At 34.9% G+C, this 144,179-nt stretch overlaps 2 pseudogenes; both read right to left on the minus strand.

Annotated features, from left to right (window-relative positions):
* Positions 1–13,982: 13,982 nt before the first annotated feature.
* LOC112942142 (histone H4 variant TH091-like) lies at positions 13,983–18,026 on the minus strand (annotated as a pseudogene).
* An 18,315-nt stretch (positions 18,027–36,341) lies between these two features.
* On the minus strand, positions 36,342–108,566 carry LOC138338103 (histone H4-like; annotated as a pseudogene).
* Positions 108,567–144,179: the final 35,613 nt, after the last annotated feature.

Genomic DNA, 144,179 nt, shown 5'->3' on the forward strand with positions numbered 1-144,179 from the left:
CGTGATCTTCAACCAATTACGCGCTTCAATAGAACTAACGGGAGTAAGCTCTAATGCCTGGTGTGCATATATTAAATGAATCATATAATAGCTCTATACAATTTGATGGAAGTCTATATATGTGTATAATGCTCTACTTTTCTTTGGTATTAATGATGTTGATGAAGTAGGCCCATGTATCTTATATCAAGGTAACCTATCTATTCACCTTTATTTTTCATGTTTTTATCAAGACTTCAATCAATACAAAACTGATTTCGCTGTCTAAAAAAGGTTCATTAAGTTGTTCCCAGGTGCGCCATTATAACTTGTTTCGGTAGAAGTGTTGATAACATTTTCTTACCGTATACACTTACCAATCACTGTCTCATAACTATCTATGTAACTTCTCTACAGCATCCTCATATCACCCCTACTCCTATATTAAGTGAATTTGACATATTCTATCTCTTTCTAATGAGAAGTTGTCCGTACATATTCTGCCCGCGTAATTCAAGCTTCATTCTCACATGCTTCCTCTCTAACAAGTATTTTTTAATCAAAACTAGTAGCTTCATGTAATAGATCCCATTAGGTACAACCAACTAATCACAACTTAGTTCTACCCAATCAACTTTCTTTTTATTAACCTTACAATTTAGTCACATCTTTATTCTCTGTAGCCAAAACATAGAGTCATAAGAGGAACTCCCATACATATATCTTTTTCAGCAATTATTACACTTATCGTAAGTTTTGTAACGTTGAAAAGAATAGAAATGTCATTCGTACTTATTAGAGGTTGTTGGCACATACCTAATAAATGCCAAGCATTAACATACTCAGAGGACATACGATGATGATTTGAGCCTTGCAAGCTAATTAGGGGTATCTTTAGTTACATTATTGCATTGATACATCCACCTATAAAATGAGAAATTTTTTAACTACATAAATTTTGAGATCATGCGTAACGATGAAAATTTGATGTATATCAAAGACTAAGAACAAGTGTCCTCTATAGGAATAGATGTAAGTATAGAGCAAAAAAAAAACTCGAACATTTGTTAGATCCTCATAAGAATATGTGTAACTAGGTAACAAAACATTTTTTAACCAACATGATGCAAAGGGTACCAACACAACTTTAGATGCAAATAACATAAAAGACTTTACAACTGAGATGGTCGAATAAAATGAGCTCAATCTAGTCAGCTTTTTGTAATTCGACGTCCTTTTTGTATGTCACATGCTGACACTTTAACAACTGTTAATCTTAACCATAGCTAATACGAATAGGATGATAAAATACAACTGAAAATTGGCCTTTTAAATTCGCTCTATTGCACGATCAGGATTATGAAGCAAGGTAACTTTTAAATATCCAAGCACCTCCCTATTTTGGGGTTTAGGAATTTTGGTTTAAAATCAATGTTTAACTGTTTAATGTTTGTATTTTGGTAGTTTGGACTAGGGGTTTTGGGTTCATGGTTTAGAATTAGGGTTATTGTTACGGTTAAGATTAATGTTTGTTTTTTAGGTTTTTGGGTTTACGGTAGGATTTGAGGTTTAATATGAATGGTTTAGTGTTTACCATTTGGGTTTTGGTATTTTTGTCTTGAGATTTAGATTTTATCGTAGTGTTAGTGTTAGGGGTAATGTTAGGGTATAGGTTGTTTTTCGGTTTTAAGGTTTGGGGTTAATGATTTCAGTTTTAATATCTATGGTTTAATTTTAAAAGTTAGGGTTTTCGTATTTTGGGCTTTGGGTTTAGGGTTTAGAGTTTAATGTTAGAGTTAACGATAGGGTTAGGGCTAGGGTTCATGTTAGGGATAGGGTTAGGGTTAGGGTTTAGGTTTTTTTAGGTTATAGGTTTTGGGGTTAAGAAATTTTTGTTTAAAAACTATAGTTTTTTGTTTAAGTTTGGGTTTTCATATTTTTCACTTTGTACTTTTTTTTGGGACATGTTTTTGGATTTAGGGTTTAGGGTGTAGGATTTAGGTTTATGGTTAGGGTTAGGATTAGGGTTATTGTGTAGTTGTTTTTCTGGTTTTTTTTTTCAGGGTATGGAATTTGTGGTTTTAAATCTATGGTTTATTATTTAATGTTTGGGTTTTGTATTTTCCGCTCAGGATTATTGATTTTTTATTTATAGTTATGGTTAGGGTTACGGTTAGGGTTAGGTTACTATTGGGTTATATATGGTTTTGTGTTTAATGTTAGGGTATCGTATTTTTGATTTAGTTTTTTTTAACATAGGATTTAGGGTTTAGGGTATAGGCGTTTTATTGGTTTAATGGTTCAGGGTTTAGCATTTGAGGCTTACAATTTATGGTTTTGTATTTAATATTTGGGTTTTGGTATTTTGGGTTATGGTTTCGAGTATATGGTTTAGCTTTACGTTTAGGGTTTTGGGTCTAGTTTTTATTGAATGTACTTGCTCGTTGACTTTAGCCATACCAGCCCTTGTTCTTTTTATGGAGGCAGTATCTAGATAGAGGAATTAGCACATAGGTTAAGGAAAAGGTGTGAGGAAAGGTTTTCTTAATGCAGTTCCAAGGTAGGCCAGGTAAGAGTACCATATAGGGAGTATTGGTCTTTCCTCTTCTGGACAAAAGGTAGGGGTGTATGATTATATGCTTATGACGTTTCCTTCGATTGTCATTCTTTGTTTGTTCCAAAATATATTATAATCAAGCTCATTTTTAAGGTCTATAAAGAAATACCTCAAATTGTAATAAGAAATATTGACCCCTCTACTTAGTTGATTTTGTTGTATGAAAATCATTCTGATGAGTTCCACCTTTTGGCATAGAAGTACCGCATTTACCCACAATAGTATACTTGCAATCAACTGTGAAAGTGTGCATATAATGCATGTCATTTATCATTGCTGGACTACCCTGTTTGGTTCTTTTTCTAGGAGTTTGATCTCTAAATTGGTTGTCTGTGCCTCATGGATATGTCTAAGTCTAGCAACCAACGTTTGAACCATTGTTTAGGGAGCAGGTTAATTCTCTTGTTCCTAATTTTTTTTTGAGCTTCAGTAGGTTTGCTAAAATGTTTTTCTTTGTAGTTGGGATTATATTTCTAGATTTTTGGTAGTTTAGGTATAGATTTTCTAAACCTGCTGGATAATTTTTTGAATGATATGTAGTGATCACTTTGATCAGTCCTTTCCTTAGGGGGGATGTGTTGAGTTTGATTTAATTCATAGCTAGGCTAATGTTCTGAATTGATCATGTTCATCCCATATACCTACTTGTACGTTTAAGCAACTATTTGTCCCATGACATTAACATGCTCATGTTCAGCACTAAAATTATCACTAAGATGCATTTGATTAGAAGTACAGGATGTGGACTTAACTGCTTGAGTACCTTCCTCATTAGGTTTCATGTTCTACACTTTTGGTGCAGGGGAGTGTTGTACCAGCATTATCTTATGAGAATTATTTAAAGAATCAACATTTTTACCTGCATTTAGTGGTTGCGCATTTCAGTGTATTACATCAACTTGTTTGACGCCAAAGGAGAAATGTGATAAGCTTTCAATCTCGATCACCGCCTTCCATTGGTTGTTCGAAATTCCTTCAACACTTGACAGATTTCCTTTGTGATGGTTTTCCTAAGATAAATGATCTGATATGTTTGTAAGATAAATCTCTTGAGCACTATGCTTCATCCCCTTGAAGTGATCTTTCTCTGTTTCCCTTTATTCTCTATCTTTCACATTGGAAAATTTGCCACCGGCGACTTGGTTATACGTTATAGCTGAAATTCTTTTGGGGTGTACATCTTAATTAAGGGAGTATTCCCCTGTGTGTAACTTGCCACAAAATTTCTTGGAAGTCGCTCGAATTTGACAATGATTGTCTGGAGATTCTTTAGCAGTTTCCCCAAAATTAACTTTTTTATAATTATTTATTGGAAGGTTGGATTAAACAGTTTTTTGAGTATGATGTAGACTTTGGTGTTTAGAATCATTAGTAGTGTCCGATGAAGCTTTTTTTTAATCTAATTTGATCTGTGGAAATAATTTCAAGACTGTTTGCAAGTTCATATCGAAAATTCCAATTGTTCATCGCTTAATAATTTTGCTAATTCACGAAGTTCTATGATGAATTAGAGGGTAATAACAGTTGGGTTTTGCTTGATTTGTTCAAGCTCTTCTATTGGGGTTGGTCTAGTTGCCTAAAAAGGTTGGTCGATTTCGCACGAGCCAAACCAGTCGGCATTCAACTAGCTGTTAGAGATAAAGGTTGTATGCAATTCTAGATAGAGAGCGTATAGAGTAAAGTCTAGAGAGATAAAAATTAGGAAATGAGGAAACGATTAGTATTTTGGGATTAGGAATTCGTGTTAATGGTTTAGGGTTTCGGTTAGGGTAAGTGTTTGTTTTTTTTTTGTATTTTAGGATTTGAGGTTTAAAATATATGGTTTAGTGTTAGTTTTTGGTATCATATTTTGGAATAAGGAATTTTTTATTTGGTCTTTTTTTTGGACATAGTGTTTAGGATATGGGGTTTAAGGTTAGGATTAGGATTAGGGTTAGGGTTTAGGTTTTTGATGAAGAGTTTTTACTCAAAACGTCACCTCAAAGATGTTACTTGATTATGGACATCTATGGAAACTTTGAGATTTCTTAAGATATTTTTATGTTTTTGTTTGGAAGAATGAAATATTATATGTGTTAAAAACTCATAAACACATTTAAAATACCCAATATACTGCTTAGGAACCGCAAACTTTATTTTGGAAGTGATGCAAATTTACAAATTTACCCCTAGCTTTGTAGTGAAACCGCACGCATGGACAGCCCGCAGACAACTTAAAGGTAGCCTTTCCACCAAGGATAAGTATCTACCCATGCCCATCACCTACAGACTGTCGACCAGGATACTAGCCATTGATTGCCTTCTATACGTAAGGCTATCTTGGGAAGTCTTGGCCACCAACTTGGGTCCTTCCTCAAAAACCCTTGAATGGTCCTTGGGTATAATTTCCCTGTCCTTCTAAACCCAAATATGATCTTGTATGAGCTTACCACCTCTCACATATTTTCGTCTAAATGAACACATAAAACTCGATGAAACACGCCTATACACACAAGGTCATTTCAAAACACATCTTTCGAACATCATGGACATTGACCTCAAAAATATAGTGACTTATATTTTTTTGGACGTTTTCTTGGACTTAGGTTTTAGGGTTTAGATATGGGGTGTATCTTTTTTTTAGGTTTTATGGTTCAAGGTTTAGCATTTGAGGTTTAAAATCTATGGTTTAGTATTTAATATTTGTGGTTTAGTATTTTCGGCTTGGGGTATTGTGTTTATGGCTTATGGTTAGGTGTAGTGTAAGGGTTAGGGATAGTTTTAGGATTTTTTGTTATTTTAGATTTTTTTGTTTAGAGTTTAGGATTTGATGTTTAATATCAATTGTTTAGTATTTAATTTTTGGGTTTTGGACTTTTACGCTTGTGGTTTAAGGTTTATACTAGATATAGTGTTAGGGTTAATGTTAGGGCTTAGATTTTTTTTTTAGGTTTTAAGGTTTGGTCATGAGGATTTGATTTGTAATATATATGTTTTTTTGTGTTTAATGTAAGAGTTTTCATTTTTTAGGCTTTGGGGTTAGGTTTTAGGGTTTATGGTTAGAGTTAACAATAGTGTTGGGGCTAGGGTTCATGTTAGGGATATGGTTAGGGTTAGGGTTTAGGGTTTTTTTAGGTTTAGGTTTTACGATTTAGGATTTTTTAAAAAAATCTATGATTTAGTGTTTAGTGTTTGGATTTTTTTATTTTGGTCTTCGGGTGTAGGGTTAATGTTTTAGGGTTAGGGTTCGTCTTAAAGTTAGGGTTTTGTTTTTTTAGGTTTTAGATTGTGTGGTTTTGGATTTGATGCTTAAAATAAATTGTTGTGTTCAATGTGTTGGTTTTTATATTGGGACTTCAGATTTTTTTGGATTTAGTGTTTAGGGTTTATGGTTTAGGTGTACTCATAGGGATAGGATTAGGATTAGAGTGTAGGTCTTTTTTAGTTTTTTTTATTCAGGGTAAAACATTTGATGTTTAAGATATATGGTCTAGTATTTAATGTTTAAGATTTTATATATTGGGCTAAGGTGTAAGGTTATGGTTAGGGTTAGGTAGGTTTTTTTTAGGTATTCATGGTTTAGTGTTTAATGTTTGGGTATTATATTTTATACTTAGGGTTTTTTTAGGCTTAGGGTTTATGTTTAAGGATTTAGGGTTAGGGTTAGGATTAGGATTAGAGTTAGTCTTACAATTAATGTTAAGGATAGGTTATGTATTTGAGTTATAATAAATATTGTTTAGTGTTTAATTTTAGTAGTTTTAGTATTTTGGGCATAAGGTTTAGGGTTTAGGGTTTAGGGTTAAGGTTCGTGTTAGTGATAGTGTTAGGCTTAGGGTTTACTGTTTTTTTAGGTTTTTTTATTTTCGTGTTTAGGATTCTTGGGTTAAAATCTATGGTTTAGTATTTAATGTTAGGGTTTTTTAATTTTAGGGTTTCAATTTTAGAGATAATGGTTTAGGGTTAGGTTAGCGTTAAGGTTTTGATTAGGGTTTGGGTTAGGGTTAGGGTTTAGTTTTTTTTAAGGTGTTAGGGTTTTTGGTTTAGTATTTGCGGTTTAAAATCTATGGTTTAGTATTTAATGTCTTGGTTTCATATTTTGGGCTTAGTATTTTTGGTTTATGGTATAGGGTTAGGGTTAGGGTTAAGTTTAGGGTTACCGATTTTAGGTTTAATATCAATGGTTTAATGTTTAATGTTTGTGTTTTGGTATTTTTTCTTTGGGTTTAAAGTTAATTATAGTGTTAAGTTTATGGTTAGGGTTAATGATAGGGTTAAGTTGTTTTTAGGATATAGGTTTGGGGTTAAGGATTAAAGTTGAAATTTCTATGATTTAGTGTTTAATTTTAGGATTTTTGTATTTTTGCGCTTTAGATTTAGGGTTTAGGGTTAGGGGTAAAGATAGGGTTAGGTTTAGGGTTTAGATTTTTTAATGATTTCATTTTTGGGGTATAGGATTTTCAATTTAAAATCTATGGTTTAGTGTGTCATGTTTGGGTTTTGGTATTTTTGGCTTAGGGTTTCGAGTAAATGGTTTAGGGTTAGTGTTAGAGATAGTTTTACGGTTAGGGTTAGGGTTAGGGTTTAGAATTTTTTAGGTTTTAGGGTTTGTGTTTTAGGGTTAGTGGCTTAAAATCCAAAGTTTAAGGTTTAGTTTAATTTTATTGGAAGGTTTTTTTGGACATAGGGTTTAAGGTTTAGGATTAGGGTTAAGATTAGGCTTAGGGTGTATGTTTGTTTTTAGGTTTTATTGTCAAGGTTTAGCATTTGAAGTTTAAAATTTATGGTTTAGTATAAAATGTTTCGGTTTTGATATTTTGGGCTTACAGTTTAGGATTTATTGTTTAGGATTAGGTTTAGGGTAAGAGTTAGGGTTAGCGTTAGGAATTTTAGATAATTTTGGGTTTTTTTGCTTTAAGGTTTAGGATATGAAGTTTATTATCAATTTTTTAGTGTTTTGGGCTTTTTGTCTCTTAGGCTTTGGGTGAAGGGTTTATCGTAGAATTAGCTTTAGGGTTTAGTTTTTTTTGGGTTTGGGGTAAGGATTTGAGTTCAAATATCTATTTTTTGTGTTTAATGTTAGGGTTTTAATATTTTAGTCTTTGGGCTTAGGGTTTAGTGCTTAAGGTTAGAGTTAAGGTTAGTTTTGGGGCAAGGGTTAGTGTTAGGGATAGGGTAAGGGTTAGGGTTTAAGTTTTTTTAATGTTTTAGTGTTTAGGGTTTAGGATTTTTTGTTTAAAATCTATAGTTTAGTGTTTAGTGTTAGAGTTTTTCTATTTTTGGCTTGAAGGCTAGGGTTAATTTTTTAGGGTTAGTTAGGATTTGGGTTAACGATCGTCTTGTGTTAGGGTTTGTTTTTTTAGGTTTTAGGGTTTGTGATATAGGATTTGAGGTTTAAATTATATGGTTTAGTGTTTAATATTTGGGTTTTCATATTTGGGACTTTGGTTTTTTTTACATAGGGTTTAGGTTCAATTTTTAGGTCTATGGATAGGGTTATGATTGGAGTTTTAGTGTAGGTCTTGTTTTAGGTATTTTTTATTCACGATATAGCATTTGAGTTTTAAAATCTATGGTTTAGTATTTAATGTTTGGGTTTTGGTATTTTGTGCTTAGGGTTAAGGTAAGAGTTAGTGTTCGGGTTAGGTTTTTTGTAGATATCTATTGTTTAGTTTTTAATGTTTGGGTATTATATTTTAGACTTAGGGGTTTTTTGGAATTTAGGGTTTAGGTTTAAGAGTTTAGGGTTAGGGTTATGGTAAATGTTAGGGTTAGGATTAGTGTTTATGTTGGTTTTAGGTTTCAAGGTTTGGGGTTAAAATTATGAGTTATAATATCTATGGTTTAGTTTTTAATATTAGTTGTTTTAGTATTTTGGGATTTAGGTTAAGTGTTTAGGGTTTAAGGTTAGAGTAAGGACATTATTACGGTTAGGGTTCGCGGTTTTGATATGGATAGGTTAGGATGTAGGGGTTTTTAGGTATTTTATTTGTGGGTTTCGAATTTTTTTAAAGAAACCTACGGTTTAGTGTTGAATGTTTGGATTTTTGTATTTTGGGCTTTCGATTTTATAGTTAATGATTTAGGGTTTGATTATGGTTAAGGTTTGGGTTAGGGTTAGGGTTTAATTTTTTTTAGGTTTTAGGGTCAGTGGTTTAGTATATGAGGTTAAAAATCTATGGTGTAGTGTTTAATGTATTTTTTTTGTATTTTGGGCTTATTTTTTGTATTGTATAGGGTTAGGGTAAGGGTTAAGTTTAGGGTTTAGGATTTGAGGTTTAATATCAATTTTCTAATGTTTAATTTTTAGGTTTTTGTATTTTGGCTTTGTTTTTAATGTTTATGGTAGGGTTAAATTTAGGGTTAGAGTTAATGATAGGATTTGGTTCGGGTTTAGTTATTTTTAGGATATAGGGTTTTGGGTTAAGGATTTATGTTGAAATATCTATGATTTAGTTATTAATGTTAGGATTTTTGTATTTTTAAGCTTTTAGTTTATGGTTTATGGTTAGGGTTAACTATAGGATTTGGGTTAGGGTTTAGGTTTTTTAGTAGGTTTTCATTTTTGGGGTTTATAATTTTTGGTTTAAATCTATGGTATTGTGTTTCATGTTTGGGTTTTGGTATTTTGGGCTTATGATTTCATGTTAATAATTTAGGGTTAGGCTTAGAGATAGTTTTAGGGTTAGGGTTAGGGTTATCGTTTAGGTTTTTTTTAGGTTTTAGTGAGGTTTAAAATCTAAGGATTAGGGTTTAGTTTTTATATTTTTTGGACGGTTTTTTGGACTTAGGTTTTAGGGTTTAAGGTTTTGGGTTAGGGTTAGTGTTTAGGGTTTGGGTTAGGATTAGAAATAGTTTTAGGGTAAGGTTTAGTGTTTAGGTTTTTCTAGGTTTTTCTAGGTTTTAGAGGTTTAAAATCTAAGGATTAAGGTTTAGGTTTTAGTGTTTGTGGTTTAGTATATGAGGTTTAAAATCTATCGTTTAGTGTTTAATGTCTTGGTTTTCGTATTTTGAACTTTGATTTTTGTTTGGGATATATTGTTTAGGGTTAGGGTTAGGGTTAAGATTACGGTTATGTTGTAGTTATTTTTTTATGTTTTACGGTTCAGGGTTTATGTCACGACCCAAAATGAGCCGTGAGTGGCACCCACACTTATCCTACTATGTGAGCGAACCAACCCATCTAAACCCCAACATTTACAACATAATAAACAGAAAATAATGAGGAAGACTTAAAACTCATTAACGAAATCAATTAATAACTTCTAAAATTCAATATTTATCATTCCCCAAAATCTCGAAGTCATCATCACAGGAACAATCTATCCTCAAATTACTAAATATAAGAATGTCTAGGAAGCTAAAACAAATACAAGAGATAGTCCATGTCCGAACTTCAAGGACATCAAGACATGAATGAGAGAGAATCCAGTCCGAGCTAGGAACAATAGCTCACCCTAAAATCTGACGTGGTGAAGACTGGCTAGAGTTGCGGTTGAGCTGAAGACGACAGTACGTTTGCTGTACTCCACAAATAAACAAGAGAAAACATACAAGTAGGGGTCAGTACAAGAACAAGTACTGAGTAGATATCATCGGCCAACTAAAAATAGAAAGCAATATATATAAGATAATAATATATATCAACTATAACACTTAAAAGGTGACAAAAACAAGTACCATAACCATTGGAAACAATACCAAGCAAACCTATGAGAACTCAAGCCTCCACACCATACTCATTTGGGAAAAGTTCTTTAAGTTTGAGTATATTAAGATAATTTAAGATTCATTCTCTTTATTCCTCTTGTGTTGAAACATGACACTACGATCCCCTAATACTACGTGTCGGTTCGTGACACCCGATCCTCTAAAACTATGTGTCGGTTCGTGACACCCGATCCCCTAATACTATGTGTCGGTTCGTGACACCCGATCCCCTAATACTGTGTGTCGGTTCGTGACACCCGATCCCCTAATACTATGTGTCGGTTCGTGACACCCGATCCCCTAAAACTATGTGTCGTTTCGTGAAACCCGATCCACAAATACTATGTGTCGGTTCGTGACACCCGATCCCCTAATACTATGTGTCGGTTCGTGACACCCGATCCCCTAATACTATGTATCGGTCCGTGACACCCGATCCATTAACCTCATTCTTTTAGTTCATCAATCCTTCTTTTATACCAAGGCATCATCATTAACAAAGAGGTTTTAAGGTTTAAGATTCAACATCCTCATCATGCTAATTCATCACAATATATAATCATATCATGCAAGTATACAATTAAGCATATAGAAGACTTTACAATATTACCCAATACATATCATTCGCTATTAAGAGTTTACTAATACTGTCCTTTTAATTTTTTCCTTATTCAAACTCTTTTTCTTTTACCCTAATTACCATATAATTAAGTATAAAAGATGGTAAAGGTAACGCATTAATTAATTAAAGGTTATCTCCTTTAACCCCCAGGTAATTGAATTATTAACATTGACCCACTAATCTTCTAATTATAAGCACGAATAGTTCAAAACGCCCCTTAAAACTTTTAACAGAAATCCGACCCTGTCAGGGTTACGCAGTCTGTGACGGGCCGTCGTGCCTGCGACGGTCCGTCCTGCTAAGTCATCACAGAGTTCAGAGACTCAATTTCTCTAAAGGGTCAATGACGGTCCGTCGTGCCCACGATAGTCCGTCCTGCCATGTCGTCGCGAAGTTCAGAGACTTGTTCTCAGTACCCAAATTTTTTTGATTCTAAGTGTTTTGGAACGACACACCCTCGACGGTCCATCGTGCCCATGACGGTCCGTTGTGGGATCCGTCGACCCAGACAATTATTACCAGAAATAAATTTTCTGCTCAAAATGACTAACAGGTCGTTACAATAGATACCAATTTACACATCGTTCGTCCTCGAACGATCACAAGAAGAAAAACAAGGGCGAAAAGGAGTACCTGAATCTGTAAGCAGGTGTGGGTATTTTTCTTGCATATCAGCCTCCTTCTCCCAAGTGGAATCTTCAACTTGCCGATTCTTCCATTGAACTTTGACAGATGCAATCTCCCTTAACCTCAACTTGTGGACTTCCCTATCTAAGATAGCAACAGGCTACTCCTCATAAGACAAATTCTCATCAAGAAGAACTGAATCCCAATGAATGATGTAGTTTCCATCCCCATGGTATCTTTTCAACATAGACACATGAAATACCGAGTGCACTCCTGACAGTCCTGGGGGTAAGGCTAATTTATAAGCTATCTCTCCCAGACGCTTCAGAACTTCAAATGGACCAATTTACCTCGGACTAAGCTTACCTCACTTAGCGAACCGCATCACCCCTTTCATGGGTGAAACCTTCAGTAAAACTTGTTCACCCTCCATAAACTCCAAGTCTCTAACCTTTCGATCTGCATACTCTTTCTGCCTATTTTGAACCGCTAAAAGCTTTTCTTGGATACATTTCACTTTATCTAACGGTTCCCTCAGAAGGTCAGTACCCCAAGGTCTAACCTCAAATGCATCAAACTACCTTATGGGAGACCTACATCTTCTCCCAGACAATTATTACCAGAAATAAACTCTTCTGCTCAAAACGACTAACAGGTCATTACAGTTTAGCATTTGAGGTTTAAAATCTAAAGTTTAATATTTAATATTTGGGTTTTTGTATTGTAGGATTAGTCTTTATGGTTTATGCTTTTGGGTTAGGTTTAGGGTTAAGGTTAGGGTTAGGGTTTTGTTTTTTTTTAGTTTTTTTGGTTTAGGGATTAGGATTTGAGGTTTAATATCAATGATTAATGTTTAATGTTTGGATTTTGGTATTTTGTGCTTTGGGTTTAAGGTTGATGGTAGGATTAACTTTAGGGTTATGGTTAATCTTAGGTTTAGGATTGGGTTTAAGATGTATTTTGGGACTTAGGGTTTAGGGTTAAGGATTTAAGTTTGAATATTTATGATTTATTTTTTAATGCTAGGGGTTTTCTATTTTGGGCTTTTGCTTTAAGGTTAGGGTTATGGTTTAGGATTTTTTAGCTTCTAGGATTTGAGGTTTAGGATTTTTTGTTTAAAATATATGGCTTAGTGTTTCATGTTTGGGTTATGGTAGTTCTGGCTTGGGGTTTCATGCAAATGATTAAGGGTTAGGGTTAGAGATAGGGTTAGGGTTAAATTTCGATAGGGTTAAGGTTTGTGTTTTGCTTTTTTTATGTTTTAAGGTTTGTTGTTTAGTGTTAGAGTTGTAAAATTTATGGTTAGGGTTTAGATTTATTTTGTTGGACGTTTTTTTGAACTTATGGTTTAGGGTTTAAGGTTTTGGGTTAGGGTTAGGGTTTTTATTAGGGTTAACGTGTAGGTTTTTTTTAGATTTTATCGTTCACGATTAAGGATTTGAGGCTAAAAATCTATGGTTTAGTATTTCATGTTTGGGTTTTTATATTTTGGGCATAGTGCTTATGATTTATGGTATAGGGTAATGATTTGGATTAGGGTTAAGACTTTTTTTTTCGGTTTTTGGGTTTAGTGTTTGACTTAAGGATTAATTTGGGGCTAGGGTTCGTGTGAACGATAGAGTAAGGGTTAGGATTTAGGATTTTTTTAGGTTTAAGGTTTTAGGTTTTAGGATTTTTTGTTTAAAATCTATGGTTTAGTGTTTAGTGTTTGGTTTTTGCTATTTTGGCCTTGGAGTTTAGATTTAATGTTTTAGGGTTAGGGTTAGGGTTCGTCTTAGGGTTAGGGCTTTGTTTTTTTGATTTTAGTATTTGTGGTTTAGGATTTGAGGTTCAAAATATATTGTTTAGGTTTTAAATTTAGGGTTTTCATATTTGGGTCTTCACATTTTTGTTGGACTTAGGGTTTAGGGTATAGGGTATATGGTTTAGGACTATCGATAGGGTTAGGATTAGTGTTAGAGTGTATGTCTTTTTTTAGTTTTTTTTATTAAGGGTATAGCATTTGAGGTTTAAAATCTATGGTTGAGTATTTAATGTTTGGGTTTTTGTATTTTTCCCTTAGGTTATAGTTAGGGTTAGGTTTTTTTAGTTATGTATGGTTTAATGTTTAATGTTTGGGTATTATATTTTAGACTAAGGGGGTTTTTTAGAATTAGGGTTTACGGTTTAGGGTACTGGTGAGCGTTGTGATTAGGGTTAGGGTTACGATTAATGTTAGGGTTAGGATTGATGTTTATGTTGTTTTTTAGGTTTTAGGGCTTGGGGTTAAGGATTTTAGTTATAATATATGTGGTTTAGTATTTAATGTTAGTTGTTTTAGTATTTTGGGTTTTAGGTTTAGGGTTTAGGGTTTAGGGTTAGGGTTAAGGAGAGGACTAGAGTTAGGTTCGTGTTAAGGATAGGGTTAGGGTTAGGGTTTAGTTTTTTTTCTTTTTTTTGTAGAAACAGAGCTTTTTTCATTGAGTATGCAATGAGAAATTACAATATCTAGAGCTTACGAACAGCTACAGAGATACCAAAACATAGAAATTGTAGAAACTTACACTAGTTCTATATCTAATTCACCTAACAACTAACCAAACTCGTAAAGAGTCCTTCCCTGTCTCTTGAGGGCATAAACAACATCCATTGTAGTAACAATCTTCCTCGTTGCGTGCTCATTGTAGGTTAAAAAATCATGCATCACTTTATCCAAAAATATATTCAACACTCCATGGTTCTCCTAATATATTAGACCAGAGATAAGCTTCACACCACCACTACAAGCAAGCCTGCGAACAGCTGGCTTAGTAATACCCTGAATGTTGTCGCTTCAAACCTTTTTGTTCCTTTTGGCTCCTCCCTTTCCCAATCCCTTGCCTCCTTTTCAACAATCAAACATTTTCAAAATGAAATTTGAATAAGATAATGTTTCTAGGGTTTTGAAATTGGGTGAGTTTAGCTTTTTAGATTTGGGGTTTAGGATTTTTATATTTGGGGCTTTAAATTTTAGAGTAAATGGTTTAGGGTTGGGTTAAAGTTAAGATTTGGGTTTATTTTTTTTAGGTATTAGGGTTTGTGGTTTAGAATATGAGGTCTAAAATCTATGGTTTAGTATTTAATGTTATAGTTTTCGTATTTTGAACCTAGATTTTTGTTTATGGTATATTGTTTAGGGTTAGGGTTAGGGTTAAGATTACTGTTAAGGTGTAGATTTTTTTTTTCAGTTTTATGATTAAGTGTATAGCATTTGATGTTTAAAACCTACAGTTTAATATTTAATATTTGGGTTTTGGTATTGTGGGATTAGTTTTTATGGTTTATGGTTTTGGGTTAGGTTTAGGGTTAAGGTTAGTGTTAGAGTTTTGGTTTTTTTTAGGTTTTTTGATTTAGGGATTCGAATTTCAGGTTTAATATCAATGATTAATGTATAATGTTTGGATTTTGGTATTTTGTGCTTTGGGGTTAAGGTTGATGTTAGGATTATGTTTATGGTTATGGTTAATGTTAGGTTTTGGGTTTGGGTGTTAAGGATTTAAGTTTAAATATTTATGCTTTTTTTAAATGTTAGGGTTTTTCTATTTTGGGATTTTTGTTTAGGGTTAGTGTTAGGGTTTAGGGTTTTTTTAGGTTCTAGGTTTCGGGGTATAGGATTTTTTGTTTAAAATCTATGGCTTAGTGTTTCATGTTTGGGTTTTGGTATTTCGGGCTTGGGGTTTCATGCAAATGATTTGGGGTTAGGGTTAGAGAAAGGGTTAGGGTTAGATTTTGTTAGGGTTAGGGTTTGTGTTTAGTTTTTTTTTAGGTTTTTGAGGTTTATTGTTTATTGTTTGAGTTGTAAAATCTATAGTAAGGGTTTAGGTTTATTTTTTTGGACGTTTTTATTTACTTAAGGTTTAGGGTTTAAGGTTTTAGGTTAGGGTTAGGTTTTTCATTAGGGTTAGGGTGTAGGTTTTTTTTTAGGTTTTACGGTTCATGATTTAGGATTTGAGGCTAAAAATCTATGGTTTGGTATTTCATGTTTGGGTTTTTGTATTTTGGGCATAGTGCTTCGGGTTTATGGTTTAGGGTAATGGTTTGGATTAGGGTTAGGACTTTGGTTTTTTTTTTTGAGGTTATTGGTTTTAGGGTTTAGGATTTGAGGTTGAATATCAATTGTTTCGTTTTTAATGTTTTGGTTGTGGTATTTTGGGCTTGGGGTTTAGGGTTTATGGTAGTGTTAAGGTTATGGATTAGGTTTTTTTTTAGATTTTAGGGTTGTGGTTCAGGGATTTGAGTTTTAATATAAATTTTTTAGTGTTTAATTTAATGGTTTTGGTATTTTGGGATTTTGTGTTTCGAGTTTAGTTTTTCGGGTTAATGGTTTAGGGTTAGAGTTGGCTTAGGGTTATGGTTTAGGTTTTTTTTAGGTTTTAGGGTTTGTGGGTTAAAATCTATGGTTTTGTGTTTAGCGTTTTGGTTTTTGTATTTATACTTAGGGTTTTCTTTTGCCTTTTTTTGTGACTGAGGGTTTAGAATTTATGGCATAAGTTTAGGGTTAGGGATTGTATTGGGGATAGGGTGTAGGTTTTTTAGGTTTTATGGTTTAGGGTTTAGAATTTAACGTTTAAAATCTATGGTTTAGTATTTAATGTGTGGATTTTTGTATTTTGGGCTTAGGGTTTTAGTTTATGCTTTAAGGTCAGGGTTAAGGTTAAGGTTAGGGTTAGGGTTAGGGTTATGATTTGGTTTTTTTTTTTACGATTGTAGGTTTAGTATTTATAACTTAAGGTTTAATATCAATTGTTTTGGTTTTAATATTTGAGTTTTTGTATTTTGTGCTTGGGGTTTAGGGTTAATGTTAGGGTTAGTTTTAGGTTAATGTAAGGGTTTTGTTTTTTTTAGGTTTTAGTGTTTGAGGTAAGAATTTGAGGTTTAATATCTACGGTTTAGTTCTTAATGTTATGATTTTGTTTAGGGTTTAAGGTTTAGGGTTTAATTATAGGGTTAAGGGTAGGGTTAGGGGTTTTTCGGTTTTAGGTTTTATGGTTTAGGATTTTTAATTTAAAATCTATGGTTTAGTGTTTTATGTTTTAGTTTTGGCATGTTGGGCTTTGGTTTAGGGTTAGGGTAAGTGTTAAGATTAGGGTTAGGGTTTAAGTTTAAGTTAGGGTTAGGGTTAGGGTTTAGGTTTTTTTACGTTTTAGGGTTTCTTGTTTAGGATTTGAGGTTTAAAATCTGTGGTTTGGTGTTTAATATTTGGGTTTCATATGTTGGATTTAGTTTTTTTAGACTTAGGCTTTAGAGTTTAGGATTTAGAGTTATGGTTAGGTGTAGGATTAGGTCTAGGATGTAGGTTTTTTTTTTATGTTTTCTGTTTCACGGTTTAGCATTTGAGGTTTAAAATCTATAATTTTGTATTTAGTGTTAGGTTTTTGGCATTTTAAGATTGTTGTTTGTTGAATTACCCTTGAAGGGGTAAGGACTGAGCAACACCCCCAGGCATTATCATTAATAACAAAAGGAAAATACAAGGAGGGGGGAATTAACCTAACCTCCAATCCTACGATGGTTTAGATTCAACTCCTCCCCTTACAATAGAAGATGAAACAAAAATCTAAGAACCTAAGGACAGGACTCCTATCATTACATAGTATCTACGAAGCATAAATAAGACAGACTCTACCTTTATATAATCCAAAGGAAGGAAGACTAATACTAACCTATTCAAAGTATCTATAATTTTGAACTATAGCTAAGTTGAAAAGATGAACTAATCTCAAGGAGTCTCAAAAATCTTCTCTGTCTTCTTCGTTCAAAAATTAGGCATTCCAATAAGTCAAGTAGATAATAGGCCTTTTCTTCTTTAGGTAGTTGATGGCTGTTGAAGTATACCTGAGGAGTGGCAGTGTTGTGACTATGTTTTGACAATGCATATGCTACACAATTTTCTTCTCTAAATACATGAATACATTTCGAATTATCGGCTTGTGTGATAAGATGTTGTAAACTTCCAAGTTGAGTGATGATACTCCATTGTGGGGCTACTTTTGGTAAGATCCAATGAACCACTAATTGAGAATCAAGTTCAAGAAGAATATTCCTATAGCCAAGCTCAAATGTCCAAGTCAAACCAAATATGGCAGCTTAATTTTAAGATTTGTTTTTTGTACCCTCTCAAAGGGGTGTTATGAAGACCATTACCATCTTACCTTCTTTGTCCCTCAGAATACCTCCAGCCCCAAGTTTGCCGTGGTTGGTGAATGCACTTCCATTAGTATTTATCATAATCCATTCATCTTGTGGTTTAATACATGTTACCATGTTCACTGTGGTATCGTGAACATGGTAAATGCACTGTTTAGCATTTTAAAGATGTTTTTGTAGACAACATACTTCACCCTGCTGATGTTGGTTGTTTTACCTCCATACATGCAGGCACACCTGTTCTTCCACAAGTTCCCGCATATGAAAATTTGAGCAAGCTGTAGCAGGAGTTTGTGGGCTATATTTTTGGACTTGACTAACAACCATTGCTTGTAGCAGCTGCCGGAGTCAAGAGTTGTCCAGCTATAGACCTGCACTGCATGTAAAATAATTCCAAACCTTGGATGCAAATTGTCTTGAATTGAATGTGTGTTCTATGATGTCCATACATGATCTATTAAGACCACAAAAACAATGTGATGGATCAATGACAATGTTAGTCAATCTTTCATTAGTAGGGAGTTTACCAATTAGTGTTCTCCATAAAAGAAAAAAAGATTTAAAGGAAATGTTTTTGTGCCATATCATTGAATTGAAGTGATTCTTAGCTCTTTTGTTCATGATTTCCTCCCATGTTAAAGAACAACTAAATCTACCGTGGTTGTTGAGATTCCAAACAGCTTTGTCAGGCAGATGATGCTGTGCAGAATCTCTACAGCCAAAATATTGAAGAATTGACTGGCAGGGGCTTGGTCTATTAGTTTACTCAAACTCTTGTTCCCATCTGCCACAATTCATCCACTGTTGAGTTTATTCTTCAAACCGTCCCCCTAAACATCACTACAACACACTTAGACATAGTTGTTCAACTTCGACTAGTTTCCAAACGTCTTGGACGTTCTTAGACGACTTCCAAACTATATATACTGCCTAGGAATACTATTATTAACAATTTCATGACTTTAAAACATCATGAAACAAGTGTTAGTCTCTAGTTAAATATATCTCATTTTGAGGGTGTAACAATAATACCCCACTTAGAAAACATTTGTCGTCGAATGACACTTGATACACTTTAGACACTATAAAGTTATAAGACACTCAATACTAGAAGCACATAACCATACCAAAAAATACACAATATACGCATGTAGGAGAGACATCAATTTCACATACTTTAAAAAGACTGAAAACACTACCTAAAGGTAGGAACTACATCAACAACTCATCATACAATAAGACTCACCTTTTTTCATTTCATATAAAACGAGCTTCCTATTCCGCATATTATCATTCTCATATACATCATCAATACACATTATAACCATTTTGCATTAAAGAAAAAATTTAGGCAAATTTTCAACATATTTACAGTGAACACAATTTTTTTTTTACAGTGAATCATGTCCAATTATTCCTTGATGCATTCTTAAGCAATTTATGATAAAATCATGTAAAGATTCTAGAATAATCAATATAATATTAATTTAAAACATAATCATTTCTTCATGAACTGCACAATGTAAGGAATTAATGAAATTTGATTTCAACTAGACTCCGAAACACAATGCAACATGCAACATGCTACTAAGACATTCTAAATTTTAAGCTTGAATTTAATAGAAGACATGAGACAACTAATCACCATTCTACTATTCACTATACTCCCTCACATAGAAGGAGCTCATATAACTAAAGAGAAAAATATAAATTACCGGCAACATCATCATAATCCCGTTTTGTTCTTTTGGCTCGTATCATTGAAACAATTCCTATTTGGAGAACAACCATCTAGAAAATTAGGAGGAACTTTCATGGACTCTCTTCTTCTAGCCGAAATAGTAAGACAATTATTTACCATGTCATCATCTTTCCGACAACCAAAGCACCCACTAGTACCGGCGAGACACTTCACAAAGTATTTTTTCCCATAAGTAGCACAAGTATGCTTAGTCAAATGGGAACCAACACCTCTCTCATAGTTAGCCTTACAATCACTAAAGCCCTCTTCTTAAACTTCTGTTTTAGTTTCTCATTGGTTATTCCCCACATAGCATATCTACTTCTCCTCCCATGTTTAGACTCTTCAATGGATTGACCATACACCTTAAGAATAGATACAAACATTTCACCAGGGATCTTTGATGTACCACACTCTTCCTTCACAATTTCCGAAACATTGGTCAAGAGCCTACTCATCTCATCCCTAGGTTAGACACCAAGGATGGAGCATACTTAGTCATAGGATAAACATTAATAAATACTACTCAACACTCATGCTACCTTTCCTTAAATTCCTCAATCTTAACCTCCCTTTTCTCACGGGGAAAGTACCTTCCTTGGAATGCTTCCGTAAAATGTTCCCACTCTAAGAACCCGATTCAACCAGTCTACTATCTTTCCGTTGAGTAAACCATACTTTAAAAACATCTTTAAATTTATACGATGATAACTCCTCTTTCTCCTTTGAAACAACTCCTAGGCATGCACTATCTTATACACTTCATCAATGAAAGCTTGAGGATCTTCTCCCACCTTATAACCAAAGAAGCTAGAAGGATTCATCCTCACAAAGTCCCTTAATTTAGAGGTCATAGTACTGTTCATAGCATTAATTATAGGCCCAATGTCTTTATTCACTTGAGTTATCATAGCTCGGGCTACGGTAAGTAGAGCCTCTCTAATCTCCCCATTAGCTATAATCAAGGGAACCACCGGAACCTCATTCACTTGTTCCACATTACGAACTTTTTCATCTTTTGGGGGAATGTCAGCAGTATAAGGAACATGGACACATTTTAGAACTTGCTCAACATAGAGAGGAACACTCTCATTCTATCTTCCTTCTTCAACCCTTCAAACAGTCATCCTTCTAGTAGTGATCTTCCTAACAACAGAAGGCAAACATTCAGATGGACACTCATAACTTTTTACTCTACAACATGAAATTGGTGTATAAAAGAAAGGAAACATTATCGTACTATAACCTCTGGCCCATAGATGTGTCGCGACTCACACTGATGGCAAGACACTAATAGACATGGTTCTTTGAGACTTTAGTTCCTATAGACTACTTCATAAGCTGATGCTCTATTACCTACTTTGTCATGATATGATAGTACCCTCTAGAATTTAGGGTATTCTTGAAATGCAACACGGTGTACTCAACCTCTTGGAGGTCTTGTACAAGACCTTTCATAACGTTCAATGCATACATATATGAAAAGTAGTGTGGAATAAAACTGTTCACACAATATAATAATACGTCATAATATCTCATATATAGAAAAACATTGTCAAAGGCTATGTCTCGAAGTTGTCATCTTATAAATACGAATGTATTGGGACACGTCCAATACTTCATCATAAATTAAGATAGCTAAGTCTATTTATTACAATAAATTCAATTAGGAAAACTATACATCAAGATATCAACGAATCTAGTGAGGACATACCAACTATTTTCTTGAACGAACACTAATCAAAGCTTCCACTTCGGTACTCCTCTCAAATACCACCTACACCTTTAGAGATAGGGAAAAAGTACGGAATTATTGCAAACAATTGTACTAAGTATTTCATAATGCATAAAATCATGATAAAAAAACGTTTATGTAAAACATGCTTTATAAATTAAAATATCATAGTATAAGCATAAGAACAAAATTTAACACCTTAGAAACATATAAGATATAACATAAGCATTTTTTCAAATATTGAAGAATGTTATAGTGAACTATGTTATTTTACAATGAACTAAGTTCAACTTCATAGTGACCTATTTTAGCTTGTAACCTCACCCTAAATACTATACTAAGACTTAGTTAAGTGAGACGAAGAGAGACCGCCCATGCACCCTCTCTAACCACACCTAAATGATCCGTAAGACTACATACGATAAGATCATTCTCACTTAATTTGTTAAACTCCCTAACTAGATTTACTCTATGATTCGCCCAAGTAAGACATGAAGAGACCACTCATACACCCTCTTATAGCCTATATAAGGAATCCTCAAAGCTACTCTACATAAGTACTTTTTCATTAACATTCCTTTACTAAAGTCATTATATTAATTAATTCATTTTGAATAGAATCATCACTTATGGACATTCACATAATGGTCTTTAAGAAAACCTAGGGCACTCACACACTAAAATCATCAAAGCCTGATAGTGTAATGTCTAGAAAGCATCCCATTCCACTACCTAAATTTCATTGTACTTATCCAACACTAGCATGTATCCCACATTATTAGAATACGCACTAACTAACATATATCACACTAAATAGTTATGGAACCTAGAGTCATAAACCTACTCCGATGGACACATTTAGAAGGTATAAACGATTTGAGTTGTAAAATATATGTTTTATTGTTTAATCATTCTTTAGGTTTTGGGTTTAGGTTTTAGGGTCAGGGTAAGGGTTACAATTTCATGTTTACTGTTTTTTTGGTTTTAGGATTTGAGTTTTAATATATATGATTTAGTTCTCAATGTTTGGGTTCTGGTATTTTGAGATTTGGGCTTAGGGTTTAGGGTCTATGGTTAGGATTATTGTTATGGTCAAGTGTTTAGTATTTTTTTGGATTTAGTGTTTGGGGTTTAGGATTTGAGGTTCAATATCTGTGGTTTGGCGTTTAATGTTTGTGTTTTTGTATTTTGGTCTTTGAATTATCGGTTAAGGGTTAGGATTAGAGTTTAGTTTTTTTAGATTATAGGGTTTGGGCTTAGGATTTGTGGGTTAATATACATTGTTTACATTTTCATGATTGAGTTTTGGTATTTTGGGGTTGAGCGGTTATTGTTTAGGGTTAGGGTTAGAGTTTAGAGCTTTTTAGGTTGTAGCGTTGGGGTTCTAGAATTTGATTTGTAAAATCTACTATTTAGTGTTTATTATTTGGGTTTTTGTATTTTAGGATAGGGTTATAGGGTTAACGATATAGGCTTAGGGTTAGGGTTAAGGTTAGGGTTAAAGATAGGGTTTAGGGTTTTCTAAGGTATTAGTTATTGGGTTGAGGATTTGAGGTTTAAAATCTTTTATTTAGTGTTTAATGTTTGGGTTTAGGTATTTTGGTCTTTGGGATTATGGTTTAGGGATAGGGATAGGGTTAAAGTTAGAACTAGGGTTAGCATTAGGATTAGGGTAGGGGGTTAGAGTTTTTGTATGTTTTAGGTTTGAGGTTTAGTATTTTTTCCTTTAAAATCTATGCTTTAGGGTTTAATGTTTGGTTTTTCAAATTTTTGTCATAGCTTTTTGGGTTTTGGGTTCGGGTTTGGGTTAGGGTTCATTGTAGTAGATATCTATGGTTTAGTGTTTAATATTTATGTTTTTTTATTTTGAGCTTGGGTTTTAGGGTATACGTTTTAGGGTTAGGGTTATGTTTAGGTTAAGGTTTACGATTATTTTAGGTTTTAGGGTTTGGTTTTAGGGTTTGAGGTTTAATATCTATTGTTGAGTGTTAAATGATTTGATTTTGGTATTCTGGGTTTGGGGTTCAGGATTAAGGATTTAGGGTTAGCGTAAGGTTTAATTATTAGAGTTCTTTTTATGATCTAGGGTTTGGGGATTACTATTAAAGGTTTAATATATATGGTTTAATGTTAAACGTTTGGGTCTTGGTATTTTACAATTAGAATTTAGGGTTAAGGTTACATTTAATTTTAGGGTTAGGGTAAGGATTTATTGTTTTTTTAGGTTTTAAGGTTTGAGGTTAAGGATTTTAGTTGCAATATCGATAATTTATTGTTTAATATTGGGTTTTTTGTATTTTGCGATTGGGGTTTATGGTTTAGGATTTCTGATTAGGGTTAGGGTTATGGATCAAATTATGGTTTAAGTTTAGGTTTTTGTAAGGTTTATGGTTTTGTGGATTAGGATTTCCGATGTAAAATCTATAGCTTAGTGTTTAATGTTTGGGTTATTACATTTTGGTCTAGGTGTTTTAGGTTTATGATTTAGTGTTTGGGTGAGGATTAAGGTTTAGGTTAGCAATAATGTTAGGGTTAGGTTTAGGTTCTTTTTAGGTTTTAGTGTTTGGGTTTTAGGACATTAGGTCAGGTATCTACTGTTTAGTTTTTAATGTTTAGGTATTGGTATTTTGGGCTTGTGGTTTAGGGTTTGGGGTTTATTGGTTTAATGGTGGGGATTCGGGTTAGGGATAGGGATGGTTTAGTTTATATTTAGGTTTTAGGGCTTTGCGTTAAGGATTTGAGGTTTAATATCTATGGTTTAATGTTTAATCTTTGAGATATTGTATTTTTGGCTTGGGGTTTTATTTAAGGTTTATTATTAGGGTTTATGTATTTTTTAGGTTTGGGGTTTAGAATTTAGGGTTTAATATCTATTGTTAATTGTATAATATTTGGGTTTTGGTATTTTACACTTGGGGTTTAGCAATAAAGTTAGAGTGAATGTTGGGGTTAGCGTTAGGTTTAGGATCTTTTTAGGTTTTAGGGTTTGGGGCTAAGGATTTGAGTTGTATTATTTGTGGTTTAGATTTAAATGTTAGGGTTTCTGTATTTTGGGATTTGTGTTTAGGGTTTAGAGTTTAGGGTTAGGGCTTGGGTTGAGGTTAGGGTTTAGTTTTTTTGTAAGGTTTTATGTTTTGAAGTTTTGGATTTGAGGTTTAAAATCAATTTTTTAGTGTTTAATGTTTGACTTTAGGTATTTTTGACTTGTGGTTTTGTGTTTATGGTTTAGGTTTGAGTTAAGGTTAAGATATGGGTTACAGTTAGGGTTAGGATTAGGGTTAGAGTTAGGGTTCTGGGTTTGAGGTCTATTATCTACTTCTTCATGTTTAATGTTTGGGTTTTGGTAATTTTGTGTTGGGGTTTGGGTTTTTTGTAATTTTGTATTAGGGTTTAGGTTTAGTGTTTAGGGTTAAGGTTAGGGTTAGTATTAGGTTTGGGGTTTATTATTTCTTAAGGTTTTAATGTTTGGGGTTTAAGATTTGGGGTTTAATATATATGGTTTAGTATTTAATGTTTGGGATTTAGTACTTTCAGCTTGGGGTTTCGGATTAGGTTTAGGGTTAATGTTAAGGTTAAGGTAAGGGTTAAATTTTTTTTTAGGTTTTAGGGTTTGAGGTTAAGAATTTGAGTTGTTATATCTATGGTTTAGTTTTTTATGTTAGGGGTTTGGTATTTTAGGCTTTGGGTTTAGGGATTAATTTAGGGTATAGAGTTTTTTAAGGTGTTAGGTTTTGGGATTTAGGATGTTTAGGTTAAAATCTATGGTTAAGTGTTTAATATTTTGGGTACGTATTTTGGGCTTGGGGTTTCGGGTTTATAAAATGAAAGTTAGAGTTATGGTTATGGTTTGGGTTAGGGTTTAGTATTGAGTTTTTTATTTTTTATTTTTTAGGGTTTAGGATTTAGGATTGTAGGTAATATTTATGGTTTAGTGTGTAATGTTTGGTTTTTTGTATTTTGGACTTGGGGTTTTATAACACCTCTAAAATGATTTAGGTGAAACTAGAGCCTAACACGTGTGTCAAAAGGTTATAAAGTCTTTAAATATATTATAATTATGTCTATAGTAAGTTACTAAAGTTTTGTGTACTTTGCAGCTCAAACATCCAAGAACGTCCATGAAGTTCGAAAGGTTTACCTTTAAAAATGCTTGTAGGAGTGGTCCTTAACATGTGTTCGAGTGGATTGGGTTGGAAACATCTAGGTGAAACTCCCTAAGGACCTACAAAAGATTCATTGAGGAGGACATAACTTCTAGCCAAAAGCTGTCAAAACCAGTCAAACCAACGAGGGTTAATCGACACCTAGTAGGTCAGTAGACACCCCATCGTTTGGTTCGTAGGTTGACACTTCATCTAGTGAGATTAAACCCCATTTGACAAGACTCTATCCCGTATCATGGACTTGCAGGACATTCCATTGGTGGGTCAACGAGGCATAAATTTATTGCTGTCGTTTAATACCCTGCAGTTTTCTACAGCGTCTCGGTGAAGACTATAGACATTTGGGTCATTCATCTAGCTTTCATAAAATATGTTGGACGAATTATTAAGGGTAGTTTTGGTAGTTTTGAGTGGGTTTATAAATCTTAGTAACTTAGATGAATTCGATATTTCAAAATCAAAACTCGAAACCCCCAAAGAATTCTCTAAAATACGACTAAAGATTGAAGGGAACTTGGATCTTCGAGGGTAATTTCTCCAACAAATCTTCTCAATTTTCGCACATTATCATCAATTAAGGTACGTCTTTCATCCTTAAATATATTTTCTTCAAGGAACCAATCTTCAAAGTAGTTTTTTGTAACACTTCTCAAAAGATGAACTTTTAAATTGTAATCTAGCTATGGGTTCTTGCACAACATTTTTTTAATCAATGTATTATGGTTGAATTTATGTTCAATTGATCATTTTAGAATAAAACTCCATGAACCCATGCAAATCATGAAATCCTACTTTTGACTATTTTATGGATGATTTGATCATGTGTGTACTCTATTGAATTCTTGCGTAGTTTTGTTAGCACTATTAAACTATTAAATAATCATGCGAGCATTGTAAGTAGGTTTTCCTAATTTCATAAATTAATATTGTATTATCTTTTATGCATTTTATATTGTGATTATTTCATTGAATTGGTGACTATGGCTATTCGTAAGAGCCTTTGAATATTGAGTTGGTTGAATTGGCTAGGGATTGGAGTTATGAGGTTGTATTTGTGGTATGTTAACCTAAACTTCTCCAATTTATGTAGTATAGGTATATAAATATGATGATTATTTGCATGGTCCACCTCACGTGGCAGTGTTTATGTGTTTTACTTGTGAATAATGTGGCCTCATCGGCATTACTTTATGAATTTTGAAACAATGTGGCCTCATCGGCATTATTTTATGAATGATGGATTTATAATGTTATATCTTTAATATATGAGTATTTTAAAGGTCTTGATGACTTATGTGTATATAAAAGTGAAAACATGTGTTCTTCTGTTTGATGATATCTGTCTCTAGTAGGCTACAGTGATGTCATTATGTATATTACTTGATGCTGAAGTTGGATGATTCTTGATGGATTATATGATACTTGTGATAACTTAGATTTATGATACCATTGTAATGAATAGGAAGACCTATAGTTGACATTGGTTGTTCCTAGGTTCTTCTTGAATGATATGCTATATGTGATATTGTAAAGTATGTGTGTGTATGTTGTGTTGGTAGACTTTTGTACCCTACTCGATATAGGTAAGATGTGAATATGGATTCTTGACTTAGTATGCTACAGATCCTTAGTGTTATATGTGTGATTGACATGTGACCTTGAACATAGTAAAGAAGGTCCTTTATGTGGAACCTTCAACCTAGATGCAAAGTTGTGATATCCTTGAAGTTGAAAATCGTAATGGTATCCTTGTCGTATGAATGGTAGACTGAGGGTTGTTTGTCTTTTCTTTTCACTTCTATTCATGTTTTAGAGATAGAAAGTCATATTAGCATGTTGCATGTTACAATTTAATTAGGATTCGTGTTGAAATAACATTTCACTGATTTCTTGCATTGTGAACCTTATGAATTTATAATTATGTTGTAAAATAAATTGATATGGTTTTGTGTCTCATATTGTCATGCTTTCATCATAAATTACTTAAGAGTTGAATTTTTGACAAATTTGACCATGTTTCCGTATAAACTTGGAAGTTCATCGTGAAGTTTTTGCAAAAATCACTAAATCGTTCTTTTATTGAAAATGGTTATAACGTGTATAGAATTGATGCATATGAGAAAAGTAATGTGTTGGAAAAGAGTTCCTCCTATTTGAAATGTAAAATGTGAGTCTTATTGCATAATGAGTCATAGATTGATTTGTATCTTCTTATTGTGTTTTGAGTCTATTGATTATGTGAAATTGGTGTTCCTCCTATATATAATTTTTTTATTATATGGTATGATTATGTGCTGCTCATCTTAAGTTTCTTACCTCTTCAATTCTGCCTAAAATAAGCAAGTGTCATTTGAGGATGAATTTGTCCAAGTGAGGGAGAATGTAACACCTCTAAAATGACATAGGTGAAACTAAATCCTAACAATTGTGTCATGAGGTTCTAAAGTGTTAAAATGTTTTATAATGATGTTTTGTGTAACACCCTACATTCTACGTGAACTAGTTTTTTTTGTATATGTTGCTTAAAAAATTCATTGTGGTATAGTTATGGACTCAGTTTACTATGCGACTGGTGACAATAAAATTTGTTTGAAATTGTAATACCCCATGCCTTCCAACACATATACGAATAATTGAACTTTAAAAAAAAATTCAATCTCCGAATAGTAAAAGGTGGTATTCGATATAAAAGTCAAGGTGGTCAAGTGTGTATTTAGTGCTACAGTCTTGTAAAGAATTTATGATGGGGAAATGGTGTAAAGTAATTGAGGTGCTTGTGGGACTAAACTATGCTAGTAGGTGACAAATAGGTGATGCATAAACATAGAATTAGTGGACTGCATTTTAAGTGAAAAAAGGCAATTAGGTGCACCTACTTAGAAATAGTGGACTGCATTTTATGTTAAAAGGAGCAAGTAGGTGATGCACCTACTTAGAGTTGGTGGACTGAATTTTAAGTTAAAAGGAGCAAGTAGGTGATGCACCTACTTAGTATTATTGGGCTGAATTATAAGGGAGGAACAGTAGGTTATTCACCTACTTAGAATAAGTGAACTGAATTTCAGCGAAAAGAGCAAGTAGCTGATGCAACTACTTAAAAACATGTTGCAGAAACTAAGAAAATGATGCACCTTATTGCTTAAAAGTAAAGGACCATATTATTTCCCAATTTATTAAAGGGAAAATGTCCGAAATTGCCTCTAATGCATCAAGCTTATCATATCTCCTTCATATTACTTATTGTCACGAAATTACTCCCAAGGAAAGCCATTGAACATACAAGAGTTATGTTCTACAGCTTTACCTCTAGAATATGAAGGAAACAGGTGTTATAAAAGAACAAGCTAGTAAAACATCTCCCATATTAAGGAATTTAAGTGAATAATATGATTTATCATCAAGATAAGTTATAAAGGACAACCTACACCTTAAAGAATCCAAATCCTTGTAATTGAGGGTTCTGTCTAGCAAGATAAATAATCTGAAATGAAACTGGTTAACTCATTGTGATATCCATTGTTGTGCAGCAAGGTATGTAACACTATTTGATTTCCTATTTCTTTAGCATGAATCCAACACTTTTAAGCTTTCTATGTGCTCTTGATAGTGACTGATCTATAAATTCAGTCTGTACTCCCTAGAAAATTAAAGTAAGCACTCTACTATGAGTTTGTTAATAAATGTGTATTTTTGCTCTACCAAGTGATAGCATGCAAGGTTTAAACCTGTTTCGCTTTCAAAGTATACGTGGCATGTATTTCCCTTATATAAGTCAAATAGGTTCTAGATGAAACATGGTACATATGTTTATAGGATGGAGACATGATCTACCCATATCTTGCAAACTTGCTTCAATAATCTATTCCATCATATAATGTCATATTTTCACATGATCAGCTGTTCCTTTTATTTGTTATTACTCCCATTGTGTTAGACTATTATGTTGCCTCACAAGATGACTACTTGCTCTATTATACAGTTATATGTATGTACATGCTTGGAATATGTTTCCGTCCTTAGGTTGAATTGTACACATTCTTCCTTGGTTCCACATTCATGTATACCTTGTCTTTGATATTATTATGTGAGTATGTTGATATCAAATACAGTTCAAATCTCTTGGCTGAAAGTTATATGTCTTCACTTTATATGTGTTTCAATTTGAGATGTCAAAAATGTGTACAGAGTCATAGAAGAAGTATTATGTTGGTGTCACATTTGCTTCCCACGTCATTATCATTATCGTTAGTCCATATTCGTATGTCTTCTACTACTGTTTCATAGTTCCGAATCTCAAAAATGATTATTACCACAAATACATCAATCCCAAATGAGGTATTATCAATAAAAAAACAATCTCAAAAGAGTTATTACTATCCAATGTACATATTCTCAAAAGAGTTATGAATATCAAATCAACAATCTCAATGATTAAAAAAAAACAAAGTGAAGAAATTTGTGTTATTATGGTTGGCAGCCAAGGGGCAAAGCGTAGAATTGGTCGATCGCGATAGGTATAAAAGTGTGGCAGATCATGGGTGAATGCCTAGAATGGGCCGATCACAATTGGTTTGTAAGGGTGGAAGCTCAGGGGCAAAAGCCTAGCATGGGCCGATCCCAATTTATGGAATCTATCATATGGCTTACAAAAGTTATAACTCACATAAAAGTAAACAAAAGCATGTAACATACACAATTCAACAAGTATAAGCAAAGGACGTCTCTAATCCTTATCTATTGGTATTTCGTTTCACATGAGATGCCATGTCACATATAATTTATTATGCCTTACATATTCAGTACATCCTTTCGTACTGACGTCCCTTATTAGAGCACTGCATTTCATGGTGCACGTACAAGTATTTAAATGAAGATCTCCCCAATAGAAGCACTTGATACTCCGTTGTTGTTGGTGAACTACATGTTTATTCGGGGCTTTGTAGAGTCTTTACTATGCATATTTTCAAAGCATCAATTCCATAGAGGCTTTGTAGACATTGTAAATCTATCATATGAATTGATAGTTTCACTTTTCACATGTATTTGTTCAGCTAGTCAACATGTGTTGTGTATGATGATTTTCATGAGTCATCTGCATAATAGTTTACTTTCTGATCATCAGTTAGTTGTAAAACATGTATTCATAGGATACTCGTCCGTCTCACCTAGGGTTGGGGTGTCACATATTGGCAGTATCTAATGTTCGGGAATGTTTGGAGGTCAAACATCAAACAACCTTCATGATGTTCGAAACGTTTTTCTTGAAACGCGCTTGTGTTCATTAGGTTTTTGGTAAAGTTTTAGGTGTTTGTTCTGGTTAAATTGATGTGAGAGGTCCTTTACATGTGTACTTGTGCATTTCGATTGGAAAAGTCTGTTAAAACTTCCCCAAAGACCAACTAAATGTCCTTGAGGAGGACCCAACTTCTAGATTAAAGTTGTCAAAACCTGGCCAACCAACGAGGGGCGATCGATGTCGAGTAGGTCAGTCGACGCCCCGTCATTTTAGGCGTAGGTTGACACTTAGTGTAGAGATATTAAGCACCCATTTTGATAGCCTCTTAACCAAACCACAAAACAGCAGGATGGTCTATTCGTGGGTCGATGAGGCATCCAGCTATAGTTTGTAGTGAAGACTGAATAGGGCGGGCAGGATAACCTCCTGAACTCGGACCTCTAGAGTAAGAACCATTAAACTCACCACCTTTACGAAACCTCTTAGATGTCGATGCCATGGTGAAGTCGTCTGGCTTTACTCCCTGAACTTCTATCACGAAATCTACCACCTTCTGAAAGGATTTTGCAGCAGCAGCTACCTATAAGGCTGAAATCCGTAAATCTAACCTCAACCCTTTCACGAAATGGCGAATCCGCTTTTGTGGACTGAAGCAAAGCTGGGTGGCATACCTTGATAGTGCACGAAACTTAGCCTCATACGCAGTAACCGACATCCTGCCTTGCTCTAGTCTCAGGAACTCATCTCTCCTCCTATCCCTCAAAGTCCGGGGTATATACTTCTCCATAAACAAGCTAGAGAATGATGCACAAGTCATAGGTGGTGCTTGTGCTTGTTGAAACTCAACATACGATCGCCACCACATTTTTCCGTTCCCCTGAAATTTATAGGTCAAAAACTCGACGCCAAATCGTTCTACTATGGCCATCTTGTGTAGTAGCTCATGACAATCAACCAGAAAATCATAGGCATCCTCAGATTCAGTACCCTTGAAGACTGGAGGTTTCAATTTCAAGAACTTACTGAAAAGTTCATGCTGATCACTTGTCATTATAGGCCATGTAGTCCACCGAGGAAACGTGCCTATTACCAATGAGGCATCCATGCGAGGAGCCACAACAGCTGCATGTTTTACTCCCGGAACCTAAGGCACTAGTGCAGAAAACACTAGAGGTGTCTCGCCCTGATCGGATAACCCACTGAGATAAGCAAGAATCTGATTAATCATCTCTGGGGTAGGTTGGGGTGGTAATCCCTCATTCTGCACTTGCTCATTCTCCCCTTCCTCCCCCTCTCTTACTACTTCTTAGTCGGTGGAGGAGTCACCGCCCTAGTACTAGATGGGCCAGGTGTTTATCCTTTTTTTCTAGAGGACGTCCTCCCGCGACCTCTACCACGACCTCTTGCCACTGCCCCTCTTTGGGCTACAGCCTCAGTGGCAGGTTTAGATGCATCTTGTCTTGCCGGTGTTGGTGTTGGCGCAGTCGTTGCTCTAGTTCTAACCATTTGCGAAGTAGAGTGAAGATGGTTAGATACCAATTTGTATCACCCAGATACCAATTGGATCCAAGTAATAGCACGAAAGAAGGAAAGAATGGAATTTTCCTAAAGTCTTATAGCCTCTCAAAGAAAAGTAAAGGTGTCCCTCTACCATTCCTCAAGACTCTACTAGACTCGTTCTTGTGTGATGAGACCAACGAACCTAATGCTTTGATACCATGTTTTTCATGACCCAAAACGAGCCGTGAGTGGAACCCACACTTATCCTACTATGTGAGCGAACCAACCCATCTAAACCCCAACATTTCAAACATAATAAACAGAAAATAATGAGGAAGACTTAAAACTCATTAATGAAATCAATTAATAACTTCTAAAATTCAATACTTATCATTCCCCAAAATATGGAAGTCATCATCTCAAGAACAATCTATCCTCAAATTACTAAATCTACGAATGTTTAGGAAGCTAAAACAAAAACAAGAGATAGTCCATGTCCAAACTTCAACGACATCAAGACGTGAATGAGAGAGAATCCAGTCCGAGCTAGGAACAATAACTTACCCTGAAATCTGACGTGGTGAAGACTGGCTAGAGTTGTGCTTGAGTTGAAGACGACGGTACGTTTGCTGCACTCCACAAATAAACAAGAGAAAACATACAAGTAGGGGTCAGTAAAAGCATAAGTACTGAGTAGATATCATCGGCCAACTCAAAATAAAACACAATTTATATCAGATAATAACAAAAATCAACCATAACACTTAACAGGTGACAACAACAAGTACCATAACCATTGGCAACAACACCAAGTACACTTATGAGAATTCAAGCCTCCACACCATACTCATTTGGGAAAAAGGTTCTATAAGTTAGAGTATATTAAGATAATTCAAGATTCATTCTCTTTATTCCTCTTGTGTCGGAACGTGACACTCCGATCCCCTAATACTACATGTCAGTTCGTGACACCCGATCCCCTAATACTATGTGTCAGTTCGTGACACCCGATCCCCTAATACTATGTGTCGGTTCGTGACACCTAATCCCCTAATACTATGTGTCGGCTCGTGACACTCGATCTCCTAATACTATGTGTTGGTTCGTGACACCCGATCCCCTAATACTATGTGTCGGTTCGTGACAATCGATCCACTAATACTATGTGTCAGTTCGAGACACCCGATACCCTAATATTATGTGTCAGTTTGTGACACCCGATTCCCTAATACTATGTGTTGGTATGTGACACCCGATCCACTAACCTCATTCTTTTAGTTCATCAAGCCTTCTTTTATACCAAGGCATCATCATTAACAAAGAGTTTTTATGGTTTAAGATTCAACTGCCTCATCATGCTAATTCATTACAATACATAATCATATCATGCAAGCATAAAATTAAGCATATATAAGACTTTACAATATTACCCAATACATATCATTCGCTATTAAGAGTTTACTAGGAATAGCATAAAAACCATAGCCTACCTCCATCGATGAATCGTGATCAAGCAATCTACTTTGTCAATGCCTTGCTTTCCTCTTCCTTCTTCTCTTTCTCTCTCTCATTTCGTTCTCCCCTCTTCTCTCTGTCCTTTCTATTTTTTCCTTATTCAAACTCTTTTTCATTTACCCTAATTACCATATAATTAAGTATAAAAGATGGTAAAGGTAACCCACTAATTACTTAAAGGTTATCTCCATTAACCCCCAAGTAATTGAATTATTAACATTAACCCACTAATCTTATAATTATAAGAAGGAATAGTCAAAAATGCCCCTTAAAACTTTTAAATGAAATCCGACCCAGTCAGGGTTACGCAGTCTGTGACAGGCCGTCGTGCCTGCGACGGTCCGTCCTGCTGAGTCGTCACAGAGTTCAAAGACTCAATTTCTCTAAAGGGTCTGTGACGGTCCGTCGTGCCCACGATGGTCCGTCCTGCCATTTCGTCGCAAAGTTAAGAGAGTTGTTCTCAGTACCCAAATTTTTTTGATTCTATGTGTTTTTGAACGACACACCCTCGACGATCCATCGTGCCCATGACGGTCCGTCGTGGGATCCGTCGACCCAGACAATTATTACCAGAAATAAACTCTTCTGCTCAAAATGACTAACAGGTAATTACAATAGATACCAATTTACCACTCGCTCGTCCTCGAACGATCACAAGAAGAAAAACAAGGGCGAAAAGGAGTACCTGAATCTGTAAACAGGTGTGGGTATTTTTCTTGCATATCAGCCTCCTTCTCCCAAGTGGACACTTCAACTAGTCGATTCTTCCATTGAACTTTGACAGATGCAATCTCCTGTTACCTCAACTTGCGGACTTCCCTATCTAAGATAGCAACAAGTTCCTCCTCGTAAGACAAATTCTCATGAAGAAGAACTAAATCCCTACGAATGATGTAGTTTCCATCCCCATGCTATCTTTTCAACATAGACACATGAAATTTGTGGTGCACTCCTGTCAGTCCTGGGGGTAAGTCTAATTCATAAGCTACCTCTCCAACACGCTTCAGAACTTCAAATAAACCAATGTACCTCGGATTAAGCATACCTCGCTTACCGCACCGCATCACCCCTTTCATGTGTGAAACCTTCAGCAAAACTTGTTCACCCCCCATAAACTCCAAGTCTCTAACCTTTCAATCTGCATACTCTTTCTGCCTACTTTGAGCTATTAAAAGCTTTTCTTGGATGCATTTCACTTTATCTAACGATTCCCTCAGAAGGTCAGTACCCCAAGGTCTAACCTCAAATGCATCAAACCACCCAATCGGAGACCTACATCTTCTCCCAGACAATTATTACCAGAAATAAACTCTTCTGCTCAAAATGACTAACAGGTCGTTATTGTTTAGCATTTGAGGTTTAAAATCTACAGTTTAATATTTAATATTTGGGTTTTGGTATTGTAGCATTAGTCTTTATGGTTTATGCTTTTGGATTAGGTTTAGGGTTTTATTTTTTTTTAGTTTTTTTGTATTAGAGATTGGGATTTGAGGTTTAATATCAATTATTAATGTTTAATGTTTAGATTTTGGTATTTTGTGCTTTGGGTTTAAGGTTGATGGTAGGATTACCTTTAGGGTTATGGTTAATCTTAGGCGTTATGGTTAATCTTAGGTTAAGGATTGGGTTTAAGATGTATTTTGGGACTTAGGGTTTTGAGTTAAGGATTTAAGTTTGAATATTTATGATTTATTTTTTAATGCTAGGGGTTTTCTATTTTGGGTTTTTGGTTTAGGGTTAGGGTTACGGTTTAGGGTTTTTTTAGGTTCTAGGATTTGGGGCTTAGGATTTTTTGTTTAAAATATATGGCTTAGTGTTTCATGTTTGGGTTTTGGTAGTTCGGGCTTGGGGTTTCATGCAAATGATTAAGGGTTAGGGTTAGAGATAGGGTTAGGGTTAAATTTCGATAGGGTTAAGGTTTGTGTTTTGCTTTTTTTATGTTTTAAGGTTTGTTGTTTAGTTTTAGAGTTGTAAAATTTATGGTTAGGGTTAAGGTTTATTTTGTTGGACGTTTTTTTGAACTTACGGTTTAGGGTTTAAGGTTTTGGGTTAGGGTTAGGGTTTTTATGAGGGTTAGCGTGTAGGTTTTTTTAGGTTTTATCGTTCAGGATTTAGGATTTGAGGCTAAAAATCTATGGTTTAGCATTTCATGTTTGGGTTTTTATATTTTGGGCATAGTGCATAGGATTTATGGTTTAGGGTAATGGTTTTGATTAGGGTTAAGACTTTGTTTTTTTGGTAGGTTTTTGGGTTTAGGGTTAGAGTTAAGGATTAATTTGGGGCTAGGGTTTGTGTGAACGATAGGGTAAGGGTTAGGATTTAGGATTTTTTTAGGTTTAAGGTTTTAAGTTTTAGGATTTTTTGTTTAAAATCTATGGTTTAGTGTTTAGTGTTTGGTTTTTGCTATTTTGGCCTTGGGGTTTAGATTTAATGTTTTAGGGTTAGTGTTAGGGTTCGTCTTAGGGTTAGGGTTTTGTTTTTTCGATTTTAGTATTTGTGCTTTAGGATTTGAGGTTAAAAATATATTGTTTAGGTTTTAAATTTAGGGTTTTTTCATATTTGGGTCTTCACATTTTATTTGGACTTAGGGTTTAGGGTATAGGGTATATGGTTTAGGACTATCGATAGGGTTAGGATTTGTGTTAGAGTGTATGTCTTTTTTTAGTTTTTTTTTTATTTAGGGTATAACATTTGAGGTTTAAAATCTATGGTTGAGTATTTAATGTTTGGGTTTTTGTATTTTTGCCTTAGGTTATGATTAGGGTTAGGTTTTTTTAGTTATGTATGGTTTAATGTTTAATGTTTGGGTATTATATTTTAGACTAAGGGGTTTTTTTAGAATTAGGGTTTACGGTTTAGGGTTTAGGGTTTTGGCGAGCATTATGATTAGGGTTAGGTTTACGATTAATGTTAGGGTTAGGATAGATGTTTATGTTGTTTTTTAGGTTTTAGGGCTTGGGGTTAAGGATTTTAGTTATAATATGTGTCATTTAGTATATAATGTTAGTTGTTTTAGTATTTTGGGTTTTAGGTTTAGGGTTTAGGGTTTAGGATTAGGGTTAAGGAGAGGACTAGAGTTAGGTTCGTGTTAGGGATAGGGTTAGGGTTAGGGTTTAGTTTTTTTTCTTTTTTTTTGTAGAAACAGAGCTTTGTTCATTGAGTATGTAATGAGAAATATATCAAGAGCTTACGAACAGCTACAGAGATACCAAAACACAGAAATTGTAGAAATTTACACTAGTTCTATATCTAATTCAGCTAACAACTAATCTAACCACCAAACTCGTAAAGAGTCCTTCCCAGTGTCTTAAGGGCATAAACAACATCCATTGTAGTAACAATCTTCCTCGTAGCATGCTCATTGTAGGTTACAAAATCATGCATCACTTTATCCAAAAATATATTCAACACTCCATGGTTCTCCTAATATATTAGACCAGAGATACTCTTCACATCACCACTACAAGCAAGCCTACGAACAGCTTGCTTAGTAATACCCTGAATGTTGTCGCATCGAACCTTTTAGTTCCTTTTGGATCCTCCCTTTACCAATCCCTCTCCTCCTTTTCAAGAATCAAACATTTTCAAAAAGAAATTTGAATAAAATAATGTTTCTAGGGTTTTGAAATTGGGTGAGTTTAGCTTTTTAGTTTTGGGGTTTAGGATTTTTATATTTGGGGCTTTCAATTTTAGAGTAAATGGTTTAGGGTTTGGTTAAAGTTAAGGTTTGGGTTTATTTTTTTTGGGTATTAGGGTTTGTGGTTTAGTATATGAGGTTTAAAATCTATGGTTTAGTATTTAATGTTATAGTTTTCGTATTTTGAACATAGATTTTTGTTTAAGGTATATTGTTTAGGGTTAGGGTTAGGGTTAAGATTACTGTTAAGGTGTAGATTTTTTTTTCAGTTTTATGATTAAGGGTATAGCATTTGATGTTTAAAATCTACAATTTAATATTTAATATTTGGGTTTTGGTATTGTGGGATTAGTTTCTATGGTTTATGGTTTTGGGTTAGGTTTAGGGTTAAGGTTAGTGTTAGAGTTTTGGTTTTTTTTAGGTTTTTTGATTTAGGGATTCAAATTTCAGGTTTAATATCAATGATTAATGTATAATGTTTGGATTTTGGTATTTTGTGCTTTGGGGTTAAGGTTGATGTTAGGATTAAGTTTTTTGTTATGGTTAATGTTAGGTTTTTGGTTTGGGGGTTTATGGTTTAGGTAATTGTTTGGATTAGGGTTAGGACTTTGGTTTTTTTTTTTTTGAGGTTATTGGTTTTAGGGTTTAGGATTTGAGGTTTAATATCAATTGTTTATTTTTTAATGTTTTGGTTGTGGTATTTTGGGCTTGGAGTTTAGGTTTTATGGTAGTGTTAAGGTTAGAGATTAGGTTGTTTTTTAGATTTGAGGGTTGTGGTTTAGGGATTTGAGTTTTAATATAAATTGTTTAGTGTTTAATTTAATGGTTTTGGTATTTTTGGATTTTGTGTTTCGAGTTTAGTTTTTTGGGTTAATGGTTTAGGGTTAGAGTTGGTTTAGGGTTATGGTTTAGTTTTTTTTTTAGGTTTTAGGGTTTGTGGGTTAAAATCTATGGTTTTGTGTTTATCGTTTTGGTTTTTGTATTTATACTTAGGGTTTTATTTTGCCTTTTTTTGGGACTGAGGGTTTAGAATTTATGGCATAAGTTTAGGGTTAGGGATAATATTGGGGATAGGGTGTAGGTTTTTTAGGTTTTATGGTTTAGGGTTTAGAATTTAACGTTTAAAATCTATGGTTTAGTATTTAATGTGTGGATTTTTGTAGTTTGGGCTTAGGGTTTTAGTTTATGCTTTAACGTCAGGGTTAAGGTTAAGGTTAGGGTTAGGGTTAGGGTTATGATTTGGTTTTTTTTATTTACGATTGTAGGTTTAGGATTTATAACTTAAGGTTTAATATCAATTGTTTTGGTTTTAATATTTGAGTTTTTGTATTTTGTGCTTGGGGTTTAGGGTTAATGTTAGGGTTTGTGTTAGGTTAATGTCAGGGTTTAGTTTTTTTTAGGTTTTAGTGTTTGAGGTAAGAATTTGAGGTTTAATATCTACGGTTTAGTTCTTAATGTTATCATTTTCTTTAGGGTTTAAGGTTTAGGGTTTAATTATAGGGTTAAGGGTACGGTTAGGGTTTTTTCGGTTTTAGGTTTTATGGTTTAGGATTTTTCATTTAAAATCTATGGTTTAGTGTTTTATGTTTTAGTTTTGGCATGTTGGGCTTTGGTTTAGGGTTAAGGTAAGTGTTAAAATTAGGGTTAGGGTTTAAGTTTAAGTTAGGGTTAGGGTTAGGGTTTAGGTTTTTTTACGTTTTAGGGTCTCTTGTTTAGGATTTGAGGTTTAAAATCTGTAATTTGGTGTTTAATATTTGGGTTTCATATGTTGGATTTAGTTTTTTTTGAATTAGGCTTTAGAGTTTAGGATTTAGAGTTATGGTTAGGTGTAGGATTAGGTCTAGGATGTAGGTTTTATTTATGTTTTCTGTTTTACGGTTTAGCATTTGAGGTTTAAAATCTATAATTTTGCATTTACTGTTAGGTTTTTGGCATTTTAAGATTGTTGTTTGTTTAATTACCCTTTGAGGGGTAAGGACTGAGCAACACCCCCAGGCATTATCATTAATAACAAAAGGAAAATACAAGGAGGGGGGAATAAACCTAACCTCCAATCCTACGATGGTTTAGAGTCAACTCCTCCCCTTACAATATAAGATGAAACAAAAATCTAAGAACCTAAGGAGAGGACTCCTATCAATACATGGTATCTACGAAGTATAAATAAGACAGACTCTCCCTTTATATAATCCAAAGGAAGGAAGACTAATACTAAACTATTCAAAGTAGCTATAATTTTGAACTATAGCTATGTTAAAAGGATGAACTAATCTCAAGGAGGCTCAAAAATCTTCTCTGTCTTCTTCGTTCTAAAATTAGGCATCTCCAATAAGTCAAGTTGATAATAGGCCATTTCTTCTTTAGGTAGTTGATGGTTTTTGAAGTATACGTGAGGAGTGGCAGTGTTGTGACTATGTTTTGACAATGCATATGCTACACAATTTTCTTCTCTAAATACATGAATGAATTTAAAATTATTGGCATGTGTGATAAGATGTTGCAAACATCCAATTTGAGTGATGATACTCCATTGTGGGGCTACTTTTGGTAAGATACAATGAACCACTAATTGAGAATCAAGTTCCAGAAGAATATTCCTATGGCCAAGCTCAAATTTCCTAGTCAAACCAAATATGGCAGCTTAATTTTCAGATTTGTTGTTTGTTCCCTCTCCAAGGGGTGTTATGAAGACCATTACCATCTTACCTTCTTTGTCCCTCAGAATACCTCCAGCCCCAAGTTTGCCTTGGTTGGTGAATGCACTTCCATTAGTATTTATCATAATCCATTCATCTTGTGGTTTAATACATGTTACCGTGTTCACTGTTGTGTCATGAATGAACCTTTCACTATTTTGGAGTAAATATGTCCACTTTGCGGGACATTGGAGATGTGGAAATGCACTGTTTAGCATTTTAAAGATTTCTTTGTAGACTGCATACTTCACCCTGCTTATGTTGGTTGTCTTACCTCCATACATGCAGGCACACCTGTTCTTCCACAAGTTCCCGCATATGAAAATTTGAGCAAGCTGTAGCAGGTGTTTGTGGGCTGTATTTTTGGACTTGACTAACAACCATTGCTTGTAGAAGCTGCTGGAGTCAAGAGTTGTCCAGCTATAGACCTGCACTGCATGCAAAATAATTCCAAACCTTGGATGCAAATTGTCCTGAATTGAATGTGTGTTCTATGATGTCCGTACATGATCTATTAAGACAACAAAAACAATGTGATGGATCAATGACAATGTTAGTCAATCATTCATTAGTAGGGAGTTAACCAATTAGTGTTCTCCATAAAAGAAAAAAAGATTTAAAGGGAAAGATTTTAGGCCATATCATTGAATTGAAGTGATTCTTACCTCTTTTGTTCATGATTTCCTCCGATGTTAAAGAACAACTAAAGCTGCCATGGTTGTTGAGATTCCAAACAGCTTTGTCAGGCAGATGATGCTGTGCAGAATCTCTACAGCCAAAATATTGGAGAATTGACTGGCAGGGGCTTGGCCTATTAGTTTACTCAAACTCTTGTTCCCATCTGCCACAATTCATCCACTGTTGAGTTTATTCTTCAAACCGTCCCCCTAAACATCACTACAACACACTTAGACATAGTTGTTCAACTTCGACTTGTTTCCAAACGTCTTGGACGTTCTTGGACGTTTAACCTCCAAACACTTCCAAATATATACTGCCTAGGAATACTATTATTAACAATTTTATGGCTTTAAAACATCATGAAACAAGTGTTAGTCTCTAGTTTAATATATCTCATTTTTAGGGTGTAACAATAATACCCCACTTAGAAAACATTTGTCCTCGAATGACACTTGATACAATTTAGACACTATAAAGTGATAAGACACTCAATACTAGAAGCACATAACCATACCAAAAAATACACAATATACGCATGTAGGAGAGACATCAATTTCGCATACTTTAAAAGACTGAAAACACTACCTAAAGGTAGGAACTACATCAACAACTCATCATGCAATAAGACTCACCTTTTTTCATTTCATATAATACGATCTTCCTACCCCGCATATTATCATTCTCATATACATCAACAACACACATTATAACCATTTTACATTAAAGAAAAAATTTAGGCAAATTTTCAACATATTTACAGTGAACACAATTTTTTTTACAGTGAATCATGTCCAATTATTCCTTGATGCATTCTTAAGCAATTTATGATAAAATCATGACAAGATTCAAGAATAATCAAAATAATATCAATTTAAAACATAATCATTTCTTCATGAACTGCACAATGTAAGGAATTAATGAAATTTGATTTCAACTGGACTCCGAAACACAATGCAACATGCAACATGCTACTAAGACATTCTAAATTTTAAGCTTGCATTTAATAGAAGACAAGAGAAAACAAATCACCATTCTAGTACTCACTATACTCCCCCACTTAGAAGGAGCTCATATAACTAAAGAGAAAACTATAACTTACCGGCAACATTATCATAATCCCGTTTTGTTCTTTTGGATCGTATCATTGAAATGATTCCTATTTGGAGCACCACCATCTGGAAAATTAGGACGAACTTTCTTGGACTCTCCTCTTCTAGACGAAATAGTAAGACAATTATTGACCATGTTATCATCTTTCCGACAACCAAAGCACCCACTAGTAGCGGCTAGACACTTCACAAAGTATTTTTTCCCATGAGTAGCACAAGTAGGCTTAGTCAAATTGGAACCAACACCTCGCTCATAGTTAGCCTTACAATCACTAGAACCATCTTGATTTAAAGCCCTCTTCTTAAACTTCTGTTTTAGGTTCTCATTGGTTATTCCCCACATAGCATATCTACTTCTCCTCCCATGTTTAGACTCTTCAATGGATTGACCATACACCTTAAGAATAGATACAGACATGTCACCAGGGATCTTGGATGTACCACACTCTTCCTTCACAATTTCCGAAACATTGGTCAAGAGCCTACTCATCTCATCCCTAGGTTAGACACCAAGGATGGAGCATACTTAGTCATAGGATAAACTTTAATAAATACTTCTCAACACTCATGCTACCTTTCCTTAAATTCCTCAATCTTAACCTCCCTTTTCTCATGGGGAAAGTACCTTCCTTAGAATGCTTCCTTAAAATGTTCCCACTCTAAGAGACTCGATTCAACCAGTCTACTATCTTTCCGTTGAGTAAACCATACTTTAAAAACATCTTTAAATTTATACGATGATAACTCCTCTTTCTCCTTAGAAACCACTCCTAGGCATGCACTATCTTTTATACTTCATCAATGAAAGTTTCATGATCTTCTCCCACCTTATAACCAAAGAAGCTAGAAGGATTCATCCTCACAAAGTCCCTCAATTTGGAGGTCATAATACTGTTCATAGCAGTAATTATAGGCCCAATGTCTCTATTCACTTGAGTTATCATAGCTCGGGCTACGTGTCATGACCCAAATCCGGGCCGCGACTGGCACCCACACTTACCCTCCTATGTGAGCAAACCAACAAATCTAGACCTTAACATTTCAATATAATATAAACAGAAAGTAATGCGGAAGACTTAAACTCATTAATAAAATCAATAACTATTATTATTCAACATCTACTATTCCCAAAACCTGGAAGTCATCATCACAAGAACATCTACTTTAAACTAGTATTTCTAAGAGTTTCCAAGAAGCAAATAAATACATAAGAAGCTAGTCCATAACGGAAGTTCAAGGCATCAAGACATGTAGGAGAAGATCCAGTCCAAGCTAGAAGCGTTAGCTTACCCTGAAGATCCGGTGTGACGAAGACTGGCTTGAGTTACTGTTGATTCGAAGATGACGGCACGTTTGCTGCACTCCACAAATAACAAGAAGAAAAACATAAAAGTAGGGGTAAGTACAAAACACGGGTACTGAGTAGATATCATCGGCCAACTCAAAATAGGGAACAGTATATATCAAATATTATCATAAATCAACTATAAAACTCAACATGTAGCAATAACAAGTAATATAATCATCAATAAGTACCATCAAGTTCATCCATGAGGGCTCAAGCCTCAACACCACACTCGTTTGGGAATTAAGTATATTAAGTTGAGTATATTATCATCTTTCAAGATTCATTATCTTTCCTCCTCTTGTGTCGGTACGTGACACTCCGATCCCCTACTACTATGTGTCGGTACGTGACACTCCGATCCCCTAATTCTATGTGTCGGAACGTGACACTCCGATCCCCTAATTCTATGTGTCGAAACGTGACACTCCGATCCCCTACATATGTCAGAACGTGACACTCCGATCCCCTACATGTGTCGGTACGTGACACTCCGATCTCCTAATTCTATGTGTCTGAACGTGACACTCCGATCCACTAATACTATGTGTCGAAACGTGACACTCCGATCCACTAATATCATTCTGTAAATCATCAAGCCTTCTCTATACCAAGGCATCATCAATCCCATTACTTTAATTCATCAAGCCTTCTTCTATACCAAGGCATCATCATTAATAATGTATAATAAAGTTTCTTTTAAAGATTTGGGATTCAATATTTTCATCATGCTTATCTTATCACAATCACATAATCACATTCATGCAAACATACCATTAAGCATATAGTAGGGTTTACAATACTACCAATACATATCATTCACTATTAAGAGTTTACTTATGAAAACATGAAAACCATAACCTACCTCCACCGAAGAATTGAAATCAAGCAATTTAATCCTCAAAGCTAGGTGTTTTCCTCTTCTTCTCGATCGTTTCTCTCTCTCCCTTCTTGTTCTTTCTATTTTCTTATTCAAACCCTCTTTATTTTACCCTAATTAGTATATAATTAAGAATAAAAGATGGCAATAATACCCCACTAATTAACTTAGGGTTATCTCTTTTAACCCCCAAGAATTTGAGTTATTAATATAAACCCACAAAATCTTTAATTAAGGAAGGAATAGTCCAAAAACGTCCCTTAAAACGTGTAAGGAAATCCGATTCTGCCTGGGATTTGCGCAACCTGTGACGGGCCGTCGTGCCTGTGACGGTCCGTCCTGCAGGTCGTCGCAGAGTTCAGAGACCCAAATTTCCACCAAGGGTCTGTGACGGTCCGTCACACCTGAGACGGTCCGTCCTGCCATTCCGTCACAAGGTTCAGAGAGTCGATTTTTAGTACCCAATTTCAGATTTTCTAAGTGTTTTGAAACGAGACCCTGCGACGGTCCGTTGTGCCCTTAACGGTCCATCGTGGCGTCCATCGCTTCTGCCAGTTTTTCCAGAATTGAAGTCTGTCACTCAAAACAACTAAACAGGTCGTTACAATAGATACCAATTTACCCATCGTTCGTCCCCAAACGATCACAAGAAGGAAAACAAGGGAGAAAAGGAGTACCTGAATCTGTAAACAGATAAGGGTATCTTTCTTGCATATCTGCCTCCTTCTCCCAAGTGGCTTCTTCAACCGCTCGATTCTTCCATTGCACCTTGATGGATGCAATCTCTCTTGACCTCAACTTGCGAACTTCTCTGTCTAAGATAGCAACAGGCTCCTCCTCATAAGACAAGTTCTCATCAAGCAAAACTGAATCCCAACGGATGATGTAGTTTCCATCCCCATGGTATCTTTTCAACATCGACACATGGAATACCGGATGTACTCCGGACAGCCCTGGAGGCAAGGCTAACTCATAAGCCACCTCCCCTACTCGCTTAAGTACTTCAAATGGTCCAATGTACCTTGGACTTAGTTTATCCCTTTTACCAAACCGCATCACCCCTTTCATGGGTGAAACTTTCAACAAGACTTGTTCACCCTCCATGAACTCTAAGTCTCTAACCTTTCGATCTGCATATTCTTTTTGTCTACTTTGCGCCGCTAGAAGCTTTTCTTGAATAGACTTCACTTATTCCATCGAATCCCTCAAGAGATCAGTTTCCCAAGGTCTAACCTCGAACGCATCAAACCAACCAATGGGAGACCTACATTTCCTACCATACAATGCTTCAAATGGAGCCATATCAATGCTTGAGTGATAGCTATTATTGTATGAAATTTCCGCTAAGGGTAAGAAGTTATCCCAATGGCCACCAAATTCTATCACACACGCACGAAGCATATCCTCCAACACTTGAATCGTTCGCTCAGACTGACCATCGGTCTGGGGATGGAGCGCAGTACTAAGGTCCAACCTAGTACCCAATTCTGCATGCAATGTTTTCCAAAACATAGAAGTAAACTGCGTACCTCTATCTCATATGATGGATAGTGGAACCCCATGCAATCGCACCACTTCCGAGATGTAAAGTTTGGCTAACTTTTCTGCATTGTAAGTCACCTTGACCGGAATGAAATGAGCAGATTTAGTTAACCTATCAACAATCACCCAAATGGAGTCATACTTACCCATTGTCTTCGGAAGACCAACCACAAAATCCATTGCAATTCTTTCCCACTTCCATTCCGGAATGGGCATTCTCTTAAGTGTTCCTCTGGGCCTTTGGCGTTCACACTTTACTTGTTGACAGTTTGGACACTTGGCAATAAAGTCAACAATATCATGCTTCATTCTACTCCACCAAAAGTGTTGCTTTAGGTCACGATACATCTTGGTTGCACCCGGATGTATAGAATACCTTGGACTATGAGCCTCTGTCTGAATAGTGTTGATCAAATCATCGACACGGGGTACACATACCCTTCCCTTGATTCTCAAAACACCTTCCTTATTGATTTGTGCTTCCTTAGCCTCTCCTCGCAATACTTTATCTTGAATTCTACGCAGTTTCTCATCATCAGACTGTCTTCCCTTAATCTTGTAAAGAAAGGAAGATCTTGCCTCCACAGAAGCCTACAATCCTCCCCTCTCATTTACTTCTAATCTCATAAAGTCATTAGCTAGATTTTGAACCTCTCTAGCCAATGGGCTTCTAGAAGCTTGCAAGTGAGCTAGAATTCCCATGCTTCCCGCCTTCCTACTTAAAGCATCCGCTACAACATTCGCCTTCCCCGGATGATAGAAGATAGTGATATCGTAGTCCTTTAGTAACTCCATCCATCTGCTCTGTCTTAAGTTCAAATCTTTCTGAGTAAAGACATACTGAAGGCTACGATGATCCGTATAGATCTCACACTTAACCCCATATAAATAGTGTCTCCATTGTTTTAATGCAAACACTACCGCGGCCAATTCCAAATCATGAGTGGGATAGTTACGTTCATGCACTTTTAATTGTCTTGAAGCATAAGCAATCACACTCTTCTCTTGCATTAGTACTGCACCCAAATCAGAATAGGATGCATCACAATAAACAATGAAGTTCTTACCCTCTACTGGCAAGGTAAGGATAGGTGCGGTAGTCAACAAAGTCTTGAGCTTCTGAAAGCTTTCCTCACATTCATCCGACCATACAAATGGGACATTCTGCTTAGTCAAGTTCGTCAATTGGGAAGCGATAGAAGAGAATCCCTTGACGAATCGGCGGTAGTAGCTAGCTAACCCAACAAAGCTCCTTATTTCTGACACATTAGTCGGTACGTGACACTCCGATCCCCTACATGTATCGGAACGTAACACTCCGATCCCCTACATATGTCAGAACGTGACACTCTGATCCCCTACATGTGTCGGTACGTGACACTCTGATCCCCTAATTCTATGTGTCAGAACGTGACACTCCGATCCACTAATACTATGTGTCGGAACGTGACACTCCGATCCACTAATACTATGTGTCGGAACGTGACACTCCGATCCACTAATATCATTCTATAAATCATCAAGCCTTCTCTATACCAAGGCATCATCAATCTCATTACTTTAATTCATCAAGCCTTCTTCTATACCAAGGCATCGTCATTAATAATGCATATTAAAGTTTCTTTTCAAGATTTGGGATTCAATATTTTCATCATGCTTATCTTATCACAATCACATAATCATATTCATGCAAACATACCATTAAGCATATAGTAGGGTGTACAATACTACAAATACATATCATTCACTTTTAAGAGTTTACTTATGAAAGCATGAAAACCATAACCTACCTTCACCGAAGAATTGGATCAACAAGCAATTTCCCAAGCTTTAATATTCCCTCTGCCTCTTGATCGATCAATTTCTCTCTCTCCTTGTTCTCTCTATTTTCTTTGTTCAAACCCTCTTTCTTTTACCCTAGTTAACATATAATTAAGTGTAAAAGGTGGCAATAATACCCCACTAATTAACTTAGGGTTACCTCTTTTAACCCCCAATAATTTGATTTATTAATATAAACCCACAAAATCTATAATTAAGGAAGGAATAGTCCAAAAACATCCTTTAAAACGTGTTAGGAAATCCGATTCTTCCTGGGATTTGCGCAACTTGTGACGGGCCGTCGTGCCTGCAACGGTCCGTCCTGCAGGTCGTCGCAAGAGTCAGAGAGTCAATTTCCACTGAACAATCTATGACGGTCCGTCACGCCTGGGACGGTCCGTCCTGCCATTCCGTCACGAAGTTCAGAGAGTCAATTTTCAGTACCCAATTTCAGATTTTCTAAGTGTTTTGAAACGAGACCCTGCGACGGTCCGTCGTGCCCATGACGGATCGTCGTTTGGTCCGTCGCCTCAGCCTGTTTTTCCAGAATTGAAGTTTGTTGCTCAAAACGACTAAACAGGTCGTTACAATTTTGGGCTTGGAGTTTAGTATTTATGGTAGGGTTCGGGTTTTAGTTATTTTTTAGGTTTTACGGCTTTGTGTTAATGATTTGACTTTTAATATCTATGGTTTAGTGTTAAATGTTAGGGTTTTGATATTTTGTGCTTTGGATTTAGGGTTTAGTGTTAGGGTTAAGGATATGTTTAGTGTTAGGGTTCATGTTAGGTATAGGGTTAGGGTTGGGTTTAGAATTTTTTAAGGTTTTAGGTTTTGGGGTTTAGGATTTTTTATTTTAAATCTATGGTTTAGTATTTAGTGTTTCGGTTTAGGTATTTTTGGCTTAATGTTTTGGGTTAATGGTTTAGGTTTAGGGATAAGGTTAAGATTAAGGTTAGGGTTAAGGTTAGGTTTTCGTTTTTTTTAGATTTTAGGATTTTTTCTTTAGGATTTGAGTTTAAAATCTATGGTTTAGTTTTTAATGTATTGGTTTTTGTATTTTGGACTTAGGGATTTTTCCTGATATGGTTTATGGTTTATTATAGGGTTATAGTTAAGGTTAGGGTTATGATTAGGGTTAGTGTATAGGTTTTTTTTAGGTTTTATGGTTCAATGTGTAGCATTTGAGGTTTAAAATCTATGATTTAATATTTAATGTTCGGATTTTCGTATTTTGGGCTTTCTGTTTTGGGTTAGGGTTTAGGGTTATGGTAGGGTTAAGTTTAGTGCTAGAGTTAGGCTAGGGTTTTGGGTTTTTATATATTTTTGGGTTTAGGGTTTAGGATTTGAGATGTAATATCAATGGTTTAGTCATTAATGTTTAGATTTAGTATTTTTGGGCTTGTGGTTAAAGATTTATGGTATGTTTAGGATTAGGCTTTGGTTTGGGTTATTTTTTAGGTTTTTGGGCTTGGGTTAAGGATTTGAGTTTTAATATCTATGGTTTAATGTTCACTGTTAGGATTTTTGTCTTTTTGGCTATCGGTTTAGGGTTTAGAGTTTAGCGTTAGGGTTATGGATAGGATTAGGGTTCGCAATCAGGTTAATTGTTCTTTTAGGTTCTAGGTTTTGGTTTTTAGGATTTTTGTTTAAAATCTATTATTTACTATTTATTTTTTTGAGTTTTGGTACTTTAGATATTTTTAAAGCATGACTCTTGTGGTGGGTTAGGGGCTGAGCGACATGCCTAGTTCTTATCATATATTAAAAAAAAGAATTACAAGGAGGGGGGCATATACTTTACATCCGGTCCTATGGTGGGTATATACTTGACTTACCTACTAAGGTTTGTCAACTTAACCTCATACAATGAGTTGTAATCTAAAGAAATCTAAGCACTTAGGGTTTAGTGTATATGGTATAGGGTTAGTATGGTTAGGGTTAGGATTAAGCTTAAGGTGTACATTTTATTTATGTTTAGGGTTTAGGGTTTAGCATTTGAGGTTTAAAATCTATGGTTTTGTATTTAATGTTTGAATTTAGTATATTAGGCTTAGGGTTTAGGGTTTTATGATTTAGAGTTAGGGTAAGGTTTTTTTTTTAGGTTTTTGTATTTAGGTTAAGGATTTGAGGTTTTATATAAATGGTTAAGTGTTTATTAATTTTTTATTATTTCGGTCTTGGGGTATAGGATTAATTATAGGGTAAGGGTTAGTTTTATGGTTTAGGTTGTTTCTTAGGTTTTAGGTCGTGGGTTAAAGATTTGAGTGGTAATAACTATGGTTTAGTGTTCAATGTCAGGTTTGAAATATTGTGGGCCTTGGGATTAGGTTTTAGGGTTTAGAGTTAGGGTTATAGTTAGGATTTAGTGTTTTTTTGGGTTTTATGGGTATAGGATTTTCTTTTTAAAATCCTTTGTTTAGTGTTTAATTTTTGTGTATTAGTGTCTTTTTTTAAAAAAAAAATTGTTACGACCCTTCTTGTGGTTCAGGGGCAGGTTAACACCCCCAGGACTTTTCATTTCACAAAATAAGTTTATACACAAAGGGGGACATAGCGTTACCTTCATACATTTGATGGGAAAATGTTCCAACCTACTATGGTTCGTTCATTTACCATTAAAATAAGTATATATTAAAACAAATCAAGAATAAGATAAACTAAACAAGGGAAACTCTCTTTTTTAAATTGAATATGTAAAACCTAACTATATTCTAAACTATATTTCCATATAGAATTAAGAATATAGAAATGTTATAACATAATTAGAATTTCAACTAATACTATAAACTATTTGTAAGTTCTTCAAGGAGATTCTTTAATCCTTTTAAGCTTTTTTTTTTAAAAAAATTGCATACCAAGCTTCTCCAAAATCTAGTTTCCTTTGATTAACCCCACTAGTTGATGTTGAATGTTGAATTGTTGCATTATGTCATGTCTATGACACCATTTTGATATTAAATGTGTTGTTACATTGGCCTCTCGATATATGTAACTACATTTAAAAAATTCTAGTTTTCTTGTAATTTGTTAAATAGTATGGATATCCTGCCTGCTTGTCCAAGGAATAATAATTGTTTTATTGATCCTTTTGCTTAATAATTCCAAATCCACCTCCAGAAAAATTTGTTTGTATCCATTGTGTTCGCACCAGTCAATTCCCTACAAAGCTGCCTTAATTTCAGCAGTACTATTAGTATGAAAACATAATGGAACGGAAGGGTTAAAGTTAGGGTAAGGGATTTGGTTAAGATTCATGTTTTATACGTTTTACGGTTAGGGATTTGGAATTTGAGGATTAAATTATATGGTTTAGTGTTTAATGTATGGATTTTTGGATTTTGGACTAAGTTTTTTTTAAGGTTTTTAAATTAAAGGTTTAGCATTTGAGGTTTAAAATCTATTGTTTGGTGTTTCATAATTGAATTTTGTTATTTTATTCTTTGGGTTTAGATTTTATCGTAGGGTTAGTGTTAAGGTTAGTATTAGGGTTAGGGTTAGGTTTTAGGTTATTTTTTATGTTTTAGGGGTTGGGGTTATTTGAGTTGTAATATCTATGATTTAGTGTTTAATGCTATGGTTTTGGTAGTTTGGGCTTTGGGTTTTTGGTTAAGGTTAAGAATAGAGTTTGGATTAGTGTTAGGGTTAGGGTTTAAGGTTTCTTTACGTATTAGGTTTTGGGGTTTAAGGTTTCTTTACGTATTAGGTTTTGGGGTTTAGGATTTTTTTTTTTAAAAAAAACTATGGCTTAGTGTTTAATATTTGGGTTTTGGTACTTTGGGCCTTGATTTTTAGGTTAATGGTTTAGGTTTAGGGTTTAAGTTGTTTTTTAGGTTTTAATGTTTGGTTTTGGTATTTTGGTCATTGAGTTAAGGGTTTAGGATTTAGGGTTTAGGGTTAAGGATAAGGTTAGGGTTAGGGTTCGTGTTTGGGTTAGGTTTTAGTGTTTCTTTTTGGTTATTGGTTTTTGGGTTTAGTTTTTTTGGTTTAAAATCTATGGTTTAGTGTTTATTTTTGGTTTATGGTATTTTGGGCTTGAAATTTTGAGTTAATGGTTTAGGGTTAGGGTTAAGGTTTGGGTAAGAGTTAGTGTTAGCATTTAGGATTTATTTAGGTTTTATGGTTGCTGGTCTAGGATTTAAGGTTTAAAATCTATGGTCTATTGTAAATATATGGGATTTAGTATTTTGATTTTTTTTGTGGACTTAGGTCTTAGGGTCACGGTGTTGGTTTTTTTCAAAAAATTGTACATGGTTTAGCATTTGAGTTTAAAAATCCATTGTGTAATATCTATTTTTTGGGGTTTTGCTATTTTAGTTTAAGGTTTTGGGTTCACGATTTAGAGTTTTGGTTAGGGTTTCAGGTACTTTACTATTTTTTGGTTTAGGGTGCAGAATTTGAGGTTTAATATCAATGCATACTGTTTACTATTTATGTTTTGGTTATTTGGGAATGATGTTTAAGGTTTATGGTAGGGTTAGGGTAATGTTTAATGTTAGGGTTAGGGTTGTGGTTTAGGTTGTTTTTACGTTTTTGGGTTTGAGGTTAAGGATTTGAGTTTTAATATATATGCTCTACTGTTTAATGTTAGGGTTATGTAATTTTGGTCTTTGTGATTAAGGTATAGTGTTTAGGTTTGCGTTAAGAATAGGGTTAGGGTTAGGGTTGAGGTATGATTAGGGTTATGATTAAGGTTAGGGTGTAGGTTTTTTTTCAAGTTTTATTTTTTAGGGTTTAACATTTGAATTTTAAAATCTATGGTTTAATGTTTAATGTTTGGTTTTTAATATTTTGGGCTTAGGGTTTTGGCTTTATTATTTAGAATTAGACTTAGGGTTAGGGTTTTGTTTCTTTTTGGTTTTTGGGTTTAAATCTTACGAAATGAGGTTTAAAATCAATTGTTATGTTTTTTATATTCTCCTTTAGGTATTTTAGGCTTAGGTTTTAAAATTTATGGTATGGTTTGGGTTACGGATAGTTTTTTGGTTTGTTTAAGGTTTTAGGGTTTGCCGTTAAGGATGTTTGTTGTAATATCTATAGTTTAGTGTTAAATGTTAGGGTTTTGGTATTTTGTTTTTTTTATTTAGGGTTTAGAGTTTAGGGTTAAGGTTAAGTATAGTGTAAGTTAGTCTAGGGTTCGTGTTAGTATAAGATTAGGGTAAGGGCTTATTGTTTTTTTAAGATTTGGGTTTTGTAGATTAGGATTTTTTATTTAAAATCTGGGGTTTAGTGTTTAATTATTAGGTTTAGATACTTTTGGCATAATATTTTGGGTTAATGGTTTAGAGTTAAAGTTAGGATTACTGTAAGGGTTGTTATTGTTAGGGCTATGTTTTTTTTAGGTGTAGGGTTTCTGGTTTAGGAATTGATGTTTAAAATCTATGGTTTAATATTTAATGTTGACACCCAATTTTTGACCCACGTTGGTATAAATTAATTATCGAGCTTCGTGAGTTTTTCAAATTATTTAAGTTGATTAGTTTTATATATCTTGCGAATATTTTTTTTTAAAAAAAGAAAAAAGTATATATATAAGTAAAAAAATACATAATATACGGATCTTATGCTACTTATCATAACGTTAGATAAGTATATATATATTACGTAATTGTATATATAGTTTGTATATTTTATGATTAAAGTATATATATATATATATATATATATATATCTGTGTGTGTGTGTATACGTATATGTATATATGTATATCTTAAGTTTAGAAAGGATTCTATCAAACTAGTTTACTAAGTAAATAAGCTCGTTAATAGATTTAACCAAATTCGTCTTGTTTTAAATCAGTTTGCTCTTATTAATTAACTCTTTTTCCCTTTTGATTCGAGTTTGGGCATCTGCCCTTTTTGTTCCAATGGCCCAACACCTTACATTTACTCCAGCCTACCTTCGTTTATAATAATTCCCACACTCCCAGGCCCACACATTTTTCCCAGGCCCAAAACCCTCTCCCAGCCCAAGTTAACCCCCGACCCATCCCACTCGACCCGGCCCCGATCCAAACCCGCCTCCCCTTCCTTCTTCCCCAAACGTTTCCCAGAACAGAACAATTCCCAGAACCAAAAAGAAAAATGCAAAGGAAAACAGGCACCTTTTCCGGAAATTCCCCAGAAAACACAGACGCGACCTCTCTCCCACGCTCTCTCTCCTCTCTCCTCGCCAGTACGCCTCGCAGTAGACCTGCTTTCGGCTGTGGCAGACCTGTATTCGGCTTTAGCAGACCTGTGTCTTCGTCCTTTAGGCGCGAGATCGATCCACGTCTCCCCTCAAGGACGATGGGAGCAATCCTAGCCATCCCCTCCCTTTTTTCCAATTTCCAGAAAAGGCGAAATCTTCAGGAAAAGATGTTGCACCATTAATGGGAGAGATTCAAATTTTGAATTCAAATGGGCCTAGTCACGTTCCCTCCCTCCCTCTTCCGAAAGCCCTAATATCCCCCTATATAAACCCCTTTCGTCCTCAAGAAAAAGGGGTTAGAACTTGGAGCGTTGGAATTTTTGGAGTTGAAATTGTAAGAGTTTTGAGTATTGCTTCTGGTTTTCGGTTGGACGATTGAGCAAAAAATTTGTTGGCGATTCTGGGGTTAGAGATTTTTATGAAATTTCAGAGAGATTGGACGATTGAGCGAAAATTTGTTAGCGATTTTCGGTGAAATTTTTTTTGAAAAAGACTCTGCTTCTTCTTCTGTCTGTTGTTGGACATTTTGAGCTTTCGCGTTTGCTTCGCTTGGTTCTTCCTCCGTCCGGTGTTGAAGAATTGATCGATTCATTGGCTTCCGATGTCATTCGGCTTATCGTGTTTCTATTTACGGTGGAAGTCGTTGCCTACTCGCCATCGTCCCTATTCCGCTGCTCTGAGAAAAGTACATGTCCCGTTTTTCTTTATTATTTTATATTTTCTTTATGGGGTTGAGTCGTGGTTTGTGGTGCTGTCAACATGAGGTATCATATTTCGTTTGGTTGTTTAAGTCTGGAATATGTCTTACGTTGTGATTCTGTCCCAATGTGATGGTTCGTCGACATTGCTTCTCTTTTTGTCTTCACGAGTTAGTCATGACTTTGTATTTGTTTCGAGGAGCCTTCGCCGTATGACATGTGATGTTTGTTAATCGACTTGCTGGCCCTTTGCTTATTTTGTGGTCGAACATGTTCAGATACTCGAAAATGTGAATATACATGGTCGGTTGAGCTTGTCTTTGTGGTTTGTTAACACTGTTGCTGCTTTGCTTGCCATTTAGAACTTTCAATATATGCTAGCTTAATCTCGTAGAACACTATTTATTCGTCACATGATTGGAATGATATTGTTAAGACATATTGGCAAGAGCTTCCGTGAGATGACTCATTAATCCTAGTATCGATGTCTATTCGTTAAAGCATGCTCTTGGATTGTTTGTATGCATGTATGTGCGTTTAGAGTGTAGTTTTCCCTTGTTTTCACGTCCAAGCATGCTCATGATGTCTATCTCGCGGGAGTTGTAGTTGTAAGCTTCTCTTCAACCGAACCTTTTCCAAGCTTTTGGTTCGAGTATCGCTTTAAGAATACATGAGGGTTGTTTATTCTCTATATTGTCTTTATCTCCAAACTTGTTATCTTGTATAGATATCCTGTTTGTTAGGCGTCTTGCATGAAAGGTTCGTTTTGTATGCCGTATGGGTTGTGTGGATTTTTTGGAAATCTGTGGTTTGAAAGGCGATCTTTATCTTGGTGGCCACTTGTGTTAGATGTCCGAGGTCACAACCATGTAGTAGGTCGATTGAATTGTCCTTTCACTTAGTGTGTTAGATGTTTGGGTGATAAATGATCGGAATCCTGTTTTATTTGATGAAGCTATCCTCTTATGATTGGTTCAAGTTTGTTTCAAATGTTTGAAGCGCAAAACGGCTAATTGATATTCAATTATATGATGCATCTCTATTTGTATTCGTTATTTATCCCATGCTAAGTCCTTTCTTTAAATATAAATTTGGAAATTACCACCAATTTTGTGTGAAGGTTTCACTACACTTGGGTTTGGCAGCACAGTTTACGTATCGTTATGTAGTGTCATTTAGATTGACTGATTTGCATATCTCTATGTACCATTAAGGTTGATGGATGTTGGCTTTGCTTCTCATGAAAATTTAATTAGTATTGCATTATAAAGATATCCTTGTTATGCTTTTGAACTTTGCTTATTCTTATTGTAGTTTTAAAAATGCCAATCTTCATTTTATTGTTTTTTTTGTGTGACATGTGAAAACTCCCCCGTGAGTCCATTATGGGAATCCCATTCTCCTTGCATTTCGGGAGAGTCTTGAAGACTCGGAACTTTATCGAGTCAATTCATCAAAACGAGAAACTGTAGAAAGACAAGGGTCATGGAGATTGAAGAAGATGGACTAAAAGACTTTTCTTTCGTTTTATTTTACTTTGCATATTTTGTAATGGGCCTAAGCCCTCTTGTCGTTTTTTTTGTTTTCTATATTATGTTTGTATGTTTAGATTAGGACAGGTACGAAAGAAATGGGTCGAAACCCAAAAACAGGTGGGTCCAAGTTCGGTCAAGGCGAACAAAACCCGAAAACTTGGACTCAAATCTCTCTCTCTATCTCTCTTTTTACTATTTGTTTATGTTTTGTTTTAAAATGTCTTTAGCTTAGGATTAGAAGAATCCAAACCCCATCGAATTGCCTCGCTATTTTATCAAACTTTAAAACTAAAACTAAGCCTTTAAAATGACAAATATTTCACCTTGTAAATTTATCTAGATAAAACTTTAAGTTCAATTTTGAAATGGATTCCAAAGTGGAAAGATAAACTATAAATATTTCAAACTTGATAATTGTCTAGATAAAACTTTAACAAGTTCAACTTCAAAAATGCAAAAGTTAAATAGTCAAATATTGTTAATCGCCGGAAAACCGTAGTTAGCGGAGCGTCTTAGGTGCTTTAAACACCTTCCTAAGACGCTAATAGGAATCCCGAACCCCTTTAATATTTTCAAAACAATTTTTTCTTTTTAAGTTGTTTTAGAAACAAGTTTTCTTGATTTTTCTTAAAAATTAAGTGGCGACTCCAAAAAGTCGAAAATAGCCTTCAAAAATCAACAAACTCTTTTCAGAAATCATTTTTCGATAAAACATTTAATGTATGGATTTTTGTATTTTAGACTTAGAGTTTAAGGTATAGAGTATATGGTAAGGCTTAGGATTAGGATTAAGGTGAGGATTTATGGGTTTTTTTAGGTTATATGGTTCATGGTTCATCATTTGAGGCATAAAATATATGGTTTAGTATTTAATATTTCGGTTTTTGTATTTTAGGCTTAGAGTTTCCCGTTTAGGGTTTAGTGGTTAGGGTTGAGACTAGGGTTCAGGTTTTGGGTTTTGATGGGTTTTTGGGTTTAGGATTTAGGATTTGAGGTTTCATATCAATTGTTTATTGTTTAATGATAGGATTTTGGTATTTTGGGCTTCGAGTTTAGGATTTATTTTAGTAGGGTTAGGTTTAGCGTTAGGGTTTAGGTTGTATTTTAGGTTTTAAGGTTTGGGTTAAGGATTTGAGTACTAATATCTATGGTTTAGTATTCATTGTTACAGTTTTGTTATTTTGAGCTTAAGGTTTACGGTTTTGGGTTTAGGGTTAGAGTTAAGGATAGGGTTAGGGTTAAATTAGGGTTTAGTGTTTTTTTTTTATGTTTTATGTTTTAGGTTTAGGATTTTTTGTTTAAAATCTTTGGTTTAGTATTTATTTTAAATAGCCTTGGAGGGGTAAGGGTTGAACAACAACCCTAGTCCTTAACATTAATAAGACCAATGAATACAAGGAGGAGGGCATGTACCTTACCTCCAATCGTAACTTGGGTTACGACTTTGTTTTTTTTTCAGTTATGGAGATTGTAATTTAGGATTAATGGTTTTAAATCTATGTTTTAGTGTTTAATGCCTGGGTTTTTTATTTTTGACTAAGGGTTTTATGGAGATAGTGTTTAGGTTGTTTTTTCAGTTTTAGGGTTTGTGGTTATTTGAGTTAAAATATCTATTGTTAGTGTTTAAGGTTAGGGTTTTGGTATTTTGGGCATTGTATTTAGGGTTAAGGTTAAGAATAGGATTAGGGTTAGTGTTAGGTCTAGGATTTATGTTTTTTCTATCTTTTAGGTTATGGGGTTTAGGATTATTGTAATAACATGTACAATTTACTGTTTAATATTTGGGTTTTTATATTTTTGTTCTTGGGTTTTCATGTTAATAGTTAGGGTTGCTTCTAGTTTTTTTTTACTTCTTAGGGTTTGGGTTAAGGACTTGAAGTATATTTATATGGCTTAATCTTCAATGTTAGGGTTTTGGTATTTTGGAGTTTCAGCTTATGGTGTAGGGTTAGGGTTTAGGATAGGGATAGGGTTCGGGTGTGGGTTAGGGTTAGAGTTAGGGTTTAGTTTATTTTAACGTTTTAGGGTATGTGTTTTAGGATTTGAGGTTTAAAATCTATGGTTTAGTATTTAATGTCTTGTTTTTCGTATTTTGGACTTTGGTTTTATTGGGACCTAGGATTTAGGGTTAGGGTTTAGGTTTTTTATTAATATAGTTCAGGGTTTAACATATAAGATTTAAAATCTATGTTTTAGTATTTAATGGTTGTTTTTTTGTATTTTGCACTGGGTTTTTGTTTTATAGTGTAGGGTTAGGGTTAGGGTTAAAATTAGGTTTAGGGTTTTGGGTTCTATTACATTTTTTAGATTAGGGTGTAAAATTTGAGGTCTAACATCCATGGTTTAGTTTTCACTATTTTGGTTTTTATATTATTTTTCTTGGTGTTTAGGTTTTATGGTAGGGTTAGTGTTAGTGTTGATGTTAAGGTTAAAGTTAGGGCTTAGTTTGTTTTTAGGTATAGGGTTTGGCGTTAAGGATTTGTGTTATAATATTAATGATTTGCTGTTTAACGTTAGGGTTTTGTTATTTTTGGCTCTGAGTTTAGGGTTTAGGATTTACGTTTAGGGTTAAGGATAGGGTTAGCGATAGGCTTCATGTTTGGGTAAGGATTAGGGTTAGGGTTTAGGGTTTTTTTGTTTTTGGGATTTATGATTTTTGGTTTAAAATCTGTAGTTTAGTATATAATGTTTGGGTTTTTCTATTTAGGGATTTTTTTAAATTAATTTTTTTAAATTTTGGATTCCCTTAAATTGGTAGGGGCTTAGCATCACCCCCGGGTCTTACCATTCCACAAAAATCATTTACATAAAGGGGATATTAATTCGAACATCCATACCTATGATGGTTTGGAGTCAATTTCAAAAAGAAACTATACTACTCCCCTTACAAAATGATGATTCCAAGATTCTAAGCACCTAGAAGAGAGGACTCCTCTCTATACATAGAACCTTGGAAGCATAAACAAGGGAAACTCTCCATTTACAAATTCAAAAGTAAAAAATTCTAAATAAAGTATTCAAAGGAGTTATAATTTCAGTTTTAGCTTAGTTAAAAATCTAGTAGTATGTTCAAGGGGTTCTTTAATCTTTCTTGTCTTCTTCCTTCTGAAGCATGGCATATCCATCAAGTCAAGCTAATAATAGGCTTTTACCTCTTTAGGTAACTGGTTTCTTCTATAGTATATAACAAGACTAGTGTAACGACTTGTTTAGTCGTTTTGAGCAGCAGATTTTATTTCTTGAAAAACTGGTTGAGACGACGGATCCCACGACAGACTGTCGAGGGATTCTCCTTCCAAAACACTTAGAATTCTGAAATTTGGGTACTTAAGTCGACTCTCTGAACTTCGTGACGAAGTGGCAGGACGGACCGTCACAAGCATGACGGGTCGTCACAGGGTCTTAAATAAAAAGTTACTCTCTAAATTCTATGACGACTCAGCAGGACGGACCGTCGCAGGCATGACGGCCCGTCACAGCCACGACGGCCCGTCACAGGCTACGTAATCCCAGGCTGGGTCAGATTTCTGTTAAATTTTTTGATGGGCATTTTGGACTATTCCTGATTATAATTATAAAGTTAGTGGTTGAATAGTAATAATCCAATTTCTTGAGGGTTAAAGGAAATAACCTTAAATTAATTAATGGGTTAATTCATCATCTTTTATACTTAATTATATGCTAATTAGGGTAAAAGAAAAAGGGTTTGAATAAGAAAAATAGAAAGAACAGAGAGAGGGAGAACGATTGATCGAGAGAGAGGAAAAACGAAGCTTTGGGAAATGGCTTGCTTAATCACGAATCTTCGGTGGAGGTAGGTTATGGTTTTTTAACTATTCGTAGTAAACTCTTAATAGCGAATGATATGTATTGGGTAGTGTTGTAAACCCTTCTATATTCTTAATTGTATGCTTGCATGAATGTGATTATATAATTGTGATAAAATAAGCATGATGAAGCTATTGAATCGTAAATTTTGAAAAGCCCTAATCTACTTTGTTAATGATGATGCCTTGGTATAAAAGAAGGCTTGATGAACGAACGTAGTGAGATTAGGGGATCGGGTGCCACGTTCTGGTACCAGGATAGTATATGAGGATCGGAGTGTCACGTTCCGACACCAGGATAGTATATGGATCGGGTGTCACGTTTCGACACCAGGATAGCATATGGATCGGGTGCCACGTTCCGGTACCATGATAGTATATGAGGATCGGAGTGTCACGTTCCGACACCAGGATAGTATATGGATTAAGTGCCACGTTTCGGTACCAGGATAGTACAGGAGGATCGGAGTGTCACGTTCCGACACCAGGATAGAATATGGATCGGATGTCACGTTCCGGCACCAGGATTGGTAAAGAGAATGAATATTGAAATATGTTAATATGCTCAATTTAATGAGCCTAATTCCCAAATTAGTATGATGGGGAGGCGTGAGTCCTCATTGATGTGCTTGGTGTTGTGACCAAGGGTTATGGTAATTGTAAATGCCGCATGTTGAGTATTGTAGTTGATTTTATGATATTATCTGATATATATTGTTTTCTATTTTGAGTTGGCCAATGATAACTACTCAGTACCTGTGTTTTGTACTAACTCCTACTTGTATGTTTCTTTCTTTGTTATTTGTGGAGTACAGCAAACGTACCGTCGTCTTCAACTCAACCGCAACTCTAGCCAGTCTTCATTACACCGGATTTCAGGGTGAGCTAATGCTTCTAGCTTGGACTGAATCTTCTTCTTCATGTCTTGATGCCTTGAAGTTCCGGCATGGAGTAGCTTTTTCTTTATTCTAGCTTTCTAGATACTCTTAGAATTAGTGATTTGAGGATAGATGTTCTTGTGATGATGACTTCCAGATTTTGGGAATAATAAGTATTGAGTTTTTAGAAGTTATTTAATCGATTTTCATTAATGAGTTTAAGTATTCCGCATTATATTATGTTATTTATGGTTGAAATGTCGGGGTTTAGATTGGTTGGTTCGCTCACATAGTAGGATAAGTGTGGGTGCCACTCGCGGCCCGCTTTTGGTCGTGACAACTAGTGAGTTATTAACTAGGTTTGGACAATGCATCAGCCACCAAGTTTGCTTCCCTGAAGATATGTGCACGTTTGAATTCTGAGTCAGGTAGATGAGAGATCTCATTTTTTCCAATTGACTCCATATACGCCACTATGGTGTCACATTTTGAAGGATCCAGTTTACAATTATCATAGAATCCATTTCCAAAATTATATTCATGTATCCTAATTATATAGCTCAAGACATTCCAAATATGAATGCATCTCATTTTGCTTTATTGTTTGTACCATTTCCAAGGGGTAAGGTATAAGCTAGTATTAGGTTGCCTCCATGATCTCTCAATATACCACCTGCCACTATCTTGCATGGTTTATCTAATTCATTCCCATCTATGTTGATTTTAATCCACAGGTCCAGTGGTATTGTCCAAGTTATATTCCGTTCTTTTGTAGCATTTATACACCTTTCTGCTAGCAGGGTGATTCCACACCAAGTAGGAGGCCAATTATCTTGAGGTAAAAGAGAAGTGATTAGTTTATAGTTATCATTATATATTTTTTACCTTACTGTGGTTCCATTAGAGCTTTTGGCCCCATATTTAATAGCACAACTCTTTTTCCATGATTTGCAACAAATGTGTATCCTAGAAAATGATCTTACAAGCTTCATTTTTGTGCTTCATTCACCACCACTGAGCTATAACCTGTCTGAAACAACTGTGATCAGATTTAACTCCTACTATATTTGCAAAAGTTTTTTATATTTCAATAGGAAGATCACCATTTTTGAAGATTTGATTTATGGTGTATGGTCGTGACTTGTTCTTGGAACAAAAACCAGTTAGTAGGATCAATTCCAAAGGTTGTTACTTTTTCATTAGTAGGCAACTTCCCATTTAGAGCCCTCCAGAGGAGAAAGAAGGCTCTAAATAGTATATGCCTTTGACAAATGAGGGTACTAAAATGAGCTTTAGGTTCTCTTTCCCTGGTTTCATTCCATGTTGAAGAACAAGTAATCATGCAATTGGAATTGTCTTTCCAATAAACTTGGTCAGAAAGTTATTGTTGTGTTGTTCCTAGGATATTGCACAGTTGATTAGGAGGTGCCAGTTGAATAAACAATATAAATTCCATTGGCCATCCACCCAAAAATCTTCTACCTTTTTGTTATCAATCCTATGGATTTTTTTAGAAAATACAGCAAGTTGTCCTTCACCTAACCAATTGTCCCACCAAAAAAAGCAGTTCCTTGAAATAAACTTCCATTGAATGTGTTGCTAAATATTATTCGTTTTGTTTATCACATGCTTCCAGACCAAGGAGTCACCAAAATCCCATTTTTATAGATGGAATTTTACCTTTGACAATATTTGGCTTTGAGAAATTCTCCACATAATGTGTGCTTAGTCCTAAAGATCCACAATTTTATATTGGAATGCTAAGTCAACATATATGAAGGTCCTCTTATGCACCCCTCCTTCAACAATATAGTAGTTGAGATTCTTCTAGAAAGACCAATGATATTTTTGCTTATCACTTTTCCATCCCCAAAAGAAATATGCCATCAACATTTGAATTTGCTTGACTACTGTGGTAGGAGGGGTAATAGCTGATAATAAACTAACGGGGAGTGCTTGAAAGACATGTTTAATCAACACAACTCTGCCACCATAATTCAGTTGCCTTGTTTGCCACGCTGTAATCCCTCAAATCACTTATTTACAAGGTCAGAAAAATAAGAAATCCTAAGCCTACCCACAAACAGAGGGCATCCATGATATGTGATAATACCATGTTTGTGATTAATACTAGTAATCATTTTAATTATATCATTTGTACTATACAAAACATTCTGATGTACCATAAAATGACTTTTGTCACAATTAATCATTTTATCTTATGTGTCCTCATAATCCTTGATAGTTTGCTTGATCAGCTTGAGAGATTTAGCTCTCCCTGAAGTAAACAATATGGTATCATCTGCAAATCTTATGAGATTTACCTATGGGCCCCAACCTTACATGAAAAATCCATTGGAGTCAGGTTGATTATGCATCCATTTAAAGATCTAGAGAGCTTCCGCAGCTAAAAAAAATGGGCCAACAGGGGGTCACCTTTATAGAGACCCCTAGTTGACTAGAAAAGTCCAAATCTTTTTCCATTAATGATGATAGAATACTAGTTATTTTCCATGAGATCCAATCTTCCTTAGGACAAAACATATATAAGCCCAAGACACTCTTTCATAGGCCTTTGCCATATCAACCATTATAATAAAAGTACTGCCTATATTAGTATTTTTAATCTGGTTGATGATTTCCTAAGCAACCATGATATTTTAAGATATACTTCTACCTTTCACAAAATAAGACTGATTGAGGGAGATTAAGCTAGGCTGAATAGGACTCAATCTTGTACTCAGAAATTTGTAGATGATTTTACTAATGAAATTGCTTAGGATAATAGGATAAATCACTTTTATTTAGTTAAGGTTAGTCACCTTGGGTAGAAGTACAATAAAGAATGAAAAAAGTATTTAGGGATCTCCAAGCAACTTAAAAAAGCCTTAATTATTTTCATCAGGTCCTGATTCATAATGTGCCTACATTTTTGGAAAAAATACCCATTCATGCCATCTGGTCCTGTTGTAGATTAAGGGTTCATATAAAAGACAACCTCTTTTAGTTCCACAATAGTAGAATGTGATATAAGTCTATCATTCTATTCCTGATTTACCATTCTAGGAATGCATTCAAGATTCTCTTCATTGATTATATGTTCTCCCATGTAAACATTTGTTGATAATACTTGCAGGCAGCCTTACCAATGTTTTCATCAACCTGAATCCATTTCCTATTTTCCTGAATTCTATGAATGAACAATTTTCTCCTTTTACCCCTTATCCATGAATGAAAGAATTTATAGTTAGTATCGCCCTCCTTGAACCATTGCAACGGAGCTTTTTGTTTCATAATTTAATCCTCCAACTTGAGATATATTATATAGCTAGCATTCAATTCATGTAGAGCCTCTATGTTTATATCATAGTTTCTCATTATCAAAATTTCTTTAGCTTCTTTAACCTTCTCTCCAAACTGTCTAACTTTTAGGAAAATATCACCAAAGTCTTTTTTTGACCATGTACCTAGAGTATTAGAGAGTCTTTTCAATTTTTGGTGGAATCTCCACATATTATTTGTTGTCACCTCCCTCTTCCAACAAGATTTCACAGTTTCTAGGAAGTTAGGGCTATTCACCTAACAATTAAAGAATTTGAAATAACTAGTATGACCTTTTTTTTGTTGATTATATCCATTAAAAAAGAACAATGATCAACACCTGTAGATGGTAGATTAGTAAGGGTATGCATATAGTCTTGCAAATCAAATATTACAGCTAGTTGACCCTATTTGGTGGTTTGTGTAGCTTTGGTTTTTAGAACTATATTAGGATTTTGGGCTTTATGGATTTGCCTCAATATAGAATCGAAGGATTGAACCACTGTGTAGGGTGGTGGTTCAAAAACCTATTCTTGCTTGTTAGTAATTTGAACTTTAGCACTTCTAGACTCAACAGGTTTGGGGATGCTACCATTTAGGGTGTGGATCATTGCTGTGGGGGTTCGTTTATCAAAATTACTAGAGATTTTAGAATATTTATGGTATGTCTTAAGATCACCACCCTTCACATTTTAACCTTGGTGCACTAGCCCCACCTTTTTATTACCAAGAGTAGGATTTTTTTTCTTTTTGAAGCTCACTATTGCTAGCATTGTCATCATGAATCGTATTAGTAATATTCACAGCAACAGTTGCCATGGTATGATTATGCACATGGCAAGCACTTATACTATTATTGAATTTATTAACAGTAGTAGCATATCTAAGGAGCTTACCTTCCTGTTGTGTCACATTGCTTTGTTCCTTCAACCTCTGCTGGTTATCCTATCCATGATTCATTGCAACTTCTTCCATTTCCATAATTTGCCTGCCTGTTTGTGTTATTCCTCCCTTGTGATAATTTTTACCGATCGTGTGACCCCCTATTTAAACTTGATATGGAGTTTTTAAGTCTATTATGTTCATTGTTTACCCTCCATCCTTCACGGTTACAAACTTCCTTTTACCTCTTGTACTCCTATTTTCAATTGCATTTCGTTCTTCCATTTAAGGTGGCTTATGTTGTTGATGTAACTGTTCTACTCCCTTAGTAGAATAAGTGTTCATGATAACCTTTTGTATTTTGAATCTTCCATTATCATCTCTTTTTTGCCTCTTGTAAATTTCACCAGAGATTGTAGTCTCCGTGTAATGCCCATCGATTCCACTAAATATAGATGTTAGATGAACTTCTTCTCCTTGGAAGGAAATCCCAGAGGATATTTCATGCATATTTGTCCTAGAGAAGGTCTGGTTTTTGGTTTGACTATCTCAACCTCCGTCTGCACCCCTAATTTTTCTCATCCATTCCATAAGTTGGATGGGTAGAATTGTTTGTTTTACTAGTATATTGAAGGTCATCTTGAGCTGATTCATTCCAAAAATTGTTGAATTTCTTTATGTAACCTAATAAACTCCACGGAAATACTTTCAAGATCCTCATCTAGTTTACCATGTGATTTTGCACTATTCATCATTTCTTTGAGCTGTGAATTCACCGAGTTGTGGAATGAAACTAAGGGGGCTTCCTGTATTGCTGAGTTCTTCTTCACATAGCGCCTTTGATGGAACTATTCCAGTGGTCTGTATGGTACCGCCGGTGGCTCACGCGCCTGGTCTGTGAGGTTGAACTAGTAGTTAGAGTTGAACGATCCTTATTCTGTAAATAGCATTTCCTTAAGAGAGAGAAATTATAGAAAGGACTAATTATTGTGTTTTTTTTATTTTGGGCTTGGCGATTTGTGTTAATGGTTTAGGTTTAGGGTTATGGTTAAAGTTTGTGTTTATGGATAGGGTTCAGGTATTTTTTGGGTTTTACGGTTTGTGGTTTAGGATTTGAAATTTAAAATCTATGGTTTCGTGTTTAATGTTTGGTTTTTTGTATTTTGAACTTATAGTTTTCTTCTTACACTTACGGTTTAGTGATTAAGGTTAAGGTTAGGGTAAGGATGTAGGATTCTTTTGGTTTTATGATTTAGGGTTTCACATTTGAGACTTAAAATCTATGGTTAAATTTTTAATTTTTGGGTTTTGATTGTTTTGGCTTAGGGTTTCGAGTTTATATTTTAGATTTACAGTTAGGGTTAGGGTTAGGTTTTTTTTAAATTTTTTGTTATTACGGTTTACCATTTGACGTGTAACATTAATAATTTATTATTATGTTTGTGTTTTGGTACTTTTCTCTAGGGATATAGGATTTATAGTAAGGTTAGGGTTAGGGTTTTGGTTGTTTCTTATGTTTAAGGGTTTGGGGTTAAGGATCTGCGTCGTAATATGTATGGTTTAGCGTTAAATGTTAGGGTTTTGGTATTTTGTGCTTTGGATTTAGGGTTTAGGGTTTAGGGTTAGGGTTAAGGATAGTGTTATTGTGTGGGTTCGTGATAGGGATAGGATTAGGGTTTAGTTTTTTTTGTATGTTTTAGGTTTTGGGGTTTAGGATTTTTAATTTAAATCTATGGTTTAGTGTTTAATGTCTTTAGGATTTTGTAATTTGTAATTTTTATTATTTTTATTACCGTTAGAGGGGTAGGGGCTTAACTACACCCCAGGCCTTACCATTTCACCAAAAAAACATTTACATTTAGTGCACTTCACCTTACCTCATTACCTATGATTGCTTGGAGTCTCTTTCAAACAAAAAGTACACTCTTCCCCTTACAGAGTGATGGTTCCAAATTCGAAGTACCTAAAAGAGAGGACTCCTACCCATTCATAGAATCTGGGAAGCTTAAACTTGCGTGACTCTCCCTTTAAAATCTCAAAAACTTAAAACCCCTAATCGAAACTATTCAAAGGAGGTATAATCATGAATTATAGCTTAGTTGAAAAGCTATTAGGATGTTCAATGTGGTTCTTTGATCTTCCTTGTCTTTTTCTTTCTGAAGATTGTCATGTCCATAAGGTCTAATTCATAGTAAGATTTTGCCTATTTAGGTAGTTCTTTCCTGCTAGAATAAATTTCTGGACAAGTGATTATTGACTATGTTTTGACATTGTATCAGCCACCCAATTTGCTTCCTTGAAGATACATGTACACTTGAAATCTTGAGTTTGGGAGGTGAGACATCTTAGTCTATCAATCTAATTTCATATACTCCATTGAGGTGTAGCTATCACTGGGATCCAGTTGATAAAAAAACATAGAATTTATCTCTAATATAATATTCAACTAGCCTAATAATAATGCCCAAGTCAGTCTAATAATGGCAACACCTATCCCTTTTTGGTTGTTTGACAAATTCCCAAGGGTGTGGTATAAGTTAGTATAATCTTTCCCTCCTGTTAACTCCGTATACCACATGTTCCTATGTTCCATGGATTCTCAAGTGCAATCCCATCTGTGTTGAGTTTGATCCATAGATAAGGTGGTTTTTTCCAAGTTGTGTTTTGTACTTCTGCAATCCCATCCTCAGCAAATCCCATTTTTCTAAAAAACAGACACATTTATGACTATGAAACACTGTCATAAGTTTTTCCATGTCTAATTTAGTGATGACATATCTCCCAATATTGGGTTTCTTTATTTGTTGAATGATTTCCTGAGCTAACATGTTGTTTTCTGAAATACTTCTAAATTTAACAAACCCGGATTGGTTTGGGGAAATTAAGGAATTTAGAATTTGACTAAGAATGTTGCTCAGTAGTTTAGATATTATCTTGCTAGTGAAATGGATCTATCTTATAGGCCTAAACTCAGTAATCTTGTTAAGATTACTCACTTTAGGAAGCTGCACAATACAAGAATGGTAGAAATACTTAGTAATTGTTTGGCCATTGAAAAATGCCTAAATAACTTCCATTAAATCATTCTCGATAATATGCAGGATTTTCTAAAAAAAATACCAATTCATACCTTCAGGTCCAGCAGCAGAGTTAGAATTCATCGAAAAGACCACCTATTTAAGCTCATCCATATGCGAATACTAGTAAGCTGAGTAATTAGGTCCTGACTAATCATCTTTGGAATGCATTCCAAGTGTGCTCATTGATATGTTTTTCCTGACATATGAAGATTATTTTTAAGTGCTCACAATCTGCCCATGCAATGTTGTCCTCACCTTGTATCCAATTCCAATATTCAGTGACAATTTTGTGAACAAATAACTTCCTTCTCCTATCCCTTATTACCGAGTGGAATTATTCGTAGTTGGTGTCAAATTCTTTGAGACATTGGAGATGGGTTTTGTGTTTCAAAATAGTGTCCTCCAACTTGAGAAACTTGATATATTGCGCATTAATTTCAAGAAGGGAACTTTTGTGTGTATCACTTTCGTCTCTTATGTAATTTTCTTCTGTTTTGTGCTTTTGTTTCTCATGCATCATAAACTATAATAATATCGCCAAATTGATTCCTTGACACAACACTAAGAGTGTTGACAATCTTTTCATTTTATGGTTTAATTTCTAAATACGATTACCTTACATAACCCTATCCGAACAATTGAGAAATCTAAAATACTTGATATGCTCAACATATGCGAGAACCATTTCCATAAGAAGAGGACAATTATCTGACACTGTAGCTAACTAGTTAGTTATAGTTCCTTGAGGCAATTTCCCCTCGTCTTATTAGACCAAGTGAATTTGTGACCACTGAAACAAATATCCAACAGACCACAAGTTTTCATTGGCGACTCAAATATCAATGCTTTTCCTCATATTATATGGCAACCCTCCATGTTTTTCTTCTATAGCAGTTATAACATTGAAATCTTTAATAACACACCACGTTTTGGTATTGCATGTGGCTTGCTATAACATCTTATCCCAAAGAGGTCTCGTTAAAAGATCTTTGCATTTTGCATAAACAAAAGAACTAGTAAATTTGTATTCTTACTCATTGTGTTTCATTTCAAAAGTGGTTTGTTGTTCATCTTCATCAAGAATCTTACATATTACTCCTCCATAAAACCAAAATTTTACCATTATAACTACTAGTATCATTTTCCAAATTTAATTTAACATTAAATCTTTGTAAATGCGGACTATCAGAGAAAGGTTCAGAAATAGTTATAACAGATGATTGGTGACGTTTCCTGAGTATCTTGAGTCTCTCCAACACCCCTTGAGTGTTGAATCTTCTCAAATTCCATATGATTGTGCTAATCATTGGAAAGATCTAGAGGAAAATATCCTAGGGTTAGGTCTGCCAGCAGAGACAGTGTTTATATCTTGTTTCAAGAAGTTTAATTTACCATGCTGCAGCTATCTTGGGGATAGGCACTGACATTGTGTTAGCTGTTGAATCTCCTCCTCAAGGGCCTCATCATTATGAGGACTAAAGGCTTTAATAAGAGTCTCATCATCCCCTTCCAGATCCTCTAGATCGTGGTTAGCACTATCCAGTTCATCTTAACAATTATCCACAACATACTTATCTATAAGAGGTACTGTATTGACCTTAAACATTTGTTGTCTCTTATCAGGTTGTTCTGTTGTTGGTGGATTCAAGTATTGAGCCTATAGAGGAGGAATATCAAACTCTGAATTATCATTGACCATAAAAAAATTGTTACAAGGATCCTCCCCTCCTTCCTATTCCTGATCACTGTCATTGTCATGTTGCTTACATTGTCTCCTTTTAGCCGCATCCTTTTTTTGTTTTCTAGGCTTGTTTTTACTCTTGGGAGTCCTTTCCAGAGTACTAGTATCAATCTACTTCCCTTTATCTTTATTTTTCACTTTTTCAAGTTGTTTTTTTTTAAAAAAAGAATTATGTTTCTTGTTATCCCTGTTCTGCACCTCTTGTTGACTCTGTTGTTAATCTATTTGTTGATTCCTATTTGTAGAATTATCAATGGATCTAAGGTTTGAATTATGGTCAGTATCGAACCTCTCATACAAAAAAAGAGGCAAACTCCCTCTTTGGTATCCCCTTCCTGCATGTTAGTGGTTTTCTCCTATCACCCCCCATCAATACCTCCAACCACTTCATCAGTAAAAAAAGAATCAACATTAATAATATTGGGGTTATTGGGACTTGCGAGAATTGACTCTTGTGATTTTTGACTGCAACAACCTGCTGCTTTTGTTCCTTGTGTACGTTAAGACTATTTAAGACAGTTGAACTTTTTGCATTCCCATTTTTTGGTTGATTATGTTGAGTTGCTATTTTAGTGGCGTCTTTCTTTCCTATTTGATCTGTCTCCTACTAATCCTGCATTTAATAATTAGAAATAGTTTTTTGAGTTTGAATGTTTGTTCTACTTGCTGCTACATGTTCCTGCTGCTGTTTGTCCTTGCTCCTTTGCATTTTATGTTGTTTCTTTTTTGTGTCTGCCAATCTTCCTGTAACTCTACTTGCTGATATTGACCTTTTGGATTGAGTGTGTTTCTTCCTTGTTGTTGGCTTACAGGTTGGTTCCTTGCTTGACTGTGGCCATCTTAAATTCTGAGTTGTTCCTTTTGATTTGTGTTTTAATGAGATTTTGGTGCAGCTTCAGTATTAATGTTGTCCTAGACCTGAGAATTTATGTTGTCCCTTTGTTCGTGTTCTCCCTTAAATTTTTCGATGATTCCAATTCCTTCATTTTTTGAAACCCTCATCCTTTCTCTTGATTGTACATTCATGTTCCATATGTCCCTTATGCTTACAACACATGCAATAATTAGGGATGCCCTCATATTCAACTTTTAACCATCTCTCTTTGTTGGGGTTTGAGTTCTTGAATCCCATTCAAATATAACTGGGTATTGCTTTGGTCAGATCAACCTGAATTTTAACTCTTAGGGTGCTGCCCCTAGTCCTTTGCGAGGATAGTGAGTCAAGAATCAAAACCTTCTCAACTCACTCTAGCATAGCTGTCAACCACACTTTGTTGTAATAGTGCCAAGGTTAGCCTGTTACTGCCACCCAAATGAGAACAATGGATGTTTCTTCTTCAGGGATAAAGACAGGTCCTAACCAGATCCATTTTAGGCGTTGTTTTAGTGAACATTCCCACAAGAGTATTCTTAAAAATCACCACTAATTTCACATAATATTCATCATCATTAAGAAGAACAACACGAAATACCTGTCTAGTAATATGTATATGATTGTTCAAGATGATTAGAGTTTAATCTTTAGACTTGTTATACCAATACCTTGCAGCAAATAATTGCACGATAGCATAGGGAGTCGACTCAGAGTTTTTATAATATTAAGCATTGTTGTTAGGATCTTTACCTTGTTGTTTCCTATTAGGATTTCTAGCAGTGCCTTGAACAACATTATTACCCTGCTTATCAGCTTTTTTCCGTTTGGGAATTAGGCTCAAACCTAGTGTAATTATTGAATATCTTGGGGAAATTATTGTGATAGTCCATAGTTACTCGATTGGTTTTATTTGATGAGTTGACTCCTCCTTGCTTGTGGGTGTTCTTAGATTGATCATTTTGATATCGTTTTCTCCCTACAGCCTGTTCTAATGCCTACTTATTTCTTTCATCCTTCCTTATATCATTTCCTCCCTGCTATGATTTCATGCCTGAGTGATCAAGTATTTGACTTGAGTGATCTTGCCTTTGTATATGTACATTACAATCGTCCTCACCTTTGCCATCTTGCTCAGGTATGTTCTGTGAATTACCTGCAATACAGGTAGGAGTTGGATATGATGAATTACCTATAATGCCAAAAGAAAATTTTGATGAATGTGTTTCATTGTATGAGGTTGTTGTGTGTATCCACATAGTATTCCTATTAGTGTCATACTGCTCAATTAAATTCTTCCCCTATTATGTTATGTTTCCTTCTCCCATTGTTTTTGTTCCAATTGGTTGAGAAGCCTCCATGTTGGTGTTTTGTTAAGCACTTCGAATAAAAAAACTGAGGTCTCCCCTTCACTATCTTGTCTTTCCTGTTGTACTTTTGAATTGTTGTTAGCACTAATTTCTCCCTTGAGTTTGTTGGAAATGTTTATTAGGTGGAAATGAATGTTAGGGTTTTTGTTTTTTTTGGTTTTTTGTTTTAGGATTTTAGGATTTGAGATTTAATATCAATAATTAGGGTTAAAGATGTGGTCTAATTAGGGTTCGTGTTTGGAATAGGGTTACAGTTAGGGTTTAGTGTTTTTTTAGGTTTTATGTTTTGTGATTTGGGATTTTCAACTTAAAATCTATGTTTTAGTGCTTAATGTTTCGATTTTTGTATTTTAGTTTTGAGATTTTGAGTTGATGGTTTATTATTAGGATTACAAATAATGTTAGGGTTTAGCTTTTTTTTATGTTTTAGGGATTTTTGTTTAGGATTTGAGATTTAAAATCTATGGTTTAGTGTTTAATGTCTGTGATTTTTATCTTGGACATAGGGTTTAGGGTGAGAGTGTAGGTTTTTTTTAATATGTTTCAGGGTTTTGCATTTGACGTTTAATATCTATTTTTTAGTATGTAATGATTGGGTTTTTGTATTTTGGGCTTAATGTTTCTAGTTTATGGTTTTGAGTTATAATTAGGGTTAATGTTAGGATTTTGTTTAGGGTTAGGGTTTTGTCTTATTTTAGATTTTAGGGTTTAGGGAGTAAATTTTGAGGTTTAATATCAATGGTTTTGTTTTTAGTTTTTGGGTATTGGTATATTAGGCTTGGGGTCTATTGTTTATGGTAGGGTTAGGGTTAGGGTTAATGTTAGTGTTAGTGTTAGGGTTAGAGTTTCGATTATTTTGAGTTTTTAGGGTATGGGGGTATGGTTTTTAGTTGTATTATCCATGGTTTAACGTTTAACGTTATTGTTTTGGTACTTTTGGATTTGAGTTTACATTATAGGGTAAGAGTTAAGTATAGGGTTAGGGTTAGGGTTCTTATTAAGGATAGGGTTACAGTTAGTGTTTAAGGTTTTTTCGTTTTAGGTTTGGGGTTTAGAATTTAGTATTTAAAATCATTTGTCTAGCGTTTAATGTTTAGGTTTTGGTATTAGGACTTTGGGTTTCTAGTTAATTATTACGGTTAGGGTTAGGGTTAAAATTAGGGTTTGTGTTAGGGTTAGGGTTTATATTTTGTTTAGGTTTTGTTGTTTGTGTTGTTTAGGATTTGAGATTTTAAATCTATGGTTTAGTGTTTAATGTTTGGTTACGATTTTGAACATAGGTGTGTTTTTTAGACTTAGGGTTTAGGGTTTCATTTAGGATAGAGTTAGGATTAGGGTTAGGTTGTAGTTTTTTTAGGTTTTATAGTTCAGGGTTTAGCATTTGAGGTTTAAAATATATGGTTTAGTATTTAATGTTTGTGTTTTTATATTTTTGGGGCTTATGGTTTTCAATTTATAGTTTAGAGTTACAGTTAGGGTTAAGGTTTTGGTTTTTTAGGTTTGTGTTTAGGGTTTAGGATTTTAGGTTTAATATCAATGGTTCAATGTTTAATGTTTGGGTTTTTGTATTTTGGGCTTACGGTTTAAGATTTATGTTAGGGTTAGAGTTAGGTTTAGGTTTACGGTAAGGGTTTAGGTTATTTTATAGGTTTTAGTGTTTGGGGTTAAGTATTTGAGTTGTAAATCGATTGTTTTCTTCAATATGTTATGGTTTTGGTATTTTTTACTTTGGAGTTAGGGTTTAGGGTTAAGGATATGGTTAGGGTTACGGTTCTTGTTAGGGATAGGGTTAGGGTTTGTGTTTAGGGTTTTTTTTGTTTTTGGTTTGGGGTTTAGAATTTTTGATTTAAAATCTGTGGTTTATCATTTAATGTTTAGGTTTTGGTATTTGGTGCTGTGGGTTTTGAGTTAATTATTTATGGTTAGGGTTAGGGTTGGACTTAGGGTTTGTGTACGGGTTAGGGTTTAGGTTTTGTTTAGTTTTTAAGGTTTTTGGTTTAGGATTTGAGATTTAAAATGTATTGTTTGGTGTTTAATGTTTTGTTTACGTATTTTGAACTAAGGTGTTTTTTTTGGACTTAAGGTTTATGGTTTCAGTTAGGATAGATTTCGTATTAGGGTTAGTTGTAGTTTCTTTTAGGTTTTATAGTTCAGGGTTTTGCATTTGAGGTTTAAAGTATATGGGTTAGTATTTAATGTTTGGGTTTTGAAATTTTGGGCTAAGGGTTTCCAATTTATAGTTTAGAGTTACAGTAAGGGTTAGGGTTTTGGTTTTTATGGTTTGTGTTTTGGGTTAAGGATTTGAGGTGTAATATCAATGGTTCAATGTTTAATGTTTGGGTTTTTGTATTTTAGGATTACAGTTTAGGATTTATAGTAGGGTTATATTTAGGTTTAGGGTTAGTGTTTAGGTTGTATTATAGGTTTAGGATTTGGGGTTAAATATTTGAGTTGTAATATCTATGGTTTTGAGTAAAATTTTTGTGATTTTGTATTTTGTACTTTGTAGTTACAGTTTAGGGTTGAGGTTTACGATTAGGGTTAGGGTGTATGTTTCTTTTAGGTTTTATGGTTCAGGGTTTGGCATTTGAGGTTTAAAATAGGTGGTTTAGTATCTAATCTTTTGGTTTTGATATTCGGACTTAGGGTTTCGGGTTTATTTTTTAGAGTCAAGGTTAGGGTTACGGTTAGGGTTTTGGTTTTTTTTATGTTTTTGGGTTTAGTGTTTAGGATTTGAGGTTTAATATAATAAGATTAGTGTTTAATGTTTGGGTTTTTGTTTTTGGGCTTGGTCTTTATGATTTGTGGTAGGGTTTGAGTTAGGATTACGGTTTAGGTTGTTTTTTAGATTTTAGGTTTTAGGGAACGGATTTTTTTTGTAATATCTACGGTTTAGTGTAAAGTGTTAGTGTTTTGGTGTTTTGAAATTTTTATTTAGGGTTTAGGGTTAGGGATACGGTAAGTCTTATGGTTCGTGTTAGAGATACGGTTAGGGTAAGGGTTTAGAGTTTTTTTAGGTTTTAGATTTTTGGGTTTCAAATTTTTGGTTTAACATATATGGTTTATTATTTAATGTTTCACTGTAGGTATTTTTGCCTTAGTGTTTAGTGTTAATGTTTTAGGATTAGGTTTAAGGTTGAGGTTAGCATAAAGGTTAGGGTTTGGTTTAGGTTTTAGGATTTTCAAGGTTTTGGGGTTCGTAGTTTAGGATTTGAAGTTTAATCTACGATTTACAGTTTACTGATTGGGTTTTTGTATTTTGGACATAGGGGTTTTATGTCTTATGGTTTAGGGTTTAGGGTTATAGTGGAAGAGTAAGGGTTAGGATTAGGCTTAGGGTGTAGGTGTTTTTTAGGTTTTAAGGTTCAGGGTTTAGCATTTGAAGTTTAAAATTTATTGTTTAGTATTTAATGTTTGGTTGTTTGTATTTTGGGCTTAGTGCTTTGGGTTTAGGGTTTAGGGTTAGTGTTATGGTTTTGAGTTTATTTTTTTCTTTTCTTTTACCCTAGGAGGGGTAGGGGCTGAGCAACACTCCTAGGCCATAAAATTAATAACAAAACAAAATACACGGAGGGGGACATAAAAACCTTACCTCCAACCTATAATTGTTTGGAGTCTATTTTCCAATAAGGAAGTCAACTCCTCCCTTTACACAAAAGATGAATAAAAAATACTAAGTACCTAGAAGAGAGGACCCCTCTCCATACTTAGCATCTAGGAAGCATAAACAAGGGAGAATCTCCCTTTACATTTGCAAAATATAATACTATACAAACCTACTCAAAGAAGCTATAATTATTAGAATTATAGATAAGTTGAAAACATAATTAAAATTAACGGAGGTTCTTTAATCATGTTTGTTTTCTTTCTCCTAAAACATGGCATTTCAATTATGTCAAGTTGATAGTGTACCCTTGCTTCCCTAGGTTGTTTTTGCTGGCTGAAATATACCTGAGGATTGGTTATTTGATGGTTGTGTTTGGACAATGTATCAGCAACCCAATTTTCTTCTATATAAACGTGTGTGCATTTGAAGTTTTGGGTCTTGTTGATAAAATTTTTTAGCCTACGTAGCTGAATTATGAAATTCCATTGAGGGGCTGCTTTTTGTTTTATCCACATTACGATGAGCTGTGAATCAAGTCAATAAAATTCTCTTGTAAACAAGCTCCAATGCCCAAGTCAGACCAAAAATCGCTTACTCAATCTCTGCTTTATTGTTTGTTCCTTCACCAAGCGTTACTGTGAAGGCCATCAACAATTGACCATCTTTATTCCTCAATATACCTCAAGCATGCAGCCTAACCGGATTGGTAAGTGCACTTCCATCAGAGTTTACCTTGATCTACTGATCTGTGGGTTTTCTCTAAGCTACAAAACTTACCTTGTTGTGTGGAACACATCCTTCACATTTTTGGATCAAATCAGTCCATTTTGCTGGCCATATGATATGTGGAAATTCTATGCTCAACATCTTGTAACAATCTTTGTAAATTGTTTATTTAACCTTGCTTATATTTGTTGGTTTACCGCAATATTTGCGTGTGAACCTGTTCTTCCATACGTTCCAGCATATGAAAATAGGGGCGGCTTGAAGAAGCATCTTGTGGGCTGCGTTTTTGGTGTTTTCAGACCACCATTGATGGAGTAGCTGCTGCAGTGAGTTGCAGCCATACTGGATCTCTGCTATGGCTAGAAAACTTCTACACACTTTGACAACAAATTGGCCTGAAATGAAGATATGTTGAATGTTGTACATACCTGCATTATCAACACAACAAAAACACTTTGATGGCTCAATGCCAAAATTAGTTAATTTGTCATTAGTGGGAAGTTTACCCCTTAGGGTCCTCCATAATAGAAAAGAAGCTTTAAAAGGAATGTTTTTATCCCATAATAGTTAATTAAACTAATGCTTGACCCTTTTTCCCTGATATCCTCCTAAGCTGATGAACAGTTAAAGTTTCCATGGTTAATGATCTTGCAGAATTCTTGATCAGGGAGGTGATGTTGAGGGGAAATTTATGTGGCAATGATGTTGGAGAATTGACTAGCTGGTGCATGTTCTATCAACTTGTTCCAAATATGTTTCCTTTCTTTCCAAAAATCAGCCACTATTGCACTGTTAAATCTGTTGCTATTGCTGGAAAATTTTGCTAGTGGGCCATTTCCAAGCAGATTTTCCCACTAAAAAGAACAATTTGCAACCAGAAATTTCCATTGGATATGTTGATCCACATGTTGTCTGTTTATCAACATCTTCTTCCATGTCAACGATTCTCCAGTATCCCACTTTTTGCAAATAGGATTGGATATTTAGCAATATTTTGCTTTCAACAAGTCACCCCAAAAGGTTTGTTTATTTATGAAAATCCACCATTGTCTTAATTGAAAGGTCATTTAAATATACTTTAAATTTCTCATGCCTACTACCCCTTCATCATATGGAAAGATAATATTCTTCCATGATGCCTAATGATATCTTTTTCTCCCATTCCTCTATCCACACAAGAAATCTGCCATAAGCATTTGGATCTCTTTAAGCACAGTAGATGGTGGAGTTACTGTAGACAGCAGGTGTATGGGTATTGCCTGTAAAACATGCTTTGTAATAAATGTTTTCCCGCCCTAACTGAGTTGTTTGTTTGCCGTCCTGTAATACTGCGTACAACTTTGTTAACATGATCTGAAAAATAGATATTCCAAGGCATACTAACAAATAAAGGGTATCCTAGGTATTAAGAGGACCCTTCTTTTGTTTAAAGCATATGAGTCTTTTAATTATATCTCTTATGCTATTGAAAGCATTAGAGTGTAGCATATAATGACTCTTGTCTTCATTGGTGAGTTGTCGAGAAGTCTCTTCACACTTTCAAGCTCCTCCATATTGGGCAAAGTGGTAAGATGGGTATTTTGTTCTTGGCTAATCAACTTTGGAATGTATTTCAAAGTATCTTCATTGATGAGATTTTCCTTAACTGTAAAAATCTCCTAGAAATGAGCACAAGTTGTTTGATAAATATCATCCTCATATTGTATCCATTTCCCATCTTCACTGATAATCATGTGCACAAATAGTTTTCTTCTTATTCCTCTTATAATTGAATGGAAGTATTTAGAATTTATGTCACCATCTTTGAACAATTTTAATTGAGTTTTCTGTTTAAAAATAGTATCCTCCATCTTGAGGAACATGATATATTTAGCATTAATCTGATGTAAGGCACTTCTGTTAGCATTATTTTTGTGATGAATTTAATCCTCCTCCACCTTGTGAACCCGTTCCTCATACATTCTGACATTTTAAAAAATATTCCCAAATTCATTCCTTGACCATGCACTAAAAGTGTTAGCCAGCCTCTTAATTTTCTGAAGGCATCTCCACATACCAATACCATCCACTTCTCTATCCCAAGAAGTCTGCATAGTTTTCATGAAAAGAGTGTTGTCCACCCTACTATTGAGGATCTTGAAATACTTGATGTGATTTGGTTCTTAGGAAATCATTTCCATTAAAAGAGAACAATGATCCGATCTAGTAGAAGACAAATGAGTAATAATGGTTTCAGGCCTATTTCAAGCCAAGAGTCATTAACAATGGCCATGTAATGTCTCTTTCAGATTCTGTGATCAATACCTCTCTTAATTAACTATGTGAATTTGTGGCCACTGAAAAGAATGTTCACAAGGCCACATGCTTCAACAACAAATATAAAATCCATGTTTTTCTTCATACTGTAAGGTGCCCCTCCAATCTTTTTATCCACTGAATTTATTACATTGAAATCACCTACTGCACACCAAGGTTTGATCTCCTCATTTTCTTACTGAAACATCTTATCCCAAAGAGGTCTCCTCAGATAATCTTTATATTTTGCATAGACAAAAGTAGTAATGAACTACCTCAATAACTCATTTTGTTTTATGTCACATGTGATTTGCTGTTCATCTCCATCAATAATATTAAAGTGAATATCACATCTCCACAAAACCCAAATCTTACCATTATAGTTACTAATAGAATTTTCCATATTCAATTGAACTTTGAAATTTTTCACATGTATACTATCTAAAAAAGGTTCCAAGATAGTGGTAATTTATAGTTGGTGGAGTTTATTGATCATTTTGAGTCTCTCCAACACCCCTTGAGTGTTGATCCCTCACACATTCCAAATGATAGCACTAATCATTGGGAAGATCAATAGGGGAATATTCTAGTATTTGGTCTTCCATCTGTGACAATGTTTATATCTTGATTCTTGAAATGAAACCGTTCATGTTTAAGCTCATCCTCTAATGCCTGATCATTCGAAGTACTGAAGGCTTTAATCAAAGCCTCACTAGTTTCATCATCCTTATCCGGATCATATAGAGAGTGGTTTTCTCTATCCAATTCATTTTCAGAAATATTCACAGCATACTCATCAATCAAAGGTATTGTATTAACTTGATATAATTATTGCCTCTTATCTAGTAGTTCTGTTAAAGATGGAGTCAGGTATCTAGTCTGCAAAGGTAAAATATGTAAACCATGGTCGTCATTGACCATCACATGTTTTTTGCATGGTTCCTCCCTCTTACCTTGAGCTTGTTCCTCTTCGCTGTTCTATGGTATAATTAGTTTCGTTTTAGAAGCATCCCTTTTTTGTTTGGTTGGCTTGTTTTTTCTCTTAGGAGTGCTTTCAGGAGTACAATTGTTAATCTGCTTCCCCTTATCATTTGTCTTGGTAACTCTGCCATTTCTTTCACTATCTTTATTTCTGCTTTGTTGTTTTTCTTTTATTGTTGTAGTTTGTTGTTGTCTGGTTTTTGCAGCTTGTACCTCTAGTTTATTATGATGTTGTTCCTTTTGATGTTTCTTCTTTCTAAAATTATAAGAGGCTCTAATGTGTGGGCTATGGAATGTATACAACCCCTCAATCATAACATGAGGCAAACTCCCCCCTTTGGTACCCCCTTCTTTCAAGTTTGTAGGTTCCTCCTAACACTCCTCTTCCAACCTCCAAATACTTCATCATTCTCATTCAACACACAAAAAGAATTAGGTTTGGTATCTATGATACTTTATTTTTTAAAGCTCAGATTCATATCTGATGTTCCTGTGATTATGTTGCTTCTTTTTGTGTTACCCTGTGGGATTGTCTTGTTACTGTCATGATGTTCCTCTTGGATTCCTGCATAGGTTCCTGCATAGGAAAATTAATTTAAAGGCTTATTTTGGAGAAAACTTAGATTACCTTTTTGCTAAGATGTGTCCTGATTTTATTCATTTGTTGGCTGATTTAGAGTATTGACTAGTTTCCATGTTGTCTGATTGCTCTGATCTTCCTTTATTTAGGAATTCTTTCTCCTTTGTGTGTGCCGTTCTTCTTCATTCTGCTGCTCTATTTGTTTCTGCTTCCCCTTATCATTGTTGTTTTGTTTTCTTTTTTCCTCATTCTCCTTAGTCTGTTATTGAATAATCTTTTTTTCTTTGTGATTTTGTTGTTCCTTTTTTTTGTCTTTTTTGTCCTTTTCCTTTTCCATTCTTTGTACTTAGGCATCATATATCATCTTAGATTTTTATTCATCTACCTCATGACCTTGATTTCTTCAATACTCACAGTATGGGGGGATATTTTCATAATCCACCAACTGCCAAATTCTTATGGTATCATCATCATTGTCTAAGCCAATCCACACATGTCTTTGCCTCGGGTTAGTCAAGTCAATCTGCATTTTAACTTTGGCCATACCTGCTCTTGTTCTTGTAATAGACACAGTGTCTAAATATAGCACTTTGCCTACATTTTCTAAAAGAGGTATAAGGAAAGGTTTCTTGAAGCAATGCCGTGGCAATCTTTGTAAGAGAATCAAAACAGGAACAATGGGGGTTTCCTCCTCCGGACTAAAGAATTGTGTCCAAGACTATAATCTTAGAACTTTACCCCCAATAATCATCCTTTGTTGAGTCCAAATAGTGTTGTTATCTAACTCATTTTGAAGATCAGTGAAGACATGCCTAGAGTTATAGTTAGCTATACTAACACCCCACCACTTGGTTGGTTTGTTGAATAAATCTTTTCGTGATGAGATCCATTTTAGGCATTGTTACAGTGAACTTTCCCACAAAAGAATATTTAAAGTCAACTGCTATGGTATGAACAAAATTATACATGTCAAAGATGATTGCAAGATGTCCTTTCTTGGTAGTCTGCTGAGGACAAGTTTTAAGCACAATAATGGGTTCTTGGGTATCATGAATGTGTCTCAACCTTGCAACCAAGGTCTGAACCACAATATAAGGAGTAGGTTCAGGTATTTTATCATTTTTATTTTTTTGATGGATTTTAGGGATAATGTTTTCAATAATTATTTGGTGGGGAGTAAGATGTGAATTTTTTTTAAAGGATGATTTTGTTTATCAAAATTGCTAGAGATTCTTGGGAAGTCTCTATGGTATTTGTTTTGCTCCTTATTTTCCCCTACTATACTCTGATTTGTTTTCCCTTATAACTATCCTTTTTCCATTGACTATTCCCTTTTTGATTCCCCAACTTTTTGGCTATATAATTTTGTACTAAATTACCAAAATCATCAGCTACATTTCCCATGGCATTTTCATGCACATGGCAAACATTAGTATAGTTATAATTCTGATTTTGTTTAATGTTGGGTTGAGGATACTTACCTGAATGTTGTTCCTTTGCCCTTTGGTCATTGTCATTTTGATTTTTTTTTATCTTAACACCCATAGTTCGATCATTGTCAGCTTGCATAAGTGATTTTTGCTCATTCCCTTCTTGCTTTGCAGTTATGTTGCTAATCCTGTATGTTAACATCCTTACAACGATTTAGGAAGTCATCCTATATAACTGCATGTGATTAGATTTCCTTTTTAATTCTGTTGTCGATAGCCTTCACTCTGCCTTTTGAAGTCACCCTGTATAACTGTCAGTGTGATGAGTTCTCTACGTCTATCACTTCTCTTTGCTGAGTTGCTGATGAGGTTTGTTGAATTATCGAGTTTAGAGTAGCATTTCCAGCTGTGCCTTTTCCAATAACACCCCCATGTTACATTTTTTAGTCTCATTGCTCATAATTTATCACAGGGTTATAGTCTTGAAAAGGTTGATTGGATATAGTGATGAGGCGAACACCTTGAGTATCAGATTCTACCTCATTTTCCCCACTTTCAACAAATTTTTTTCGATTAATATTTGAGTCACCAAAATTCTTTTCACTGGCAACCTTGATATCCATTGGGATGGAAATGTATGTAAGAGAGGATCCTTTCCAAAGGGAACAAACCCTAGCAGGTATTTAACAACGAATAAACTAGGGAGTTGTTCGATTTTGAGTTCAAGTTTCATGAACAATTTTTGCGACATCTCCGGAAATGATTTTCTTGTCGCTGGCGACCTGAGCATCATTTTAGGCTGAATTTGTTGTGGGACATGCTCCTTACCAAGGGTAAAAAAATCCCAAGTTTGTATTTGACGTCGAATAAATTCGGAAGCCATTCAAATTTGAGATCGAGTTTCATAGACATTTTTCGTGACTTCCGCAGAAATCGCCTCTTCCCTTCCTTCAATTGGCACGGCCAAATTACCTAATTTTTAAGTATGTTGTTGACATTGATTTGGAAAATCATCCCCAATATCCCTATCTTCTTGATTTTTCCTGATGGATTCAGGGGAAATAATTTTGCGATTCTCTGCCATTTACCTCTTGGAGTTCGCACTCTTCATCGCTCCATTCAAAAGCGAATTCCCAAAGTCATGAGATGAATTAGATGTCGATTCTTTTTGTATTGTTTTCATCTGCTTTAATTGCCCCTGTTGGTGCTTGTTCAGCGGCCTACCGGAGGCCTTCAGAGACTCATGCGCCGTCTCTATTTTGCAAAACTAGCCATTAGAATCAGCTGCTAAATTTTCCTAGAGAGTGCGCATTAGTAAGAGAAATTAAAGAGAGAAAAAAATTTGGAAATTAGAAAGCCGGTTTCAGGTTTTGTTATGTTTTTGGCTTTAGGGTTTAGTATTTAACATTGAATATCAATGACTATTTAATGTTTGAAATTTGGTAGTTTGGGCTTGGGGTTTAGGATTTATAGTAGGGTTAGGGATAGGTTTAGGATTTAGGTTGTTTTTAGGTTTATCAGGTTGGGGTTAAGGATTTGAGTTTTAATAGCTAATCTTTAGGTTTCAATGTTAGGGTTTTGGAATTTTGGGCTTTAGGTTTAGGGTTTAGGGTTTAGGTGTATTGTTAAGGATAGGGTTAGGGTTAAGGTTCGAGTTTAGTGTTTTTTTGGGTTTTACGGATTTTGGTTTAGGATTTGAGGTCTAAAATATGTGGTTTAGTGTTAAATGTTTGGTCCTTGTATTTTGGACAATGTTTTTTTTGACATTGGGTTTAAGTTTAGGGTGTAGGTTCTGCATAGGTTTTATAATTCAGGGATTAGCATACGTAGAATATATGAAGCATAAACAAGGGAGACTCTCTCTTTACAAATTCAGAAGTAAAATTTTTTAACTAAACTATTTTAAGGAGCTCTAATTTGTGTTATAGCTTAGTTGAAAAGCTAGTAGTATGTTTAAGGGGGTTCTTTAATATTCTTGTCTTCTTCATTTTGAAGTTTGCATTGCGTTAAGTCAAGCTGATAATAGGCTTTTGCCTCTTTAGGTAACTCTTGACTGTTATATATCTTAGGACTAGTGAGTTTGTGGATTTGTTTGGACAATGCATCAACCACCCTGTTTGCTTCCCTGAAGATATGTGCATATTTGAATCACTGTGTTTTAGTGATGACAGATCTAAGTCTATCCAACTGACTGCATATACCCTAATGTGGTGTAATTTTTTGTTTTATCGAGTTGATAATTAACATAGAATCCATTTCCAAAAGTATCTTCATGTATTCTTATTCAGGTGCCCAAGTCATTCAAAATATTGCTGCACCTAATTCTACTTGATTGTTTGTACCAATTCCAAGAAGTGAGGTATAAACTACAATTAGGTTTCCTGCTTGATCTCTCAATATATACCACCTCCACCTCTCTTAAGTGTTTTTTCTAATGCACTCCCACTTATGTTGATTTTGATAAATAGGTTAGGTGGTATTGTCCAAGTTATCTTCTTTGCTTTTATAGCGTGTATACACCTTTCTGCTAGCTGTATGATTCCACACAAAGTAGGAGGCCAATTAACAAAAGGAAAAAGTGAAGTGATTAGTTTATAGTTATAATTATATAGAGTATCCTTGACTCTAGTTCCATTAGAGGTTTTTTCCCCGTATTTGCTAGCACATCTATTTTTCCATAGGTTCCAGCAAATGGGGATAGGGGTAGCTTGTAAGATGAGCTTATGAGCTTCATTTTTGTGATTCATTGTCAACCATTAAGCTATAAGTTGTTTCAAAGAACTCTGATATGATTTAACTCCTGCTATATTTGCAAAACGTTTCCTGATTTCAAGAGCAAGATCACTATTGTTGAAGCTATGATTCATGGTGTCTGGTCTTAAACTGTTCCTGCAACAAAAACAGCTAGTACGATCAATTCAAAATGTATTTAATTTTTCATAACTAGGCAGCTTTCCATTTAGAGCCCTCTAAATGAGAATGGAGGGTATAAATTGTATATGCATGCACCACATGAGGGAACTTACATGAGCTTTAGGTCTTTTTTACGTGATTTTATTCCAAGCTGAAGAAAAAGTAAACATGCCATTGGAATTAGCTTTCTAGTAAGCTTGGTTAGGGAGCTGTTGCTGAGGAATTGTTATTGCTATGATATTTGCCAGTTGATTAGGAGGTTCATATTGACTCAATAATTGATAATTACATTGGCCATCAACCCAAAAATGTAATATCTTTCTGTTATCAAACTTGTGGTTTTGGCAAGAAAATAGAGCAAGATGGTCTTCACCTAGCCAATTGTCCCACTAAAAAAGCACTTCTCTATGTTAAGCTTCCATTTAATGTGTTGCTCAATATTACTCCTGTTGTGTATCATATGCTTCCAGTTAATGTAGTCAGCAAAATAACATTTTTTGCAGATGGGATTTGACCTTTGACATTATTTGGCTTTGTGAAATTCTCCCCATTATATGTGTTTAGTACTAAAGACCTTCCATTGTTTATATTGGAATGATAAGCACACATCTTTCAAGTTCCTCATACCTACCCCTTCTTCATCAGTAGGGTAGCTGAGATTCTTCAAGGAAGCATAATGATATTGCTTCTTATCACTTTTCAATCCCCAAAAAAACTTTGCCATCAATATATTAATTTGCTTGAGTACATTGGTATGAGTGGTAATATCATATAAAAAGGATCGGGAAGGCTTGAAGGACATGTTTAATTAACGGCAACTCTGCCACCATAATTCAGTTGCTTAGTTTTCCATCCTATAAACTTTCATATCACTTTATTTACAAGGTCAGAAAAATAAGAAATCCTAGGCCTACCCAAAAACAGAGGGCATCCAAGATATGTGATAATACCCTACTTGTGTTTAAAACCAGTAAACCTTTTAATTATGTCTTTTGTACTATCAAAACATTATGATGTACCTTTAAATGTCTTTTGTCACAATTGATCATTTGGTCTAATGGGTCATCATAATACGTGAGTGTTTGCACGATGAACTGGAGATATTTAGCTTTCCTTGAAGTAAATAGTATATTATTTATGGAAAACTCAAGTGATATACGTGTGGGACCCTTCTTTCAACGAAATAGGTTTGGTAGTTAGGGTGATTATGTTATGTATTTAAGGATCTAGAGAGCATCTCTGGAACTAAAATAAATAGGGAAAGAAGTAGGGGGTCACCTAGTTTGAGACCCCTAGTTGACTGGAAACAATTTAAATCTTTTTCCATTAATGATGATAGAATACCAGTTATTTTCCATGAATCTTTACACCATGCCTATGAATATCTCATTAAAGCCCATCTTCCTTAGGACCAAACATATATAAGCCCAAGATACTCTTTCATAGCTCTTTACCATATCCAACATTATAATAACATTACTACCTATATTGAACATTTTTATGTGGTGGATGATTTCCTGAGCCAACATCATTTTTTCAAATATACTTCTACCCTTCACAAAACCAGACTAATTGAAAGAGATCAAGCTTCGCAAAATAGGACCCAATTTTGTACATAGCCTTAGGGAGATGATTTTACTAAAAAATTTGCTTAGGATAATAGGCCTGAACACATTCAATTTTTTGGGCTACTCACCTTGGGTAAAGTACAATAAAGGAATGAGAAAAGTAGCAAGGGATCTCCTCACTACTGAAAAAAGACTTAATCAGTTCCATTAGGTAAGTATTGATGAGTGCTAGCATATTTGTAAAAAAATACCCATTCATGCCATCTGGTCCTGCTGCAGATTGATTGTTCATGGAAAAGACCACCTCTTTTAAGTCAACCATAGTAGGATTTGATATAAGTCTGTCATTTGTTCTTGATATACAATTCTAGGGATGCATTATAGATTCTCTTCATTGATAAATTAGTTCTCCCTGTAAACATTTGTTGATAATACTCATAGGCAGCCTTACCAATGTTTTCATCACCTTTCTTGAATTCTATAATGAAAAATTTTCTCCTTCTACCCCTTATAAAATAATGGAAAAATTTAGAGTTAGTATCACCCTCCTTGAAACATTGGAACTAAGATTTTTGTTTTATAATTTAATCCTTCAACATGAGATATCTAATATAGTTAGCATTTTTGTTCATGTAGTTCATCTCTACTGGTACCACAGTTGTTCAGAATGAAGTTTTCTTCAGCTTCTTTGAACTTAGAGTGTTAGAGAGTATTTTCATTTTTGGTGGAATCTCCACATATTATATCCTGTCACCTACCTCTTCCAACAAGATTTCACAATGTCTAACAAGTTAGTCTATCCACCCAACAGTTAACGAATTGGAAATAACTAGTGTGGCCCTCCTCTTAGTTGATTATCTCAAGTAACATAAGACAATGATTAGAACCTTTAAATGGTAGATGAGAAATGGTGGTTTTATGCATCAGTTCCAACCAAGTACCATTTATAAGACCTCTATTAGGTCTTTTACAAATTCTTAGATTGATGCCTCTATTATTGGACAAGTGTATTTTTGACCACTAAATCAAATATCCATTATCCACAAGCTCCAATAATGGCAATGAAGTCCATGATTTTCCTGATATCATATGGAGTTCCTTCTAGCTTTTCATAAGTAGATGTTATAACATTATAGTCCCCTACTGAACACAATGGTTTTTCCTTTATCTCAACTTGTTGTAGCAATTTATCCCATTGAGGTCTTCTTAGATGTTCTTTACATTTTTGCATCGTCACATGTAATGTTCTGCTCATCTTTATCTCTAACAATACAATAACACGAGTAGATAGGCGGTTAGGGGGGGAGAGGGTCGGCTGGGCCTGCCTTTTCAATCAATCTCCGTCTGCTCAGTGCCGCGATTGGTGCGAGTTGTAAGGAGTCTTGGTCTCGAGTCAAGCTGGGGCGTCATTTCATTCTCGTAACGGGAATGAGTGCACCGCAAGACCAGACAAGTTGCTCCCTCGCCTCGCAGCGGCGGCATCTGTCTTTTAAGTTAAGTCATTTCCTAAGACGGCTCCTCTTATTCTACGATAATCCAAGCTGCAGCGGCACCTCATGAACTTCTTACTGGGACAGTACTATAATAGGCATTTTCGAGTGTTTGGATGCACGTGTTTTGTTCATATTCCTGCGCAGTTAAGAGAAAAATTGTCCCCAAGACAACCACTTGTGTCTTTCTTGAATATGCTCAGTCCGGGTATATATATGCTATGACGTGAAATCCAAGAGAGTCGATGTATCCTTAATTCTCTCTTTAATAGGGTCGCCCACATCATCATTCCAAAATTGGAAAATTTTATCACTGTAATTGGCCACTACATTTTCCATGGCTAATTGGTTCTTGAAATTTATCACATTACCATTATCACCAAAGGGATCTAGAATAGATATAATAGCTAAAAAGTGCATATTCTTGAGAAATTTTATTATTTATGTAACTCTTTGAGTTTTGATCCCCTTCATATTCCAAATGATTGTACTAATCGTTGGAAACTCTAGTGGAGAAAAGTCTTGTGTTTGAGATGCCAGCAGTGATAGTTTTTATATCCTAATACTTGAAGTGAAAATTTTCATGCTTTATCCCTCTTGGTGATAAACCTTGAGTTTGAGTCACCTGTTGAAGCTCCTCTTCCAAGTCCTGATCATTATGCGGAATAAAAGCTCATATCAAAGCATCACTAGTCTCATCATCATCATTTGAATTTTGTACAGACTCATTATCCATATCCAATTCATCCTCTGAGTTAATTAGCTCATATTTATCAAATAGGGGGGAAAGTACTAATTTTGAAATATCATTGTTCTTTATCAGGTGAAGTCAAAAAAATTTCTTGAGTTGGTATTCTAGTTTGTATATGTTTATTATTCACCTCCACTGAATCATTTCCTGTTTCCTCCCTCCTTTCCTGTTAATTTTCATGGAATACATCTTATTGGTTGCTTAAACTTCTCTTAGCTGCATCTGATTTTTGCTTGCTAGGTTTGTTTTTGCTCTTAGGGGTACTTTCTGAATTTCTATTTGTTCCATTGTTGTTCAAATCCTTTTCATTGTTACAACTATTTTGTTTCACCCTAGCTTCATTTTCCATATTTGATTTTCAATTTTGAGCTGCCTTCTTAACTGTGATCATGCTTTCAGTCTGTTGAGCCTTTTTTTGAATTTTTTGTTTGCCCTCTTTTTTATATTTTTACTTGCTATTTTGGTCTCTAAAGTCAGAGTTTTGATCATTATACTCCTTCTCATGACAATCATGATATAGGTTCCCCTCTTTGGTCACCCATTCTGCAGGTTAGTAGTGTTCTCTAGACATCCCCCTTCCTTACCTCCATCAGCTACATCCATCATAATCTCATTTAATTGCAATCTATTAAGGTTGAATTTTTGAGTAATGATACCTGCATTGTTGTTTCTCCCCTCTTTTTGGTGTTTCATGTGCGGCTAGATTAACCTCTTTCCCATTTGCTCCCTGTCCTCATTTTCTTGTCTTGTGTTTTTCCTTTGTTAGGTCAATTTGCTTCTTAACTTTAGCCATCCCTGCCCTTGATCTCCAGATAGAAACTATATCCAATTATAATACCTTGCCTACCGTTTCCAATAACGGGATGAGGTAAGGCTTTTTAAAAAAATGACAGGGTAATCTAGGAAAAAGAATCCAAACTGTTACAATAAGAGTCTCTTCTTAAGGGGTAAATAAAGGAGTCCAAGCCTGAATCCTCATGAGTTTTCCCTCTCTATTATGTCCAGATAGTGGTGTAGTTCAGTTCATTTTGGAGATCAATGAAAACAAGCTTGGCATTATAATGAGCAATCTTGACTCCCCCATCCAACTGAGTTTGTTGTATAAAGCTTTTTCTAATCAACTCCACTTTAGGAATCGTAGAGCTAAACTTCCCAACTTATGTATATTTGCAATCAACTGTAAGTTTACTTCCTTCCTCCATTTCCATAATTTTCGTTTTTCTTGCACAATGAACCTAATAAGAGTCTTAAACTACATCCTAGCAATATCTAGTGCTTACACTAGTCTATGAATGAAATGAAATGAAGTATGTATGAATGAATGAAGCAGACTATGTATTTAATAAAGAAGGATCCCTAGTTGAGGTCCCATATGTTGAGCCCTCATTTTTTGGAAGGCCTAATGTTTAGTCCACCGTTCCAGGGCCTCATGGAATGAACGAATAGAATGAAATATAATATGTTCTATATACAATATGTTATGTTCTATATGCAATATATTATGTGTTGTGTCCAATATGATGTGTATGATAATGCATGTTGCTCTAATGGCATGAATTTCCTAATCCAATTTCTGTAAGTCCAATGATTTCACTTTCCATAACTCATATTGTTAGGAGAGAGCTAATCTAAATCATGCATGTCCGTGGTGTGTACTAATTCCATAAATTTATCTACTTTTAGGTACAGGTGCCGCTTGATATTAGAGCTTACGAATCGACGCAGAAGTTATCCGCACGTGGAGCTTTCATACAGATTTTTTAGGCCCTCATGCTTTTGAGGATACTTGCTGATTTATTCTAGCGTAGACGTAGGCATGAGCTAGTGGAGTATGTTCCACTAACGATTATTTCATATTTACTTTCAGATATTGTATTGGTGCCATTTTGGCAACTCTATATTTATGACTATATCTTCCATTTTATAATCGTAATTTAGATGGTTGTTGTGAATGTTTATGCATTTACGTGTATAGTATTATGCGAGATAAATATTTTCTAATGTAAAGTATAAGTAAACAAAAGTTCAAATTTTCCGCTAAAATTAACCTAGATGAAGTAACGATGATGTATGTAGGCTTGTCTGCAACCTCTGAGAGGTCAACGAGGTCGGTCACGTGTGTGGTCTAGATTCTGATCGTGACAATAATCTACGGTTTAGTGTTTAAAGTTAGGGTTTCTGTATTTTTGGCTTTTAGTTTAGGATATAGGGTCTAGGGTGAGTGTTAAAGATAAGGTTATGTTTCGGGTTGGGGTTCGTGTTAGGGATACGATTAGGGTTAGGCTATATTTTTTGAAATTTTTTATATATTTTTAGGATTTTTTGTTTAAAATCTATGGATTAGTTTTAATGTGTGAATTTTACTATTTTGGGTTTGGGGTTTCTTGTTAAAGGTTTAGAGTTAGGGTTTAATTTTTTAAGATTTTAGTGTTTGTCGTTTAGGATTTGAGATTTAAAATGAATGTTCAGTGTTTAACGTTTGGGTTTTTGTATTTTGGACTTAGAATTTAGGGTTTAGATTTAGGGTTAGGGTAAGGGTTAGAATTAGGGTTAGGTTATATGTTTTTTTTCGTTTATATGGTTTAGAGTTTAGAATTTGAGTTTTAAAATCTATGGTGTAGTATTTAATATTTGGGTGTAGATATTTCGGGCTTAGGGTTTAGTTTTTCTACTTTAAACAGAGGTTAGGGTTAGGGTTAGGTTTTTTTTTGGGTTTAGGGTTTAAGATTTGAAGTTTAATATTGATGGTTTAGTGTTTTAATGTTTGGGTTTTGGTATTTTGGGGTTGGGATTTAAGATTTATAGTATGGTTAGGGCTTAGTTTATTTTTTAGGTTTTTGGGTGTGACGTTAAGTATTTGAGTTATAATATCTATGTATTAGCGGTAAATCTTAGGGTTTTGGTTAGGGTTAGGGCTTAGGTTAGGGATAAGGTTAGGGTTAGGGTTTAGTTTTTTTTTAGGTTTTAGGTTTTGGAGTGTAGGATTTTTGGTTTAAAATGTATAGTTTAGTGTTTAATCTTTGGGTTTAGGTTTTTTGGGCTTAATGTTTTGGGTTAATAGTTTCAGTTTAGGGTTACGACTTAGGTAAGGGTTAAGTTTAGGTTTATGTTTTTTTTATCTTAGGTTTTAGGGTTTGATGTTTTGGATTTGAGGTTTAAATAATATGGTTTAGTATTTAATGTTTGGGTTTTCGTATTTTGGACTTAAGGATTAAGGTTTAAGGTATAAGGTTCGGGTTCGGGTTAGAATTATTTTTAGGGTATAAGTTTTTTTAAGGTTTATGGTTAAGGGTTTAGCATTTTAAATTTAAAATCTTTGGCTAATTATTTAATGTTTGGGATTAGGTATTGTGGGGTTAGGGTTTCAGGTTTTAATGTTTAGAGTTAGGTTTATTGTAAGGGTTAGGGTTAGCGCTTTGGTTTTTGTAAGGTTTTTGGGACTAGGATTTAGGATTTGAGGATTAATATCAATGATTTAGTGTTTAATGTTTGGTTTTTATGTTAGGGTAAGGGTTATGCTTTAGGTTGTTCAATGTAAGGATTTTTGTATTTTGGGCTTTGGGTGTAGGGTTTACGATTTGAGGTTTAATATTAATTGTTTAGTGTTCAATGTTTATGTTTTGTTATTTTGGGCTTGAGCTTTACTATATATTGTAGGTTAGGGTTAGGGTTTAGGTTTTTTTTAGGTTTTAGGGCTTGGGTTAAGTATTTGAGTTATAATATTCATGGTTTAATGTTTAATGTTAGGGTTTTTGTATTTTCCATTTTGGTTTTTTAGGTTTTAGTTTTTGGGATTTTTGATTTTCGGTATACAATCTATGGTTTAGTGTGTAAATTTTGGGTTTTGTTATTTTGGGCATGGGTTATTGGGTAATGGTTTATGGTTATGGTTATGGTTAAGGTTAGGATTAGGTTTTGGTTAGGGTTTAGTTTGTTTTTAGGTTTTAGAATTAAAGGTTTAGGGGTTGAGGTTTAAAATGTATGGTTTAGTGTTTAATGTCTGGGTTTTTCTATTTTTGACTAAGGTTTTTTTAGTTTTTATGAATCAATGTTTAGCATTTGAGATTTAAAATCTATTTGTTAGTGTTTAATACATGGTTTTTTGTAATTTGGGCCTCGGGTTTAGGATTTATGGTAGGGTTATTTTTAGGGTTAAAGTTAGGGTTAGGATTAGGTTTTAGGTCATTTTTTAAGTTTTAGGTTTGGGATTATTTGAGTTGTAATATCCATGGTTTATTTTTCAATGTTAGGGTTTCTTTTTTTTGGACTTTTGGTTTTGGCTTAATGTTAAGGATAGGGCTAGGGTTAGTATGAGGGACATGGTTAGGGTTTGTTTTTAGGTTTGGTTATTAGGCTTTTTTGTTTAAAATCTACGGTTTAGTGTTTAATATTTGGGTTTTGGTATTTTGGGCTTTTGGTTACGAGTTAAATGTTTAGGGTTAGGGTTTAGGTTTTTGTTATGGTTTTTAGGTTTTGGAGTTTAGGATTTTTTATTTAAATTCTATGGTTTAATGTTTAATATTTCGGTTTAGGTATTTTGGGCTTAATGTTTTGGGTTAGTGGTTTAGGGTTAGGGTTAGGATTTAGGTTAAGGTTAGGTTTTAGGGTTAGGTTTACGTTTTCTTTGGTTTTAGGGTCTGTGGTTTAGGATTTGAGGCTTAAAATATAATGTCTGGGTTTTTGTAACTTGGACTATGTTTTTTTTATGTTTTATGATTACATGTTTAGCATTTGAAGTTAAAAATCTATTGTTTAGTGTTTAGTATTTACGTTTATGTATTTTGCGCTTTGATTTTTGGGTTTATGGTAGGGTTATTATTATGGTTAATGTTAGGGTTGGTGTTAGGTGTTTGGTTTATTTTTAATGTTTTAGGGTTTTGGGTTATTTGAGTCATAATATCTATAGGTTATTGTTTAATGTTAGGGTTTTTCTATTTTGTACTCTAGGTTTTAGGTTAATGTTAGGGATAGGGCTAGGGTCAGTGTTAGGTATAGGGATAGGGTTAGGGTTTATGCAATGTTCCGACAAATGATATGTCTAATAAAGATACTAGCATGCCCTTTAGATAAACCCTAACCCTAACTTATTAGTGCACGTGACAACCTAAGGCTGAACCTGGTGATACTAAATTACTAACTATTTAAAGAGACAATGTAGTACCTAACCTATGATGGTCCAAATGGTTAGTTTTGCTCCTAACAACTTAGGGATACTTTATTAATAACCCTAGTTAGCCTGATTAATTGAAATATAAATTTAACTAATTAGTTTAAATGGTCAAAATAAATCCTTACACAAACCTAATAACTAGTTCCAGAAACATCCTAGTACCTAACCTATGATGGTCCAAAATATTTGTTATGGTTATAACGATATAGAGGTATATTAATAATTACCCTAGGTCAATAAATTAATTTAATTATACATTTAATTAATAAAATTAAATGTTCAAAACAAAATTCTGCCACTAACTTAGTACCACTCAAGAAACATCATAGTAGTTTACGTAGGATGGTACAAAAGGGTAAATTATGGTTCCAATGAATAAGGGTTATTTTAGTAAATACCCTAGGTACCTTAATTAATTAAAATATCCATTGTATTTATTAATTTAAAGATTGATAACGAAATTCTTAGGAAAAATATCAGATTTCACTAAGTATTGTGTTTACCTAGTTCTAGTAAATCTAGGAAGGTTTTTTACTAAAAATTTATTTAATTAATTAATTAAATTAAATTATTAATACTTATTTTAATGTGTGAAGATAAGTTCCTTAAACAAAAAACTGACGACAAGCTCATAAAAAAAAGACGTAAAATAGTAAGCAATCAAATGAAAGAAAAACAGAAAATTACTTTGATTCTCTTAGACGATTTCAATGATTTATCCAAGGTTTCGTACAAGGTGGTGTTCATATATGAGATTCTATATGGGTTTGTCTCCTGAAATTCTTTCTCCATGATCACTTTCTTTCCCACGATTCAAACATCTTGATCTAAGGTTGTTCTCTTTCTCATCAAACTTCTTATTCCTAGTATCCTTTTCGATTTTAATGTTGAATAGGTTAGAGATCATGTTGTTGGTATGGGGTGCTTGCGGATTTACGTGTAATGTTCTTGAATGATGAATGTTTAATGAATCTATGAACATTAGATCATATGAAGCTAATGTTTACAACGTGAATTAAGAATCGATCATATGTTACTTACGTCCAAAAATGTCAAATGAGTATGTTTGTAAGACGAATGTTGACTTGCTATTTTGTAATGTTATAAGGACGCTAAAGTCATCAAATTCTACTATGATGCTGTCCAATATGTCTTAAAATAGTAACCTTAAAGTCATGAACTATGATTGATTAAAAAGTATCTCTATGAAATCACATGTTTAATGAATTGGCTATCTAGTTCCAATAAAATTGGCTAACGCTATTTGGTAAAACATAATCCATGTTAATGGATAAGGGCTTAATTAAATGATTGAAAGATTATCTAAGGGTTCATACATATTCAATTTAAATATGAACATCTGTAAAATTGGCTTATCCCAATAAAAATGTTTTACTAGTTTAACATCCCATATGTTTAGACAATACTAATCATATGCCAATTCATGGGTAGTAAGATTATCAAGTATATTATAATCACTTCTAAAGTAACTCGATAAATCCATAAACAAGGGCATACCATTCATTGGGACAACTCCGGACATGTTCTACATGAATGAGCTATGAACATGTGTAACTCATTGAAAGAAGTGTTCATCGTCCATAACGATGAAATGAAGCTACTACAATAAAGTAAACATGTAACATGATTTATAACATAATTAAAGGGGTGTAAATTGAGTATGTGATAAGAATGGATTGTTAATGAAAGTTAGACAAGTCATACTCACACCTTTGTTAATATGTTAAAAGTATACTCACGAATGAAGGTGTTAAAACGTGTGAGACTAGTCTCATTAACACCTAAGAACTATATTTAAGGAAAATTCACATTCATCAATATAAAGTAAGGATAATATTTAAGGACAATTTACATTTATCAATGTAAAGTAAGGATGATATGTAAGGACAATTCCCATTTCATCAAAGTAAAGTAAGGATGATAAATCATCAAGAGACTAAATAAATCTCAATGTAAATAGTATTTTATCATATCAAAAACTCAAGTGATTTACCTGTGGGACCCTTCTTTCAACGAAAAAGCCTTGGTAGTCACGGTGATTATTTTATGCATTTAACGATCTAGAGAGCATCTCTGCACCTAAAATAAATAGGGCAAGAACTAGGGGGTCACCTTGTTTGAGACCCTTAGTTGACTGGAAAACATTCAAATCTTTTTCCATTAATGATGATAGAATACAAGTTATTTTCTATGAATCTTTACACCATGTCTATGAATATCTCATTAAAGCCCATCTTCCTTAGGACCAAGCATATATTAGCCCAAGATACTCTTTAATAGCCCTTTACCATATCCGACTTTATAATGACATTACTACCTATTGATACGTCCAAACTTACTTCTAAAATAAGAAATAAAGCGATCGTGTCAAGTAAAAAACCCAACTAGTGATTTTGGGATCATTCCCACTAGAAAAATAGTTTAGACTTAACTTTAACCTATTATTACTATTGTTAGGTCAATTACTTCCTTGGAAAGCAAAAACAATAAAAAAAGGGGTTTCTATTTCTAAATGAATGAAAATAACTAACGAAATTGAAAGAGACACTTAACAGCTTTGAATGTTGGAGTTTAATCAATTAATCAAAGTAACTAGGGTTTACGTGTTCCCCACAGGTTCATAACTTGATAATTCTAACAATAACAATTCTTTTCTAGTATCTTGCATGCAAAGTGATAAGTTATGTATTTCTAAACCTTTGTCCGGCATCTAGAAAATCTCACTGCGCACCTTGGTTCGGCTACTTGTGTTGCTGTCCTAACCCTTATCTTTACCTCATATTAAGCATCGTATTTGATATTTTTCTAAGATATTACCTCGTACCAATCAATTCTAGCCTATTAGATAGTATACACTAAATCTATGTTGATAATTCTTTTCCAATTATCTACCTCCTTTGTCCGGCAAGTAGCATTAAGGCGAGTTGTAATGTTGTCCATCCTTATAAAGACTTCTACGCAAAAAAATTATTAATACATGCAAGACACTATTCTAGAATTATTATTTTTGTTAGGTTTTATCTCATTATTTGCCTATGGTTCCCACAACCCTAGTTATGGAGTTTTCTTTTCCATAGTCATAATCACAATATTCAAATATATTATATTAGAATTCATGTACTTACTTCAATGAGAATGAGTAAAATCCAAAAGTTTTCTTGATTAATCACCAAAAATCACCAACAATCACTTGCAAGAATCTCAAACTAATCAATAATCTCACAAAAAGTCTACTGATAATCGAAAGTCTAACACTAATACACACAGTCTAATAATGATCCAGAGTCTAGCTCTAAAGTGTGATTTTTAGAACAGTTTATAGAAAATAAAAACCTAATTAAACAAGGACTCTATTTGCTGGAAATCTATCAAAACGGGGCTGGGTCGACGAACCTCGCAACGGATCATCGTGGTCACGACGGACCGTCATGGACTCCGTCGTCCCATACTTGATGAAATTTCTTCTACTGCTCTCTCTTCATTGCCCTCGATGGCAAGTATGACGGACCGTCATAGGCATAACGGTCTATCTATGGTCTTCGTTCCAAAACACTTAAACTCTTGGAATATGTGTACTGGGATTACTTCTCTGAACTTCATGATGGACCTGCAGGACAAACCGTCATGGACTCCGTAACCCGACACTTGGGCAGACATCCCCATCTTCCTTCAGTAGCTGCACTACGCTGCCACCTATGGACCGTCACAAGCATAACGGACCATCACAAGATCCGTAGGTGGTCTCTTATGTATTTCTTCGCTCAAAAACCTTCGCATACATTTTTGAACAGGTTTCCTGCAAATAAGGAGAAACTCATAGAAAAATTAGCACAAAAAGGCTTTTGGACACACTAAACTTAAGGTAAAAGTATTAATAATACTGTGAAACCATGGTGTATCAACACCCTCAACTTGAATTCGTTGTTTGTTCTTAGGCGACGCACTATGACTCAATACAAAAATTTTGTACCATAGTATCTATGTTTTATCCTTTGCAATCATTTGGCTATCAATCCCGATTAATCTCATCATATCTATGCACGCTATCACTATTAGGCTTTAATTATGTGGGATCAGAACATGACACAGACTCACCATGAACTAACACCTATCATCTTCAACTCTCACCGAGATGCTAATATTTCCGGTATTGCAACTAGTGTCCTCACTTTGAAACAAAATCCTTATTTTCACACATAGATTTCAGTTTGAGTATAAGGATTACTTTTCAATATTATCTCTCAAAACAAAGTCACACTAATTCATACCTATTGCCATAGCCATGCCCTTATTTTCACTTCCTTAAGTTTGCTATACAACCCTTATGGATCACGATAAGACTTTCTTAGCTTGTAACATAGGCTCGGGGTTAGGTAGGGTATATTTATGTATACATTAGTTATTTTTTGTCCTCCTTGACATATCGTCTCAACATACCATTTTCTATCATTTTATCTCGCGTAGTTTCTCATATTCTTTCACCTTGCTATTTTCTCTTCTTTTTTCATTTGTGTAAGTTACTCTCTTCTTTTCATGTTTGTATTTCTTGTATATTTTCTTTTTCTTTTATCTTCTTTCAACTAATTCTTCAGTCACTTTACTTTTGTTCTTTCTCTCTCTTTGTTCTTTCAACCCTACTTTCCAGAGCATTCCTCATAATAGCCACCCTCAACTCATGGCTTTGCCATGAGTCAAAGTACACAATACCCCAAAGTTAGATCAGGGCAATGACGAAGGTTATTTACTGCATTAGCCACCCCCAACTTATGCTTTTGGCATAAGCGGAGGTGCATATGTCCAAGGAGAGACTAGGGCCAACACATTTTTCCCAGAAAAGATCTGTTGGGGTGAAAAGAAAGGTCTAATTTAAGCTCAGATCATTTGATCAAAGAAGGATAAATTTCATTTGGTTTTCTTTTTTGTAGTCTAAAAATGGGCTATATTGAAGAAGGGCCTATGATCCTTTCCTTATTGTCTATTACAACTTACTTTTAGCAGGACTAACCAGGCAAGTTCTAGCTCAATACAAATAGTGGACTATTCAAATCTTCCTCACACTCACTTGACATCTCATCACTCTACCAGATTATCAGACACCTAGTTGTAATTTTAGACTAAGGGTAATGCAGTGGTGTACCTCTATGTCATGCTTAGAGCCACACACTTATCAATTTCTATGCCTAGTCATGCATCATTTTCAATTTTATCAGGATATCATTTTGGCCATCATTTATCAGGATATCATTTAAGTCATCATGCTCCAGAATTAAACTATGTACACAAGATATAGACATGCTAGTTCAACAGAAAAAGTAATCAGCCTCTTGGGGAAAAAGAACACAGGCGAGAAAACCCCAAAAAAGATAAAAAAAATGGTAGGTGAATCAAACCTGGGGCGCAAAGAGCCGACAATCAGTACGAACCGTTGTGGTTATGACGGTCCGTCGTCGATGTCCGTTGTTGGACACTTAAAAAATGGAGACCCTTAAGAGAGGGGTCTCTGATCGTCATGACGGTTATGCAGGACGGACCGTCAAGAGTATGACGGTTTATCGTAGTTGTCCGTTGGAGGACACTTAGAAAATGTGAGAGACCCTTAGGAATAGGGTCTCTGACAATCAGAAAGGTTGTGCAGGATGGACCGTCAAAAGAACGATGGTCCGTCGCATGTGTCTGTTGGTGACTATTGCAAAGTGATTTTCTGCAGAATTTCCTGGTTATGTGCCTGCAAATTTAAAACCCATTAGTAGAAAATGCTACCATTACTAGAAATAATGAAAGGAAAAAAAATATAAGTATTGGATTGCCTCCAAACAAGCTCCACATTAAACGTCGCGGCACGATTGAGGAAACTTGATTACTCAGCCTTCATCAAGATGGTATGCCTCTATCATTTCATTCACCAATGCAGTATGCCCAAAAGAGAGTTTTATTCGTTCTCTTTTCACCTTAAACTGCACTCCCTCCTTGGTTTTTTACTCAACTACTCCATGAGGGAATACTTGGGTGATCAAATAAGGGCCAGTCCATTTGGACTTGAGCTTGCCCGGAAGACAAGGCAACCCAGATTTATCAAAAAGTACCGAATCCCCAACCATAAAATCTTGTAGTGCAATTTTTTCTTCATTCTCCTTCTTCATCTTTTCTTTGTGGGATATGGCTGATACCGATTGGAGCTCACCACTCTGCCTCATGGTCCTACAAACATTAAAGGTCGCTTCTTCATTCTTCAACTGAAATTTCATCTGCCCCTTTTCCATATCAACTACGGCTTTACCTGTAGTAAGGAATGGCCTTCAAAGAATAGTAGGCACATCAAAATCGACATCACAATCAAGAATAACAAAATCTGACAGAAATATGAATGACTCCACTTTTACTAGCACATCATGGAGTATCCCTATAGGTCTTTTCAGTATTCGATCAGCCATCAGTAGCCGCATCACAGTTTGTTTTGGGTCACCCAAATCCAACTTCTTATAAATAGATAGGGGCATGAGATTTATGCTTGCCCCCAGATCACATAATGCTTTTGCAAAATGTAAAGACCCGACTGTACAAGGAATAGTGAATGCACCCGGATCTTCTTTCTTTTGTACGAGAGATCTTGTAGCAATAGCACTACAATGCTGCAGTCTATCATCATCCTCGAAAGTGACCAATCTTTTCTTTGTAACTAGATCTTTCATAAACTTGGAATAACCAGGCATTTGTTCAAGAGTTTCTACCAAAGGGACATTGATAGAAACCTGCTTCAGCATTATTATAAAACGTTTATATTTACCATCCTCGGTCTTTTTCACTAATCATTGAGGGAAGGGTGGTGGTGGTCTAGGCATGGGAATTACCTTCATTGGGACTTCTGCATCATTTCCAGTGCTCTCTTTTGCTTCACCACTACCCTTTACCACCTTATTATCATCTTTTCTCACCTTTTCCTCATTAGACGGCATAGGTGGGTCAATGGTTTGATTACCACCCCGACTAGAGATTTCCATACAGTGCGCATCATTTTTTGGATCTTGGAAAGTGTTGCTAGGAAGAGTGCTCGGTTGCCGTGTGTTCACTGTCGCAGATAATTCGGCCATTTGAAACTTGATCTCTTAATCGATATTGCATGTGTATTAACTTTTTGGCAAAAACATGCTAAATAACACATTAACTCCTTGATGTGCTCATCACTAGCATCAAACCTCCTCATCATTTTGTGCAACATATCCTCAACTCGCGCCATACTATCTCCACCATCCCTAGGAGTAACTTCACAATTTGGAGGAGGGACATAGGGCCTATTCCTATCATTTTTGTTACCGTAGTTACCTCTATTGAAGTTGTTGTCACGGTTGTAGTTTCCATCTCGAACATAATAACCTTCACGGTTGTAATTACCATAGATCTTACCTTGGCGCCAATTGTCATGATTTGAGCCTTGGGCGCTCGGTCAGAAATCCGTCGTCTTCTCATTTACTTCATAAATGTCCTCCGCATAATACAATTCATCATTAGGTGCCGTTGGTTTCGAAAAGTAGTTTACTGCATTTATCTTTTCTGCACCCCAGTGACTTGTTTTAGTATCAAACCAAGCTCAGTTCTCATCTGAGCCATTTCTTCACGAATCTTAGTTGTGGCTGGGTTGTGAGTCGACTGCACTGCGAAGGTGTTTCTCCCGGTATCTGATTTCCTACTACTCTAAGCTTTTTTTTGCCGGGAGATTTTCTCTAATTTTTTGGCAATCTCAGCATAACAACATTCCCCATAAGATCCACCTGCAATAGTGTCCACCACCGCATTATTATTAACATCCTGCCCCCGATAGAGGTATTCCTTCAATGACTCATCATGTATACGGTGATTTGGGACACTTCTCAAGAACGAGGTGAATCTATCCAAAGAACTACTAACAGACTCTCCTGGTAGTGCCACAAAGTTTTTCTCTCTGTCTTTGTGGTTTAGTTTCTGTGAGACCGGATAGTAGCGTGCTAAGAAGACATCCCTTAGTTGGTTCCAAGTTAAAATTGAGTTATAAGGGAGATCAGTGAACCATATAGCAGCCTCTCCTGTCAGTGAGAGAGGAAACACTGTGAGACCTATTACATCTATGTCCAAGTCAGGCCTCCTTACACAACTTTTACACACTGCCCTTATCTTAACTATATGGGCATGTGGATCCTTAAAAGGTAACCCTGAAAAACAAACCCCTGGCACTGTGCATTTGCATCAGGCTACTAGTTGCCACAAAGCTGTGGCCTGTGGGTAGAGGAGGCAAGACAACATGCCCATCGGAGTCTGCTATGTTATCATAGCCTTTGTAGTATGCTTAGGGCCGTGGAACGGGATTTTGTCCCCTCTGTTCGTGTTCACCCAGAGTATCGGGTAACAACTGACCATGAACATCAACCAGAGGTGGGATGTTCTGGTTTGGATCATCATCATTGATTCCTAAGTTTCGATTCATGTTGCTTAGTGTACGCTCTAATTTGTGATCATTGGGAAACAAGGGTTCTCTTCCTCTCCCTGTATTTGGCATACAAGGAGGTTGGTTCTGCACAAATAAAAAACAATAAAACAAAATAAAATAGAGAAAAATGTCAACTAGACTATAGTAATAAGTTTAAGTTAATCTAAAACTCATAATCCGCGGCAGCGGCGCCAAAATTTGATACGCTAAAACTTACTTCTCAAATAAGAAGTAAAGCGGTCGTGTCAAGTAAATAACCTAACTAGTGAGGTTGGGATTGTTCCCACGAGGAAAATAGTTTATACTTAACTTTAACCTATTATTACTATTGTTCGGTCAATTACTTCCTTGGAAAGCAAAAACAATAAAAGGGGGGTTTCTATTTCTAAATAAATGAAAATAACTAATGAAAATTAAAGAGACACTTAACAGCTCTGAATGTTGGATTTTAATCAATTAATCAAAGTAACTATGGTTTACTTGTTCCCCAAAGGTTCATAACTTGATAATTCTAACTATAACAATTCTTTTCTAGTATCTTGCATGCAAAGTGATAAGTTATGTATTTCTAATCCTTGTTCCGGCATCTACAAAATTTCATTGCGCACCTTGGTCCGGCTACGTGTGTTGCTATCCTAACCCTTATCTTTACCTCATATAATCATCGTATTCGATATTTGACTAAGTTATTACCTCGTACCAATCAATACTAGCCTATTAGATAGTATACACTAAATCTATGTTGATAATTCTTTACCTATTATCTACCTCCTTGGTCGGGAAAGTAGCATTAAGGAGAGTTCTAACGTTGGCCATCCGTTAAAAAGACATCTAAGCGAAAGAATTCATGATACATGCAAGACACTATTCTAGAATCGTTATTTTCGTTAGGTTTTATCTCATTATTTGCCTATGGTTCCCACAACCCTTGCAACAATCTCAAAATTGTCATAAATCTCACAAAAAGTCTAATGATAATCGAAAGTCTAACACTATTACACAGAGTCTAGTAATGATCTAGAGTCTAACCTTAAAAATGAGGTTTTTCGAACTATTTAAAGAAAATAAAAACCTAGTTAATCGAGGACTCTATTTGCTGGAAATCTGTCACAACGTGGCTGGGTCGACGGACCTCGCGACGGATAATCGTGGTCATAACGGACCATCATGGACTCCGTCGTCCCATACTTGATAAAATTTCTTCTGCTTCTCTCTTATTACCCTCGACGGCAAGTATGACGGACCGTCATAGGCACAACAGTCCGTCGAGGGTCTTCGTTCCAAAACACTTAAACTCTTGGAATATGGGTACTGGGATTACTTCTCTGAACTTCATGAAATGAACCTGCAGGACGGACCGTCATAGACACGATGGACTGTCATGGACTCCGTAACCTCACACTTTGGCAGACTTCCCCATCTTCCTTCAGCAGCTGCACTACGCTGCCACCTGCGGACCGTCACAAGCATGACGGACTGTCACAAGCTCCGTAGGTGGTCTCTTCTACATTTGTCTCTAAAAAACCTTCGCATACATTTTTGAACAGATTTCCTGCAAATAAGGAGAAACTTATATAAAAATTAGCACAAAAAGACTGTTGGAAACACAAAACTTAAGGAAAAAGTATTAATAATACCGTGAAACCACAGTATATCGCCTATATAAGACTTTTAAATGTGTTCGATGATTTCCTTAGACAACATGATGTTTTCAGATATACATCTACCTTTCACAACACCAGACTGATTGAAAGAGCTCAAGCTAGGAAGAATAGGACCCAATTTTGTACATAGTTGGGAGATGATTTTACTAAAGAAATTTCTTAGGCTAATAGACCTGAACACATTCATTTTGTTCGGGCCACTCACCTTGGGTATAAGTACAATAAAGGAATGAGAAAATTAGTAAGGGATCTCCTCATTACAGAAAAAGGACTTAATCACTTCCATCAGGTCCTTATTGGTAATTGCAAACATTTTTGTAATATAAATACCCATTCATGCCATCCAGTTCTGCTGCAGATTGATTTTTGATGGAAAAGACCACCATAGTAGGATTTGATATAAGTATGTCATTTTGTTCCTGATATACAATTCTACAGATGCATTATAGATTCTCCTCATTGATAAATTAGTTCTCCCCTCTAAACATTTCTTGATAATACTCACAGGCAGCCTTAACAATGTTTTCATCACCTTTAATCCGTTCCCCATTTTCCTAAATTCTATGAATGAAAATTTTCTACTTCTACCCCTTATAAAATAATGGAAGAATTTAGAGTTAGTATCACCATCCTTGAACCATTGGAACTAAGATTTTTGGTTTATAATTTAATCCTCCAACTTGAGATATCTAATATAGTTAGCATTTAGTTCATGTATAGACTCTCTACTGGTACCACAGTTGTTTAGAATCAAGTTTTCTTCAGCTTCTTTGACCTTCTCTTCAAACTCTCTAACTTTTAGGAAAATATCACCAAATTCCTTTTTTGACAAAGAACTCAGAGTGTTAGAGAGTCTTTTCAATTTTTGGTGGAATCTCCACATATTATTTCCTGTCACCTCTCTCTTCCAACAAGATTTCACAGTGTCTAGCAAGTTAGTCTGTCCACCCAACAGTTAACGAATTGGAAATAACTAGTGTGGCCCTCATCTTAGTTGATTATCTCAAGTATCAGAAGACAATGATTAGAACCTGTAAATGGTAGATGAGAAATAGTGGTTTGATGCATCAGTTCCAACCAAGTACCATTTATAAGACCTCTATCAGGTCTTCTCCAAATTCTTAGATTGATGCCTCTATTATTGGACAAGTGTATTTTTTACCACTAAATCCAATATCCATTAGCCACAAGCTTCAATAAATGCAATGCAGTCCATGATTTTCCTGATGTTGTATAGAAGTCCTTCGAGCTTTTCATAAGTAGATCTTATAACATTATGAAGTCCATGATATTACAAATATTGTATTCTAAACTTGTTGTAGTATTTTATCTAATAGAGGTCTTCTTAGATGATCTCTACCTTTGGCATAGTAACATATAATGTTCTGCTCATCTTGATCTCTAACAATACAGTCAATATCACCATTCCAAAATTGCAAAATTTTATCATTGCAATCGGCCACTACATTTTCCATGGCTAATTGGTTTCTTGAAATTTATCACATTACCTTGTCATCAAAGGGATCTAGAATAGAAAAAATATCTAATAAGTGCATTTTCTTGAGCATTTTTATTCTTTATGTAACTCTCTATGTTTTGATCCCCCTCATATTCCAAATGATTGTACTAATCATGGGAAAATCTAGTGGAAAAAAGTCTTGTGTTTGAGAAGCTAGCAGTGATAGTTTTGATATCCTAATATTTGAAATGAATATTTTCATGCTTCATCCCTCTTGGAGATAAAACGTTAGTTTGAGTTACCTGTTGAAGCTCCTCTTCCAAGTCCTGATCATTATGAGGAATAAAAGCTCTTATCAAAGCATTACTAGTCTCATCATCATCATCTGAATTTTGTACAGACTTATTATCAATGTCCAATTCATCCTCTGAGTTAATTACCTCATATTCATCAATCAGGGGGGAAAGTACTAATTTTGAAATATCCCTGTTCTTTATCATGTGGTGCCCTTTGAGGTGGTGTAAAAAAAATTTCTTGAGTTGGTATGCTAGTTTATCTATGTTGATTATCCACCTCCACTTAATCATTTACTGTTTCCTCCCTCCTTTCCTTTTGGCTTCCATGGACAACATCTTATTGGTTGCTTAACCTTCTCTTAGTTTCATCTGTTTCCTTCTTTCAAGGTTTGTTTTTGCTCTTAGGGGTACATTCTGAATTTCTATTTGTTCCATTGTTGTTCATATCCTTTTCACTGTTACAACTATTTTGTGTCACCTTGGCTTCATTTTCCATATTTTATTTTCCATTTTGAGCTGCCTTGTTAACTGTGAGCATGCTTTAAGTCTGTTGATCCATTTTTTGAATTTTTTGTTTGCCCTCTTTTTTAATGTTTTTTCATGCTATTTTTGTCCCCAAAGTCTGAGTTTTAATTATTATACTCCTTCTCATGCCCATCATGAGATAGGTTACCCTCTTTGGTGACCCATTCCTGCAGGTTAGTAGTGTTTTATAGACATCCCCCTTCCTTACCTCCATCAGCTACATCCATCATAATCTCAATTTATTTGCAATCTATTAAGATTAAAATTTTCAGCTATGATACCTCCATTGTGGTTTCTCCCCTCTTTGTGGTATTTCATCAGCGGCTAGATTAACCTCTTTCCCATTTGCTCCATGTACTCATTTTCTTGCCATGTCTTTCTCCTTTGTTAGGTAAATTTGCTTCTTGACATTAGCCATCCCTGCCCTTGATCTCTTGATAGAAACTATATCCAAGCATAATACTTTGCCTACAGTTTGAAGTAAGGGGATGAGGAAAGGCTTTTTAAAAAATGTCAGGGTAGTCTAGGAAGAAGAATCCAAACTGGTACAATAAGAGTCAATTCTTCAGGTGTAAAGAAAGGATTCCAAGCCTAAATCCTCATGAGTTTTCCCTCTCTGTTGTGTCCAGAAAGTGTTGTAGTTAAGTTCAGTTTTGAGATCAATGAAAACAAGCTTGGCATTATAATGAGCAATCTTGACTCCCCCATACAACAGAGTCTGTTGTATAAAGCTTTTTCTAATCAACTCCACTTTAGGTTGTAGTGCTAAACTTCCCAACCAATGTATATTTGCAATCCACTGTAAGGGTATGCATATACTCATTCATATCAAATATTATAGTTGGTTGACCCTGTTTAGTGGTTTGTATAGGTTTGGTTTTTAGCACTGTATTAGGAGTTTGGGCTTCATGGATTTGACTCAATCCAGCATCCAAGGATTGAACCACAGTGTAGGGTGGTAGTTCAAAAACCTATTCTTGCTTGTTAGTTTTTTGAACTTCAGCAATGCTAACCTCAATAGGTATGGAGATGCTCACATTTTGGGTGTGGATTATTGCTTGGGAGGGGGGTCGTTTGTAAAAGTTACTAGAGATTTAAGGATAAACTCTATGGTATGTCTTAAGACCACCACCCTTCCCATTTTCACCTTGCTACACTACCCCAACCTTCTCCTTACCAAGAGTAGGATTGGTTTCTTTTTTAAGCTCACTGTTGCTAGCATTGTCATCATGACTCCTCATAGAAATATTCACAACAGCAGTTCCCATGGCATGATTATGCATATGGCTTGAACTAATATTATTAATGAATTTATTAACAGTAGTAGCATTGTTAAGGGGCTTTCCTTCCTGTTGTGTCTCATTGCTTCGTTCCTTCCTCAATTTCCATATTTTTCTTATTCATTGCACAATGAACCCAATAAGAGTCCTAAACTACATCCTAGGTATAGCTAGTGTTTACACTAGCCTATGAATGGAATGAAATGAAATGAAGTACGTATGAATGAATGAAGCAGACTATGTGTTTGATAAAGAAGGATCCCTAGTTGAGGTCTCATATGTTGAACCCTCATTTTTGGAAGGCCTAATGTTTAGTCCACCGTTCAAGGGTCTCATGGAATGAACGAATAGAATGAAATCTAATATGTTCTATATGCAATATAGTATATGCTATATGAAATATATTATGTTTTGTGTTGAATATGATGCGTACGATAATGCATGTTACTCTAATGGCATGAATTTCCAAATCCAATTTCGGTAAGCCCAATGATTTGACTTTCCATAACTCATATTGTTAGGAGAGAGCTAATCTAAATCATGCATGTCTATGGTGTTTACTAATTTCATAAATTTATATACTTTTAGGTGCAAGCGCAGCTGGACATTTGATCTTACGAATCGACGCAGAAGTTATCCGCAGGTGGAGACTTTCATCGATATTTTATAGGCCCTCATGATTTAGAGGATTATTAATCATTTATTCTAGCGTAGACGTAGGCATGAGCTAGTGGAATATGTTCCACTAACGATTCTTTCATATTTACTTTCACACATTGTATTGGTGCCATTTTGGCAACTCTATATTTATGACTATATCTTCCATTTTATAATCATAATTTAGAATGTTGTTGTGAACGTTTATGCGTTTACGTATATAGTACTATGCAATATCAATATTTCAAAATATAAAGTATCTGTAAACAAAATTTGGGTATAGATATTCCGGACCTGGGGTTTAGTTTTTCTAGTTTAAAGTTAGGTTAGGGTTAGGGTTAGGTTTTTTTTTTGGGTTTAGGGTTTAGGATTTGATGTTTAATATTGATGGTATAGTGTTTTAATGTGTAGGGTTAGTTTTTTTTAGGTTTTAGGTTTTGGAGTGTGGGATTTTTTGTTTAAAATCTATAGTTTAGTGTTTAATCTTTTGGTTTTGGTTTTTTGGGCTTAATGTTTCGGGTTAATGGTTTTAGTTTAGGATTATGACATAGGTTAGGGTAAAGGTTAGGTTTATGTTTTTTTTTATCTTAGGTTTTAGGGTTTGTTGTTTTTTATTTGAGGTTTACAAAATATGGTTTAGTATTAAATATTTGGGTTTACGTATTTTGGACTTAGGGATTAGGGTTTACGGTATAAGGTTAGGGTTTCGGTTAGGATTATTGTTAGGGTATGTCACGACCCAAACCGGGTTGGGAATGGCACCCACACTTACCCTCCTATGTGAGCGAACCAACCAATCTAAACCTTAACATTTCAACGTATATCAACAGAAAGTAATGCGGAAGACTTAACTCATTAATAAAATCAATTCAATAACTATCAATATTCAACATCTATTATTCCCAAAACCTGGAAGTCATCATCACAAGAACATCTACGATCAAATGACTAAACTAAGAGTATTCTAAAAGCTAAAAATACATAAGAAGCTAGTCCATGCCGGAAGTTCAAGGCATCAAGACTTGAAGAAGAAGATCCAGTCCAAGCTAGAAGCATTAGCTCACCCTGAATTTCCGATGTAGTAAGACTGGCTTGAATTACTGTTGAGTTGAAGACGATGGCACGTTTGCTGCACTCCACAAATAAACAAGAAGAAAACATAAAAGCAGGGGTCAGTACAAAACACGAGTACTGAGTAGATATCATCGGCCAACTCAAAATAGAAATCAATATATACCGAGTAATATAATAAAATCAACTATGATACTCAACATGTAGCAACAACAAGCACTATATCATTAACAATAACCGTCAAGTTCACACATGAGGACTCAAGCCCCAATACCATACTCATTTGGGAACCATGTTCGTTAGATTGAGTATATTAACATCTTTCAAGATTCATTATCTTTAATTCTCTTGTGTCGGTACGTGACACTCCGATCCCTCATATTCATTATTCCTCTTGTGTAGGTACGTGACACTTCGATCCCCTAAATCTACGTGTCGGTTTGTGACACCCGATCCCCTAATTCTACGTGTCGGTTCGTGACACCCGATCCCCTAATTCTACATGTCGGTTCGTGACACCCGATCCCCTAATTCTACGTGTCGGTTCGTGACACCCGATCCCCTAATTCTACGTGTCAGTTCGTTACACCCGATTCCCTAATTCTACGTGTCGGTTCGTGACACCCGATCCCCTAATTCTACGTGTCGGTTCGTGACACCCGATCCACTAATATCATTCTGTAAACCATCAAGCCTTCTCTATACCAAGGTATCATCAATCCCATTACTTTAATTCATCAAGCCTTCTTCTATACCAAGGCATCATCAATCCCATTACTTTAATTCGTCAAGCCTTCTTCTATACCAAGGCATCATCATTAATAATGTATATTAAAGTTTCTTTTCAAGATTTGGGATTCAATATTTTCATCATGCTTATTTTATCACAATCACATAATCATATTCATGCAACATACCATTAAGCATATAGTAGGGTTTACAATACTACCAATACATATCAATCACTATTAAGAGTTTACTTATGAAAGCATGAAACAACCATAACCTACCTCCACCGAAGAATTGGAATCAACAAGCAATCTCCCAAGCTTTGATATTCTTCTTCCTCGTTCGACTCTCTCTCTCTCAATCGATCAATCTATCTCTCGCTTTTCTTTTCTCTTTTCTTATTCAAAACCCTCTTTCTTTTACCCCAAATTAACATATAATTAAGAATAAAAGATGGCAATAATACCCCACTAATTAACTTAGGGTTACCTCTTTTAACCCCCAAGAATTTGAGTTACTAATATAAACCCACGAAATCTATAATTAAGGAAAGAATAGTCCCAAACGTCCCTTAAAACGTGTAAGGAAATCCGATTCTACCTGGGATTTGCACAACCTGTGACGAGCCGTCGTGCCTGCGACGGTCCGTCCTGCAGGTCGTCGCAGAGTTCAGAGACCCAATATTTCCACCAAGGGTCTCTGACGGTCCGTCACACCTGTGACGGTCCGTCCTGCCATTCCGTCACAAAGTTCAGAGAGTCGATTTTTAGTACCCAATTTCAGATTTTCTAAGTGTTTTGAAACGAGACCCTGCGACGGTCCGTCGTGCCCATGACGTTCCGTCGTGGGGTCCGTCGCTTTTGCCAGTTTTTCCAGAATTGAAGTCTGTTGCTCAAAACGACTAAACGGGTCGTTACAGGGTATATGTTTTTTTTAGTTTTATAGTTCAGGGTTAAGCATTTGAGGTTTAAAATCTATGGCTAATTATTTAATGTTTGGGATTAGGTATTGTGGTCTTAGGGTTTCAGGTTTTAATGTTTAGAGGTAGGTTTATTGCGAGGGTTAGGGTTAGTGCTTTGGTTTTTGTAAGGTTTTTGGGATTAGGATTTAGGATTTGAGGTTTAATATCAATGATTTAGTGTTTAATGTTTGGGTTTTATTTAGGGTTAGGGCTATGGTTTAGGTTGTTCAATGTTAGGATTTTTGTATTTTTGGCTTTGGGTGTAGGGTTTAGGATTTGAGGTTTAATATCAATGGTTAAGTGTTTAATGTCTGATTTTTGGTATTTTGGGCTTGGTATTTAGGATTTATTGTAGGTTAGGTTTAGGGTTAGTGTTTAGGTTATTTTTTAGGTTTTAGGGTTTGGGTTAAGTATTTGAGTTATAATGTTCATGGTTTAATGTTTAATGTTAGGGTTTTGGTAATTTACATTTTGGTTTAAGGGTTTAGATTTTAGGGTTAGGGTAAACTATATGGTTAATGTTAAGGTTAGGGTTTAGTGTTTTATTAGGTTTTAGTCTTTGAGGTTTTGGATTTTCGGTTTAAAATTTGTGGTTTAGTGTTTTATTTTTGCATTTTTTTATTTTGGGCATGGGGTTTTTGGTTAATGGTTTAAGGTTATGGTTAAGGTTAAGGTTAGGATTAGGTTTTGGGTGAGGGTTTAGGTTTTTTCAGGTTTTATGATTCAATGTTTAGGATTTGAGATTTAAAATCTATTTTTTAGTGTTTAATATATGGGTTTTGGTAATTTGGGCTTCGGGTTTAGGGTTTATGGTAGGGTTATTTTTAGGGTTAATGTTAGGGTTAGGATTACGTTTTAGGTCGTTTTTCAAGTTTTAGGTTTGGGATTATTTGTGTTCTAATAACTATTGTTTAGTGTTCAATGTTAGGGTTTCTGTATTTTGGACTTAAGGTTTTGTCTTAAGGTTAAGGATAGGGCTAAGGTTAGTATTAGGTATAGGGTTAGGGTTTGGTTTTAGGTTTGGTGTTTATGATTTTTTGGTTAAAATCTATGGTTTAGTGTTGAATATTTGGGTTTTGGTATTTTGGTCTTTTGGTTACGAGTTAATGGTTTAGGGTTATGGTCAGGGTTTAGGTTTTTGTTATGGTTTTTAGGTTTTAGAGTTTAGGATTTTTTTGTTAAAAAACTATTGTTTAATTTTAATGTTTCGGTTTAGGTATTTTTGGCTTAATGTTTTGGGTTAGTGGTTTAGGGTTAGGGTTAGGATTTAGGTTTGGGTTAAGGTTAGGGTTAGGGTTAGGGTATACATTTTCTTTGGTTTTAGGATCTGTGGTTTAGGATTTGAGGCTTAAAATATAATGTCTGGGTTTTTGTAACTTGGACTATGGTTTTTTTTGTTTTTGGATTAAAAATTTTGCATTTGAAGTTTAAAATCTATTGTTTAGTTTGTCGTATTTCAGTTTTTGTATTCTGCGCTTTGATTTTAGGGTTTATGGTAGGGTTATTATTATGGTTAATGTTAGGATTAAGGTTAGGTATTATCTTTATTTTTAATGTTTTCGGGTTTGGGGTTATTTGAGTTGTAATATGTATAGGTAAGTGTTTAATGTTAGGGTTTTTCTATTTTGGACTTTGGGTTTTAGGTTAATGTTAGGGATAAGGCTAGGGTCGGTGTTAGGGATATGGATAGGGTTAGGGTTTATGCAATGTTCCGACAAATCATATGTCGAATGAAGATACCAGCATGCTCTTTGGATAGCCTATTAAGGGTACATTGGTACTCAAATGCCCAATATTTCTCAATATTGGGCATAGTGTAGAAAATTTGCTATGAAATATTAGCCAATTTTCTATATACGAATAAGAATATTCTCTTTGGGTTGCCATATCCCAATCAAAAGATTGTTGTTTGAGGAATGTTCCTTCAAGGAACACCCTAATTTAATATAATTGGCATTATATACATATAGATCCACGACCAACGTGTGAGGTATGAGGCATTTCAAATTAAACAACGCCTAAGGACATGGTGTGGGTCCTTGGGAAAATATGAAATATTTCAAATTAACCACAAATAATATTTATTTAGGAAACTACAACCAACCCATATTGAAGAACATGTGCAAGCCATGTGAAGAAGCGTCAAAATTTGGGGACCACCCTAACCGAATTTGGTTAGGGAAGTTAGGGGGAAAATGTGAACAAAGGACCACTTCATGTGGGGCCTAACTTCCTAACTAATTCTAGACTCTAACCTACTGCCCTAACTAATTAGTTCACGCGACAACCTAAGGCTGAACCTGGTGACACTAACTTTAAAATTATTTAAAGAGACAACCTAGTACCTAAGCTATGATGGTCCAAATGGGTAGTTTTTCTCCTAACAACTTAGGGATACTTTAATTACACTAGTTCACATTATTAATTAAAATTAAAATTTAATTAATTAGTTTAAATAATCAAAACAAAATCCTTACACAAACCTAATAACTAGTTCAAGAAACATCCTAATACCTAACCTATGATTGTCCAAAAGAGTAGTTATGTTTATAACGACAAAGAGGTAAATTAGTAATTACCCTAGGTCAGTTAATTAATTAAATTATACATTTAATTAATTAAATTAAATGTTCAAAACGAAATTCTTACACTAACTTAGTACCACTAAAGAAACAACATAGTAGTTAACGTAGGATGGTACAAAAGGGTTAATTATGGTTCCAATGACTAAGGGTTATTTTAGTAAAAACCCTAGGTCCCTTAATTAATTAAAATATCCATTGAATTTATTAATTTAAAGATTCAAAACTAAATTCTTAGGAAAAATTTCAGATTTGAGTAAGTATTGTGTTTACCTAGTTCTAGTCAATCTAGGATGGTTTTTTAGTAATAATTTTATTAATTAAATTATAAATCCTTATTTTAATGTGTGAAGATAATTTTCTTAAACAAAAAACACACGACCAAGCTCATAAAAAAGAGACGTAAAACAGTAAGTAAGCAAACGAAAGAAAAACAGAAAATTACATTGATTCTCTTAGACGATTTGAAGGATTTATCAAGGGTTTTGTACAAGGTGGTCTTCATATATGAAATTCTATATGAATTTCTCTCCTGAAATTCTTTCTCCATGATAAATTTCTTTCTCACGATTCAAACATCTTGAAACAATGGTTGATCGCGTTCTCGTCAAACTCCTTATTCCTAGTATCCTTTTCGATTTCAATGTTGAATAGGTTAGAGATCATGTTGTTTGTATGTGGTGGTGGCTGATTTTATGTATAATGTTCTTGAATGATAAATTTTTCATGAGCCTATGAACATAAGGTCATATGAAGAACATGTTTACAACGTGAATTAAGAATAGATCATATGTTAGTTACGTCTGTAAATGTCAAATGTGGATGTTTGTTTGACGAATGTTGACTTACTATTTTGTAATGTTATAAGGATGCTAAAGTCATCAAAGTAAAGTAAGGATTACAAATTATCAAGAGAGTAAGTAAATCTCAATGTAGAAGCATATTTCCATAGTGCTTCAGTCAACTCTAAAAGATAAAGTACATAATGAAAGTGAGCATATAACTGATAGACTAGTTATGAGCATGTGCTTGCACGTGTAAGTCTCATGTATCAAGGCTACAATTGAGGTGGTTATTTAGGGTCATTAAGTCCCTAGTCTTCGAACTATGTCTAGGCAATATAGGAACTAGCAAGTGGTTTCAACCTAATCGAGCTAGGCATGTGAAATTTCACCTTGGCCGGTTATTCCACCCCGTTTCGGTGTGGGGAACACACAGGATTTCATGTTTAGCTCACATGCTATATGTCGGTTAATGCTCATGTTATTTTCATGGATAATTATAGTCATGAGCCACTCCTTTTCGATGTGGAGTGAACACTTGAGAATGATTCACCTTAGATGAGTATCACCCCTTTTCGGTGTTGGACAAACCCTTGATTTCATGAGTACCTACATGGTCTAAGATTCATTTTAACCTATGAATAACCTCTTTTCAATGTAGGGTGACAATGGATTTCATGTTGAGCTCGAATGATCTTATTCCTAATGATGTCACTTTAATGTGAGAAAGATGATAATGATGGAATGTAAGTTCAAAGTGAGCATTGAGGAAGATCTTAACAATGTCAAGTGCAAATACCACACTCATGAAGGTTCAACAAATAATGGGTACAACCAAATAATATTGTCGTATAATGACTTCGTATATGATGTCAATAAAGAGAAGTAGAAATCAATGCTAATGAAATACCTCATAACTGCACTAACATGAAAGTAATAAAATAAATGGCATGGCCAATATTGAATCACTTATGAAATGCAATGAATGTACAGCCTAAAGAATAAATCAGTAAAAGGTAGGGAAATCATTCCTTAGTCCTTGGATTTCTTATATTGATTCACTGTGGGTATGCGACTATAATGAAACATTGCACTTGTAATTACAGCATAAGACATAAAGAATTATTGAACTACAGAACAACAAGAAGAGAACGACTAAAAATAAAACTTAGTATGGAGAACAGAACTCTCGGGTTAGGGGGACTTAATATTTGAAATATTTGCCCGAGGAGTTCTAAAATTATGTTGATGATACAAATTTTTTGCAATCATATAGAAAATGAGTTCTGTGTTTTGAATGCATTAAAATACATCATATTCATATAACAATTCACAAATAACGAAATAGGAAAGTGTAATAACTAGACATTTAAGAAATGGCATGTTGTTTTGGAAGAGCTTTTGTTTAACATGCACTGCATTATGTGTATGTATGCATACAACCATACTTAATATATAATGCTTAACACATAATGACTATATTAAGTCTGTGTAAACTTCATACGTATCAACGTTTTAAATTTTTCGCTAAAATTAACAATGTGAATGTGATGAATGCAAGAAGAGGCTTGTCTATGACTTCTGAGAGGTCAACGATGCTGGTGGCGATTCCGATTAAAGAAGTTGGATTATAACAAACTTTGTATCAGATTATGAGGTTAAATTACGTATGATCTAATCTCAACACAACAAGATTAATAAGTTTCTAGCTTATGGTTTCGAAGCGCGCCACAATCCTGACTTAGAGACTACGCGATGATTGAAAATTCTCTCTTCTTCTAATCTTTATCGTCCCATGTAGAGTTTTGAAATTTTATGTCATTTTGATGATCTACCTCTCTTCTTGTGTATCGGTAAAGAAAATGAACACACGCAGAAATGTCGCGACGAGTGTTGAAGAAGCAGCTGCTGGAAGAAATCAAGATCCTCCTCAATCTCAAATTGCCGTTGAATAAGATCATGTTAACCTAGAAGGGTTGACAGATGGTGAATTTAGGAATGCTTTGTTTCAAATGGCACAGGCCATCACAGCTGAAGCCGCGAGAGAACTAAAATTCTAGTACTCTGGGTAGCAGGCGGAGGGACTTCACCAGGATTAATTGCCCAGTGTACTACAGGTCAAAGGTCAGCGGGGATCCTCAAGAGTTTGTAGATGAGGTTTACAAGATTTTGTGTGCCAGTGGAGTTGATATGGAGGCAAAGGCTGAGTTTACTGCATATCAATGAAAGGATGTGGTAATGGATGTGTGCTGATAGCCGAGCTAGACGAGATGTTCCCATTACTTGGGATTTTCTTAAGACTACTTTTAAGGAGAGGTTCTTCCCAAGGAAGAAAAGGGAAGCCAAAGTTGAAGAATTTATCAACCTTATTCAAGGAGGTATAATTCTCTAGGTGTATTCCTTGAACTATGTTAAACATTCAAAGTATGCATCTCTTTTTGTGGGAAATAGAAGGGATGAGATGAGCAGGTTCGTGACTGGATTATCATAGGATCAGGCAGAAGATTGTCGGGCAGCCACGCTACATGACAATATGGATCTTGGATGTTTAATGGTGCATGCTCAGCAAATATAGGAGAGTCGCCACAAGAGGCGAATTCGCGAAGGCAAGAAGCCTAAGGACATGAACAAACTTAGTTCTAGCCCGTGTAGGGGCTCATTGGAGTCCGAAACAGGCCTCAAATAAGGAGGAACTGTTGTAATTCCGCTCCTTCAGGTAACTCAAGAGTTAAGGTGATTAATTCTTGCCAAGAAAGGGAAATGACTATAACGTCTAACGAACCAACAAGCCTTGTGGTAAGTTTAAAGTACTTAGGGTGTGGCAAAAGTGGACATATGGTATAAGACTCCTCAAGTGAATAATCAATCCAAGTATAATGCTAATGTTGCAGCCGAACCTTCAAAGAGGAACATGTTTTATGCGCTGAAAGGTAGAGAAGAGAAAGAGAAGTCATCTAACGTAGTAATGGATACATTGCATGTCTTTACTTTCCCTGTGTATGCATTATTATAACCAGGATCCACTCTATCATTTGCCACTCAATTGATAGCTAGTAGATTTGATATACTTCCTAAAATTTTGCATTATCCAATTTTAGTAAATACTCCAATAGGGGACGACATTAGAGATGAGAAAGTGTATAAAAATTTCTCAATTAAGGTCCTTGATATAGTTACACATGATGAAATTGTGGAGTTAGCCATGTTAGATTTTTTGACATGATTTTTGGTATGGTTGGCTTCACAAGTGTTATACCATAATAGAATGTCGAAATAGGGTAGTAAGGCTTCAGTTCCAAATGAGTTAGAGCTGAAATGGGTAGGGCGTGGTTCAAATCCAGTAGGCCAAATCTTTTCACTTTTAAACGCCAATAAGATGATAGCTAAGGGGTATTTATACAACTTAGTTAGAGTCAATGACTTAGATCAAGAAGTCCCTTCCATAAAATCAGTATCAATAGTGAATGAGTTCCAAGAATCGACGATCTATTTGACAAACATTAAGGTTCAAGTTCTTTTTCAAAGATAGACTTTCGGTCAAGCTACCATCATCATTGAGTGAGGCGAGAAGACATCACTAAGTCTGCTTTTCATACTATATATGGACCATATGAATAGAGTCTTCCACGAGTACCTTGATTCCTTCGTCATAGTAATCATAGATGACATTCTCACATACTGTATTCTAGAGAAGAGCATGAGGTACACTTAATAATGAAGTTGCAAGTACTCAGAGAACATCATATGTATGCAAATTTCAACAAATGTGATTTCTGGTTGAGATTAGTGACCTTTCTTGGTCATGTTGTGACCAACCAATGTGTTGAAGTTGATTAAAAAAGAGTTTTTGGGTACGCAGGTGAAGCTTAGCACTTCTTTTCATGCGCAGACGGATGTAAAAGCAAAACATACCATTCATAATCATTATGACATGTTTAGAGAATATGCTATTGACTTCAAGGGGAGTTGGAATAGATTGGCTACTACTTACAGTCGTCAAAAATCCTATGCAGATAAAATAAAAAGAGAGCTCTTATTAAGGTGGGTGATGAAATCTCTCTGTAGATATCACCCATGAAAGCGGTGCTGAGGTTTAATAAGAAAGGGAAATTGAGTTTGAGGTATATAGTTCCTGATGAGATCTTGCATGGAGTACGAAATGTTGCCTACAGGTTACTATAATACTTGGCTTCAATCCATCCAGTGTTGCACATTTCAATTCTTGAGAAGCGTCTAGACGATCCAACGTCTATCCTACCCATCGAGGGGTTAGGAATCCATGGGAACCTTTCCTTTCGAGGAGGTTCCTTAATTTATTAAATTATTCATTTAATTAATTGATTTAAAGGGTCATAACGTAATTCTTAAGAAAAATATTAGATTTGACTATGTATTGTTTTTTCCTAGTGCCAGTCAATCTAGGAGGGGCTTTTTTGTAATGAATTGATTTATTTATTTAATTAACTTATTATGCCTTAGTTGAATGTGTTAATATCAGTTCCTAAACCTAAAATCTACAGATCAAACTCATAGAAAAGGCGATACAAATTAGTAAGCAAACGACGAAAGAAAAACAAAAAATTCCATTTATTCTCTTAGACGATTTCAAGGGTTTCTTCAAGGTATCATACATTAAATTCTACATAAGGTATGGGTTTCTCTCTTGGACTTCATTCCCCAACAGAACTTTCTTTTCGATGATTCAATGATCCTGAAACTAGAGTTCTTCTCATTCTATTCGAACTTCTTGTCCCTGGTATCCTTTTCTATGTCAATGTTGAATAGGTTAGAGATCATGTTGGTTGTATGTGGTGCTGCATAATTTTATGTGTAATGTTTGTCAATGATGAATGTTGCATGAAACTATGAACTTAAGATCATATAAAGCTAATATTTACAATGTGAATTATAAATTGATCATATATTAGTTTCGTCCATAAATGTCAAATGTTGATGTGTGTGGGACAAATGTTGAATTGCTGTTTTTTAAAGTTATAAGAATGATAAAGTCATCAAATGCTAATATGATGATGTCCTATATGTCATAAAAATGTTACCCTAAATTCATGAACTAAGATTGATTAAAAAGTATCTCTATGAAATCACATCTTGAAAGAATTTGATATCTGGTTCCAATAAAATTGGCTAACACTATTCGGTAAAACCAAATTCATATTAATGGCTAAGGCCTTATGTAAATAATTGAAAGATAAGGGTTCATACATATTCAATTTATATATGAACATCCATAAAATTAGCTTATGACAATAAAAATTACTTAATGTTTAACATCCCAAATCAATAGACAATACTAATCATATGCAAATTCTTGTGTAGTAAGAGTATCATGTATATTATAAGCACTTCTAGAGTAACTCAATGAATCCATTGTCAAGGGAATTCAACTCATTGGGACAACTCCCAACATGCTCTACAAGAATGAATATTAATCATGTATAACTCATTGATAGAAATTCTTATCATCCATAAACGATGAAATGAAGATACTAAACTAAAGTAAAAAAGTAACGTTAGTTATAACATAATAAAAGGGGTCAAAATTAAGTAACTTACAAGAATGGGTTGTTAAATAAACTGCGACAAGTCTTACTCACACCTTAGTTAATATATGAAAAGTATACTCACTAATGAAGTTATTAGAACGTGTGAGACTAGTCTCATTAACACCAGAGGATGATATGTAAGGACAATTCACAACAATCAATATAAACTAAGGATGATATGTAAGGAAAACTCATATTCATCAATTTAATGTAAGGATGATATGTAAGGACAATTCACATTTGATCAATGTAAAGTAAGGATGATAAATCATCAAAAGAGTGAGTAAATCTCAATCAAGAAGCAAGATTGTATAATGCTTGAGTCAACTCTCGTTATGAGCATGTGCTTGTATGTGCAAATCTCATGCAACGAGGAACTACCGAGGTTGATAAGTAGTCTCATTATGTCCCTAGGCTTCGAACTATGTCTAGCAAACATAGGTTCTAGCCAGTGGTTTCCACCTAAGCGAGCTAGGCATGTATGGTTTACCTTTGCCGGTGATTCCACCCCTATTCGGTGTGGGGAAAACAGTGGATTTCATGTTTATTTTACATGATCTATGTTTAATAATGCTCATGATATTTTTTTGGTTCGTTATAACACTGAATCGCTCATTTTTTGTGAGGAGTGAACACTAGAGATGGATTTACCTTAGCCGGGGATCACTCCTTTTTATTGTGGGACAGTCAGTGGATTCCATGAGTATCTCACTTGGTCCAAGATTTATTTTAACTAGTGAATTACCTCTTTTCAGTGTGGGGGAGACACTGGATTTCATGTTAAGCTCGCATGATCTTATTCGTAATGATGCCACTACGAAAGTGAGAATGATAATGATGATGGAGAGTATGTTCGAAGTGAGAAATGATGAAGAGATTAAGAATATCAAATGCCAATATCACACTCATGACATTTCATCAAATAATGGGCACAACCAAATAAGATTGGCTTATCACTACTTTTTATATAATGCCAATGAAGGGAAGTGGAAACCAATGTTAATTAAATACCTCATAACTTCCCTAATATAAAAGAAATGAAATAAATGGCATGGCCAATATAGAATGGCTTATCAAATGCGGTGAATATATAGTGTAAAGAATTACTCACTATAAGGTAGGGAAATCATTCCTTAGTCCTTAGATTAGTTGCATCGATTCACTATCGGTATGGGACTTCAATGAATCATTGCACTTGTAATTAAAACATAGGGTTAAAGGAATTATAGAACTGCACAAAAGAAGAACAAAATGTCTTAAAATAAAACTAAGTATGGAGGACAGAGCTCTCCGGTTAAGGGGACTTAAAATTTGAAATCTTCACCCAGGGGTTCTAAAATTACGCAGACGAAACAAATGTCTTGCAATGATATAGTAAATGTTGTCTGTTTTGAATGCATTAAAATACATCATATTCATATCACAAATCACAAATAATCAATTAGGAAAATCTAATAACTAAAATTTCTAGAAATGACATGTTTTTTTAAGAAGAGCTTTTATTGATCATGCATAGGTATATGTGTATGTGTGCGTACACCCATAATTACCACAAGTGGTGTACTGACCCCCTAGTATTTAGTATTTTTATAGGTGTAAATCATAAAGTAGATTGACGACACTTGCAGCGGTTTGTACTTCAGCGTTTCTCCAGAACATTTGGTACGCCCTCTTTATTTCGAGGATGCTAAAAACATTTGTCCAGCTTTAGATATAAACATAGCTACTGGATGTTGTCCATAGCATATAATTCATACTTAATTTCGTGATTGGCAAACTATTTACTATATATTCATCGTCAGTTTTTAATAGATTTTTAATGTTATATGGTTTTCTTTTTAAGTTGAGCTTAGTCTATAATGTTTAACACATAATGACTATATGAAGTCTATGCAAACTTCATAAACATAAAAGTTTTATATTTTCTACTAAAATTAACAATATGAATATGATGAATGCAAGAAAAGGTTTGTCTGCGACCTCTGAGGGGCCAACGACGCCGATGATGATTCAGATTCTAGAAGTCGGATCGTTACAGTTTACATTTTAAGTTTTAGGGACTAGGGTTTTTGGTTTATAATATATTTTTTATTGTTTAATAATTGGATTTTGTTATTTTGGGCTTGGGGTTTTGTGTTAATGGTTTAGGGTTAGAGTTAGGGTTTAGATTTTTTATAGGATTTAGGTTTTTGAGTTCAAGAATTTTGTTTAAATTCTATGGTTTAGTGTTTAATATTTTTATTTATGTATATTACGCATAATGTTTCAGGTTAATGGTTTATGGTTAGAATTACGGTTATTGTTAGTGTTAGGTTCTAATTTTTTTATAGGTTTTACGAATTATGGTTTTGGATTTGAGGTTTAAAATCTTTGGTTTAGTGTTTGATGTTTTGGTTATCGTATTTTTGACCTATGATTTTTTTTGTCTAAGGGTTTAGGTATAAGGGTATAGGGTTAGAGTTAGGGTTAGGATTAGGGTAAGAGTGTATATTCATTAGGTTTTATGGTTCAGGGTTTAGCATTTCAGATATAACTTCTATGGTTTAATATTTAATATTTGGTTTTTTTTATTTTGGGCTTAGTGTTTTGGGTTTAGGGTTTAGGGTTAGGGATAGGGTTAGGGTTAGGGTTATGGTTAGAGTTTCATTTTTTTTTGTTTTTGGGTTTAGGGTTTAGGATTTAAGATTTAATATCTTTTATTTAGTTTTCAATGTTAGGGATTTGGTACTTTGGGCTTTTGGTCTATTATTTAGTGTTCTGGTTCGGGTTTGGGTTAGGTTTTAGTGCTTTTTTTGGCTTTTAGGTTTTGGGTTTTAGGATTTTTAGTTTGAAATCTATGGTTTAGTGTTAAATGTTTGGGTTGTGGTATTTTAGGTTTGATGTTTTGTGTTAATGGTTTAGGGTTAGGTTTAAGGTTAGGGTTAGGGTTTGGATTAGGGTAAATGTTTACTTTTTTTATGTTTTAGGGTTTATGGTTTAGGATATGTGGTTTAAAATCTAGTGTTTAGTGTTTAATGTATAGGTTTTCGTATTTTGGACTTAGGATTTCTTTTAAACATAGGGTTTAAGGTTAGGATGTAGGTTTTTTTTAATATGGTTCAAGTTTTAGCTTTTGAGGTTTAAAATCGATTGTTTTGTATTAAATGAATGGGTTTTCATATTTTGGGCTTTGAGTTTCGGGTTTATGGTTTAGAGTTAAGATTAGAGATAAGGTTAGGGTAAGGGTTTTAGGGTTCTTTTAGATATTTGGTTTTGAGGTTTACAATTTTATGTTTAATATCGACGGTTTAGTGTTTATTATTTTGTTTTGGGTACTTTGGGTTTGGGGTTTAATGTGTATGGTAGGGTTAGGGTAAGGGTTTAGGTTAGTTTTTCGGCTTTAGGATTTTGAGGTTAAGGATTTTAGTTGTAATATCTACAGTTTAGTGTTTAACGTTAGGGTTTTGTTATTTTTGGCTTTTAGTTTAGAGTATAAAATTTAGGATTAGGGTTTAGGGTTAGGGTTTAGAATTTTTTTTAGTTTTAGGATTTAAGAATAGGATTTTTGGTTCAAAATCTATTTTTTAGTGTTTAATGTTTGGATTTTTGTATTTTGGGCTTGGGTTTTTCGAATTTACGGTTAGGGTTAGGATTAAGGTTAGGATGTAGGTTTTTAGGTTTTATGGTTGTGGTATTAGAATTTGAGGTTTCAAATCTATTATTTAGTATTTAATGTTTTTGTTTAGATATTTTGGGCTAATGGTTTCTGTGTTATAGTTTAAAGTTAGGGTTAGGGATAATTTTAGTGTTAGGTTTATGATAAGGGTTTTGTTTTTATTAATTTTTTGGATTTAGGGTTTATAATTTGAGGTTTAATATCATTGGTTGGTGTTTAATGTTTTGGTTTTGATATTTTTAGATTACGGTTTAGGATTTACTGTAGGGTAAGGGTTAGTGTTGGGGTTTAGGTTATTTTTAAGGTTATAGGTTTTGGGGTAAAGTATTTGAGTTGTAATATCTATGATTTAGTGTTAAATGTTAGGGTTATAGTATTTTGTGCTTTGGATTTATGGTTTAGGGTTAGGGTTAGGGTTCATGTTAGGGATAGGGTTAGAATTAGAATTTATGTTGTTTTTAAGTTTTAGGTTTTGGGGTTTAGGATTTCTATTAGAAAATCTATACTTTAGTGTTTAATGTTTTGGTTTAGGTTTTTTGGGCTTAATGTTTCCGGTTAATTGTTTAGGGGTTAGTGTTAGGATTAAGGTTAGGTTTAAGGTTAGGGTTAGGGTTTAGTTTTTTTTTTGGTTTTTAGGGTTTGTTATTTTTGTTTTAAGGTTTAAAATCTAGGGTTTAGTGTTTAAGGTTTGGGTTTTTGTATTTTGGACTTAGTTTTTTTTTGGACATAGGATGTAGGGTTTAGGGTATAACATTAGGGTTAGGGTTACGATTATTGCTAGGGTGTAGGTCTTTTTTAAGTTTATGTTTCATGATTTAGCATTTGAGGTTTAAAATATATGGTTTAGTATTTAATGTTTAAGATTTAGTATTTTTGGCCTAGGGTTTATGGTTTTAAGGTTTAGAGTTAGGGTTACTGTTAGGGTTAGGGTTTGGGTTTTGGATTTTTTTTTTAAGTTTTTGGGTTTAGGGGTTAGGGTTTAGGATTTGGGGTTTAATATCAATAGTTTAGTGTTTAATGTTCGGGTTTTGGTATTTTGGGCTTTGGATTTAGGATTTATGGTATGTTAGGGTTAGGGTTATGGTTTTGGTTTTTTATTAGGTATTAGGGTTTCTGTTATGGATTTGAGTTGTAATATTCATGGTTTAGTGTTTAATGTTAGGGTTTGGTATTTTAGTGTTTGGTCTTAGGTTTTAGGCTTTGGGGTTAGGGTTTAAGATAGGGTTACGGTTAAGGTTAAGGTTAACGTTAAGGTTAGGGTTTAGTGCTTTTTTTAGGTTTTGGGCTTTTGTATTCTCGGTTTAAAATCTATTGTTTAGATTTTAATTTTTGGGTTTTGTTATTTCGGGTTTGGGGTTATTGGTTTATGGTTAGGGGTTAGGTTTAGGGTTTGGGTTAGGTTTAGGTATAGGGTTTATGTTTTTTAGGTTTTAGGGTTTGTGGTTTAGGATATGAGTTTTAAAATGTATGGTTTACTATTTAATGTCTTGGTTTTTGTATTTTGGACTAAGATTTTTTTTAGGTTTTATGATTCAAGGTTTAGAATTTGAGGTTTAAAATCTATTGTTTAGTGTTTAATATTTTGATATTTGTATTTTTGGCTTTGAAATTTTTGTTTATGGGAGGGTTAGTGTTATGCTCAACATTAGGGTTAAGGCTAGGTTTTAGGTTGTTTTTTAAGTTTTAGCGATTGGTGTTATTTGAGTAGTAATATCTATCTTTTAGTGTTTAATCTTAGGGTTTTGGTATTTTTTTACTTTGGGTTTTGAGTTAAGGTTAAGAATAGGGTTAGGTTTTTTCTTTAGATTTTAGGTTTTAAGGATTTGATTTTTTGGAATAAAATCTATTGTTTTGTATTTCATATTTGGGTTTTGGGATTTTGGTCTTGGAATTTTTGGTTAAGGGTTTAGGGTTAGGGTTAGATTTTAGTTTTTTTAAAGGGTTTTAATTTTTGGTGTTTAGAATTTTTTATTTAAAATCTATAGTTTTGTGTTTAATATTTCGATTTAGGTGTTTTGGGCTTAATGTTTTGGGTTAATGGTTTATAGTTAGGGTCATGGTTAGGGTTATGTTTTAGTTTTTTTTTAGGTTTTAGGAATTGTTGTTTAGCATTTGAGGTTTAAAATCTTTGGTTTAGTGTTTGATGTTTGGGTTTTCAAATTTTGGGCTTAGTATTATTATTGTTTTAGGGTTAAGGGTGTAGGGTATACTATTCGAGTTACGATTAGGATTAGGGTTGGGGTGTAGTTACTTTTTAGGGTTTATGGTTTAGGATTTACAATTTGAGGTTTAAAATCTACAGTTTAGCATTAAATGTTTGGATTTTCATATTTTTGGCTTACTGTTTCGGGTTTAGGTTTTGGGTTAGGGTTAGGGTTAGGGTTAAGTTAATTGTTTTGGGTATTCCTAGTTTTTTAGGTTTAGGGTTAGGATTTAAGATTTAATATCTATGTTTTATTGTTCAATGTTAGGGATTTGGTGTTTTAGGCTTTGGATTTAAGGTTTAGGGTTTAGTGTTAAGGGTTACCGTTAGGGTTAGGGTTAGGTTTAGGGTTCTTGTTAGTGTTAGGTTTTTGTGTTTTTTTTTAGTTTTTAGGTTTTGCGGTTTAGGATTTTCTGCTTAAAATCTATGGTTTAGTATTTAATTTTTGGGTATTGGTATTTTAGATTTGAGGTTTTTGGGTAATAGTTTAGGATTAGGGTTAGCGTTAAGGTTATGGTTAGGTTTTGGGATTCGGTTATGGTTTATGGTTTTTTAGGTTTTAGGGTTTGTGGTTTAGGATCCATGGTTTAAAATGTAAAGTTTAGTATTTAATGTCTAGGTTTTCGTATTTTTTACTTATATATTTTTTTAAATTTAGGATTGAAGGTTACGGTGTAGGTTTGATTATAATATGGTTCAGGGTTTAGCATATGAAATTTAAAATATATTGTTTTGTATTTAATCATTGGGTTTTTGTATTTTGTAATTTATGTTTCGGGTTTATGGTTTAGAGGTAGAATTAGGGGTAAGGTTAGGGTTGTTATTAGGGTTAGTATTTTGGGTTCTTTTATATTTTTATGTTTAAGGTGTCGAATTTAAAGTTTAATATCAATGGTTTAGTGTTTTATTGTTTGGGTTTTTCTATTTTGGGTTTGAGGTCTAAGATTAATGGTAGGGTAAGGGCTAGCCTTAATGTTAGTGTTAGGTTTTGGGTTTAGGTTATTTTTAGGTTGTAGGATTTGAGTTGTAAAATCTCTGGGTTAATGTTTAACGTTAGGGTTTTTTTATTTTTGGCTTTGAGTTTAGAGAATACCGTATAGTGTAAGAGTTAAGGATAGGATTAAGGTTATGGTTAGGGTTCGTTTTAGGGATAGGGTTAGGATTAGGGTTTTTTTTTGTTTGAGGATTTGGGTTTTAGGAGTTTTGGTTTGTAAGCTATTGTTTATTGTTTAATGTTTCAGTTTTGGTATTTCCGTCTTGGGTTTTGGGTTAATGGTTTAGGGTTAGTGTTTATTTTTTTAGGTTTTGTGGTTTAGAGTTTAGAATTTGAGATTTAAAATCTATGGTTTAGTATTTAATTTTTGGGTTTAGATATTTTGGGCTTAGGTTTCCTTTTTTATAGTTTAGAGTTAGGGTTAGGTTAAGTTTACGGTTGGGGTTAGGGTAAGGGTTTAGGGTTTTCATGGGTTTTTCTGGTTAGGGATTAGGATTTGAGGTTTTATATCAATTGTTTAGTGTTTAATGTATGGATTTTGGTATTTTTGTCTTGTTTTTTAGGATTTATAAAAGGGTTAGGGTTCGTGTAAGGGTTAAGCTTATTTTTTAGGTTTTAGGGTTTGGGGTGAAGAATTTGTGTAGAAATATCTATGGTTTAGTGTTCAATGTTAGGGTTTTGGTATTTTTAGATTTGGGTTTAACGTTAGGTCTAAAGATAGGGTTCGTGTTAGGGATAGGGTTAGGGTTAGGGATTTGTGTTTTTATAGGTTTTAAGGATTGCAGTTTAGAAATTTAGGTATGAAATCTATGGTTTAATATTTAATGTTTGGGTTTTTGTATACTGGGCTAAGGTTTTTTTGGACTTAGTTTTTAGGTTTAGCGTGTTGAATCTTTTTAGGTTTTTTAATTCAAAGTTTAGTGTTAAATATTTGGATTTTCGTAGTTTGGGCTTTGGATTTAGGGTTTATGGTAGGGTTAGTGTTAGGGTTAATGTTAGGGTTATGGTTAGGTTTTAGATTGTATTTTTGGGCTATTTGAGTTGTAATTTCTATGATTTAGTTTTTAATGTTATTTTTTGTTATTTTGGGATAAGGGATAGAGTTTAGGTTTTTTTAGGTTTTAGGTTTATTGTTTTTGGACTTTTGGTCTAAAATACATGGTTTAGTTCTTAATAATTGCATTTTTGTATTTTGGGCTTAGGGTTTTGGGTTGATGATTTAGTGTTAGGGTTTAGATTTTGGTTTTTTTCAGTTTTAGGGTTTTGGATTAAGGATTTGAGTTGCAATATCTATGGTTTACTGTCAATAACGTGGTTTTCATATCTTGGAATTTATGTATAGGGTTCAAGGTTTAGGATTAGGGTTTTGGTTAGAGTAAGAATTTGTGGTTTTAAAATAAATGGTTTAGTGTTTAATGTTTTGTTATTTGTATTTTGGACTTAGGGATAAGGGCTTAGGTGAGGGTTAGGATTAGGATTAGGGTGTAGGTTTTTTTTTAGGTTTTTTGATTTAGGGTTTAGAATTTATGGTTTAAATTCTATAATTTAGTATTTAATATTTTGGTTTATATATTTTGGGCTTAGGGTTTAAGTTTTATAGTTTTGAGTTAGGTTTAGGGTTAAGCTTAGGGTTAGGTGATATACCGTGGTTTCACGGTATTATTAATACTTTTTCCTTATGTTTAGTGTGTCAAAAATCATTTTTGTGCTAATTTTTATATAAGTTTCTCCTTATTTTTAGGAAATCTGTCCAAAGATGAATGCGGAGGTTTTAGAGCAAAGAAATGCAGAAGAGACAAACTACGAAGCTTGTGACGGTCCGTCATACTCTTGATGGTCCGTAGGTGTCACTCTACTGCAGCTGCTGAAGGAAGATGGGGAAGTCTGACCATGTATGGGGTTACAGAAAGCGTGTCGGACCGTCGTAGCCATGACTGTCTGTTCTGCAAGTTCATCATGAAGATCCGAGAAGTAGTCCCAGTACGCATATTCCAAGAGTTCAAGTGTTTTGGAATAGAGACCCTCGACGGACCGATGTGCCTGTGATAATACCGTCTTACCTGCCGTCGAGGGTAATGTAGAGAGAATCACAAGAAAATTGCACAAGTTTGGGACGAAGGAATCCATGCCGGCCCGTCGTGACCACTACGATCCATCACAAGGTCTGTTGACCCAACCGCTTTTTGACAGATTTCCATCAAATAGAGTCCTTGTTGAATTAGTTTTTTTTTCTATAAATAGTTTGAAAAACCTCGTTTTTGAGGTTAGATTGGGTATTATTAGTTAGACTCTAGATCATTGTTAAACCTTTGAATGTTGGGAGACTCTTGATTATTTTGTAGACTCTTTGAGAGATTATTGATTATCTTGAGACTTTTATCATTGATTGCTAGTTACTTTTGCTGATTAATCAAGTGAAATTTTGGATTTTACTCTATCTCATCGAAGTAAGTGCATGAATTCTTATATCACATATTTGAATATTGTAATTATGACTATGGGTAACTAAACTCCATAACTAGGGTTGTGGGAACCATAGTCTAATAATGAGGTAAAACCTAATTAAAATAACAATTCTAGAATAGTGTCTTGCATGTATTAATAATTCTTTCGCATACAAGTCTTTTTAACGGATGGCCAACGTTAAAACTTGCGTTAATACTACTTGCCGGACCAAGGTGGTAGATAATAGGAAGAGAATTATCAACATAAATTTACTGTATACTATCTAATAGGCTAGTGTTGATTGGTACGATTTAATAACTTAGTCAAATATCGAATATAATGGTTAATATTTGGTAAAGATAAGAGTTAGTATAGCAATACACGTAGCTGGACCAAACGTAGCTAGATTAATGTGCGGAGTGATATTTTCTAGATGTCGGACCAAGGATTTAGAAATACATAACTTATCACTTTGCATGCAAGCTACTAGGAAATAATAGTTATAGTTAGACTTATCAAGTTATGAACCTGTGGGGAACAAGTAAACCCTAGTTTCTTTGATTAATTGATTAAACTCCAACATTCGAAGCTGTTAGTTGTCTCCTTTTATTTTTCTAGTTACTTTCATTTATTTAGGAATAGAAATTCCCTTTTTATCATTTTTACTTTCCAAGGAAGCAATTTACTGAATAATAGTAGTAATGAATTGAAGTTAAGTCTAAACTATTTTTCTCATGGGAACGATCCCAACCTCACTTGTTGGCTTATTTACTTGACACGACCGCTTTACTTCTCCTTTGAGAAGTAAGTTTGAGTGTATCAAATTTTAGCGCCGCTGCCGGGGAAAGTAGCTTTTAGATTAACATAAACTTATTACTATAGTTTTGTTAATATTTTCTTGATTCTACTTTGTTTTTTTGTTTTTGATTCTTGTAGAACCATCCTCCCTGTATGCCAAATGCACGGAGAGGAAGAGAAACCCTGTTTCCCTACGATCACGAATTAGAGCGTACACTATGCAACATGAATAGAAACATGGGAACTAATGATGATGATCCAAACCATAACATCCCAGCTCCGGTTGATGTTCATGGTCAGTTGTTACCCGATTCTCTGAGTGAACACCAATAGAGGGGACCAAATCCCGCTCCATGGACCAAAGCATACTACAGAGTCTATGACAACATAGCAAACTCCGATGGGCCACCTGTCTTGCCTCCTTTACCACCAGGCAATACTTTGTGGTAACTAGTAGCCTGATGCAAATGCTCACTGCCAGAGGTTTGTTTTCAGGGCTTCCTTCTGAGGACTCACATGCCCATATAGATAAGGTAAGGGCTTAGAGTGTTTCCTCTCTCACTAACGGGAGAGGATGCTATATGGTTCACTAAGCTCCCTTACAACTCAATTTTCACTTGGAACCAACTAAGGGATGTTTTCTTAGCACGCTACTATTCGGTCTCAAAGAAAGTAAACAACAAAGACAGTGTGAACAACTTTGTGGCACTACACGGAGAGTCAGTTAGTAGTTCTTGGGATAGATTCACCTCATTCTTCAGAAGTGTCAAAAATCACCATATAGATGATGAGTCACTGAGGAATACTTATATTAGGGACAGGATGATAATAATAAAGCGGTGTTTGACACTATAGTAGGAGGATCTTATGGGGAGTGTCCTTATGCATATATTGTTGAAAAATAAGAAAAAATCTCCCAGAATAATAAAGTTTGGAGTACTAGGAAGTTATATACCGAGAGAAATACCTTCGCAGTTCAGTCAACTCACAACCCAGCCACAAACGAGATTCGTGAAGAAATGGATCAGATGAGAACTGAGCTTGGGCTGGTACTAAAACATATCACTGGGGGTGCAGAAAAGATAAATACAGCTAACTACTTTCCTAAACCACCACCTTGTAATGATGAATGCTATAATGCGGAGGACTCCTATGCAGTAAATGAGCAGATGGGGGGGATTCCGACCGAGCGCCCAAGGCTCAAATCAGGATAGTTCGCGCCAAGGTCAGATCTATGGTAACTATAACCGTGAGGGTCATTATGTCTGAGATGTAAACTACAACCGTGACAACAACTTTAACAGGGGTAACTACGGTAACAAAAATTATAGGAATGGGCCTTACGTCCCTCCTCAAAATCGTGAGGTTACTCCTAGGGATGGTGTAGATAGTATGGCACGAGTTGAGGATATTTTGCACAAAATGAAGAGGAGGTTCGATGCTAGTGATGAGCATATTAAAGAGTTAAGGTGTGATTTAGCAGGTATTGGGAAAAAAGTTGATACACATCCAATATCGATTGAGCAAATCGAGTTTCAAATGGCCCAATTATCAGCGACTTTGAACACACGGCAACCGGGCATTCTTTCTTGTAACACTGTCCAAAATCTGCAAAATGATGCACACTGTATGGAAATCACTACTCGTGGTGGTAAGCAAACCATTGACCCACCTATGCTATCTAATAAGGAAAAAGTGAGAAAGGATGATGATAAGGTGGTAAAGCATAGTGGTGAAGCAGAACAGAGCACTGGAAAAGATGCAGAAGTCCCTATGAAGGTAATTCCCATGCCTAGACCACCACCACCCTTCCCATAGAGATTAGTGAAAAAGACCGAGGATGGTAAATATCGACATTTTATAACAATGCTGAAGCAGCTTTCTATAAATGTCCCTTTGGTAGAAGCTCTTGAACAAATGCCCGGTTATGCCATGTTTATGAAAGATATGGTTACAAAGAAAAGATTGATCACTTTCGAGGATGATGACAGACTGCAACATTGTAGTTCTATTGCTACAATATTTCTCGTACCAAAGAAAGAAGATCTGTGTGCATTCACTGTTCCTTGTATAGTCGGGTCATTATATTTTGCAAAAGCATTATGTGATCTAGGGGCAAGCATAAATCTCATGCCTCTCTCGATTTACAAGAAGTTACGCTTGGGTGATCCAAAACCTACTGCGATGCGGCTACTGATGGCTGATCGAATAGTGAAAAGGCTTATAGGGATACTCCATGATGTGCTAGTAAATGTGGAGTCATTCATATTTTCGGCAGATTTTGTTATTCTTGATTGTGAAGTCGATGAAGTGTCTATTATTCTTGGGAGGTCATTCCTTTCTACAGGTAGAGCCTTAGTTTATATGGAAAAGGGGCAGATGAAATTTCAGTTGAACAATAAAGAAGCGACCTTTAACGTTTGTAGGACCATGAAGAAGAGTGGTGAGCTCAAATCGGTATCCGCCATACCCCACAAAGAAAATATGAAGAAGGATAATGAACAAAAAAGTGCAAAAAAAGAGTTTAAGGTTGGGGATTTGGTTCTTTTAGAAAGATCTCGGTTGCCTTGTCTTCTGGGCAAGCTCAAGTCCAAATGGACTGGCTCTTACTTGATCACCCATGTATTCCCTCTTGGAGTAGTTGAGTTAAAAACCAAGGTGGGAGTGCGGTTTAAGGTTAATAGAGAACTAATAAAACTCTATTTTGGGAATACTACATCGGTGAATAAAGTGATAGAGGCATACCATCTTGATGAAGGCTGAGTAATCAAGTGTCCTCAGTTGTGCCATGACGTTAAATCAGGTGTTTGTTGGGAGGCAACCCAATACTTATAGTGTTTTTCTTTCTTTCTAGTAATGGTAGCATTTTCTGCTAATGGGTTTTAAATTTGCAGGGACATCACTAGGAAATTCTGTAGAAAACCACTCTGCAACAGTCACAAACGGACACATGAAACGGACCGTCAGAGAACGACGGTCCGTCCTGCACAACCGTTCTGGTTGTCAGAGAGACTATTCCTAAGGGTCTCTCCCATTTTCTAAGTGTTCTCCAACGGACATCTATGATGGACCACAATACTCTCAACGGGCCGTCCTGCATAACCGTCATGACGGTCTAAGACCCCTCACTTAAGGGTCTCCATTTTTTACAAGTGTCCAACGACGGACATCGACAACGGACCGTCATAATCACAAACATTCGTGCTGATTGTTGGCGCATCAAGCCCCAGGTTTGCTTCACCTACCATTAATGTATTTCAAATTTTTCTTATGCATTGGTGACAATTGCATGTCTTTTTGTTGAGGGTGGGGTGAATGGAAAGTGAGTTCTAGGGTGAAGTCTGAGTAGCCCAATTCACTATCCTCTTTTGGGGTTTTATTGCTTGTGTTCTTTTCCCCCAAGAGACTTATTACTTTTTATGTTAAACCGGCATGTCTATATCTTGTGTATGTAGTTTATTTCTCGAGCATGATGGCAAAATTGATATCCTGATAAAATTGAAAATGATGCAAGACTAGGCATATTAATTGATAAATGTGTGGCCCTGCATGACATAGAGGTACACAAGTAGATGACCCTAAGTCTAAAGATTGAACTACGTGTCAGATAATCTGGTAGAATGATGAGATATCAAGTGAGTGTGAGGAAGATTTTAATAGTCGACTCTCTGTACTGAGCTAGAACTTGCTTGGTTAGTCTTGATTAAAGCAAGTTGTAATAGACAATTAGAAAAGGATCATAGTCCATTATTCAATATTGCCCCTTTTTAGAGTAAATAAAAGAAAACCAAATGAAATTTATCCTTCTTTGATCCAAATTATTTGACTTAGATTAGACCTTTCTTTCTCACCCCAACTGATATTTTCTGGGAATAATGTGTTGGCCCTGGTCCCTCCTTGGACATGTGCACCTCAGCTTATGCCAAAAGCATATGTTTAGGGTGGCTAATGCATTAAACAACCTTTTTATGGCACTGACCCAACTTACGGTATTGTGTACTTTGACTCATGGAAAAGCCATGAGTTGAGGGTTGCTATTGTGAGGAATGCTCTTGAAAGTGGGGTTGATAGAATAAAGAGAGAGAAATAAAAAAAGTAAAGGGACTCAAAAATTAGTTGAAAGAAATGTATAAACGAAAAAAAAATATACAAGCGAAAAAAGAAGAGAGTAACTTACACAAATGAAGAAAAAGGGAAAATAGCTAGGTGAAAGAATGTGGGAAACTGGGCAAAATAAAATGATAGAAAATAGTATATTTAGCCGATATCTCAAGGAGGGAAAAGTGTCACTAAAGTTTGCCTAAATATACCCTACCTGACCCTAAGCCTATTTTACAAGCTAATAAAACCTACTGTGATCCTAAGGGTTGTATAGGGAACTTAGAGTAGTGAAAATAAGGGCAAGCTTATGGAAATAGGTATGAATGAGTGTGAATTTGTTCTGAGAGTGAGTGTTGAAAAGTAATCTTTATACTCAAAGTGAAATCATTGTGTGAAAAATGAGGATTTTCTTTTGAAGTGAGTCCACTAGTTGCATTACCGGAAATATTACCACCTCGGTGAGATATTGAAGAGTATAGGTGTTAGTGCATGGTGAGTCTGTATCATGGTCTGATTCCGCTTAATTCAAGCCTAATAGTGATAGAATGCATAAATATGATGAGATTAATTAGTATTGATAGTCAAATGATTGCAAAGGATAAAACATGGATACTATTTTACAAAGATTGTGTATTGAGTCATAGTACGTCGCTAGAAGACAAACAACGAATTTAAGTTGAGGGTGTTAATATACCATGGTTTCACGGTATTATTTATACTTTTTCCTTATGTTTATTGTGTCCAAAATCCTTTTTGTGCTAATTTTTATATAAGTTTCTCCTTATTTGCAGAAAATCTTTCCAAAGATGAATGCGGAGGTTTTTGGGCGAATAAATGAAGAAGAGACCACCTACGGAGCTTGTGACAGTCCGCCATGCTCGTGACGGTCCGTAGGTTGTAGTATAGTGCAGCTTGTGAAGGAAGATGGAGAAGTCTTACCAAGTTTGGGGTTACGAAAAGCGTGACGGTCCATCCTGCAGGTTCGTCAAGAAGATCAGAGAAGTTGTCCTAGTAGCCATATTCCAAGAGTTCAAGTGTTTTGGAACGGAGACCCTCGACGGACCGTTCTGCCTCTAACGATCCATCATACCTGCCTTCAAGGGTAATGAAGAGAGAAGCAGAAGAAAATTGCACAAGTATGGGACGATAAAATCCTTGACGGCCAGTTGTGACCACAATGATCTGTTGCGAGGTCTGTTGACCCGGCCGCGTTTTTACAGATTTCCAGCAAATAGAATCCTTGTTTAATTAGGTTTTTATTGTCTATAAATAGTTCGAAAAACCTTGTTTTGGAGGTTAGACTAGGGATTATTAGTTAGACTCTGCATCATTGTTAGACCTTTGAATATTGGGAGACTCTTGATTATTTTGTAGACTCTTTGAGAGATTATTGATTATCTTGAGACTTTTATGATTGATTGTTGGTGACTTTTGCTGATTAATCAAGTGAACTATCAGATTTTACTCTCTCATCGAAGTAAGTGCATGAATTTTGATATGACATATTTGAATTTTGTAATTATGACTATGGGTAATTAAACTCTATAACTAGGTTTGTGGGAACCATAGGCTAATAATGAGGTAAAACCTAACTAAAATAACAATTCTAGAATAGTGTCTTGTATGTATTGATAATTCTTTCGCATAGAAGTCTTTTTAATGGATGACCAACGTTAGAACTTGCCTGAATGCTACTTGCCAGACCAAGGAGGTAGATAATAGGAAAAGAATAATCAACATAGATTTAGTTTATACTATCTAATAGGCTAGTATTGATTGGTACGTTGTAATAACTTAGTCATATATCAAATATGATGCTTAATATGAGGTAAAGATAAGGGTTAGTATAGATACTCACGTAGCCGGACCAATGTGCAGAGTGAGATTTTGTAGATGCCGGACAAAGGATTTAGAAATACATAACTTATCACTTTGCATGCAAGATACTAGGAAAGAATTGTTATAGTTAGACTTATCAAGTATGAACCTGTGGGGAAAACATAAACCCTTGTTAGTTTGATTAATTGATTAAACTCTAACATTCGAAGATGTTAGTTATCTCCTTTTATTTAGCTAGTTATTTTCATTTATATAGGAATAGAAACCCCTTTTTTATCATTTTTGCTTTCCAGGGAAGTAATTGATTGAGCAATAGTAGTAATAAATTAAAGTTAAATCTAAACTATTTTCCTCGTGGGAACGATCCCAACCTCACTTGTTGGATTATTTATTTGACACGATCGCTTTCCTTCTTATTTGAGAAGTAGGTTTGAGTGTATCATTAGGGTAAGGGTTTTCATAGGTTTTTTAGTTTACGGATTAAGATTTGAGGTTAAATATCAATGTTTTAGTTTTTAATGTTTCGATTTTTGTGTTTATTGCATGTGGTATAGGATTTATTGAAGGGTTAGAGTTTAGGATTTTTTTAGGTTTTAGGGTTTGCGATTAAGAATATGTGTTGTAATATCTATGGTTTAGTGTTCAATGTTAGTTTTTTTATATTTTTGGATTTGGGTTTAGGGTTAGAATAAAGATAGGGTTTGGGTTAAGGATCGGGTTCTTGTTCGATCTTATTGTTTTTTTGGTTTGTTTTAGGGATTGTGGTTTAGGATTTGAGGTTTAAAATCTATGGTTTAGTATTTAATGTATGGGTTTTTTGTTTTTTTTTTCTAATTTTTATCTTTGACTTAGGGTTTTGGTTTAGGTGTCAGTTCTTTTTAGGTTTTAAAATTTCGAGTTTAGTGTTAAATATTTCGATTTTCGTATTTTGGGCTTTGGGTTTAGGTTTGTTGGTAAGGTTAGTGTTAGGGTTAATGCTAGGGTTAGGTTTAGGTTTTAGGTTTTATTTTCTTTCTATTTGAGTTGTAATATCTATGGTTTAGTGTTTAATGTTATGGTTTTGGTATTTTGGGATTGGGGTTAGGGTTAAGGTTATAGATAGGATTAGGGTTTATGTTTTTTTTATGTGTTTTAGGTTTTAGGTTTTGGGTTGTAGGAATTTGATTATAAAATTTATTGTTTACTGCTTAACATTTGGGTTTTTGTATTTTGGGCTTAGGGTTTCAGGTTAATGGTTTAGGGTTAGGGTTAGGGTTTACTTTTTTATAAGTTTTAGGGTTTGAGTTAATGATTTGAGTTTTAATATCTATGATTTAGTTTCAATGTTATGGTTTTAGTATTTTGGACTTTAAGTATAGGGTTCAAGGTTTAGGGTTAGGGTTAACAATAGGGTTAGGGTTAGGGTTAGGGTTAGGATTAGGATTTTCGGTTCTAACTCTACAGTTTAGTGTTTAATATCTGTGTTTTCGTATATGATTAGAGGTTTAAAATATATATTTTAGAATTTAATGTTTGGGTTTTGGTATTTTGGGCTTAGGGTTAGTGTTTATTGTTAATAGTTCGGGTTAGGGTTAAGGTTAGAGTTCAAGTTAGGGTTAGAGTTGTGGGTTCTTTTAGATTTTTTGGCTTAGCTTATAAAATAAGAGGTTTAATATCAATGCTTTAGTGTTTATTGTTTTACTTTTGGTATTTTGGGCTTGGGTTTTAGGGTTTATCGTAGGGTTAAGGTTAGGTTAATGTTACGCTTAAGGTTATGTTTTAGGTTACTTTTAGGTTTTAGGATATAGGGTTAAGGATTTGAGTTGTAATATCTACGTTTTAGTTCTTAACGTTAGGGTTTTGGTATTTTTAGTGTTTTTTTGTTAGGGATAGGGTTAGGGTTAGGGTTAAGGGTTTTTTTGGTTTTAGGATTTTTTATTTTAAAATCTATGGTTTAGTGGTTAATGTTTTGGTTTAGGTGTTTCGGGGTTGGTGTTTCAGATTAATAGTTTAGGTTTAAGGTTAGGTTTAGGGTTAGAGCTTGGGTTAGGATTAGGGTTATGCTGTAGGTATTTTTTAGGTGTTATGGTTCATGATTTAGCATTTAAGGTTTAAAATCTATAGTTTAGTATAATATTTGGGTTTTGATATTTTGAGCATAGGGTTTCGGCTTTAGAGTTTAGAGTTAGGGTTAGAGTTAAGGCTAGAGTCAGGTTTTTTTTTTAGGTTTTGGGTTCATGGTTTAGGATTTGAGGTTTAATATCAATGGTTTAGTGCTTAATGTTTGAGTTTTGGTATTTTGGGCTCAGGGTATACGATTCATGGTAGGGTTAGGGTTAGGGTTAAGGTTTAGGTTGTTTTTAGATTTTAGGGTTTGGAGTTAAGTATTTGAGTAGTAATATATGTGGTTTAGTGTCAATGTTATCGTTTGGTATTTTGGAAATTAAGTTTATGGTTAGGGTTAGGGTTAATGACAGGTTATGGTTTGGGTTAAGGTTTAGGTTATTTTAGATTTAAGGGTATGTGATTTAGGATTTAAGGTTTACAATTTATGGTTTAGTGTTTAATGTATGTGTTTTCGTATAACATTTGAGGTTTAAAATCTATAGTTTAGTATTGAATATTTGGATTTTTACATTTTAGGCTTAGGTTTTCAGGTTTATGGTTTAGTGGTAGGGTAAGGGTTGATGTTAGTGTTAGGGTTAGGGTTTTGGTTTTTTCAAGGTTTTTGGGTTTAGGTTTTAGGATTTGAGTAAAATATTATTCGGTTAGTTTTTAATGTTTGGGTTTTTGTAATTTGGGCTTGGGGTTTAGGATTCACGGTAGGGTTAGAGTTAGGATTAAGGTTTTGGTTATTTTTTAGGTTTTATGGTACGGGGTTAAGGATTTGAGCAGTAATATCTATGGTTTACTGTTAAACATTGGGTTTTTGGTATTTTGTGCTCTGTATTTTAAGTTTAGGGTTTAGAGTTTGGTTTAAAAATAGGGTTAGTGTTAGGGATCGTGTTAGGGATAGAATTAGGGTTAGGGTTTAGGTTTTTTTAGGTTTTAGGTTTTTGTGTTTAGCATTTTTCATTTAAAATCTATGGTTCAGTGTTTATTGTTTTTATTTAGGTGTTTTGGGCTTAACTTTTTGGGTTAATAGTTTAGGTTTAGGGTTAGTTTTAGGGTTAAGGTTAAGGTTAGGGTTAGGGTTAGGTTATAGGTTTTTTAGGTTTTAGGGTTTGTTGTTTAGTATTCAAGGTTTGAAATCTATGGTAAGTGTTAAGTGTTTGTGTTTTTTATTTTGGGATTTTGTTTTAGGATTTATGGTAGGGTTAGGCTAAAGTTAGGGTTAGGTTTTAACTTATTTTTCATGTTTTATGGTTTGGGATTAAGGATTTGAGTTGAAATATCTATGGTTTAGTGTTCGATGATTGGGTTTTGGTATTTTAGGTTTTGGGGTTTGTGGTGAAGGATTTGAGTTGAAATATCTATGGTTTACTGTTCGATGTTTGGGTTCGGTAGTTTGGGTTTTGGTTTTAGGTTTAGGGTTGAACATAGGGTTGTGGCCAGGGTTCGTGTTAGGGATATTGTTTGGGTTAGGGTTTAGTGTTTTTTTTAGTTTTTGAGGTTTAGGATTTTTTGTTTAAAATCTTTGTTTTAGTGTTTAATCTTTAGGTTTTTGTATGTTTTGATTGGGGTTTTGGGTTAATGGTTAAACGTTAGGGTTAGCGTTAGGGTTAGGGTTTAGGTTTTGTTTAAGGTTTTTGGGATTGTGGTTTAGTATTTGAGGTTTAAAATCTATGATTTAGAATTTAATATATGGGTTTTTGTATTTTGGACTAAGGTTTATATTGGACATAGGGTTTAGGTTTAGGATCTTGGTCATTTTTTTAAATTTTAACTACCCTTGAGGGTGATACGCTCAAACATACTTATCAAATAAGAAGTAAAGTGGCCGTATCAAGTGAAGAATCCAACTAATGAGGTTTGGATCGTTCCTACGAGGAAAATAGTTCAAACTTAACTTTAATCTACTAATACTATGATTTAGTCAAATATTTCCTTAGAAAACAAAAGACAATAATTTTTCTTTGAATTTTTAAATTAATGAAAATAACTAATTAAAATAATATATAAAACTAACAGATTCAAAACTTGGAGTTTAATCAATTAATAAAAGTAACAATGCTTTAAGTGTTCCCCACAAGTTCCTAACTTGATAATTCTTACTATAACATTTCTTTCCTAGTATCTTGCATGCAAAGTGATAGGTTATGTTTTTCTAAATCCTTGGTCTGACATCTAGAAAATTTCACTCTGCACCTTAGTCCAGCTACGTGTGTATCTAACTAACCCTTACTTTTACCTCATATTAAGCATTCTATTTGATATTTAACTTAGTTATTACGTTATACCGATCCACACTAGCCTATTAGATAGTACGCACTAAATCTATATTGATAATTCTTTTCCTATTATCTACCTCCTTGTTCCGACAAGTAGCATAATGGCGAGTTCTAACGTTGGCCATCAGCTAAAAAGACTTCTAAACAAAATAATTATCAATACATGCAAGACACTATTCTTGAATTGTTATTATGGTTTGATTTTACCTCATTATTGACCCATGGTTCCCACAACCCTAGTTATCGAGTTTATTTACTCATACTCATAGTCACAATATTCATATATTTAATATAAGATTTCATGGACTTACTTTGATGAGAAAGAATAAAATCTAGAAATTTACTTGATTAATCAACAAAATCACCAACAATCAATTTAAGAAAAAGTGTAACAATCAAACAGTCTAATATCAAAGAGTATACTAACAAAGACTCTAACCACCAAAATGAGGTTTTACAAACTATTTATTATACAAACAACAACTAATAAAAGAAGGATTCTAATTACTGAAAATATCTCAAAACAGGGTTGGGTTGACGGACTTCGTGACGGACAGTCGTTGTCACGACATGCCTCCATGGCCTCCGTCGGCCCATACTTCACAAAGTCCTCTACAGCTTTCTTCATTACCCTTAATGGCAGGTATGACGGACTGTTCCAAGCACGGCGCTCCATCGAGGTCTGCGTTACATAATACTAAGACTTTTTCGAAATTAGGTATTGGGACTAATCTCTTATCAATGCGACGAACCAGTAGAAAGGATAGTCATGGATATGACGGTCCATCATGATCTTCCATAATCCCACACATAGGTCAGACTTCCCCATACTCCTTCAGCAGCTTCACGACGTTGCCACCAACGGACCGTCGCAAGCTCGATGGACCGTCATAAGCTCCGTAGGTTGTGACTTTTTTTGCATTTCTTGCTTAAAAACTTTTGCGTTCATCTTTGGACAGATTTCCTGCAAATAAGAAGAAGCTTACATATAAATCCACACAAAAATACTATTGTACACACACTAAACTTAAATCTTTCTAAAATAGTATCTATATTTCAGCTTTTGCAATAATTTCGCAATAAATCCCGATCAATCTCATCAAGTTTATGCATGTTATCACTATTAGGCACCCACTGAAACCTATCCTCTTAAATTTCTCAAGGAGGTGCTAATATATCAGGTATTTCAACTAGTGTCCTTACTTCAACAACATTCTCATTTTTAACACAATGATTTCAGTTTGAGTATAAAGATTACTTCTCAACATTCACTCTCAGAATAAATTCACAACTCATTCATCCATATTACCATAAACTTGCCCTTATTTTCACTGCTTAAAGTTCGCCATACAACTCTTAGGATCACGATAGGACTTCCTAAGCTCCTAACATAGGCTCAGGATCAGGTAGAGTATATTCAGGTATACTTTAGTGACTTTTTGCCCTACTTGACATATTATCTAAGGGTACCACTTTTTATTGGTTTTTTTTACCCAATTTCTCATATTCTTTCACCTAGCCATTTGCCCTTCTTTCTTCATTTGTGGAAGTAACTCTTTTCTTTTCTTGCTTGTATTAATTATAAACATATATATATATATATATATATATATATTTTATTTCACGTTTCTTTCAACTTGTTCTTGAGTCACTTTACTTTTGTTCTTTCTCTCTCTTTGTTATTTCAACCCCACATTCCAGAGCATTCCTTATAATAGCCACCCTCAACCCATGGCTTTGTCATGATTCGAAGTACATAATACCAAAATTTGGGTCAAGTCCATGACAAGGTTTTTTACTGCATTAGCCACCCTCATTTTATGCTTTTGGCATAAGCTGAGGTGCACATAACCAATGGGAGACTAGGGCCAACACATTATTCCCAGAAAATATCTGTTAGGGTGAAAAAGAAAGGTCTATTTTTTACTGAATTCATTTAGATCCAAGAGGGATTAATTTTATTCTTTTTTATTTTTTATCAATTTATGCTAAAAATTGGCTATATTGAAAAAGTTCCTATGATCCTTTAGAAATTGTCTATTACAACTTACTTTTAGCAAGACTAACCAGGCACGCTCTAGCTCAATACAAATAGTGGAATATTTAAATTTTCCTCACACTCACTTGACATCTCTTTACTCTACAAGATTATCAGACACCTAGTTCGAGTCTTAGACATAGGGTCATACAGTGGTGTATCTCTATGTCATGCTTAGAACCACACATTTATCGATTGTTCTGCCTAGCCATGCATCATTCTCATTACATCAGAATGTCATTTTTGTTTTAGCCATCATCATTTAGAGATATACTATGTACACAAGATATAGACATACCGGTTTAACAATAAAAATAATCAGTCTCTTGGGAAAAAAGAACACAGAAAAGAAAACCCCTAAAGAGGATTGTGAATTGGGCTACTCAGACTTCACCCTAGAACTCACACTACATTTACCCCACCCCAACAAAAAGATATGCAATTGTGCCCATGCATAAAAATAATGAAATACGAGAGTGGTAGGCAAAGCAAACCTGGGGCGCAAAGTGTCGACGATCAGCAAGCCAGTGAGTCCGGTTCCCCGGAATACACTACCTATGTAGTATGGACACCCTCAGTAGTGTCCTAAAAAGCAACAACACTATCAGTATTGCCTCCCGCTGTCACCATATCTGTGGAGCTAGATGCCCTAGAAGATGACGCTACAACCGTTATCTAACGCGCCTGCTCATTAACAAGCAAGGCTCTCCTTGTAGCCTCCATCTCACGGCGCTCCATCTTCTGTGCTCTAGAATCAACCTCCTCTCGACCCTTGCATCTCTTTGCATGCTCTCAAGGAGGAGGTGGTGCAATGTCTGAAGTGGCGAATATGACAACATCACTGTTTCCTCAGCAGGCTCTGCAGAAGGGTCCTCAGAATCAGGCACCCTAGCCTTTAGGATCGTATTGATATCCGCCTGCAAACTCTAATTCGCAGCCTGAAGGGTCTAACGTCCACCTTAGGGGCTGGCCGGTCTAGCACCCGCAACTCAAAAGCGTCCATGCGCTGACAAACCTCAGTGATCTTCCGCTCTGTGTGCTGGACCATTTTACGCTCCAAGCGCTCCTCCACCGAAGAAATAGACCTCTGCATCCAAGGTTTGATGTGATGCAGAAGTGTGGCCATCTTAGCCTCTAGTCTCTGACCCTAGCAAGCGGTACCAGATCGGGGAACGGGGCTGAGCTGAGGAGCTAGGGGAAGTGCTACTACACAGGATAGACTCGACCGGGGTAGTGTAAGTGGTATCATAAGTAGCCTTTGTAGCCATTCGTGCATGTGCTACTGTATCAATAAGATTTTCACCTGGTGGAGGCAACTCTTGATGGGGACCTCTGTGTGGAGCGAACTAATTATCCTCGTCCTTGATGAGGAAGACATCAATGGTGCCCAACAGAGTCTTGAACTGATCAATGTGCCAGATGGGCACACTTGTGGACCTCCATAAGGAAAATATCATGCACAGAAATGGGTAAGTAGTTGTGACCTTGAAAGCCCTCTCGTGCACTACCGCTATCATTGCCGCCATTAAAACTGCGCGATCCCATGTGGCTATATTATAAGCATCTGTGGGGGAAAGGCAGTGGCGGATAATCAACCATAAGAACTTAGCCGTGAACATCAAGTTAGCCTTCTTGGTGGCTCCCTTCGGCTTCGTTACCTAGTCAAAACCCTCTCCATCAATAGACAAGGGCAGGGCGATCCACATCTTGGTTTTCTCTCTCAGTGATGACACACGCAAGAATTGACCATCTTTTACAATTTGCCACCGGTAGTCGAACTCGGTGGTGAGACGGGTCTTGTTATCATCAACATCCTCGCCGTATAGATATCGGTGGATGGCGGGCAAGGTGATGTCGACCTGTATGCCACATACAAGGACTTTCTAAAGTGTGACCTGTTTGGCGGGGGCATCCCGCTATCTTTCTGTGATCGGAGAGTAGCCACGTAAGAGGTGTAAAACTCTTGGACCAACTTCTCACTATATCGGCCTAAAGAACGAGCCGTCCACTCTAGACGGTGTCTTGTGAAGTGATTGTGGATCTTTGGCATGGTGGGGATACTTTCCGTAGGGACCCACCTCTCTAGTGCAATGATCCGTGTCATGACGCCTTGATCATTTGGAAACTTGGTGTTTGAATACACATGGTTTTTCCCGTCGACAAACCACCGGTTTGGATGGTCAACAATCGGAGTGAGAGCACCAGTTGGTGAGCATGGAGTGGAATAAGGGACTGTCAGCCTCATCTTACGAGGAAGTTTGTTCATCTATGGCGGGTGCATGTACTTTTGTGGAACCGCAGACTTCCTCCGACCACGAAACTCCTAATGAACCAGACGCTTCTTTTTCAAGTGTAGCTGACCCAGAAGGAGTGTAGGTCATTGTGTGATCCTTATCATACTTGGAGTAAGTGACTAAGCAAGACAACGCCTTTTGAGCGTAACTTTTGTTGCACTTATAGCTCGTGATGGAGCGGTAGTGCCTGGGG

Source organism: Solanum lycopersicum, chromosome 9 (assembly GCF_036512215.1).
Source record: "Solanum lycopersicum chromosome 9, SLM_r2.1".
NCBI lineage: Eukaryota > Viridiplantae > Streptophyta > Magnoliopsida > Solanales > Solanaceae > Solanum > Solanum lycopersicum.